Genomic DNA, 142,796 nt, shown 5'->3' with positions numbered 1-142,796 from the left:
GATGTACCGGGATATAATGTGGCAGATGCTTAATTATCACAAGGTTTTTGCTCTCTTGTATCCTCTGTCGCTTATTACTCGGGGAAAGAATGAAAGAAAGAACAAAAGAGCCAGCAAGAAGCCACAAACCCTTCCTTAAGCAGTAACCAGGCTACCGTTTTTTGGAACTTTTCCTGATGCAACAAAAGACAGCATAAAGACAGGAACTTTGGCGGTGGCGGTTTTGAACTCCACAACCCCTCGCTTTCCCCTGGTTTTCTATGCGTGCGTTACTGGAAATGCAATCGACTGCTGGGCAAACAGTCAGGCTCCAAATAGGTATTTGAGAAGTAGCAAGCCTCCGGGAGCTGCTGTTGCTAGTATTGAAGGGAGATTTTCACCGAAGCAGCTCCAAATTCCCGAGTGAAGTGACGTCCTGTTCTGTCCATCACGGCCACCGCAGTGACTGCAGGAGCTGCCCCCGAGCAGCCCCGCTCCCAGGGGAGAGGGGAGCAGGGAAGCGGCACTGGGATGGGGATGGCTTCAGCTGGGGGAGCAGTGGCACAGAAACGGGCACTGGGTCGGGGGCTGGAGGCCCCCTTGGGGTGCATGCTTGTTGGAAAGGCAGTTTGGAGCAGGAAGGAGGCGAAGGCAGCCGGTGCATGTGCTGCCAGCACAGCAGCCTCAAATGGCTGTCACAGACCAAGGCACGAGAGTGGCATGAGCAAGGCCAGAAGGTGACGGAAGAGCAGCTGAAGATGAGGAGGGCGACGAAAGGAGGCATCCGAAGCATCCCAGCAAAGGCCTTTCAGCTAGAGCTGCAACAAGCTGATTCATCCCCCAGCCGTCGCTTGCGTGGCCTGCTCCCTCTCCTGGGGAAAACGGGCAGAAAAAAGCTCAACACAAGTGCTCACAAGCACTCCTCAGAGTGAATGCCGGCGTGAAAATGCCTCTTTTCTGGGAAGAGGACAGAGATCAGCAGTTCCAGGCATCAGCGGCTTGATATTTGTAGCCACAAAAATAAATGTGAGCATCTGTGAGCGAGGAGAAGGAAGAATCTTGAAACATACTCTTGTGGTGAGAAATACTCACCGCTTACCTACCCTTTACTCCTTTGGGATTCCAAGGACCAGTTAAAATCTTGGCAGCAAAGCTGTCTCAGAAGATCTTGCAGTAAGATTAGAACCATCTGGCCCAGCATGGGCCAGTAAATGTTACTGGCAGCCACCAGTAAGTGTCCACATCATGCAGCAGTGGTCTGACTGGGACAGAGGGAGAGGTGAAGGGCTCTGCTGAGCTTAACAGTGCATGGGCATAAACCCTACCGGGTGGTACTGGTGCCAAACCAGTGCTCCTTTAGCCTCTTCCTTCTCAATCCCAGCTGAAGAACTTTGCTGTAGGAAACGTATGACAATTACACACAATTAAAACCGAGAGGACAACTCACTCAGTTTTACAGCGGGAAAAAGGGGGACGGGTTTGACTGTGAGAAGGAAGAAATGGCAGGGCTGTGAAAAACAAACAAACAAACAAAAAAACACAACTAAGGCTTGTCATATTTCTGGAATTTGACCAAAGTCATTCACCTTGCTTATGTGCACAGCCTGTGCCAGCTTTTTCATCCTGGGGACGCAAGGAGGGGAAAAAAAAAAAAGAAAAAAAAAAGTCTTGCTTGATTTTTACTAGTCTATGAGAGTCATCAAGTGATATCACACTGGGCAACCATGCAGTCAGAAAATGTCACAAGGCCTACAGCTGTTCCCTACTGGCTTTACAGCTGCTTTCTGGAGCCAAAACTCCTCCTTCTTACCCCGTTTTGCAGCCATGCCTGCTGGCTGCTGAGAAGCCCTACCATAACAGTTGGGTCTGCAAAAGGCAGCTCAGCTTTGGGGAAAATTCACTTTGCCTAAACACATTCCTACTGAATGCTGCTGCATCTGTGTGCCAACGTAAAAGGGGCGTAAGACTCACTTTTTACAGATATTCTAGATTTGAATAGAGGGAAAAAAAAAAAAGAAAAAAAAAGATAAAATGAGTTTTTCCAAGAGAAAAAGGAAAAGAAAGTTACTATTACCCACCCTATGGCTTCTACAAGCTATAAAAGAGGCCTTTTATTATTTTAGTTTTCATTCTAGCAATAGGACTGTTCTAACAATAGGAGTTATGCCTACGTAATTCAAGACTCATAATACATACAGAAAAGTTTGCAGGATAAGAAGTCCTTGTCCTGAGGAGCCATGGTTTTATTAGGCTGGTGACAGGCAGTATCATCCCTGTCATACAGACAGAGCACAGATCAGGAGCCAGACTTCAAATTCTTTGGTGATGTGTAAGGCAAGCCCAACGAAGGACACACAGGAACAGGAGAAGTAATAAATATAAGGTGGAGGAGTTCAAGACTATAAAAGATGATACCTATTGCAGCCTTCCTGACCGAGGCCAGCAAGCGTTGTGATTGCCAGGCAACGTCAGGTGATGCTTGAACCTGGACAGAAGGTGGTGCATGGGTATCCAGCTGTTTCCTCTGCACTACAAGCAGTATTTAGGAGACCAGAGTCCGTCACTGCTATGCCATGCACCCTTAGGGAGGACAGTTTTCATTTCTGTGCCCCGGGGCCTCCAGCTGGACGACTGGCACCTGCTCTCCTTCAGAGATCACTGTGATATGTGGTAGGTTCCTGCTGCGTTGTTCTTGGTATTTCTTGATCCACACAAATTCAGGAGCAAAAGTAACAGCCCTGAGACTTAACTCTGTGGCCTTTGTGAGAGTAACAAGCCTGGAGAGCCAGAACAAAGAGCAAGGGTCACGTAGGCCAGCCTGAAGGAAGGCCAGGTAGTGCTGCCTGCATCTTCACAATTTGTATTCCTCCAAAGCTTTCGTTCCGATTTCATATAAACAAATCTCCTAATCGCTTTGGATAATCAATCCCTTGCAGTGTGGGAGAGAACATGAAGCAAACCAAGGATGAGAGATCAGCCTTCCAGAAAGAGATGCTGACAGGACAGCCAGGCTCTTCCCACTGCTGACAGCGCTGCGAGGAGGTACAGCCCCCGGGCAAACAGCGATTTAAGAGCACATATAGCAGCAGAAAGGGGCAGCAGCCAGCTTGTTCTCACTTGATTCTGGGAGGTGTAAGACCAGCCAGCAGCCCTTCCCCCCCAGGAATGCACGCAGCATTCCTGAAGCAAGTGTTAATGCTGGATCTCGACCAAGCAAGGATTCCTATAGACTTAGTGGACGAGAGGAGGGCGTTACGTTGCTTGCTTCTTTCCCCGCTCACCCTGCACATCCTCTCGTCTGAGGATCTGTGGCACAGGGGCTACTGGCTGGAGGGGAGGCACAGCAACACACAGAGCTTGGCAGGAATTATTGTGACTCATGAAAACAGCAGAAACCCAAGAGAGGGGCATGAATAAGGCTAGGCAGGGCTAAAGGAGAAGCCACCTCCTGGTGGAACGCAAACGGATTCGAGTTAGCAAGAGCACAATTGCTTTCAGCATCCAGTTAGCTCCGGATCCCCCTTGCCAAACACTGCTCTGTAACCTGCATCCTTCCCTCCCTGCAGATAGCTGCTGGCCTGCTTGCCTTCTGCCCCGGGTGTCGTTCAGGTGCACCCTTGGCATAGCACAGGAAAAGCAATAGGCGGCCACACGGCTCGTAGCAAACCCACACCAGCTGGGAAAGGGAGCTGGGCTGAGAGATCCTTCCCTCGGAAGGCGAGTGCCACCTTGTGCTGGGAGCGGAAACACCGCAGGGATGAAAACTCGTCCGTCAGTGCAGAGCTGGGCGAGAAGCGGGGCAAAGCCGCGTTAGGAGCTCTGGCTTTCCGAGATCTCTCCTGCTGGTGCCAGCCAGCACCCCCCTCAGCCCAACACAGCCCTGCTGCAGGTGGCCTGTGCTTTTGGAAGGGACAGCAGCGAGCAGCTCGCTCCGGATGTGCCCTGACCCCAAACGCCAGCACGGTCCTACCCACACGAGCCAGGCCTCGGACGTAACCGTGCATGGACTACGGAAGGCTCTGTCCTCAGGGCGGACATCCTGGGACAAACACAGCGTGGCGTCAGAAAACAAGGTTGTGCTCACTGTTATTGACTTCCACGCTGGAGCCTGGTTTGCAACACGTAAGCCTCTAGGTAATACCGATGTGGAAGCCAAAAGCTTTTTAGGCAGCAATTTCCAAATGTAAAACACTGCTATGGTGGCTGTCCTGAACCAGCACGTGCCTGGACATGCCTGGCTGAGAGCTTTACCATAGTCATGGAAAGGTTTATTTTGTTTAAAAACAGGAGGTTGTTACTGTGTGAAAACACAAGCTCCCTATGGATACAGAGACTGTGTTGTTTTGAGTTTTATTTGCTTTATTTTATATTTTTAAACAAGCTTGGGAAGGAAAAATGCAACTTCTTGTAAATATTTCTGTGGCAAAGGACGAATTCCTTTGCAAACACCTTGGAAATGAGCAGGGCACGAGTATCCTGTTCATGAAAACTGTGCACAAACAAAATCCAGCAATTCAGGATTAAAACACCACGTGGACAATACTGTGTTCCCCCAGAGCAAAAGCAGTAAAATGATAACATTTGGAATTTGGTTATATTCAGCAGAAAGCTGGATGTGCCACAGAAATGCAACTAAGAAGTTGCAACTCCTATGAAGTTTAATTCCAAAGCCATGTGTCCAAGCAAGTCCTCCTGTCTCCAGCAAGACCAGGGATGCATATAAAGTTATCCTCTACGCACATACCCAGAAAGCTGACTCAAACTAAGAGCTGGATGGATCATTTTCCCCATTACTAATTAACCCCTGTGACTCTGTGGGCAGGGGGAGTACCTCCCAGCTTTTTGACAGACGGTATCGTCACATCCCGAGGGAGGAGCACCACCAAAGCTGGATTTTGCCTTCCATTTCCCTCCCCCAGATCCCTGCCTCCTTTGGTATTTGCAGCATACAAGCCCTGGCACAGCGGGATGGATCATTTATGCTGTCACACAGTTCAGCAGCTGAGGTGGCAAAGAGATGTCCATGCTGGCACTAATGCCAGAGTCACTGTTGATTGCTCCAGCAGTGCCAGTATGTGACCGAGAGACGTGACCCCACTGCATCTGCGCAGGGACGGAGGCAGGTCTGAGTCTGACTGCGGCAATAGGCCTGGAGGTGATGCTGAACTGTCCACATCAGCAGGAGGACAAAGAACAGCACTCACTGGGAGCATCCTTCAAGGTTCTGGCTGACTGCTAGCTCTGGAGTCCTAGACCCAAGCTGATAGATGTTCAGAGATTGAGAAAAAAATAATAAAGACCAAAAAATTCTTCCTTCCCTCTATGGATGCGCCATTTCTAGGACAGCAGCTGCATCTTGCACGCCCATCAGCTGCACAGGACTGAAGCATGACATTGGAAAAGCCCTTAAAAAAAGAGGAAAAAAAAAAGGAGTAAACCAGCACAAACTGGTGCTGTTCACACCTGACCCTCTTTGTATCTGCTGGAAACAACTGGAATAACCAAAACACACAAACATGGTTAGTTTCACCAGAAATTACACTTGCCATCCTCTGCTGGAAACTAAAAGTAGACATACCGAGAGCTTTGGGCTTTTTTAGTTGAAAAATATTAATCCTGAGAAGATTTTCATTCAATTACATGGCGTGTTCCCCAAGCTGGAATTGTTCCCTGTTGGTCATCGCCGACAGATGCATCATCCCTGATACTAAATGCCTGCCTCACAATTCCCAGCTTCATCCTACAGAAGAGGTCTCACCCTAGACTTGATCATACACATGCAGCTGGTAGTAAGACCAGAGCTGATTTGGGAGGGAATTGAAACTGTTTCTCCCACTTGATTTACAATATTCAATTTCAATATAAAAGGTAACAGGAAGCTGAGAGAAGACGGGGGAAAAAACGTACTGCCTCAAAAATATGCCTTCCTCCTCCTCAATGGAAGAATACAAAGATATTTTTTTATTTCAAAATATTTTTAAATGAAAGCATGTAGAAGAGGCATCTACAGATACTTAACTCTAACATTAAAAAAATATATATCTTGTGATATTTGTCTATCAACAGATACAAAACTTTGAAAAAATAAAACCAAATGATCATTACGGTCCCTTCGAACCCAAGCTATTCTAGGATTCTATGATTTTCATTCTCTACTTTAGTTCTACCAGTTTCCAAGCAATTCTGTTGTAAAAGGTTGCAGCCGACATAGTAATTGGAGCAGAAAAACCCTGTAAATCTAATTACAGAACTGACTTCTGATGGGCATCGTAAAGCATCAGTGGAAAAATCCATGTTTTGTTGGCCCATTGGTAGCTCCACACCAACTCACCACCAAAACCACGAGTCTTTGCCTGTTGAGTCAAACCAATTCCAGAGCAACCTAGGTTAACTGGTACCATCCACACCTGTTTCAGAGCAGACATCCCTGTACCTACAGCAGGCAGGCCTCCAACATCACCTCTCAAGCTGCTCTTTGCTATTCTGCTCACATTTTACGTACGGATGAAGTGAAATTAGTTAAATCACGTGCAGCTGCCTAGTTCAGAGGAGAAGCTGCAGATTTCCTTTCCCCGTGGAGAGAAGGAATAGCGTTGAAACAACCACCTGTGCTTTGCAATTGTCAAAACATTTCATGGGATCATCGTAAACACGGTATTACGACTAGAACAGAAGTCACATGGGAGCAAAAAGGAGCAGCTGTAACAGGCAATAAAGAGCAGTTACGTACTTAGCATTACGGCCATGAAATGATGCTGAAGAAAACATAACCGTGATAGCTTGTGAAATCAGGAGTTCAGAAAAGGGCAACGGATTATGTGAGGCTATAGGTTTCTTTGTGACCCAGCCCAAAGAAGAGGATTTAGTAAAACGCATACCAGAAAAGATAAGGCAAGCTTAAGCAACTTTGCTGTTTGTTTTCAGTAAGTCTTACTCCACACAGATCCCCAACCTTCAAACCAGACCAGCATGGGGAACATAGGAATTACGTTCCTGAGTTTATTTTAAAGAGCATGCACTAGCAGCTCTAAGCAAAACTGACCAAACAAACCAAAAAGGGCAGGCAAAAGCAGACCTGGATCCATGCTTTGGGGAGCCCTTTGGATGTATTTATCACATACTGGCAGGTAAGGTAACTAAAAAAAAAACAGTGACCTGTGAGCAACACTGAATGACAGTAACCTCCAAGAAACAAATACCCGAGCGCTCAAAGCAGACACAGACACACCCCATTGCCAGCAAATACGCTAGGGAAAAAAAAGCTTTGCAACCCCCCCAGTAACAGGACTTTCATAAAAGTCTTGCAGAAAATCCATAACAATTTTATGAGAAACAATTTTTGAAGTCCAAACCCTGCTTGCAGGGAGCTGCAGCTACAGATGAGGTAGAGAAGAAGATGCTTGATTAGCTCACTCATTTCAGACAACGTGACGAGCATTTGACAACTGCAAGCTTCTGCTGCTTGCAGAAACCAGAAGGCTGCTTCTTTGCACAAGCAACTTTCCAGAAATTCCCTGATGTCCAGGGCAACTTTCCTGAACATCTGAAATGGTGAGGGCTTGATTCCTATTAGGCTATTTCTAGCCAAATCGTTCTGAAATGACTATGAAATTATAATACTTATAAAATTATGAATTATGAATTTTACATGCTAAAGAGATACGGGAAAGAATAACCATCTGCTTTTGCCTTACCGTTGCTCTCTACTGACTCTCCACGCCAAAGACACAAGCCAGCCAAGTTACACAGCTATCCTTCCTACCACCAATGTCCAAAAGCTCTTGCTAAACCTGCCCTCATCTATAAGGGCCCTCGGTACGCACCACTTGTGCAAGGATGCTTGTAAAGCAGCAGCCGACCCGCTGTCTCCGTGGTGCTCGGAACATTTCTTTAGCCTCGCAGCCTGTTACACCTGACAGCATAAAACAGCCCACACTGAAATACGAGGTAGTAGGAACACCTATCCCAGGGAAGTTTTCTACTTGTAATGGAAGTAGAATGGAAGAAAGAATAATTGCGGAGCCAAGTAGGAGAAATGGAGGGCTGGTGTCCCTGCGCACACTACACTGAGCATCATGTTGGGCACGTCCCATCCTCCGCTCATACAGCCACGTGGATTTTCACCCAGTGAAAACATGAGTGAGGGCTTTGGGAGAGTTGTATTTGTCATTAACTGTTTGCTGGTAAATTTCCTACCACAAGGGAATTCTTTAATAATTCTTCAATTCTCTTCTCCTTGTAACCTACTTTTTCAGTGACTCATTTTCACACGATGCACTCCAACTAGAAAGCCCACACGACAATACCCCATGGCTGACTCAGGACTCAGAAACGTCAGCATACTTACCCATGCCTTTTGCATACAGCCCTCCATCAACCATGTCTGACAAACAACATACAGGCCTTTATATATATATATATACACACACACACTGTGCATGAGACACAGCTGGCCTTTAACGAAGACTGGACATTGTGAAAATGAAGTTACGAGTATTATGTTTAATTCTACACTTAATTCTCTGCTCAGAATACAGACGTGAGGGTCAGAGCTGGCCAGACCCCTCTGCTCAGCTCATACGGAAATCTACTCACATGTTACTCAGTGCTTTCAAACCTGGGTAGGACAGTTGTCACGTAACTCAATTTCTTGCTCCTCTGGGCAGAGAGGGTTGGACTTGACGTGAAAATACTATGCAATTAACAGGGGATTAAACTAATACAATAGCACATGGTTTTTGATGTGACTTCTGTTTCTACACCCTTCGATACAAGAACTCTAAACCTTAACCCATGGTTGAGTAAGAACACAAATACCAAACCGCTACACAGTTATGACAACTATGAAATACGGTAACTTTAAAGAGTTTCCATGAAACAGGTCTCCAAATTAGCTGATTTATACATAAGAACAAGTTCATTGTGCCCACAAGTGGTAAGTTTTCCTAACGTTCTTTTATTTAAAAAAAAAAAAAAAAAGAGGAGCCAAACATTGCCCTGATGCTCTTCATTGTTATAAAGTAGACTCTGAAGTATCAAGTGAACTACATAAAAGCAAAGAACTCCAACTGATGCAGAGTTTAAAACTAGGTTTACAAGTTCCTATTTTATTGGCATGGATGTATTTCTAAACTTAAAAACCCTTCTGGCAAGTTATCTCAATTTCTTATGACAAAATTTCTCACAACACACAAATATTTACAACATATACATATTTTTTCAGTCTTTTACAACTGGTTCTTAAAAGACAAACATTTTATAGGTTACCACAGAACAAAAGCTGTGACTTAGTTGTTTTTAATTTCATAAAACTATCATAAGTTAAAGTGAATAGATTTTCTTTAAATTCCTTGTAGCATTTTACAAGTGCAACAGAAAAAATATGAAGAACCAATTCAGGATAGCTGCAGTTCATTGGATAAATGTTGCCCGTTGTAATCACATTATTTCACAGCAAATTCTTGAAAAAATAAGCACCAATCATTCTTGCAAAGAACAATTTTATCTAAAAGTATTGAAAAGTGTTAAATACAAGGTGTTTAATTTACATAACAAGCAATAAATACACCATATCCAAACTTTTATTCTGCATACTGCTACCCTTGTACATATAATGTACTAAAAAGTCAGCAAATTGTCAACACCTTTTAATTTTTTTTTCTTTTTCTTTAAAGAAATCAATTTGACTTCCAACCAACGGTTTGCTACTATAACAAAGGCCACAAACAGTACGTCTGGGACAGCATACAGTGTTAAAACTGACAAACTCCGAGGGGAAAAAAAACATCTAGCAAATAAATTGAAAAGCTGTAGTTCATTGCTGGTGATATTAACATATACTAGAAAACCTTAAATATGCTGCTACTATGATTTTTTTTTTAATCGTTTAGTCAAATATTGTAAGAGCAAACTAATGCTCTTACAGATCAAAAATAATTGTGTAGCCACACTGTATTCTCATTGTCCTGCATGGAAAAGATTTGATGCAATTTCATAACTTTGCTTGAGCCTTTATTTTACAACAGAGCATTACCTCTTACTCTAACTTAGAATTGCACATAAGAAGGCTATTAAAAAGTACAATAAAAATCTGCACAAATCAGACTTAAGAAGAGTCAGTATGCTGTACACTTTCTACAATATTATGTTGATAGGTGAATAAACAATAAAGAAGTGCTGCCACTAAGTCTTTCAGAAAGTTCTTCAGTTGAGGAATAATCAAATGGAATTTTTATTTTTATTTTTTTTTTAATTTTTAAATTTTTATTTTTTAAAAATGACATCCAGGTCAGTTTAAGACCTATAAGCTTATGCATTGAGCCTTAAAGACTGATCTTCTCTCCTCCTGGAAGAAATATCAATATCTATTGAATCCTTGCCAACAATGAGCCTTAATCTCTTTGCTGGAGGAAGAGGAATAAAGTCATCAAATTCATCATCATAATCATCTTCCTCTTCATCATCTTCTTCTGATGAAGATTCATCTGCTGTTTCCTCCTCATACTGAGCATAATCATCTACTTCCATTCTCGACTCCAAAAGGGAGAGAGTTTCACTACAACACACACCATTTTCATGAAGGTCCTCAGGGTACGTCCCTCGGTTTTCTTCCTCTCGTTTTAGCTGTATTTTTAATTTTGTTGAACTATTGCCTGATCCTGAGTTAAACCCATTATTTAGCTTTGCTACATATAAATTATTATCTTTTTCATGGTCTTTACTTAATTTGATGCTTATTTTTGAAGAATTCATTCCATCATTTTCTTGGTCATTTGCCTTGCTACTGCTATCGTGGCGTCTACGAAGAGTCAGTTTAGGGATCCCAGAGCTATTTTCAAGGATTAGTTGTGCATCATACCTCGTGATTCGTCTTTTCTTTTTACTTTTTGCAGTTCTAAAGCTGTCCTTCGCTTTAAAATTGTCAGATGTTACAACAGAGCAGCCACCAGATCCAGGGACACAGTCTTTATAGCTAACAGGTGTCTCTACCACATTATTCCTATCTCCGTGTTCTGAATGAGAACTGATCAAATCTGGTACTTCATCAGTCACAGGTGTGTTGTGCGTACTATCAGTTTCATCTGTTTTTGCAGGTGGTTTTGCCAGTTTTCCTTGTCGAGACTTCTTTTTTGACATGCCTGCATCGTTTTTCTGGCACCTAACCTCCCCTTTATGCGATGCTCCATGAGCCAGGTCATTTTCATTCGTCACATGAGACTGCTGCTCTAAAACGTCCGATCGCGTTCCAGTCAAGTTATTCTTATAGCTATCCAATGTATTTGGTTCAAGCTTTATGTCAGAGGTCTCCTTCAAATTCATCCTTGTTCTCATTGACCTCCTTGTTATGTATGTGCAGGGTGGTATATCACCATGCTCATGAGCACCTTTCACAGAATTCAGTTTATACTCCCTTGCTGCATGCCTTGTTAAGCATCCACTAGAGACTGCAACTTTGACTGGTCCCTCTAATTCTTTATCTTTTTTAATGGGCAAGTTTTTATATAAAACTACTTTAGGCTCTTTGAGAACTAAATTTCCCATTTCGAGCTTTCTAGAAGCGTTCTTCTGCTCTGGCCTTTTGCACTGATTCCTCAGCTTAATCTTCGAAAGTAAAGGCTTTGCAGGCTTTTTCAGTCTCTTTGGTACCCTGGAATTATTTAGATGAGTTAGTTTAGATGAGGTAGAATTTGATGATGCTGGAATTCTTGATATAGACTGTCTGGTTAATGTTCTATTTTTGCCGTTCTTTTTTACACCAATTGAAGATTTTCTGTTAGCTGCAAAAGAAAAGGGTGTTAATGACACTGATTTAACCCGAGGTTCCCACTCCCCAAACACTGTAGTTATTTTATTTATTTTTAATCAAAACTTTAACTAGCTAAGGCTTTAACAATCACTTTAATCAGAATCTGTCAAACGGACTATAGAGTATGCAGTAAGGAGACAAACTGACTAACGTGTAACTCAGACACTAGAAGATTGTCAAAAAAGTCAAAAGTACTTCTAAATTCCAGGTACACTTCCCTTACTACCTCTAATACACAAAGTTTGTTTTTTTTTTTGTTTGTTCTTTGTTTTGTTTTTATTCAATTTCTTCTTCTACTGAATTTTCCACAAATTGATCCTGCATGATCCTCAGCATTTACTGAGTATTATTCCAGCAAAAACTGAGGATCAGCAAGCTCTTGTTTTAACCCCAGGATTTTTTCTTTTTGGGGGATAAAACCAAAACTTAACTACTGTAATGGTTTCATTTTCAAATATCCAGTTGTCTGTCACCTGTCACTTACAGTGATAAGCAACAGAGAACAGCCTGCCCAAGCAAAGCCGCAATTCCAAAGCTTTATAACTAGAGATCATATAACTAGGAAAAGGTTGTGGGTTTTTTTTTGTCTTGTTTTTCAGTTTCACAGCAGCAAATAGGAGACAGATCGAACCAAAATATTTTAAGTGACTCAAAACCTGTTAATTAAGTCAAAGTTGAAATTATTTATATCTTGCCTACATTCTGTGGGGAAAAAATGACACTCGCTACTTGATGAAGAGAAGTCTCTCAAGAGCATCAGAAACAAAAATCCCCTCCAATTTCTTCTGAGATTACTAACTGTACACTGTCACTTCAGAACAGGTATTTGAACTATCAGTCCTGGATTCAGAAATGGAATAGGTGCTCAGTTTAAAACACCTCTAAAGGAAGTGGCTATTTTGCTTGATACTCTCTACTACGAGTATTTATATAAAAACTGTTTTCCTACGGAATGTAGATACCTCAAGCTCCGTGAGTTTTCTTTCCTAAACAATAGTACTGCATGTGATTATTTACCATATTTCTAAAGTATGTAACTTACCAACAGAGCTCTTTAGCTGACAAATTTAGAAATATGTCACTAGCTATTAGCTACTGATATACATAAAAAACGAAAATGAGAACATACAAACAAAACAAGAATGTACTACCTTTCATCACAGAAAGGCTTAAGGAAAACTGTTAAATTGCTATATAAATTACCTTTGGATTCCTGAATCAATTACAGTTCTAAAGACCAGTATTTGAGATGCATCTCAACATTAAGACAGCAATTCCATCGCAGTGAAAGTTTTTCATTTTTTTATGAAACCTTTAGTCCTGCACTCCAAGTTTTCCCCATACTTACTTGCATTAGCTTTTTCCTGAGTGGTATCTGCATCAGTGTTAGAGCTGACAGACTGGCTGTCTGAATTTTTGCTGCTGTCACCCAACTTTTTGAGTCTATTCAATCGTTTATCTGTTTCTCTCAGTCCATATTTACTATTAATCACAGGAGTAGGTGCTGGCAATCCCACTCTTGATTTAAAAGCACCAGTTCCGCGTCTGTAAAGAAAAGGATGACAATATATTAATAGCTACTAATATAAACTTACATCTTTGTTTCATATTTTAGTCAATCTTGTTATATATGGATAAACAATATCAAGAACCATTGAATTTATTAGGATTTGTGGGCTGTTTTAATAAAATATCTACATAGGTATCTCATTTCAGCAAGATGTTCAGAAATACCTTCCCTTTATTTATTGGAAGAAGAAAGAAGCTAATTTGCAATTTTTCTTTTTGTCTATTTTAGTATGTTTTCATAATGAAGTTATACAGGTGAAAATGAAATACAGTAGTTCAAAACACTACTTGAAATCAACTGAGGTAACAGTTTAAATGGATTATTTTTCTTACTCACAGCAGCCTAATTAAAAAAATGCCAGCTCCAGTTACAACGCTTGTTACTGCATCAGCAAGAGTTATAAAGTGCACAAAATTGAGTAAGATTATCTCATATTTCTGTTTACTTTTGGAACTGACATACTTTTAGTCTTTATTTACCACAGAAACATCTGAGTAAACTTGAAACTTTTTTTTTTTTAAATTAATCACATTAAAGGGTGGAGATTAAGAATTCCATCACTTGCATTTCAACCACTACTACCAGGTTCACTTTGGTACTCTGTCATCCAGTAAGCTTGCACTTTGTAGAATTATCGAAGACAACTTCAGTTTGGATTCCAGTGTGCTGCACTGGAAGAAAATCCACAAAGCGTAACAAAAAGTACGCCAGAAAGAGAGTGGAGAGGATCTCAAGCGCCACAGGGTTAAATATTATTACGCATATACAGTAATTGTTCTCAAATTAACTGGTATTTCTTTGATATGGAACATTTTTTCAGTATTATTTTGAATTCCACAAATTACAGGCAGCTAAAATAAGATACTAGGCTGAACTCAGCACAAGCAGCAGTCGCTTCAGATCAATGCCATAAATAACCACAACTGCCTTCTGACACATCTTCGGTGCCCAGTTACCCCAGTTAGACATCATGAACAGCATGCTCGCTCACCTAACAGTGTGAATGCACATTTTCTTGGTGATGGTTTTTGGAGGCTTGAAAGTATTTGTACAGTGCTAACCTTCCCTCAGCTCCCAGGCATATCCCCCAGGCTCTTACAAGCCTAGCATTTTAACATTACAAAATTAACAGTCTTCGCAGAATAGTCAAAATTTCATCACTTAAAAATCATTTTTCCTGGTGTTCAATGAGATGACTGACTGCATTACACATCTCCTTTTTCATAACAGAGTCATCTATTAGGTTGGCTTGTCTGTGCTGTTAAAGACTCATTTTGCCTTGTTCAGCTTCCCTAAACTCAAACTTCCCATATTTGACTTCTGTAACACAATTTTGTGACTGAAAAGTAGATTCTTGAAATGAGAATTACCAAAGTCTTAGCTTTAAACTACAACATTTTCATGGACTTAAAATCCAAAGATGACAAGTTTGAGAAAATATTCTGACATATGATCTTGGTCTGTCCTGCAAGTAAGCATGTCCATATTACATCAAAAGCAACAATCAAAGAAACTTGAGCAAAAAGAAAAAGACATCTCTCTCCAAGCAGCAAGGAAAAATATTCATGGTACCCATTTATTCAATACTTAACAGCTCCCAGGACTGAAGTACTTTTTTACTAATAACTCTTTAGATAAACCTTGAAACCATAGCCTTCACTTGGAATGACCTACCAACACCATATGACCTTGGAGGCCCACAGCAGCAGGTTTTCCCTTGAATTGCAAGAATTGTTAGTGACCAAAGTAGCTAGTAAAAATGAAGGTTGGTTATGAAACTATTTACATGTGTATGCATTAAGCTATTTCTCAATATGATTAATATTTTGTCCTTCATAGGTTTCTTCTCCCTACAATTAGCTCAAACTAACATAATTGTTATGGGTTCTGCATAGTTGCTCTTGGAACCAGGCGAGGCTGGCACAAATAGTGTCGAACCATCATGCTCAAGGTAAGAAGTTGTTTCGCCATGGCAGGAAACAACTATGAAATTCTTTCAACTGATTTTGTGAAGAAGCTAGGTTGCGATAACCTGGGTAAAAAACAAATAGAAACAAGTTTGCTGTTATGGTGCAATGGACAGACACAGGCAAGTACTGTTCAAACTTGCAGACCTTTAATAAATACTTCAACTATGAAGTTCTAGTAATATAAGGTGAAAACTACTTTGCCTATTTCCATCAGAACAGGACTTCAGATTAACAGAGAAATTTGCCTTCTCTAATGGAAAAAAAAAGCTGCCATTAGGAGTCAGATGCTAATGAGCTCATAGCAACTACTACTGCTTTTCCTTCCAATTCTACCTTATTCAGAAAAAATATTTTAAAGAATCTAGACTACTTTTTGTCATTTTGGCTATTCTTACGACAGAAAACTAAAAGAAGAACAGAATGCAGAAGTTATCAGGAAACAAGATAATCCAGTAACAATTAAAAAAATATCATTCTGATGAATAATTAGGAGGCAATAATAATGTATCAAAAATTTGAGTACTCATAACCAGGTGCCTTCAGTTTCACAAAATATATCATGAATATGCCCAGTTCCATTGGAAACTTATTTATAACACATACCTTTCACAGGTGTAACATTCGCAGTATTCATTATTTTCTCCAAAAAAGCCATCTCCGTAGTAACAAGAGATTTCTTCTCCAGGCTCAATATCTCTTAGAGCTTTCACACATGCTGTATCTCGTCCAGTTGACACAAACTTGGGAAGAAGATGACAGAAAGGGGAGGAAAAAATATAAATAAAAGAAAGGCTAGTCATTAAGGTTGAACAGTATATAAGTAAGAAAACAAGAAGTAAAACAGCTGGGGAGGAAAAGGTGCAGGGACAAAGAAAAAAAAGTGTGGGGTGCTTTATTTATTTACTTTTAATGTCTCGCTTACCTTACAGTTAGGTCTGCAATCTGAAAAAGGTCCAAAAGATAAAGTCAATTAACTGTTGATAAGACCTGAAACATGAATAGTTGTAGATATCTAAAGTAAGGATTCACTCTGACTTCAGTAACTCTAGAATCTCAACTAAATACTGGGAGTCATATTAGTATTGCATAAAGGTATGTATCAGGAGATATTCACTTCGATATCATTTGGTTCCTGAGCTCTTCTGCTACCTATAAGTTTCCAAATTCCCTCATTTTTAAGGTAACAGGATTTATCGTAAATCCTACCCACTTTTCCTTCAGCATACAAATGCAACAGAATAAGCAAAGGGTCTGTGTAAAAATGTAAAGGAGGCACAAGGAGTTCACCTAAGAAATACGTTACAGCTGACTACATTCACAAACTTTGCTACAGCAAGACATCAGAGTAGACCCCAATGCGCTCCACTAATTCAGCTGCCAGTTCCAAAACCTCTGTGAAGGATGAAGGCACCACTTTCCAGAGCCTCCTTTGACTTTCCCAGTTCATAGCTAATTAGCTGTGGTTTGGTGAACTCCCAACAGAGTTTTGTCCTACGCTACTCCAGTATAACAGACTCAGACACTTTCTCTGAAGTCCCGTGTCATTTATCTCACATACAGTAACACCCCTGAAGAGAATTGCTTGTGTCATTTAAATACAGTTCCTATATTTGTTACTCACCATGATTGATAAATGCAGCAGGACCGAGCCACAGTTGTGCACAGTTTTTCCGTGTGGAATACATTACACTGAAGTCATTCTCACCATGTCTCAGCAGCATGTTTTCTTCCATTTCTGATAGTTCGGCAATACACCCAACAAGTAATTCTATTTTATCATTCCGTTTCCTTTATTGTAAGAAGTAGTAAAAGTAAGCATACCAAAAATTACCAAGTATAATAGCATGGCATTTCTTCACAAAAACAAAAGCTGTCAATAATTAGGGTAAGTACGCTTTTTCATCTATATGAAATAAATGTTGTTTTGCTACTATACAGTACCAAGTACATCACTTCTGACAGACATTACCATCATTGTTTCTATGGTCTCCTGAAGAAACAAGCAAGAGACAGAGAGTTGATTACTTCATCTACTACAGTTGTTAAAACTAAAATGATTTCTTTTTAATTTTTACTTATTCCCTCAAGCCAAGCATTTTAAGTGCAAAATTATCCTTTTATAGAGACTGCTCAACACTCCTTACTAGCATTATGTCTGAACAGTAGTTTTCAAACTACTGACTGTTTTCCAACTGTTTTGAAGCATGACTTTTGTTTGTCTCTCTTAAATGGTCAGGCAAGATTTTGAGCACAAGAAGTTGATTCATTTTCAACACACCTAAATATACAAAGCTTCCACCTCTAAGAATCAGGTAAGGGAGAATTAAAAACAAAATCACACACAAAAAAAAAACCCAACCCCCCAAAAAAAACGATTATACCATGATTGTGGAACTTCCAGCTATAATCGTGATATAGAAACTGGCCTCAGCCGTCTTGAAGCTTGCTCTCCCACACGTTGAGGCCCCAGTCCCACAATAACAGCATGGTTATTTGGTATGCTGCCAGTGTAAAACCTAGCCACTCAATCCTACCCAGCACAGGACAGCATATCATCATCTGAAAGGGTTGTTAGGCATTGGAATAGGCTGCCCAGGGAAGTGGTTGAGTCACCATCCCTGGATGTCTTTAAAAGACGTTTAGATGTAGAGCTTATTGATATGGTTTAGTGGAGGACTTGTTAGTGTTAGGTCAGAGGTTGGACTAGGTGATCTTGGAGGTCTCTTCCAACCTAGATGATTCTGTGATCTCAGATGTGCTGTTATGAGCATGTAGAGACATACAGTAAAGCAAATAGAAATGTCTGGGGGAGGGAGGAGGTGAAGAAAGGGAAAATTAATTTTAAAATCTGGATTAATTTGGCTATCTTGTAGTGCTGCTGCTGACACGTCTACCTTGAAACTCAAATGGGAAAAAATGAGAAGGGAAAAATACGTTGGGGTTCCAGCTTTGTGCTTCCAAGAGAGATTTACCTTGCACAATCAAAATATGTAAATAACATCCCTCAGTTTCACAATGGTAGAAAACTCATCCCCCCCCGCAATTACCTGTTTTATAACAAATGTGACATCATCCAAGTCTTGACATGGGTTTGTTTCTCATAGCAAAGCAATGACTAATGATTTGAAGAAAATAATTTTCTGACAGAAAACAACATAGCCATAGAGTTTTCAGTATACAAGTTTGTTAAGTCCAGATATACGAGGGAATACCTCTCAAATGCACGTACCATGTTAACTAGTCAAAGAAAAATTCCCAAATTTGATTTATAAGTAGAAATAATAAATAACTGGCAGCAACAGAATGCAACAGTAAGCTGTATTACTTACCATTCTTTTGTTGCAACTATTTTGGCTCCATTTTGCTCAGAAGAATACCGATTACAAGGCAGTATCTCAAACCCACTGTCAGTTGCAAACATCCGTAAATAAATAAATACCTGTGATGAAAAAAAAAAAATACTATTCTGTTAAAAGCAAAACAAAATCAGCAAGAAAAGCTTTATATAAAATAACGTAAGACAAAAAATACATTGCAAAGGAATGTTTCGTGCTGAAATGCATATATTTCTGTTTTTAAATTTTAACTATACACATTATGTTAACCTTATTTCTTCAAAGTGACTTGCAAGAATCCTCACATGGATAACGTGACCATCCAAAAAATTTAAAGCAGCTAAAGATGCCTTGAATGGAATGAAATTGGCCCAGCTAATGAAAATGGATAATTTCTTCTTTAAGTCACTGAGTACTTGAGTTCAAGAATTCTTCTCGGGTCTTTAAGAACCACTCAGACCTAACAATCTTATCAAGTCCAATTTTATTCTTTCCAGTTCCGAAAGAGATTACTTCCATGAGAAGTCTAGCTACTGAATTCAGGGATTGCTGGATCAGTTCAAGTTTTCAAGTTGTTCCTTTTGGTGGCTTTAGTTAAAAATGAAGTTTTATTACTCAAAACATTTTTAGAAGGCAGCATTTGCTGACTACTTTATTCTATACTACTACATTTGATTCATTTTAGACTAGGAAAAGGCCAATTCCTTTTGGATGTCTGTGCAAACAATATACTCTTTCTTGAAGGAGCTCTTTTTTTTAAAAAGAAGTAAAACAACATTACAATTTCTTTGCAAATTTGTGTGTCAATGACCTTTGTGCTATACATGAAATTCATTTCGGGGTGTTAGAAGTGGAGGAAGCGGAATGATGTTCCCATGTAAAAGCCCTATACCCAAAACAGCTGAGGTATATTGCGGTACCTTGGCTTCTCCCTTTTCCTTCATCTTTGACTCACAATTTGACTTACAGTAGCTGTACATTAGAACAAAACCCAAAATCCATAACGAAAACAAACAAACAAAAAACCCAAACCAACAGAGTAACAGCAAAAAAGTCCCCAAAACTCTTTTCTCCCATCAGTAGGACTTCTCTCTTCTGCTTAGGACTTCAGCCAACAGCCGAAGAAGCAACTTTGTTTTTCTTTCTACATGTCTATTAAATAAAAGGCAATGAAAAGTTAGCCTTCCCCCAAACCCCCTTCTCAAGTTCTCTGGGTTTTGAAAAACAAAGGAAGTTAATGTTAAAAAGCAATCAAACAAGTAATATATAACAGAACAGCAAATAACTTCCGTTTACTACTGCTACAATCCTAAGAAACTTGTACATTTTCTTAGCCTTTCAACCATCTGAAAAAGCACATTAATTACAAATACACCTACATGTTCCTTGAACAACCTTTCCTGCATTTTGTTCTTGTTAAGAAAATAGTGCCGGGCCCAGTCACCTGACGTCAAGGACTTGAAGGCTTTTTCTAAGTGCTCATCTTTCTTAAAACGTTCAATCACCTCTTTTAGTTCTTCTTGCCTTCCTTTTATAGGTCGAAATCTGAAATAAAGAATAAAGCTATTCCAGTCCACTGTTATTCATTCGCAGTTCTTCCTCACAGTAACTCACAGCACACAGATCTTTTGCTAGCCAGATGAACGCATAAAGAAATCAACTCCTAGCATAAAGAAATTGACCATTATGCAATCAAATCACAGCCCGTCATTTCCTGAGGTAAGGAGAAAGGTAAGGTAAAGCCAAGCATACTGCCCGGAACTTTGAAGCCCTCTATTCTGCTGAGAGGCACATTTTATTTATAAAACAAATCGCTGATAAGTAACATTTCAATATTTTCAACACCTCTCACTTGGAAAAAAAAAACAGCTAAAGAACTAGTACAGTAAAAGTGTCATTGGCTAGGAGATTTAGGACAATCTACTATCACTAAAAACATTTGTACAAGAAAATGCAGAAAATTAATTGGATGCTGTAAGTTTCCTAATAAAGGGATTTATGCACATTTCTGGCTTTTGTAGTTGGGCTGGGAGATAGATGCGTCATTTAAAATTTAAGCTCTTTACAACCTCACATGTTACACTTAGTTTTTTTAAATAGCGAACAAACAATTAGATGATGCAACTGACTAGTCCGAGTCAGAAGAAAAAAAACTCAAAATAGAAAATAAACAACTATTTTCATGAAGGATTCCAAATCAGCTCTTGCCCTACCAAACAAACTTATTACTTGCATTCATAGAAAATACACCCATTAGTGACCTCACAAAAAAGTTTTGATAATAAGTAACACACAGCACAGGTAACAAACTCTAAGAATGATCTTCCACATATCCATACAGTTTTATTTTTTTTTCCCCCAAAATATACTGGCTACAGAAAATTTGCATAGCTAAAAATCACTGGTAGACAAAAATCCGGAAATAAACCCCTGTATATTAGCAGAGAATTCTGTCTTCTTCCCAAAGCTTGAGGTTTAATACAAACTGACCTTCAAATTTTCAACAGAATAAAATGATTACAGAAAAAACAATGCCTTATGTCAACGCAAGAAGGAGCGGCACCATTTCTGAGCTACAAAACCATCAAGAGAAAGTAGAATACTGAGATTATGCCAAACCTTTACAAATTATCTTTAAGCATATATCCATGTGTAGCTTTGGGGCAGAGGGAGGGTGTGGAGTTGTGTGCTTTTAATCGGACGGCACACCCTAGGGGAGACCTAAGAAAGACAGAAAATTCCTAGGACCACAAGGAACGATTTTCTGTAGCTCCTTCTACAGCTCACACAGCATATGACAGAAGAGTTAAACAAGTTAACGTTATGGATTTAATCAAAAGCTGTTAAGACCTATTATTTGCTTCTTGAAGTGTATACTAGCTTCCTTATCTTTAGTGGGGATTTACCATACTGATTTTACTTCCTCTTACTTACCAAATGAAGCCTGGATTTGATGACAGAAGCAAAAAATGGGAAACACATTCTTTAGTTGTTTAAGTTTGTGGAAGGAATTTCATCAGCTCCCTGACTGATAACCTTAAGTGCTGCAGATCCCAGTTTTAGTTTAATTAGAAATAGCTAATAATGGAGGGGATTCATTCGGAAGAAAAATGCTGTATTCATGCTCCTGATACAATAAAGAAAGACCTAACAGTATTATCACTTCTAGGGGCAGTGCAGGTTAATCAGCTTTCCATGCTTTTACACAGAACCATCTTCTCTGCAGTCTCCATCTGAAAAAGCTTCCTTGTAATATAACGACTCTGCAATTCTTTAGATCTTTTTGAATATTGCAAAAATTATCAGCATAACCCTGAGAGCTTTCAGAGCAGAAGATACAGTAAGTAGTTCTGAGAAGACTTCAAGTAAGTATTCTTCTGGCTGGAATCAGAGCTAACAAGATTACAGTATTTCTGTTAAGAAACAGATGATGTGCTTCTAAAACATACCCACTTAAAAATGAAGTAAATATTATGCCAAAGTTTCAAATTAAGTTCTTTAATTAAAAAAAACAACAGACTTATCCCCTCTCCCTCAAAACAAACTGCCTAACAAGCTGATGAGACCTTATTGTGGAAGAAAATTCCCTTCAGATGACATGCTTGGCATTCTGATCTGTAATACAAAGTCCTCCTCAACTCCCAGTCAGATACCAGCTGGAGACAACCTCCCAGTTCGCCTAAAAATACAAAGGAGCTCTCCCAGGTTTGATAGTCCTAACTCACAAAGCATTCTCAGGTATCACAGGAATTCAAAATGAGATCACCTGAACTGAAGCTGACTAGTTTCAGAAGATGACACTCCTTTTCAGTTGGAATCATTAACACCTCTCAAAACACAGACCCTCTGTACTGTAGCACAAGTACAGAGCACATCGCCACGCAAAAACCTGACGGGTCAGCAGTTTGTTTACACCTGTAACTACAAACGTTACAGGAGGAAAAGGAATAGGATTTGGTGCTAAAAACTGGTCTTCAGCCATTCTTTCTGGGCTAAATGCATGACTGCCCTCTCCTTTTCATTTTTTGTGTTGAAATTGATCTCTTTTTTCCCTAGAAGAGCGATCTGCAGGAACAAAGACAGATGGAAAAACCATCACATTCAATATTGCATTAGCATTTGAAAGATGTTTTGTGCTCATAGACACAGTAATACATTAAGCAGCATTTTGGTTCATGCTGGCTAAAGGAAGTAGCATCTTAACTCCCAGGAAGAAAAAAAAAGCAGGGCAGATGCAAAGCTTAAACAGTGTCAACACACCTACAGAAAAAGAATCCACACCCTATGTTTTCTAGCAGTAAGAAGCACATCTTATAGCCCCAAGGTGGCTCTCCTATTCCCCTTCTTCCATAACATATTGTTCTCAGAGACTGACTAGACACCTAGTCTGAACTAGCTACCTTAGTTAGCTCAGAACCAGGCACCAGGCACCAATCTTGCATACCTCTACGGATCACATTCAGCACATGTTTCTGCAGGTTTTCTTTCTTTTTTTTTTTTAAAGGCATTCCACACCACTATAATTCCTTTACTAGTCCATCTGTAACTCATGCAATATCATTCCTGGCAAGCAGAAACAGTATATCCCCAAGCCTTAAAAAGAACAAAAAGAAGGCTGGAAAATGGTGAAGGGATAGCAAACAAACTGAACCATTAAAAGGTCAGATAACGTTAGGGTGTATGTCAGGCATTTGAAATCTGAAACAGGAACTGGGTCTTTCACAGTACATGACTCATTAGCCAAGGGTTCAAAAATCTTAGCAAGGATCTCCTGCAGCGTATCTATCAAAATGTTTTACTGAGATTACTTACATGGCAAAGAGACAAAGAAAAAGAAAAAAAGGTGTTCAACCAAGCAACAGATGTGTCCAAAAGTACGTGGAAAGAGACTGGAAACCAGCAACATGACATAGAGCGTCTCACTTCAAGGGTTCCCAAAACTCAGTGAAACAGAATGACACTTTGCACCTTGAGGTAGTGAGTTTTTCACAGCTCACCAGCACACTTAACTGCACTGAAAGCATCAAGTCTGAGCTAATCCAGAACACTGCGAGGCTGATTCCACACAAAAGCCTCGGTACTTTCAAGTGGCTATCGCCATATAGACTGGGACAGGTACCTGCCGATCTGAGACACTATGGAAGCCAACGTGCCAAGAAAGCCTAAAAGCTTTATCTTCCTTAAGAACGCAAGGGCCTGCTGTATTTAATAGAGACACTTCACTTCTCCAAGGAGCATTATGAAATAGCAGTTTATTCATTAGTCTTTCCCAGCACTACCTACCAGGAAGCCAACTAGTTACGAGAAGCTATCTGAAGCGCTACAATTTTGGTGTTACAGGGCTTCCTCATTCACACATGACATTAACAATCTATTTATCTACTGGAAGCATCTACATGACTGTTTACCAACACCACGAAGAGGTCCTGAAGAGACAGTGCAGCTAAACGCATAAAAAAACATGCCTAAAAAGGCTTTTGTGTGTCAGTAAAATGGGAGAGTACTTCAAAGAGAAATAGAGAGATAGAAAGAGCACACAAAAAACCAAACAACAACCCTGAACCCCCCCCACAAAACAAAACACCCCTGTCTCTGAACAGAGAGCCAACTGAAGTCTGAATTACGCTGATCCGAACTTCTGGTTTGCTCCCATGAATTGTGTACTTAAAGATTCCATCGTGGAAACCGGACAAGATGCTCTGCTATTTGAACCTGATCACAGGCACTGACTCCTTGAGCTATCCTACGAACAGCTTCAGGGACCAAGTCTCTCAGAACATGGATGGAGTCTGCTGCAAAACAGTCTGGCTGTTAGAAGTAAGCTAGGAATGACAAACTCAGCTATCACAGTATCCTGACAAGCTGCAGAATAGAAAACTTTTTAAACTTCCCTAGGAAATATTTATTTTTCTCTAGTCAACAAGATCAAAAAAAAAATAACCTTAGGCTACTTCAATTTTCAAACCAGCTAGAGGATGATCTTATCCCAGTTAAGGGCCAAACTGAGGTTGTCTCAACAAGCAAGATGTAGGAAAATGGCTTGGTGACGCAAAGCTCTTTCTCTCTCTCAAGTTTCTCTTACCTCGGGAATACTTAAAGAATCTTGAAACTCCAAGGTATAAAGCCAAAGGTCAGTGAGATGCTTGCCTATAAAGGAAGTTAAAGGAGAGGTTCTGGTAAGTTCAGAAGCACAGTACCTTGCTCAGTCACTGAGAGCAGTGAGTTTGAACAAAAAGGGTAACAGACCCTGAGAGGGTTCCGGAACAGAACCCCGTGTAATGCGTGCATCTGACAGCACCAGTGCATGACAAAGAATTTTACTGCTAGGCCTAACTCTGAAATTCTGACTGGGAACACCAAGAAGAGTGAATTTATCAAAACACAGCATCCCACTGGCCTCTCAACTACAAGCCCTTGATAGGTATTTTACTTTAGTGGCTGTAGAAAGACAGCAAATTACTGTTTATCTAATTCCAGAGATTCAGCACAAAAGCTAGCATTGCAAGGCTGTTAAACATTTCAAGACAGTATAACAAGAGCTGAAAAGCATCTATTTATAATCAAAGTGGAAACAGTTTATTTAGTTAACATTCCCCCCCCCCAATCGTTCCATGTTTAATCTCCAGTGCTGTTATCAGAAAAAAAATTCCCATATTCTTTAAAGGCCAAAGTTCAAGATCACATTTTTTAATGATAAAGTAATCTGCTTTACTTAAAATTTCTTGAACTGAAAACATACACATACCACTGTGGTCAAAGCCCAAATACAGCCTAAAGAGAAGTAACAAAAATTCTAGCAGCCACAAAAATCCATTCTTCTTAATATAGTTGTCAAGTAAATGCATTTTTCAATAAATGCTGGGGACAGAACGCAGCAGGGAGAGCCCGCGTCCCTTCATTCTTACTCTGCCACTTCACACCGCAAATTTAACTTAACAGTCAGCATGACTACTGTGTGTAAGCCTCTCCATCCTTTGGAAATAAAATACTTTTTAATGCAGTGCAGCTAAAGGTGCAACTAGAAAAAACGTGCAAGAGTAGCTTTGTTTTGTTTTTTAGATCCAAAGCGTTCAGCAGCAGCAGCATAGCAGCTAATTCCAACGTGTCACTGTCTTTGGAAAAGGCAAGAGAGGAGGAAGAGAACCAGGAGCAAGTTAGACAACTTTACTGAATTCAGTAAAGTACAAAATAAAAATAGGGAAAGACGGATTTTACACCCAAGTCAATATCATTTTTGACAGTAAGTACACAGACAATGGTGTCTGAAGAACGTACAAACTTCAGACTGAAAAAGCGTATCACTGCATAAAGGAGCCGTGTGCCTCTAATGCAACATCTCCACAGTGCCACAACGCCGAAAATGAACTACAAATGGCCGTGCCACCTCCCTCAGCAGGTGCCAAATAACTTTTTCTACCTCTAAACTCCCTTCAGTCAAGATGACTCTTGACTCCTTTAATTATTAGTTTGCAGTAAGCTGAAGAGCAGAGAAGAGGTTCAGCACAGACCCGTGGATGCAAGCAATGTGGATCTGCTCTGCCCTTTTTGCCTTTATTGCCACAGGGACCCCAAGGGGCAGGGTGGCACACCCTGTCAAGCTCAGGAATGACTGACTGCTTACACTGCACTCTTGGTAGAAAGCAGCTTCCAATACACCATCCCCAAACACGCTTTTTCACGTTTGCTCTGGAAAACGATCGTTCTTAAAGCTTGCTCCTTCATCAGACAAAACCACCAGTTTGTAACTTCACTCAAAGCAGCAGCACGGAGCTCAGAAACACCCCTAACTTCTCCTGAAACAGACTGTGATGGGTTTGACTTCCTCAATTGCCAGGAAACTTAAAAGCCATTGGAACTGCTTTCAGTCATCCCCAGCACGATGCTGAAGTTTGAGGGAACCAGGAAACAACAGGGACAGGTAACAGCAGCAGTACGATCAAGAGACTTGCTTAAGATTGAAATACTGACACTAGGCAATATATTAAAAGGTGGATTAGCAATTGAGGCACGCAGCTTCGGGACCCAGCCTCAGCCTGGGGAAAAGCAACTGAGTATACGAATTGGTAAGATAAGCAGCAAGTCACTTTTTACAAATGTCAGTTTTAATCCCCAGTGTTTGACAACCTTCAAACCAGGAAATAATAGTTTGCAAAACAACGAATGGGTTTTGTTTTTACAAACAGAACACGCATACAAACCATGTTAACGATACACACAGGATAGCCTTTGTCTGCTTTAACAGGAGTTGTACAAGAAGCGACAAAACCTCCTGGAATATCTACATTTGACAAGATAATATTTACTAACACTTTTTTTTTTTTGATTAACTACTAACCTGCTCTTTTGCTGAGGTATGAGCTACCAATGTTAGGAAGATGACCAGACAGCCTGTAAGGAGGGCCAGAAGCTCTAGAAACAAATCTGCTTTTCTCTTGGAAATCCAAGATGATGAAAAAAAAATAAAAGTAACTTTTGGGTAAAGCCTCTAAAGACATTTCCAGATACCTTTTATGTGGTCTTTCAAATCCTCGGTGACAAGAAAAGATTTCAGCGAAACACTGGACAAATTCATGTGAGGATCTGACCTAAGTCTTTTGAGAACTAGCTTTCAGCTCTTCCAGACATTACTGACTTGACAGCTTACAAAGCTAACAGCACAATTCCCAAGACGGAATTGGGGACCTTCATTTTATTGCCTCGAGGGAAAAAAAACAAAAATGCAGTCAGGTTCTCGTCACCACTCTACTACTGCTTCAGTATAAAGAAGATGGTAAACCAGGAGAAAAGAGTTTCCAGTAATCATCCAGATATTTTACTAGAATTGTATACGTTTCTTCTCTGACCAATATACTCTTGGCAAAACCAGAGAACTTTACAAACTCAATATTCAGGTACTGATATTTTGCAGTTGGTCTAGACTTTTCATACTCTCTTCCCCCAACCTCCCCTCAGAGTTACATGGCAACAATCTCCAGAGTTGCAGAAAGACTACAACTTATTAGACAGAACGAAGATAATCCAAGATATGTAGCTACAATAAGCAGAAGTCATCGCTGCACCAAATGGCAAACAAAAACTATGCTGATACCTTTATTTTAATTCTTTACATTGATAGAAACCCTCTCAACTGGACATTAAGAAAGCGTCAAAAAGATGAGTTTCTGATAGAAGTTCTAAGCCTCACCTAAGTATTTCCCACAGTGCTCCAAGATTATTAACTACTGGCCTTGAAGACTGCCTGTAACTGTTCTCCAAGTCTGAGAAAGGAAGAAATACACGGTGATAGCCTTTGTGTAGTCTTTTCTTTCAAATTAATAATTCAAAAAGTATTTTATGGGTTGAAAACATCTGCAGAAACAATAATATTTAAGAAAGCAGCTTCTCCAACTATTGAACAATACAGAAGTCCCTTTTTTAGCAAAAAGCAAAAGAACGAGCTACTTCTGTAAAGTTTTAGACTACCACTCATGTAAAGACAAACAAAAATGGGGCTTTGAGCATATGTGTTTAGCTCAATTAACTGCAGGAAACAAAGATACTATGACAACTGAGCATCTACCAAGTGTGGACATTTATTGTGACCAACAGCATGGACAGAGCAGGGAGACTGCCAGGATTCCTCTTAAAGATGAATGTTGCACACTCCATGGAAAAAGAAAAATCTCTCCGGAGCAAGTCTCTACAGTTACTAGGACCACATTACTGCAATTTCATGTACAACTTGCAAGGTTAGTTTACACCAGCGACCATTTATGTTACGTGGGAACACCAATTAATCTAGCATTCATTTGTCAAACGATCACCTTGTTAAATACACACAAAATCTACTTAACTGATACTCTGGTTATGCACAGGTTCTTTAAAAACATCCACAGCAACAGTTTTGAGGGTTGAGAAGCCTGCTTCTCATGATGTGCTGCCTGGAAACCCCAGCTCAGACCAAAGTTTTCCCATTTATTTGTACAGTTAGAAGCATACAGTTCCCATCCTTAGATACTTACTTATATACAGCTTCTTCATTAAGCTGCCAATACAGATCTTTTTACGCAAACAGAAGCTTAACAGGTATCTACAGACCACACTTCTAATGGGTGGTATGTCTGCCGACCAGGAAGAAGCATGCAACAACTAAACTACAGGTCCACACTGAATTTAGGCAGGAGTATTCATACACGTGTGTAACAGTGCAAAAGCATGTGCAATTCTGGTACACAGGCTCCAAGTGTGCACGTTAACTTATCTTACATATACAGACATATCTGAGCAGCATTTCTTCAGCACGGATCTGCAACACCTTGAGAACAAGTGGCACCAACACTGGAGTGCTCAAGAAGTAAATCTTGAGATGCTGGACAAGTAAAAAAAATAAACAAAAACCTAGCCCATGAAATAAATAGAAAATATACTCCCCAAACAATAACTCTCACCTTTGAAATATTATTTCAAATGACTAAAGGTTTAAAACCTAGGATTAGTTAGCTGTTTAAGCTAGAAAGCAGTGTCTGTTAACATTCTGTTCCACAGCAGAAGCTGTCGTTAAGGCTGATAGGAAGACCTACACCGCTACAGAGCTCTAAGTTCCAGTCTCAAAGGCAGCACCATTTCCAAGGCTGAAGCCACTCACAAATGATCATTTCTCAGACTTTTGTAAACATGCAGGAAATTCCAGTTATCATCTTAATGGATGTAATCAGAGGACCATTTCTCTTCTAGGAAAATAAAGACGAGTTACCTAGTATTCATTTTGTGTGTCTGAAAACCTAAATAGGGATCAAGAACCAAGCTAGTTGCTAGGTCATCGTTTTCACACAGTTCCTTGGCAGACATTCCAGAGGAAGGCACATAACGACTTTGACCCTCAAATCCTGAAGCACCGCTACCTGCAAACAAGAAAGCATAAGGCAGATGTCATTTATAGAACGTTCTAAAACTCAGCTACATGGGGGTGGGTGGGTGAGGAGCAACTGCAGGTTGCAGGTTAAAAGCAAAATAAAACAGAAACAACAACAAAAACCACCCTGAGGATAATAGAATTTCTGAAGAAGCAGGAGCACAGTTAAATTTCTCACTCTTGCTTTTGCTGGTTAATATAGCTGACAGCAAACAGACTTTTTTAGAATACATTTTATGGGTGTCTTTTATTTTGGTTTCCTGCTCTCTCCACCTCCCCAAATGCAAGCATCTCTCCAGAATACGCAATCCAATCATATCCAACTCCATTCAGGTCTATAGATGTGACAAAGCCACGAAAGTTTGAACTGGATTCTCCTAAAACCTGAATCAAGGGTTTACTCCAATTTTATATTTTATTCTTCAACAGCAAAAAATAAAAATCCATGTTCCTTAAAACAGTTTCATAACTATTATTGATACATGTAACTTCACTGAAAACAGGGTTTACTTCTACATGCAAATTCACTAAGAGTTGGGCTCGTAACTCAAATGGGATCTTATCTACTTCCAATCACACTAGGTCTCAGCTAGTGCCCATCATGTATGTAAATTAATTTTGAACTGGTTATGTGCAAAATACAATTACTCTCACTTAACTTTTAAACTGATCTGAAGAGATTCATATTCCTGAAATTAGTTACTACATCCAACACATACACACCTAATTAATACTTCTGATGAGAGCTGCATGCTGAATGCCCACCTCCTTTGTGAATTAAAATCTGACAGAAGCCAGACTTGCAAATTGAAAGGTGAGCCACAAAGAACAATAAACTGCACAAATATGTACGTACATCTATTTGATCTTCTCTCAACTCCATTTTTGCCAGTCTTCGGATTCTCCTTTCCTGCATGCTGCAATTTGGTCTGATTCTGTGCATGGTCATTAGACGACTTGCTTCCACTTCTCCTGCCATTCACCACCATGTTCTTGGATTCTCCCAGCCACTTCATTCCCCCAGACAGCCTGACCCAGTTGCATTTAGTCTCTTTTCAAAAGGCTCGGAGAAGTGGATGAATAATTTCAGTTCCAATTCCTACTGGAAGAAAAAGACAAACATAATTAGAACTTACCGGGAGATCTGTTTCCAAGACACGACTTTTAACACCAACAAAAAAAGATGGTGAGCTCTATTTGCATTAGGAAGAATGAAAAGTGGTTGATCAGCACCAGTCTGGGGAACTGTCACGAATACAGACACCCACGGGTGAACTACTGTCCTACAACTTACTACCACATCTGGAAGCAAAGGCAGAATCCTAAAGCTGATAAATTAAAGACTACATCTATACAGAGAGAGACACACACCCTCTACGTAATTATACAGACACACACAAATATACAACTATGTGACTCCAAAAATGTCACATACAAAGTGTCTGACTCCAAAATGTCACTTTTACATATACTCCCAATTAAGATTAGATTTCCTAATCAATATAATGTAACCTGTTTTGAACTCTACAGCTACGAATGACATTATACAAACACCCCCTAAAAAGTAATGAAGATGACAGCGAGATATTAAAAAACACAAAAAGCTGACAGCATTTTTGGAATGGAGGCGGGGGAAAGATGTTACAACCTCCTTTAAGAATTAGAGTTCAAAAAACCCTGAAGTGATGATCTAGAGGACCTGGGCAGCTATTTTAGTTACTGGTCCAGGTAACAAAACCAACCACCCAACCACCAACCGACACACCACAACACATTTGGCTCAAGGGGCCAGTGACACGTAGGGTCCCAAGTGGAGCATTAAATGTACAGCATAGGAAGAGCCAGCACAGCACATGCTAGTTTTTGCCTGCAGTCTGAATACCTTCTGTATAAGTAATTATCATACAAGAAAGCTACTAATGCTTTTGTACACGGCTGTGTCTATAACTGTCCACAACTTGCAGGAAAAAAAAGGTCTTAGGATGATCTGCACAATTTTACAATTGCATTTATGCATTTGATCATTTACTTGGTTTACAGTCATTCTCCTCTTTGCAGTTTTGGCACAAAGAAACAAATTGTGCCTTTTTTATTATTAACAAAACTCCGACAGCATTAGTGCTCAAGCTGTCTATGCTCAGCACATGTTATCAGGGAACAACCCCACTTAAATCCAGCGGAAGAAATTCGTGAGAAACTACCAGACGTTTTGAAATAACGTCTCCTGTAGGAGCTCTGCTTTTAATCAGCCAAGGCTGGCAAAATGCTGGACTTCTGTTGGGCACCTGTGTGTTCAAGCTTGAAAGCCACAGAAATATTTACGGCCAGATCGTAAGTACCTAAAAGTTACCTACAAAGATTCAGAAACCTGAGCCATTAGACAGTGGAGACAAGCGACTTAACAGCTGCATGGCCTCAAACATCTTACTGAAGCTACCTCCCAGAGGTTTACAGGTTTTAGGAGCTTTCACAACTTGTCACAGAAGAACAGGAAGATTATTGACCAAGTGCAACGGGAGTAGACCGAGGACAAAGCAGCTGAGCTACTGCCTCAATGTAGAGACAAAAATGAGAGGACTTCAGTGGACAAGGAATTCTCTTGCTGCCAGTGACAGTAGGGATTGGCTTTTACCTGAAGATAAAATATATATACACACAGATATGTTAACAAGGAAAATAAAAGGGAAACTTGGTGCCACCCGAACTTCTTCTGGAATACAGCTGCTCTGGGAAGATCTACATGATAAAATAACCCTTACCTTTCACTCTCTCCGCTCCTCAATCCATTTATTGAACAGGTCTGTATATGCCCATTAAATCCTGCTGCTCCATGTCAGTAGCCATGGTAATAAAGAGCATTAAACCAAACTACTGAAGACTTCTACCAAATTCAGCCTCAGTCTTTGTCACCAGGAGCGAACCGTGGCGTGGCGGAGTGCTGCAGCTAAGGAGCTGCAGGCAAACCAAGGGCAGCACGAAGCCACCTGCAGACAGATACTGGCACGAGGCAGTAGCTAACTGACAGCTAACAAGTACGAGAGCTGCAACCGAGCTGGGAAAAAAAAAGTGGCTGCTGCATGGAGAAGGAAGCCCACTTCTGAAGATGATGCGAGGCTTTGGGAGGGCGGCTGCTATCTGCAGCGAGATGCTTCTGTCTAAACACGAGATGGCAAAGGGAAGTACGACAGCAGAGGTAAGAAGGACCACGGCCACAGAAGAACACTCACACCATGGTAAGCATTAGGAAAAATAAATATTTGCTTCCGCTGCAGAATATATTTACAGAGATGACACCAGAAGTCTCCCCTGCAGCAAAACCAGCAAGTAACTCAGTGAAGCCCAACAAAAACCCTCGCGAAAACCCATTCTTCACTTGAGCCTAGCAGCCTGGCAAGCAAGGAAACTTCTGTCTCTGTCGACTGCTGCCTCTTATTTTCTAGCGCTGGCCAAATGAAGAACTTTGGGAATACCGGTGTGCTTCTGCTGCCCCTGCCCCCCTTCCCCTGACACACAAATGCCGCTTTCAAGAGATGGCACCAACAGAGAGGGCTCCTTCACAGCGAGCATCACAGCTCCTCATGCCCAGAGATAACCTAGCGCGAGATGCCCCACTGATCACCGCTGGGTGACCCTCTAGCACAGCCCCAGATGTGACTTGCTTGCCCCGTCAGACTCACACCTACTGACAGCCCCTTTAGGGATGAAGGGAGAAGAGGGAGAGACGAAATCCACCTCCCTACTCAAGCAAGCGGCTCTGCCTGGAACCCACTTCCACCTCCACACTCCTGCGGAGCCCTGGGGAAAGGCTCTGCCACCGAACGTCTCACCCCCTGCACAGATCACTTCCCACGCGGATTTATCCACGCTTTTATGGTCACCAGCACAACCCCGGCTTCCAAGCGATGGAAATGTCCCTGCTGTTTTAACCCTTTACCACTCGTACTGCTACTCTTTGTAACTCTACTGCTTTTTTATACTCCTACCACTGTAGTTTTCCTATTTCCTCAAGCTTCGAAATGCAGCTCAGCTGTGCCTCTCATGGAGCAATTCAGTGCTTCACTAAAACTGGGCTCGCAAAAACTCACTTTCCTTTACCCGGTGTTCAATCTCTTGAACCTATTGACACATTTTCTGAGCATTAGTTTGTTTCTGCACCATCGGGAAGCACCTGAAGCACACTCACACTGCCACTGCTTAGCAGGCCCTCCCAAAGGCAGCCGCAGCCACAAGTGTTTCTGAGGCTGACTGAAGAGAACCCTTCTGATTTTTACTGCATATGAAAAGGCTTCGTACAGTAGAAAATGTAGTAAGACTCCATGCATTTGAGTAAAGCAGTTCTGTGACTGTTAAAATAGACTTCAAAGGCTGGCTGATCCTCCCAAGCTCTGGGCTCCGCTCTGTGAAATCTATCAAGTCAATAATGTCTTGTTGGGAGGGAAAAGAGAAAAAAAAAACAAAAAAAAACAAAACAGCTGCACGAACTCAACCAATCAATAAACCCTAAACCATACAAACATATATATCACTAACCCTAAGAAATTCAACTACCATTCACTTTAGTCTTCCTTAACACAGCTTTTGCATATAAATCCTTATTATTTAAAGGACAGGGACAGCTTCGAGCAGAAACGGGGGATTTGGTCCACCAGGTTCCCAAACAGGCAGGGTCATCCTCCCCTCCAGTGCACAGGCAGGCAGAGTAAGCTCTGATATCTAACCCAGTCACTTTTTTAATTTCATTACAGCTGCAAAAAATCTTCCTCAAGAAGACAGCAGCTGAAGTACGTGCAGGCTGCAAACAAAAAGGCCCACTGACCACATCTCCTGCTTCTCTGGACAAATCAGTGATGGCAAGAAAGGGATGTTCCCTTGCTGGGAGCTCTAAAAGAGAAGTAATTGGGAATTTGGGAGGCAAAGCTAAAGCACTCAGTCAGTTTCTCTGTGGGATCACCAGGCTGCAGATGGCTTCACTGCGACCGCCTCACCTGGGCAACAAAAGATGAGCACTACTAAAATGCATTCAAGTTTGGGGGATATGACAGAAAGCCGCTGAGCCAAAGCTGAGCTGAATAAAAACTCGCATAGCTTCAAGCCGCTCTTACAGCTTTCCTACACCTTATTTCTGTTACTACTTCTGAGAGGCCAGAAGCATTCTGTGCCTCCCTTTCTGCTTCAGGCTCACAAAAGGCAGAGTGTCACTTCAGATGGGAGCGCAGGGCCATAGGTGACACTACAAACTGCTGTTAAGGGTAGTAAACCAAAGCAAAACTGGCCACAGAGCACAGGTCTCTGCAACCACAGAAGGCCACAAAAAAAAAAAAAAGCAGAGATTTGGTTTATGTCCTGCAAATCTCTGGAGCCCAAGCTGTATCTTACAGAAAGCTCAGGTGGTCCCAAAGCACCTCAGGGATTCGGGAGCTGAGGCTGCAGTTCCTCAACGGTGTCACGAGCACCCAGGCAGGGGCTTCTGCAACCCCACCGCTGAAGATGCTGCCTTTGGCCACCTGATTTCACACCCACTTTAGACTTTGCTTGCCCCTGGCATGGACCCGTTTAGCAAATTAAAACACAAGAAAAACGTTTGCTTTTCCCGTAGTATTTCAACTAGTTACTTCTCAGAACTGGCTCAGGGCAGCACTGGACATGGGTCAGAAATGGCACTGGAGGCTCCAGGACCATGGTAAAACTCACTCAGGACGACTCAAACTCCTGGAGAGCTGCAGCCCCGGGGTGCAGGTTTGTGACAGGACACAGATTCAAAACTGACCCCAAACTGTGCTCCAGTCCCTCCCTAATAGCTCTGTCTACACATTCCCACCTTCTCCGGTGCCTGTTCTTTCGCAGCCACAAGATTTTCACCTACCAGTTTGGAAACTAATCCAGTTACAACGCGGGCGCAGAAGGAACAGTGTGCCAGTATAAAGGAGTGGCAGAGAGGGAATGAACGGACAGCAGGGCTTGAGCAGCTCCTGCTCCTTCTCCCCCCTCACCTCCTCCACCACCGTGCCCTTTCGGGGTGAACCTGAGTGAAGCTCACTCTGCAGCAAGCCAACACCAAGCACCCTGAAGGGCTCCACCTCGTTAACCCAGCAGGCAGGCGCAGGTCGTTTCTGCTGGCTTAATGAGCCGAACACATTCAGCCAAGGCCGCAGTGGGCACGAGCTGGCTGCCACGAGTAGCACTGCAGCTCAGCGAGCACTTCACAGCAGCCTAACGCCGACGGCTGCCCTGCCTGTGCCCACTCGCAAGCCCCCTCCTCCTTTGGGACGATACAACAGCTGAGCGGGGACCGGCAAAGCCCGAACTCCAACAGCGAGCTGCTCGCGGGACAGGACGGCGTGGGGAGGCAGGGAGACGCGCTCTGGAGCACGTCAGCTTGTTCTGCTCCCGGATGCTTCTCTGAGCTGCCCGAGCCCAGCGTTGGATTCGCTGCTCAGCCCGGGAGCACCCTACCTGCCGCCCGCTGCCTTCACCGGGGCGGCTGCCTGCTGCGCTAGGGCCGCCGCCGCTCCCCGCGAGGAGGAGGCTGGGAGCTGTAGTCCTGCCGCCGGGCAGCGCGACCGGAGCCAAGCGGAGCTGCAAGAGTCGCGCTGGTGCTGTCAGCAGGTGCACACGGGCACCTCAGCCGCACGTCCACCGAACAGGCGGCACTAACGCGGGGCTTTAAGCAAGTCTTATCTCCCAGCTTGCCCGCTCAGCCGGGCGTAACGCGGAGCTGGTTGGTGTGTTTCTGCCGGGCTCCAGAAACACAACAGCACAAAGGTAAACAAAAAAAAATAATCCTATTTTTCGATCAAGCGAGCCTAATGTGCTTACTTAATCTTAGCGAAATCTTTCTGAGTTCCTCACACGGTGCTACTTCGATTCGTTAAGCCTTCTTTTATACAAAGCCAAAGTTCATTTTAAATGAAAGCAGGAAAGGATGCTTCCATAGCTAGAGCGACAGGACTCCAGAGAAGGGACGTGGCTTCGTATCAATTGTTTATTCTGTAACAAGCGTTACCCTCGCTGATTAAAGGCTCCCACCGTTTTGGGGTTCCCAGAGTTACACGCTCTCACCAGCCTGCCAGCTCCTACGTGCTGTCCCGTGCTGAATTCCCCCCAACACCAACCGCACCGAGTCACACGCCTAAAATCCTCCTATTGTCTGCGACACGGCCGCGCAGGGACCCTGCCCTCACTTTTCCAGCGAGTAACGACGGCTCCAAAACCCCCGACTCCACGCCGGGTGGCGGCACGGACGGCTCGGGAAGCGGCAGGGCCGGTCCCCAAACGTCCCCCCCCCCCGGCCTGGAGGGCTGCCCGGCGAGGAGGCAGCAGGCCGGGGAGGGCCGGGCGGGCTGCGGGCCGCTCCCCGGCCCCCTGCTGCCCCCTAGGGCCCGCCGCCGGGCCCCGCCGCCCCTCGGCCCCCGGGGACACGGCCCCGCCTGCGGCCGCCCCTCGGCCCCGGCCGCCCGGCCCCGGCCCCTCGGCCGCTGCACGGCCCCGCAGCGCGACCCGAGGCCCCCCTTAACCCCGCGCAGCCCCAAGCCCAAACCTCCTCGATAACCCCACAGACCCCCTAACCCCACACTCACCTCCTGAACCCCACACACCCCTAACCCCAAACCTCCCCCTCAACCCCACTACTCCCCTCCTAGCCCCCCATTAACCCCCTCCTTAACCCCACAGCCCCCCTAACCCCACACCTCCTACCTTAACCCCGCAGCCCCCCTAACCCCACAGACCCCTCCTTAAACCCACAGCCCCCCTTTTAACCCCTCCCCTTAACCCCAGTCCCCCATTAACCCCAACCCCCCCTTAACCCTAAACCCCCCTAACCCCACACTCCCCTCTTAACCCTACAGCCACCCCCCTCACTCCCACACCCCTCCCTTACCCCCCCACCCCCTAAACCCCGCAGCTCCCCCCTCACCCACCACCCCCCCCCTTCACCCCACAGCCCCTCCTCGCCCCACAGCCCCCCTTAAACCCAGAGCATCCCCGCAACCCCACAGCCCCCCCCCGGCCCAGCCCCCTGCTCGCAGGCCCTCGGGGGTCGCCGGCCGCCATCTCGCCCCCTCCTCACACACGCCCCCCCCCCCCTCCAGTCACTCACCTCCCGGCCGCCCACCGCGCTGGGGTGCCCCCGCCGCCGGTGCTGCCCCAGCCTCCGCCGGGGGGAAAAAATGAATCATCAAAAGGGAAAAGAGCGAGGGGGGGGGGAGGAAAAAAAAAATAAAAAAAGAGGAAGGTGGGGGAGAAAAGAGGAGAGCCGGGGAGAAAGGAGAAGGAGGAGGAGGAAAAAAATCAGGAGGAGAAAAAAAAAAAAAAGCGGCGATAATGGTGAAAAAAATAATTCCGAGTGGGGGGAGGAAAAAAATGGCGGATTAAAATCCAAGATGGCGGCGCCGAGGGGCGAGCGATGCAGGGGGGAGGCGATGGCAAGAGCCGCCGCCAGATCCTTCCGCCGGCCCCCGCGAAAAAGAGTCCCCCGGGCTCCCTCACGGAGCCCCCGCGGGGCGGCGGCGAGACCGGGCCGCCGCCGCTCCCCTCTCCTGTCGCTTCTCTTTCCCTCAGCGGGGAGCCCTCTCTCCGCCGCTCCAGCGGTCGAGACGAGCCGCGGCGCTGCGAAGTTTTTCTTCTTCTTCTTTCCGCCGCGCAACCCGCGACCTCCTCGCCCCGGCCGGGGAGACGCCGCCTGCCCGTGTGGTGCCGGCGGCGGAGGGACACCGCGGCCGCCTTGCGCCTCGCGGAAGGATACAGCGCTCGAAATAAACCTCCCCTTCTCTCAACCTGCGCCGCCTCTTCCTCCTCCTCCTCTTTCTCCTCCTCTCCCTCACGCCGCGATCCAGCGAGCCCCCGGAGGAGGCTCGGCGCGGCCCGCAGCCCCCATGGCGGCGCCGTGCAGGCAGCGCAGGGATTTCGGGGGGGGGGGGGGGGGTGGTAGGAAACGAGGTCTGGGGCGGCCCGGCCGTGCGAGGAAAGAAGTCCCGGCGGCGCGATCCCTCCGCGCGGGCTGCCCTTTAAATGCGAGGCGTCCCCTCAGCGTGGGGTTGGGTCGCTCAGAGCGGGGGCCGGGTGGGGAGCGGTCAGAGGGGTGCGCGCCCCGTGTGGCTGAACGCTTCTTCCCCAGCCCCGAGGGCTCGGAGGAGGCTGTACGGGGGACAATCCGCCCTGTCCCGCTTGAGGTAGCCCCTTCAGGGAGCATCGGGCACCTGCTTCTCTCTTCCGCGTCCTCGCAGGGCCATTTAAAAATGGCCCCGGCGGGGAGGCGGCGGCCGCCGGGCTGCTGAGGGGGCCGGGGGCGGTGTGGGGGCGCCCCCTGGAAGGAACAAAAGGCGCTTTTTGCGCCGGTAAAAACTGCAGCGAGGACACCTCAGGACCTCCTGCGAGCAGGAAACGTGTTTGTGTTCGGTGCTCAATTAAATGTATTTAGGGGGAAACGTGTTACTGCCAACCATTGTCCCCTTGCAGGAGGTGGAGAACTCAGATGTTTTCTACTCGAAGTTGAGAAGTTTTATTACATCCTTAAAATACTAAGTTGTCTTGTGTGTTTCTTGATACACAATATGATACACCCCTTGCGGTTCTTGTTCTCCAATATGTTTTATTTTTTTTAAGTTTACCAGAAGCCTTTTAGGCTGAGTTCACTGTAAGGTACCATCAGCGTTTGTGGAAAAGGAACAGGTTCACCACACAGCGACTTTCCTGTCCACAGCTATTTGCCAGGGATATCAATTCCTCAGTTGTCTTCTGGTATTATCCTTAGTAGGAAGCTAAAGGTTTTAAATAAAATGTAATTTCACATAGAACTGGGGTTAATTCTGCTTTAATTACCCAAGCAATACAGTATCTGGAAATGGCATGTATTCCAACAAAACAAATTTTAAGTACATTGATTTTACTGTAGTAACAAGAAATGACTTCTGAAGCTGAGACTTAGGCTGAGTCGCTAAACTAGATTAGCACAGACTTTTACACCTGAATTATAAATCCGTGGAAGACTTACTTCAGGCCTGAATTGGCTGTTAATAGGGCCACAAGCAGTGACACCGATAATATTAGTAACAACGTTTGAATATTGTTTTATAGACGCATCAGCTTGTTCGGTGCGTTTACGGGAATGACTACAGTCATCTCCCAAGTTCAGATATTGCCAGAATGGAAGATGCCAGCTTCGGTCCTGGTGGCAACAAGGGTTTGCCATAGCTCCAGCAGTGGGTGTAGCTGAAGCAAGGTGCACAAAAAAACTTATTTACTATGGACTCCAGCTGGTGATCTGACAACAAAGCCCTGGCTGAGTGTGAAAGGGTGCTTTTTCAGAATACATTTATCTAAAACTTATTTCTTCTGCTCCCTAGGTAACAATTATAAAAGTTAAAGAAAAAAAAAAAGACACTTTTCCATTAGATTACTTTTTTTTTTTTAATTTTTCCTACTTTATAGCATTTTCCCACTGTAGTTCTTTCATTCTATAACACAAAATACTGGCTTTGAAATAAGGAAGTCAGGTGGCCAAAGCCTGAGAGCATACCATACTAAGTTTACTATGTTAAACAATTTTGACTGCATCTATTTCTTCTGAAAAACTGTAGATATGCGGTGACTAACTCCAAATAAATGTAATTTCAGAAATTTATTCTGAAAAACCCATCAATAGTTTCAGTGTTGATTTCACTTCCTAAATTAATGCTACCATAACAGGCTTAATCCTCACCAGAATGTGAAGGGACTCAAATCTAAAACTTGTATTGTTTTCTTACTAATTATCAAAGGACTGTGACAATGGCATTATTTTTTGCAGGAGTAAAAATTTCTTTCAGTCACGTTACTCAATATTTCAGTCACATGGTGATTTTGTGACTTCTGCTCGATAATTTTCTCCTGATAACAGAGGACTGAAAGATTTAGAGCATATGCCAGGCAACAGATGAGTTTATTTCAGTGTGCATTGGCAAGAATCAGTATTTTTTATTTCCCAAAGTAGTATTCCTAAATTGTTACTGTTATAAAATTTAAAAGGAACTGCATTTGCTCTTTGCTGATTTTGTAGATCGCCTCACTTTGGGAATAGTAGCTTTTGCATTTTCGACATCCCATAGGCACTATGGCGCTGCGCTCCTAATGTAGCAAAAAATTCGAAAGCATCCAGTTTTTACTGAAAATTTGTAGTTATTAAAATTTTTATGTGATGAAGAGTTTCGTAAAACTACATCTTTCGGGCAATGAAACTCAAACTTTGGATTCGAGGTATGCGTGGAGGCTGCTGTGTTGCAATTTCTTGGGGCGTCGCAGAGGTCCAAACCTCGCTCCACAGCTGCAGTTTCTGAGTCAGGACTTCAGTCCTTCCCTCTCCATGAAGAACAGCAACTGCAACAAAACCTTTCCAGTGCTATAAAGCCAAAATCAGCTGCTGCTGAAAAACATACAGCTCTTAATCAGCTTCTGCTGAAGAAGACTGTAGCAGTGGGTAATTTTGAGGAGCACAAACATATAATCCCAACTGAAAAGTCCATTTACCACTTTACAGTTTAACTCAGCCACATAGGCTTTTTTTTTTTTTTTTTTCTTTTCCCTTACTTTTCTTCTGCGGTACTTTTGCACAGCCCCAGTGTAGGCGTTTTTGGAAACGGGCATCTGGGAGCGTTTATGTGCCAATAACAGAGCCAGGTTGTCCTATGTGTTCTGGCTCCTTAGCAGGCCTGCCGGGCTGAAAGTCTTAGAGCACTGCAAGGAGTATCTGGGAGCAGAGCATGCTGAATATTAAATAACCAACAGCGTTAAACTTCTGAGCCAGCACTGAAGTCTCTGTTACCCTGACGTGCCCCAAGCTGTCTCCCATGGGTAGTTTGACCCCACCTTCTCCATTACTCTGAAGGTCTCAGTTTCACCACCCAGAAGCGCTCCTCTATATCGTATGTGCGCTACGCTGAAATCTCGGAGTTTGCCAAAGCATTGACAGTAACCTTCCCTTTTAAAAATAAAACCATGTCTTGTAAGTGCTGTATGTCCTGTTGCAATTTTAAACTGGGTATACTGTACCCAGATCCATATGGTCAATTCTGCTGGTTTTAAGGGCACAGCAATGACACCCAGGGAAGCAGAGGCACGAGGAAATAGAAAGAAATACAAAGAAGGAGCCGAAGTAACTAGGCAGGTTTAATGAGCTTGATCTTTCATTTTAGGTAATATTTTATCTGCTGTTTGCAGCAAGCGGATGTCCTATAGCTGCTATTTTTACTGTTGGGAAGGGATGATGTTGTACAAAGGGTAACAGGCTTCAAACTGCAGACACCACAGCAAGCAGCGGATGGGCACTTTTGTATCGGCATGGGCGCGCTAAGAATGTGCTCCTTTTATACGCCGAGCAACTAAGTATCTTCCTGTGACATCTTTAAGAGGATCAGTCCCGTCCACTGACATCCGTGCAGGAGTGTGGCCTTAAATACTAGTCACTGTGCCTCCCCAAACTCTGAGCGGTGTCACAACGCAGTTTTTACCGATGATTACAAACCCGAAGTTAAACATCATGAATGTAAGAACCGAATACAATTAAAGACCTTTTCTATCAGAACCTTATTAATTTATCCAAAATGTACATATTCTCGGTAACAGATGGTCAATAATAGATGATAGATGGCCTCCTCTGGGTAAATTAGTGGCTGTAATTCACTTGAGGGCTTCTGCTGATGTCATAAGCTGCCAGAGTGCAGCCTGAGTGATTTATTAACAGCTGCAGAAATCCTAGAGTGAATTACATCCTTGTATTCACTTCGGGTCTGCAGATTGTTATTTATAAAATACAGAGGTTTGTGTTTCTTAGTTATTATAGGGATTTTTTATATGACTGTAATACAGGGGCACAGTGCAGAAATGACTAGTGTGAAAGCTCAGCTCCCTGCCTGCAGTAAAGGCAGGCAGATTTTCTCTGCTAATGCATATCAACACCAACCCTTTCCTTTATTTTTTAAAATAAGCTAATCAACACTTGCAGATTTTTACATGAGTCCTGTTTTTTTGATTGTTTGTTTTGTTTCATTTTCTCCATCATCGTTCCAACCATCAAATATGAATAAGGTCAGTATCTTCTCTTCCAGCAACCTCAGTGTTGTAGTCACTCTCTTCACATTGAGCTACGTCCAAAACAAAAACGTCCAAAACAAAAAAGATAGAAAAGGGGTCGATGCTGAACAGGAATAAGTGCTATCTAATAGTAACTGGATGTTTAGGAAGAAGGCAACAGATCCAGAAGGCTAGAAAAGGCACCTGGAAACCAAAATCCCTCGTGTAGAGGGAAGAGATTGTCCTTTCTCCTAACACTATCCCTGTTTAGGGAGAAACCCCTTTCTTTCTTCCATAAAATTCCTGCACGGTAAAAGAGTTTTTATCTTACATGCCATCCCACCTTAACATCCAAGACTCATTCTTAGGCGATCTCTTGAGTTCTCAGTGCGATGATACATACTTCCCCGTCAGATTTATCTCATCTTTCTAAAATGTGAACATATGCAAGCAAATTAACTACTATTCATTTCCATACCCTTCTTCCTTCCCACCGAGATGGGAGTGGATGTTACAAAATCCTGTTTCTCAAGCAAGGGATACATTTCCAACAAGTAATGTAAGTTCTGGAAGGAAGGGGAAAAGGGAAATGAGAGTAAATGATGAAGAGTTGCATGGCAGGAAGGAGCAGTCGGAATTCATTTGCCAATAACTCTGTGTATTATTTTTGCTGAAGATGTAGAATTTCTTGACAAAACTTCCAGTGAGTGTTTAGATGCTAGCTAGATGCCAGTGAAAATCCTTCCAGCCTTCTCTCTTTGAGATGGCATTTGTTTGGTGATGGTTAGATCTTACTGGCCATTTGGAGAGGGCTGCGTTTATTGTCGTCACCAAGAAATGCTGCTTTGCTACGGAACAAATCCTCCTTCACTCCTGCTTTCCTTCACCAACATCTGCCTGCGTAAGTGACCTGTCTCGAAGAGGTACAAATAGATGGTATTTGTACAGAAAGCAAAGGTTAGAATTTGAAGAAAAACAGGCTCCAGAAATTGCTTGTTGCCTTCAGGCAAAGCCCTTTGAAGTCGTTATGAGTTCACTAATATGAGTTCACTAATTTCAGCAAGCCCATTACTGCCATTACAGTGTTATGGACAAAACCCGATCACGCTGGGATCCCACTATGTTAGATGTTATACAAATGCACAGAAGGGTATCAAGAAACAGGAAAAATGTTTGTTTTTTTTTTTCCTGCTTTCTGGAATGAGTTGTCCTTTGGATGCTTTTAGAATTGCTTATGGATTTGTAGTAGCATATATCCAAAAGCTTGGCTCTCCTTTCTTACCATTTAAATGTTTGGGAACCATACCTAGGGCACATGGACAGCTGGACCACAGTCTGTCCATGATTTGCAACTTCCAGGTCAGTTCTGGAACAGGCTCCTTCATTTCCTCTCAAATTTAATCTAAATCCATTTCTTTCCTTTTTCTTTTCAAATTGAGGTTAGTTTTTTGCTTTTGTTTGTTTGTTTTTGCTTGTTTCTACATGTCTACTTGTTAACTTTGGACTCAGTTTATATGAAGGGTGCAGGGAAAAAAAACACAACAAAGCAAAACACAAGAGCTTGTCAAGTAACAAATTTAAGTTGCATTGATCTCAGGTATTTGTATTTTCGTGCTTGAGGAGGAAGATTTCTATTGTCACCCCATAGCTCTATTGTCATTCAGAGATTCGTTATATTGGGAGGGATTTTTCATTTTCTTTTGTTGTACAGAAAGGGAAGGCTACCAGTCCTATGCTATGCTTCGGCACCTTTCTCTGATCTCCCTTTTATAGCTGGGCTTTTCCTCCCTATACAGACTGGCAAATCACTGCAAGTTTGTGGGGTTGCAAGGAGTGATGACGTACATTATTTCTCCCCGTCCCTGTGTTACTTCTGTAAGTTCTGAGACAATTCCTTCATAAAAAGCGGCAAGACGCCAAGTGCTCTCAGTCCCTCAATCACTCTAAATTGCAAAATAGAGGTGGTTACATGTCTTATCCTGAATGGCTACTGAAAGAAACATGTACTGTTTATTACTTAGAGATCCATGGCAGGTAGCAGTGAGCCAGGTTTGGCAGTGCAGTCTCTTTGGATCATCCAGACTGCACCTGTAGGAAGATAGGGTGGAGTTTCATGTATCCGCATCAGACTTCTAACCCCCAAATCACGGTATTTGCAGTTCTGTCACTGGACAGAGCCTCCAGCTTTGTGAACAGCAAAGGGAAGCTTAGTGTCAAGTGGTAGGGCAAGGACAAACCCTTTTTCACCTCGCAAGCTTTGTTACTATGAAATATGGTCTTACTTATTTATTTATCTTTAAAGGATGGTGGCAAATTTCTGATGGTACTGCTCTGATTGCAATCGAGCATGCTGATCAAGGCATTATTTGCCTGTATATGTTGCTTGTATGAATTATCTCGCAGATGAAAAACATTTTTAAAAGGATTCGGAGGTCAGACTCTTTATTTCACGGTTTTGTTTGCAGGTTTTGATGCACTGACCCTGTTCTGCTCATTATTTGACCGCAGAATCTAATGACATTTTTTTTCCTAGTCACTGCTTTTGGTTATATTGGAGAGAGATGTGGATATTCATATTTCTCCTTCTCCTCCCAGCGTCAGGTGAGCCTTTGGTTTTCTCCTGATGGAGGATAGTTCTCAGGTGCACTCTTTAATCCAAGGGCCACTCACTTCTGTTATGCTCCATCACTACTGAAGAATTACTTCCCGGGGAGCACTGGATCCACATGAGAATCACGTATCCCTTCTGACATAAACCACACAGGCACTTTAGCAAGAGTGAATCCCCTGAGAAAGCATTAAATCAAGCATGATGTTCTGTTTTCCCTGTGGAAACCTCAAGCTTCAGCTATTGTTTCCAGAGAGGCTGCTTTACCCAGGAATGGTTCAGCGAGGAGAAAAATCTCCGTGTGTGCAATTTTCACTTCGTGTCATAGGGCTAGCATGAGAATTTCTCATCTCCCTGTAAAAAGATTAAAAATTAGAAAAAATAGAGCATCTCTATCAAGTGACAAACAATAAGTTGTGTGCAACTCTGCTGCATTCTCATCAAGCAAAATGGAGTTTGTCGTGTTCGTGGCTTGCTCAGAAAGGGGAAAGGTTGTCTTCCGTTACCTGAGTACACATTTCAGAAAAATGCCAGAGGTTAGTTAGGGGGTGGGGGAAGGATAAGAAGTTAAACAAATTCTGTCCTTGGCTGCTTCATTCATCTGCTGTTGGGGAGGATAAGAAGTAAGAGCTAAAGCAAGTTTGGACTAGACTTATCAACACCTGTAACAAGGGAAAACGGCTGGGGATTTAACAGAAGCAACTAATGAATCTCTATTTTACTTGCATCTCTCTTAAAATGGAGGCTAGTATCTTTTGGAGGCAGCTTTGGGAGCAGATTGGAAGGAAGACAGAAAAAAATGCTTTTTAAAAGACAGACAAATTTTGTTAGGCATTTGGATACAGTACCAGCTACCAGTTATGTGGTCAAAAACACTTCTAAGGTTTATACCAGCTGTGGTGTTTCTCTGGTAATGCAGCTCTCCAGGTACAAAGTAGCTTCCTTGCTGTATCACCCTTGCAGCTCTGCAGAGGGGAGCGTCACACCATGCTACGGGAGACGGGGGCCCTGTTTTAGAGCACTTCTCATCTCCAGGAGAGGTTCTCGAAGGTCCAAGGCAAATTCACGCCGTAGAGATGGAGTTCTCTGAAACTCTCCCGTCTGTTTTCCCAATCACCAGCTATTTAAGCTTAGGCTGACTGAGTTAGGCTGTTGATCTGCTCTTTCTGCAGTTATAGACCACTGTAAGTGGTCACAAAGCAGGCACTAGCTGCTCCAGATGCTTTTGAAACTGTTGGTCTGAAGGTCAAGTTAGCCAGTTTGGTTGTCTAACAGTGGGTTCTGCTAGAGTCTTTGGGGTAGATAAGTCAGGCTTTGGTTACTCTGAATGGAAAGAAAAATAGATCCTTTGTCTATGGTTTTGAGGTTTTACAGTCACTCGGTGTGCCTGTTATAGGCATGGATATCTCAGAGGAATGGGATTACGGCTTTGATAACATCCTGTCCTTAAACATGATAGGAAGTCTCACTGGACTCCAAAGAGCAATGCAATAAATCTGCCTCGGTTATTATTACTTCAGGAGTTGTCAGCATTGACCTGCTTCCTTGTGAATGTGAAACACATTGAAATACGTTCTGTCTTCCTGCTCGCTCTCTGTGGAGCTTTTCACAGGTCTAGCACAATACAAACCCGAATCTGCTCCGGGAGTGTGACTGGAAATGGTCTTTTCACACTTTTTGAAGCTCTGTCTGGAGCTGAAGTTTGGAAGAAAGCATCTGGCTACTGTCACGGGTGTATGTGGAGGTGGCTTGGTGGCTCTGTCCTAAGCTGTGAAAAGACTGTTTGTTATTCACTGAGGTTGGATGGAAAGGAAGAAGTGGAAATTGTTTCACAGAATTTTGGCTGTATCCATTTTGTTTGTTTGTTTTTGTTAATTTTTGTTTTTAGTACAGGCAAGTGAGAAATTACCAAAACATCTGGATCGGGCTTTTCCTTGGCAGGAAGTTTTTTGGCTTGATTTTCTTTTTTTCTTCCGCCCCCCCCCCCCCCCCATTATGGGCTGCATCCTGATGACTTTGGCCTTTCTGTGAAACTGCAAAGTGGCAGAGAGAGGTAAGAGGAGTGATTACAAACTGAACTCGGTGAGCATGAAAGGAAAGGACTGGGATGACAGATTCCTCCACGCAGTTCTAGTTTTGCACAGGAAAACTTTCACTAATCTCCTGGCTCTGTCTGTTAGTTCATTATCTCTCTTTTTTATGCCTACCCACGAGTTAACGACATCTACCTCTGAGGATTGCTACATGATTTAAGAGTGTCTAAAAAGTGGCCCCTGTGCACAGATACTGCTCTAATAAAGTGTTGACTAAGAAGCAGCCTATGCTCGAGGACTGAGCACGGATCTGGCTCACATGATTCGGGGCTCTGAGTCTGTAGCTGAAGGCCAGCCACTTGCATGCCAAAAGCCATTTGCTTTGAAGAACTCCAAGATGCCTCTGAGGGGAGGTGGAGAGGAGCAGAGAAACTTCTTCAGTGATGCACCAGGATAAACAAGAAGTTTCCGTCCATGTTCTGGGTTAATGAGAATATGGATGAAGTGATCAGAGTAGATGCTTGCACAAATGCTTATATACAGAAGACAAATAAATCTAGCTTCTCCTTTCTGTGCTTTGCTGTCCTTCCTCATTCCTGTTAAATGAAAGCAAGAGAACATAAGACAATAGGGGAAATATTCCTTGACATTTCTGAATATTTGATGAGAAGCCCCTTTTTCTTTTCAGGAGATCCTGGCTCTTCTAGTCTGTGGTTTATCACATGCGGAGGAACTTCGTAGTTCTGCTTTCAGAAGCGCATTGTACCATCCTGTTAGAAAGCTGCTTCTCCAACATCTGTCTGCCAACAGGAAAGGTCAAAATGGCCTGCGCTGCATCTTGCACACCATGACTTTTCCTTCTGAGGGAGTCAGAGCCGAGTTTGTCAATGTGTCCTTCTTCACATCCTCATTAACCCAGAAAAAATTAACTACCTGCTGGCTACCAGGCAGCTAAAAAATGCTTAGTCCTGAGAAAAGACTACTAGGTTGGCATCACAGTTTGTGAATTTTTAGGGAAAGCAGATGGCAGTGGGAAGGCCTTTGTTTCATTGAGGACCCTGCGGGTAAGAGCAATGCCTTCTTAAATGTCTATCAGCCTTACATAGCCTAACTATGCCTAATTAAGGCTGATAGACTCTGCCAGGGCTCATGTGTCCACAGCAGAATTCCAGGCTCGAGATCGGCCATTAGGGACTTCCTTGAGGTCCTGTGCATAAAGGGAACTGTGTGCAAGCCCCAGTCACCAAAGATGTTATTGGATCTGCAGTGTTGTGCTAAATGCAAAGGGATTAGTGTACACTGACAGCAACCTGCAAAGGTTTACGGGTTAAAGGTTTACAGCTGCCTCGAGAAATAACAGAATGAGTTCTTGCTTCACTTTGAAACAGCTTCCATGCTGAAATTGGGAAGCAAAAAAGGATAATCATTAACTTTCCAGTCCAACTTTACTCCTGATACGGTGTTCTCCACAAGAAAGCAGAAGTACCTGGTATTTAACAGCAATCTCTGTAAAGAACTGCATGACTGAAAGCCAAACTTGTTCTTTATTATAGCTCCCTGATAAGCCTGGGCCTTCTTTCCATTTTGATGGAGTATCATAAATCTGCTTTAATTATTATAATTATTTTTGTAGAAACATGTAATGTCTGATATAGGTACACTCTTGGCTTCTGCCTTCCTTTTTTGTTCAGAACATATAGATACATGTAACAGATCAAGGATTTCAGTTACAATACAGATGCTTTAAAAAATAGTTTAAAGCCTACTTAAAGTGATATTTGGGCTGCAAATGCAGCTTAATGCTAAATACCAAAATTCTAGCTCACAAGATCCTACCCAGCATCACCTCCTTTGATATATAGTTCCTGGTCTCCCAGGCCTATTGCACCCCATAATAACAGCTAACCTGTTCTCTAGGCCTTTCTTCCCTTCATCCAGTAAGCATTAGGAGGAGCAGGCAGGGCTAGTAGGACAGGGTTGGCCAGTCTCACCCATCCTTGCCCCAAAGAGGCCACTTCATGCTGATGCCCTCTCTTTCCAGTCATTGGCTTGCCAGAGCTGTATGGCCCATCAGGTTGGGTGTCACCAGGAAGGCTGTTGCATCTTCAAACCAAAGCTTTTTGTGTAGATTTCAGGTGATAATTTCTGTATTCCCATAGGAATGCAGATTTTTTTTTCTTTTTCTTTTTTTCCATTCTTTTTCCAGTTGCTTTGTGTTGGGGTTGAAACTTTAGCCAGCAAGAACATGGGACAAGCAATCAGCAGTGGTCTAGTCGCAGTCCCTGTAAGCTCTTCAAAGACAAAAGGCCCCTCCTGACTGGGAAGTATTTGGTCAAGAAGCAATCCATTTGTTACATATACTAGGCACAAAACAGAAGAAAAGAAAAGAAGAAGAAGAAAAAAAGAACGAACCTCTCTTGGCTGCACATTTTTTTCCTCATATGTTTGTGTGCTGAAGGCAGAAAAATGTGTTTGATTGAAGCACGAGTAAGTGGTATCTGCAGAACTAGCAGAGGTGACTCTTGGTGTAATTTTCAGTAGGGTTTTGTAACAAGTATGCAAGTGCTGTACTCTTGAGCTGTTCTGTTAGAGCATGTTCTAGCCCATATCCCACTCTGTTATGCCAGGGATTGGAAACTCCACAGGGCTTAAGCCAGTAATTTGGTGATTCATGATATCAGACAGATAATATACAGCAGAGGTTTTGTAAAATCCTTGCTGTCTTTGTCTAGGTATACATCTATCTGTTCCTTGATGTGAAAATTGTTGTCGTATTTCGTGGGTAGGATGATTTGATTTTTATCTGGGCTTTCAGTTTCTTTGGAAGGAAAAGGTTTTCTGAAGTGGAATTTTGTGGAGGGAATTTTGACCAGTCACCTATTAATGGACTGTGTGTGTCCCAGTAACGCCTTGTGGTGAGACAGTAGGTACACAGGGCAGAGCGACAGTGCCCTTTTCTTTTCTTTTGGGCAGCACAGTGTCCAGCTTGTTTTCAAACGGGATTATTGGATCCTTGTTTGCTCTCTAGCTGTTTTCAATCTTATTTGTAATTCTCCTTTTAATCCTCCTCTTTTAGGAGAAAATTACGAAGAAAGGCGATTCGTCCCTCACAATACCTGACCCCTCCGACCCTCTATAACCGGCCTGATTTGTGTACCCTGTACAAAGTAGGGTGACTGTATTAGTTTTGTGGCTGCCTGTTGGCACTACTGATCCTTTCAGGTCTTCTCTCTGTTTATCTTGACCATCAGTCTGCTGATATGTGTGGACATCATATCGGGGACATGCGTGCTCTTTAATGGCCTTATTCATATATTTTTGGCAAAAGACACTAGTATGCTTTGCTTATATGTTTTGACTCCACCACCTTCCTCTACCGTCTCAAAATGAATTGAGAATTTTAAGTTTTCCTGTCAGTCCCTCCCCTGTGCTGGAGTCATTTGAAGGTGATGGTGAAGCCATGCAGGCCATATATCTCTTGTTTTGGTTTGTTTGGTTACTTTTGCTGTGTCAGGGCCTGGATGCAGACAAGGCGGCCATAGCTGACAAATGATACTGACTCTTCAGACAGATCCTCTTCAGTCACAGGGTGAGTGTCGGAGGAATGTTGGAGTTTTCTTGAAATGGAATTTCTGATGAAATTTTTGTCCTCCATTGTGTTGGCACAACCCAAATTCATTGAGTTTCACTTCGTATTTTGAGAATATACTTTCCAAACCCTTAAAAATGGTGATGCCTATATGCACACATTTACCAAGGCTTCCCAACCCTCTGAACAGTGGGGCCTTGGTAAAAGCTACCTTCTGTAGAAAGGTGGTTCTTTAATACATCCAAAAATGTATTCTGTAACTAACTGCTCAAAGCTCGCTAATATTTAGCAGGAACATCCTGTTATCCACCACAAGCTATGAACTTAGAAAAGAGAGAAATAAATAGAAACCAGAGGCTACCTGAATATTTCACCTTCTGAATACCAATCCTTTCTCACTGTCCCAAATTCTCTCTTGCCTATAGCAGAACAACATGACCATCTCGATTGCCTTCTACGTTTTTATAAATATAAACATTTATCAGGATATTTTAATAAGCTGTTAGTAAAATGCTCTTCCTGATTTCTTGCAGGCTCATTTGGAAATAAGCTTACCATTAAACCTTCTAGCAGGGATTTGAAAGGAAATTTAATGATGTTTTTGCTTCAGAGCTTATGAAAGAAAAAATTCTTTGTGAGGGAGGGAAAAGGGAAAGGGAAGTTGAACTTTTGAAACCAATCCCCTGCATTAAGGAACACCAGTTAGTTCATGAATAAAACTTGTTAAAAACGAAGTTTCTAAGTAAGGGAAAAGGCAGAACTGTAATTCAGCGCTACCATTCAAGGAAGCTCTTGAGGCCAACATCAGCAAAGCTTTTGGTTCACTACCACAGCCTAGGCAGAGCTGCACTGTTGTAAAAGGACTGAGGCAGAAGAACGTTACGATTTACCTCCTTTATGATTGCTAATTATGTATGCACACAATAACCAGTTCTGAGTCACTGTGGCAGTTTCTGGGGGGGATGCTGCTGCACAGGCAGGGCATTACCCTCATCTTTATCTAAACCCATGAAAATCCCTCACTGCAAAGTATTCACATGGAGGAGCTGCTGATGTCACTTTCAGAGGGAAGGACAAGTATTAGGACATTGATCTCACAGCTTTAAGGCCAGGTTTTTGGCCTTTTCTCCCCTTGTATGCCATTCAGTTAGTGTTTTTTAAACGCTTCATCCTAGCCATACATATTTACCGAAAGCCACACATCAAAATCAATAACTTCTCTTTACAATTTGTTTGATGCGTTACGGTACTGGAGAGAATTTCCAGTGGGAACATTGGGAAATTGGAGATTAGTTCACAAGTAAATACCTGAGTTCTGGCTCCAGAAGGGTATCCTAGTTTAATAAGCGTAACTTCATCATTTTCCTTTTATATATCGTAGATGAATGAGGATAGTCTTCCTTGTGATTCAGAGAAATCTGACTGGTATTTTTTTCTTTCTCTCAGTGGCAGCTTCTGGATTGTTAACACAGTTGGGGAAAATCCTTGTCTAATCAGGCTACAGAAGACCAAATGCATCCTCCATCTTGGTCCCCTGGGTCATACAGAGCTCTTTGCTGCATTGATCCTCCTGATGCTTAATCTAACCTGCTATGGAAGAGAAGCTGCTCTAATTGTGTTTGCTTGCTATACAAATTTGTGTGACAAACAGATTTTGCTATACCTTTCTTTATGCTAGAAATCTTAACAAAACACTTTCTCAACTAATGGCTTTTTCTCCCCCCAAAATTTGGGTCCAGCTGCTCATTTAACAAATAACGGTGTTGCTCTTTTCTTTTAGCACACTCTAATAAACCAAGAGTAAATTACTGGCTGACCTACTTACTGGGATTGCTTAAATAAGCCTCAATATGGCAGTATAATTTGATGCCTTAAAATACAGGGCATACAAGTTGCAAGTTAAAAGAAGAAATATTGAATGTTAATGAAAACACAATTGGGTAATATAATTGCCTGAGGGATATTATGTTTCATATCTAATGTTCCCCTCCCTTTCCCCCCCGCCCCCCTTCATCTGCAGCATTTCGTTCTCCCATCTGGTAGATGAACTAATTCCTGGATCTCTGAATGAACTTGGCAAAATCCTGGTGATTTGTAGCTCAAATGAGAAGTTTACAAAAAAGATAGTTGTGTTTTCCATCTTTAATAGGTAGCATGTTTTAAAGGAAGGGCCAAATGCATGGTTGCATTATTCCATTTTTCGCTTTGTGCATTCCTCTGGTCCTGACACTGGGCACCACTGACAAGAGCCTGGCTCCAACCTCTTTGCACACTCCCTTCAGGTATTTATAGACATATTCTACCTAATAGAATATATATTTATTTATTTATATTTATTTTGCTTTTATGTATTGTAACTGAATGAGAATAGTCTTCCTTGTGATTCAGAGAAATCTGACTGGTATTTTCAGTGGCAGCTTCTGGATTGTTAACACGGTTGAGGAGAATCCTTGTCTAATCAGGCTACACAAGACCAAATGCATCCTCCGTCTTGGTCCTCCGGGTCATACAGAGCTCTTCACTGCATTTAAGTTATATATATCTGTATGCGTGGGTGTGTGTGTATATATATTTATAAATGTATAGAAAATACCTAATAGGCAAATTCTACCTAATAAGAATTTTCTATTACTGCTTTCTAGTAATAAGTGATATATGAGAGAGAGATGCTATCCTGTCAAAATTCTGTGTTGATTTTTCTTTCCAGTTGCTACCTTCTTCCTGTTATATTGATTTGAGTCCCCTTATTATAAAACATAAGCATGTAGTGCACTCTACTGTTTACCTACCTAAATAGTTATCAAATAACCCTAAGCTTCGCATACACATACTTAGAGTTCAGTTCAAATCTTGACAAGAACAACTCTCTTTTTCATTATTTTTGTGTAGGTACACCAAGCTCCAAGTGGTCTCTAACTGACAGACCTTCAAGGCCGTTTTGTTCTTCATAACTCATCATGTTTTATAATAGATTTTGTCCTGAAGCTCCCGAGCATGGCTGAACTTCAGAAATATTAAGCAGAAATCCTGCTCATCGCTATGAATATATTACTTCATCACAAATCCATGAGTAACTAGAGTGCTAATGTCCACTTAGTTGCTTAAGCACCTTTTGGGATTTGGGCAGAGGTGTACCCTCCACAGAAGACTTCCAGAGAATGTTTGGTTCCTGGTAAACTAAACAACATTGGAACTTCAGCTCTGTAGAAGCCTTTCCTCATACTCACCATCTTTTCTTAAACGAGGACCATTTATTCCACAGCTAGGAATTCTTTCTACCTGGGTGTGTTGGATTTCTGAACTAACAAGTACTAGTCATCTGAAAAAAAAATCAATACCTGGTCCAACAAGGTTCACTTTGCCAGATGAAGGGTGCTATTGAATGAGAAAGACCTAGGCAGGTAATGGAGAAAAAAAATGATATCAGATTGGAGTGGTTAGAAAAATGTTTCAACTCTGCATTAGCAACTTGCAACAAAGAACTGACAGCATCTGGATTAAATTGAAATGTTTGGTCACTTCAGTGGCTGTGTAGCAAGACTCAAAATTGTCCAGTGTCAGCTAGAACTCAGCTTCTGACTCTAACCATGAGTCACGTTTGCATTCAAACAAGACAGTGAGAATAAAGAAATAGATAAAGAAGATTTTAGCTATAATACAGAGGCTTGATAACCGTCTGGCATTAGTTGAAAAACTCAAAGAGAAAAGTTGTGGAGCCAGGTTCGTTCACAGGATTTCTTTATGGAAAAATTAGAATACAGCTTCTCTTGCTTAATTTTAGGACCTTTGTACTGCTGTAATGTTGTCTAGGAGACTGTTGAATTATCTCATGAAGAAAGTGATGAAAGCTTTATGAGTCATATAAGACTGGACTGATAAAGCACTAGAAAATATTACAGAAGAAATTGGGTATTGGCCCTAAATGGGAAAGGACTATGTGGATTCAGTAATCTTTAATTTTGATAGTGGGGACTAGGAGTAAAGAGGAAAGGAGAAACAAGTAAAATGCATATGATGCCACTCAGCTGCATTTCTCCATCTGTTCTCAGGATCACAAGTGCTTAGTTAGCATTACTGGCATAAGCTTACTCTAACACCTAGCTCCTTGTTCAGAGATAGGAACTAGAACAGAGTTGTTAAATATAAGTGCCAAAACTATGCAAAAATCAGAGGGAAGATTAAAATCCAAACCTCCTTTGCCTTAACAAACACTTCCTGCCTGCTCTTTACATCTTTTTTTTTTTTTTTCCTAGAATACTGATCACAGCAAGGTCTTTTTTAGATGTCTTTTTAGTAGACATTACTAAATCTGGTGAGGTTTTTGCATTCTTCCTCTTAGGGTTTGTCTTCTGGGGAGCCTCCATGGAGATACTTGAACTAACTGCAAACTAAAAGGTGTAAAATAGCCTTCATGAATCTTCATACTGTTTGTGCTAAGTGGTTTTCAGGATCTGAGCTAGCCAGTTTAATACTCCATGCTGTGACGACATCTGAAGCCTGCAGGTCTTCAGCCTCCATTTTACTTTAAGTGAGTTTTTTCCTGTGGCATGGCTGATTTGAGCTGAGTTGTTCCCAGCTTTTCTGTGCTCCATGGAGAAGGTGTGTTACTGATTTTATTATTACTCATTATGAAGTTCTGGATAGACACAGTAAAAGTCTTTCTCTGCATGCCTTTTTTTATGCAGCAGGGTGTCTGTAAATGAACAGATGTGCCAAATAAGAAGTATTTCTTCAGTCCTGGAAGAGGGGTTGAAAGAAAGGTGGAGGAGGAGAAGATTTTCTCAGAAGTTGCAGGAACAGGGTTTTTCACAACCCTTGCATAGTCCACTGAATGGATTCCTTCTTAATTTCCATACCAGAGGTCAACAGGTGGAAGATCACGTCTCTCAGTGGGAAAACCTGCTCTGAGGCACTCCTTCCAAGTGGTTCGAAAGGGTGTGGTTGCATGTGCAAGTCCCAGCAAGTGCAAATTGCACTTCTCTGCTTGACTGGGCACCCTTTTGAAGTCTCGAGGAGTAAGGCAATGCCCTATATGAAAGGAAGAAGGTGTAGAATGCTGTGATTTAGAGCTTCTTCAGGTTGGTGGACAAGATACATTAATGCACTGAGAGGGAATTCAGGAGAAGGAATGCAAGGGAAAAACAAATGCAACTTAAATAGTCAAGAGACTACGGTTCCGTGTTTAGACTGGAAACTTGTATGGATGTCCCACAGGCACACTCTCATGGGCTCCAATGATGTTTCTCATCATGTAATATTAGATTATCTCCAGGACACTTTAAGGGATTTAAACTTGTACTTTGTCAATCTTTCGTTTTTCATTAGAGCAGTGGTGTCCTAGGCTTCATATATAAATTGTGATAAGGCAATTTTTCTTTCAAGACACTTGTTTTGTACTTGAAAGAGAAGATAGCTTCATTTGCTACACCACAAAGGATTGTTCTGCTTTCAAGTGTGTGCCTTGACAAAGAAAAAATAAAGCATGGTCTGTGAAGGAATTCCTCCTACAAGATGGGTGTAGTGGCCCATAAAAAATGCATGTACTGTGAAGAAATGTCCATTGCCACACGGACCTAGGGGTATAATTATAGCTGAAGTCAATGGCTGCGTAAGGCAGGACATCTGAAAAAGGAATATCTCCCAGGTAATCAGAGGAATGTGGCTCAAGGAAGCTGTACAAAACAGAACCTCATTTTGTCCAACAGATGAAGCTCTAAACATTTTAGAGCTTCTGGAAAAGGATGATGGTCTCTCTGGCAAGGGCTCTTGGCTGTTCAGAAGGGGTAGGCAGGGCAGGTGAGGTGGGGGTGTTGTACAGTGTGTAAGGGAGAGATTAGACTGTACATCCCTTGTCATTAGGGATGTTGCAGTAGAGGGCCTCTGGGTGAGCATTAAGGGAACAGATAGCAAAGTAAATGTTGTCATGGGTGTCTATTATCGACCACCCACTCAGAATAATAGCATAGATGAGCTGTTCTACAGGCAATTAGGGGAAATCTCTGCATCAGTTGCTTTCATCCTTAAAAGAGATTTCAAATTCCCAGACATGAGCTGGGAGTATCATACTGTTGTGACAAACAAGTCCAGGAAATTCTTCAAGCACATTGAAGATAAATTCCTGTCACAAGTACTGAGGGAACCAACTAGGGAAGGTGCCCTCCTGGATCTGTTATTCGAGAATATAAAAGGCCTTGTGGGAGAGGGGATGGTAGGTGGCTGCCTTGGCCTCAGTGATCATAAAATATTTGAGCTGAAATTTTTGGTATAATGAGAAAAAATGCCAGCATAGTCACCACCCTGGCTTTTAAGAGAACAAACTTCAAGCTACTCAGGGAGCTAGTTAGCAGTGTCCCTTGGGAATTGGCTCTAGAGGGTCCATGAGAGCTGGTAACTTTTCAAGAATCACCTTTTAAAAGTCCAGGAGCAGACAAGCCTGTTGTGCCGCTAGTCAAGAAAGTGGAACAGAAGACTGGCTTGGCTGAAGAGGGAACTCCTGGCGGTAGGGCAGAAAAAGAAAATATGTGGTCTGTGGAAACAAAGTCAGGCTTCACAGAGAGAGTACAGCACTGCAGTTTGTATCTGCAGGGAGAAAACAAGAAAGCCAAAGCTGAACTTGAGTTGACATAGGCCAGTGTGGTGTCAGACAACAAAAAAAGGCTTTTAAAAAATATGTCAACAACAAGAGGAGGTCTAAGAAAAACATTGGACTGATACTTGCTGAAGAAGGTCACCTAACGAGCAAGAATGAGGAAAAGGCAGATGTATTTAATATATTTTTTGCCTTGTTTTCTAATATTGATGATAGATCTTGAGCCGCCTAGTACTCTGAGAAAAGCTAGGAAGAAGATTATCCTGGGTGCTCTTGAAAGGCATTTAAAGAACAAAGCTATCATCAGGCACAGTCAACGTGGAATAATCATGAAGGGAAGGTCCTGCCTTAGTAATTTGATTTCCTTCTATGATAAGGTCACCCTCTCGGTGGATGAAGGGAAGGCAGTGGATGTAATCTTTCTGGATTTTAGCGAGGCCTTTTATACCATTCCTCACATCACCCTTCTGGACAAATTATCCACCTGTGTGATAAACAGGTTCATGCTATGCTGGGTGATGAACCGGCGCAAAGGTAGAGCTCAAAGGGTTGAAGTGAAAGGTGCTGTTGCCTCCCTGGAGGGAAGAGAGGCCTTGCAGAGGGATCTACATAGATTGGACCATTGGACAAAGAGAAATGGCATGAAATTCAACATAGGTAAGTGCTGGTTGCTGCTGCACGTGAGATGAAGCAATGCCGGACAATGAAGGAAAAGAAGAGTGTTTGGTATTTAAAACCAAAAGAAGTAGGAGGGCAACCCCCAGGGGCCAGAGATGTTGCATATGGGACTTGGCTATTTCAGTCTTCAAAAGGACACAATCAGTTTAAAATCTTGTCAGTTTGTGATTTTTTAATCCTCTCCAAAAATCCTTGCTACAGTAGTGTATCTGTTCATACCTTTTAACTTTTTATCTCCCGTGTTGTCATTTCCGATGAGTAGAGAAGTGGTCTGCTGAGAAAATGGAAGCATCTGGACATCAAGCATTATTAAATACACAGTGTAACTAAAATTGGGCAATTTCCACTTGTTTTCAGTGCTGCTGCTATTCATTTGAGACCATATACTTGGCTGAGCTTGGAAATCTGTTTGCTGTGGGCTGCCCAAGCTCCAGGCTCCTGTTCTGAATGGCCAAGAGTCGTTCTGTCTAAACAAAATGCTGGAGAGAAACAGGGAGTGGAGAGACTAGTTCCAGAGAGCTGCAGAGTTGGGCAAGTCTGATCCTTACTCCTTACGTGATTAGGGCACGCTTCTTCCTCCAGCTATCAGGGATCAGGGCAGTACCAGCCTCTGCCGAGGTAGGATGCAGTTGCGTGCAACAGTGCAACAGGTCAGGCAGCTGGCAGGATGCTGTATGAAAAACAGCATTGCTTTATTTGAACTGACCATTGCTTTAGTTGAACTGACAGCATCTGAAGCTATAAGGGCCAGGAAGCGTTTCTTTTCAGCTGGCCTGCTGATGCCTAGAACTTGGATAGGAGATGCTTCAGCTAGATTACAGAGGCAGGATAGAAAAGGTCGTTCTTTCTCACACCACCTACTTGCTAATTTTACTTTTTTCCCCATGCCTTCTCAGCTTTCTGTTCTGTTACACTGAGACCTCTGCTATTTTCATATAGAAAAAGTGAAAACCTGTGCAATCTTTGTTCTGTATCACTTACAGAGAGACAGAATTGGCAGGGAAGTAGAGGTTAAATATTTGCACTGCCTTGCTTTCCACTTTTTCAGGGATCAGCATACATGTGCACAAGTATTTGAAATTCAAAGCTGGATGTCCAGTATTCAAGATTCATACCGTAATTTAATTGTGCCTCATCCAGACAGATTATATACAATGATATGATGCATGAAATGGCAAACAGAAGCATTCTGTGGGGACTGTGAGTTAGCAGCAGCAATAATACCAAAACACTGTCAGGAATGTTTAATTTGTAGGCCTCACATAAACCCAAGGTTTCTGACCTACATGAAGCAAGGCATTGCTACGCTTTAACTGAAGTAACTGGAGAAATCTGACATGCTAACCTTCCTTTTGGACCCCTGGTGCCCCAACTTGAGGAATTCTGTGCTGAGCTTGCCAGTTCATACATATTCATACTGTTTATTGAATGAGACAACAGCCTGGCTATTCATTCTTCTGCTTGCTGATGGGTTTGGTGTTGTTGCCATGGTCTGTTAAGCAAAAAAATAAAAATAAAAAAAAATGTAATTTTTACTTTCCTTCTACATCAGTCTCTTGGAAGTTGTCTTCACACGTTAGAGTTGTCTTAGGTATCATCGGTATCCTGAGTTGGGTAATCTCTGTATGTTACTATTATTACAGTACAGCCCAGAGAAAAACTCTGGGTTAGGATGCCATAGTAGTAGGAACCGTATGCACACATTAACCACTCCTCTTGCAAGTTGCTCTTGTGAGATGCAACACATAAAATATTACAAGAAAATAGGAACATTATTAAGTCACTTGTCCTAAAGTGCCTTACAGCTATCAACAAAGGCAGAACCAGAGCCCAGCTCCCTGTCCCAGGTCCTAGCTCATTGGACTGGGAGGCCACTGGATGCCAGTGAACCACCAGTGAACCACCAGTGGTCATCCCACAGGTATGTCTGGGCTTGTGGATTTGAGTTAGCTGCCAATTATGGTGGGGGAAATGGATAAGGAGAATGTTTAGTAGTGATGATGTGATTCAGCAGCAGAGGGATATTCCCTGTGTCCCCTCCCAGCCTTGGGAACTCCAACAAAGAGAGTAGAGAGAGACCCTGTCCCATCCTAGAAAACAACAACAACAAAATCAAATAAAAAACAACCCAACAAACCTTGCTGACTCAGATTCAGCCTATGATTTGTTTGCGAATAAATAAACTGAGGTGTGGAAGTTAGCTACTGGGGTTCTGTTCCTCGTCTTGGTGTCTTGGATGGTTTTAGCTTCTTTAATCTGGGAAGACCTTAGTAAAGGAAGAAGAGGTAGTTCCTTTGTTTATGCTCAGTTTGCATCAGTCTGCAGCTACTGGTTTGAAAAGCAGCCATTCCCTGAGCATCCCACCTACAGAGCAAGTGCTCAGAAAGAGCAAATAAGTGCAGGCTGGGGCAGGGAGGCGTGAGCAGTGGCTTGCACTTTACACTGACATTTCTTCAACCACTCAGGAAAGAGTTAAAACAGATCTTTTCATCTCCCAAGGTAGTCCCTTGCAATTAGGAAGGATTTCCTGTCCCCTATGAAGGAAAATGTGTGGTGGCTGAGGGTGGCCACAAGCTCGCAGCACCATGCTCAGCACAGCCCCTATTCAGCAGGACCGATGAGCTAGTGTGAGCTGCAGCCAGCATCGGCAAGACAAAGGCAGAGATGGTGGAAATGGGAACTAACCCAGAGAATTAAGGGAACCAAGCAGCTGAAAGGAAAACCCGGCTGATGTTTCTGTGCAGTGCAGTCGCCTCCACTGCTTGTGATCTGCTTCATTGAAGAATGCCAGGGCAGGGCAAGAGGTGAGGATGGGATAAGCAGATACCCCTCCTGTACGTCCCTGCTCAGTCACAGCATGCCCTGCTGCTGTGTTACGTGTGTGTTAATGAATCTTCCCGTGCCCCTTGGAAACGCTTTGCAGAGAGCTGTGAAATGGATGGAAGGAGTTAATGGCTGCCAGCGCAGCCTCTGCCTCCTCCCCGCTCTGCTCTCCTCTCCTCCGCTCCCAGGTTGTTACTTCAGTGCAGGGCTCGGGCTGAGCTGCCGATGGAGGAACTTCCTTATTGCACCGCCTGGGTGCAAACACCAGCGTCTCCAAAACTCGGACAATTCATCTTTTTTTTTTTTTTTTTTAATAAAAATGAAGGGAAGGGAAGGGAAGGGAAGGGAAGGGAAGGGAAGGGAAGGGAAGGGAAGGGAAGGGAAGGGAAGGGAAGGGAAGGGAAGGGAAGGGAAGGGAAGGGAAGGGAAGGGAAGGGAAGGGAAGGGAAGGGAAGGGAAGGGAAGGGAAGGGAGAAAGGAAGAGAAGGGAAGGGAGAAAGGAAGGGAAGGGAAGGGAAGGGAAGGGAAGGGAAGGGAAGGGAAGGGAAGGGAAGAGAAAAAATGAAAAAGAAGAAAAAGAAGAAAAAGAAGAAAAAGAAGAAAAAGAAGAAAAAGAAGAAAAAGAAGAAAAAGAAGAAAAAGAAGAAAAAGAGAAAAGTAAAAGTACCTTACGGGTTTGGCACAGGACTTTGAGGTTTGGCAAGGAAATATTCCTGGAGTTAAAAAGGTGTTTTTTGCCATCCCTGCAAAAACCCTGCCCAGTTTGGCTGAGTTATAAGCCCATGAAAGTTACTATTCCTGCATGTGCAGTAGAACTTGTTAGTGGCCCCGCTCTGTTGCTGCGTGAATACTCTGCCCTCGCTGGATTATATTCGCACACCCCACTGAACCCTTAACATCCTTCCACAGTCTGGAAACTGAAAATACGGTCATTCGGTTTTGAACAGCACTAATTTGGTTTCAGAGCTCTGTCATGAGCATTTCCAGAAGAGGACCTCCATTTCCTGCCTGTGCATTGACTCGCTTACTTCTCCCTCAGTGCACCAGGTTCCAGGTCCAGGGTAATGTGTCAGGGAGATTCATCACATGTCGTTATTTGATGGTAAAATCAACACCCAGTGATAGGGAAGGCAGGGTCAGACTGCAGGAAGATCTGGCAGCAGTTTCTCACCAAGCTATTCAGGATTATAACAAAGATTTGGGACTCTTCACAAAGGGTGGAGCTCTCCCCAAATTAGAGAGAGAATTTTCTGAGGAGCCAGCATGGACTCCAGCAAGGACGAAGCACTGTAGCAAAGCTCTCCACTTCCCAAGAGCAAAGATATACCCCTACGTAAAGAGCTATATGTGCAGGAAGAAAACAAAATCATTTTTTCCCTTAAAAAAAACCAAACATGATAAACCCCGTACAACAGATACAAAAGCACCTGCCTGATAGGAAGACACTTTGCTGCACATACTACTTGAGAAGAAGATGGGAGAAAGCTTAGCGTGTGGTGGACATTAGTCATTTCACTTAATGCGGTGCTGGAGGCACTCAGATACATCACCAACCAAACAAAGCTAGGAACTTAAGTAGAATTATACTACGTGTAATATATAAAACGTTACACAATTTGGCATTCAGTGAATTTTAGCAATCACTATCCTGGCATAGATAGTAAAGAACTGAGAGCTTTGGTTTCTACTAAGCAACAGAGTTATATAGAAAATGTCAGCAAAGTCTTGTGCTTGGCTTACACTCTGTCATTATAAGGTGTCATTATAGGACACTAGGCCTAGCATTAGGAAGGGGGAGAAAGAACCTTAGACCCCACAGACAACCACTTCTTTGACTTCCTTCATCACAGTGAATTGTCCATCCATCTAGTGACATTTGTGGTGGTGTTTTTATTTTTGTTTGTTCATTTGGTTGGTTGGTTGTTTTTTTCAGAGTCCTTTAGCTCTGTAGGCTTTATTTGATAATGCACTCATCCTCTGCATTGCTAATGATTTGCTTTTATTTTTCTTTGGGATTCAGGTCTCAACTCTCTGTGGTAAAACCTCAGCCATTGCTTTTTCAAAAGCATTTCCCCATGACACCGTGTGCTTCTGCTTTTACGTGCATTCCTAAGCAATAGCCACCACCGCCATCAGCTCTGCCATGAAGATGCCATCCTGCTTTCCAACACCTTTTTTATAAGCTCTTCTGCTTGCAAGAGCTCAGTGTGATTGTTCCCATGGGGCTAAGGCAGAAAGGCAGTGTCAGAAGCTCAAAACAGAAGGGATCACCATTATTGCCTGGCCCCATCCTCTCTGTTTAACAGGGGATACCTATCTCCACATACCAAGAGAGCACATCAGAACAAATTCTGGATCAGACTAGCAGTTTGTTTATCCTGGAATTATACTTTGGTATAATTGTATGTGCCAAAATAGTTAACACCTTAAAGGCAGACAAAAACTGTAAATGATATAACATTTGAATTGCAAAATTGTAGGTAGGGCATTGACCCGAATATTTCTGGATTCTGACATTAGCTATTTCCTGACAAAAAGGAGGAGTGGTACAGCATAAAGTAAGCAGCCAGTATGGAAATTTGGATATTGCAAGCATCCATCATACCAGTGTACACATTATTAGCTATCCTCACTTTGTGCAGACTCATCCATTCATCTGGTCTAAGTGGTAACTCTTCACTCTCTTGAAGGGTGTAAGGAAGATCTTTCTGTACATTTTTGCATCTAGGGTGTTCTGTGTCTGGAACTCTATAGGTTCCACAACGACCGAGCATGCGCAGGGCTGACTGCACTATTCTTGTCATGTAATGAAGGCGCCTCCTTGACACTTGGCCCTGTTCAGATGATAAGGTCTGAGTTGTTATTTTAAGATTTGAGCTGGAAAAGCATGATTGTTATATGATAGAAATGATGGACATGATGGACACTTGCAATATCCAAAATTCCATAGAAAATGGCCTCTTTGTTGACAAAACCAAAGCTTTTAACTTACATTCAACTTACATTTACTTACATTTTAACTTACATTTAACTTACATTTTTCACTTACATTATTATGGCTAGCAAAAAACTTGTCTGTTTAACACTGTTTAGACTTGGCTTGTGAAAAACTCATGCTGGCCTCTTGCTCTTTCCAAGGACCTTGACTTAGCATGATCCAAAGCTTTAGCCTTCTTTACAGAAGCAAAATAAAATAATTTTTATTAATCCTGGTGAAAATGAGCCCTACAGGAAAGCTGTCTGGGGGTGCTAATACAAAATTCAGATTCCATTATAGTGCCTTTTGTGAAGACATGCTCTTAGTAAGGACAGTTTTCCTGCAGGGCTCATTTTCACCAGGAGACATAAGCAGTGATCCTTGCCGAGCTGACAGGTCACTGAATCTGTGTGGAAGTCTAAGGCAGGCTCAGAATTTCACTCAAACCCTTCACTTAGCCTTAAAAAGTTTGGACTGGAAGCCATGGATCGACTCTGTCCCTTCAGATTGTTAACAGATGAGTCACAAACTCATTTCCCCTAGCCCAGCAAGCTGCCAAAACTGTCTCACGGGTAGCAGGTGACAACCTGAATCATAATGTCTGCTGGCCACAGGATATGAATTTCCACCAGGCAAGTGGGAAACCAAGGTGAAAAAAGAGATTGGCATTGCTTGACCCTGTTTTACTCTAAAGTGAGAGGAGGGCAGCATTGACAAGAGGAAATCAGGATGTGCTTTGGGCTCTATCAGTGACCTCCACCGTATAAATAGGTACGTGTATCTTGTCCTCTTCCTCCCTCCTGAAATTCTGTTGTTGTCAGTGGTTGAGTTTTCCTTGGTTAACAAAGCCTGTTTTAATTATTATTATTGTTTCTCCAAAACTAAGTTACTTCTGGAAGGACTACAGCATATTCAGTTCTCTGGTCACCTCTTCCCACTTTTATGGATTGTCTTGCTGGCTGAGGAAAGGAGGTTGGGGACTGGGGGATTTTCACTTTATTTTTCTGCAGAGCTGTTAAATTTCTTAATGACATTCTTAAACTAAGACCTGATTCGATTTGCACACGGTATCTAAGCAAAAGGCATTTGGGTCACTTCCAAATATTAAGTCTGTAAATTTTTACCTCTGAGCACAGTGATGTGGAGGGGAAGGGAGAGAATGAAGCCGAGACAGCTGCCCTGTTGCTTTTGTCGGTGTCTTCATTTGGACAATCACCACAAACGTCCTGAATTCTTTGCTGTGAGCTCTGAATGAGAAGTAACATGTGTTTGTATGCCTGGCAGCCTATTCCTGGTTTAGGAGAAAGGAAAATGTGCCAGAGGTGTCTTAAGCCACACAGCAGGTCAGTGCAAAAGTCCAGCCGTCTAGTTTCCCAACGCGATGCTTTCCTGATACCAGGGCGATTAGTAATCCTGCTGAAAGTGAGCCCTGAAGGAAAGCTGTCTGGGGGTGCCAACACAGCACCGTGAGATCTGGTGTCCAGAAACACCCTGATATTAGAGTAGCCCCAGGGTCTAACGCGAGCCCGTAGTGGATGTTGCACATCAGCTTCTGACTCATGTGCGTGAAGAGTCTGGGTCTGCAAACTTGCCTCTATAAAAGTGCTGCAGTGGTTTTAATAACCCAGCATCAACAAATACCTACAAACTAGGCAGGGGAGACTATTTCTTTTAGATACAGCTCACATCTCTATTTTCCACTGCATATTAGAAAGGGAAGATGCCCCTTTATCTTAGCTCAGAAGGAAGTTATTATTGTAAGATAAGTCTGAAGATCAAAGTAGCTATATAAATGAGAGGGCATGGCTCACCACCTTTGCATTTGTCTGTGTGCACACACGTGTATGTACATATGCAGGGTTTACGTTTACATCTTATTTGCTGATCTAGAAGCTCTTTGCAAACTGGAAGTGCTCCCCCTGTATTTCCACATGCTTATACACCAGCGTTATTTGCACTCTCAGCGTTAGGCATGTGTTTGTAAGTGTGGAGATGGAACTGTCAGAGGAGGTGAGCTAGCAAGGAGAAGAAGCCACCATCTGGAGCAGGACCGATCACATCCCATCACCTTCTCCACTGGCAGCAGCGACGTGGGACCTCCGGGTACACCACATTGTCTAGCTCAGCTCAGCTAAATGACTGCCTTCAGTATTGCTTAACTCGGTGGTGTTTAGGTCGAAACCACACCACAGAAAGTGAAGTTCAGAGGGAATGGAAACGCGAGCTGAGCCCCCAGAGCAGCCCGTTGCCACAGAACCCCTCCGGCCCCTCAGCAGCTGAGCTTCCCACAAGCGAGCACCCGAGCCGACCCTCCCGAGGTTACAGGATGCTGTATGACGAGATCAGAGCCAGCAGCGGTAGCATGGCTGCAGGCCAGGAACAAGGCTAGTTCTTCAGGTCTGAGCTTTGTTGACTCTGGCGTGGATTTTTCCATGATGGGTGTCTGGATGCTAGTATGCTGAAGGAGAGGCAGAGCTGGTTTGACAGATCCCTGCTTGTGTTACAGTGAAATTCCTGTAGCAGCGAACATTTTCAGCCATGTGGAAATCTTCTGATGTTGTGAGCTGTGTTCAGAATGGTAGCAATTCTTCCACAAGCATGTGGATAAAGACTTTAAGCAGAGGGCAGGATGGCTCTGGATGTAGCTTCTGTGCATGAGATCCACACACACTTGTTTCAATAAGACGAACTGGTCGAGCACAATATTGCACAGGCCAGCCCAGACAGTCGGTCCAAAAAGGTAGGATTGAGGTCATTTAATAGCAGCAGTTTCTCACACTGTGAACACGTCAGCTTAGAACTCAGTTATCAAATATTGCTGAAAGATGCAGATGCATAAGGTTATATTTGGTTATACGGCAATCTGGATCTGCACAAGGAAAGCAGAATTAAGGTGGCATATATATTATGAACTTTCAAATGTTATTCCATTACTGCAAATCCTGAATGTCACATTAATTTGGATTACTGTACTTTAAATAATTCATTCAGAAGAGAGAGTGAAAAAAGAATAAAAATCTTAAAGCCTTTCAGATTCAGCTTAGAATTAAGCTTTGGGGGTAAAATTTTGGGTGAATCCAAGCAAAACTTCCAAATTTTTCATGACCTCCACCTGAAGTCACCCTGCTCAAGCCACTTCCAAAAGCTTCTGAAAGTTAACAGGTTCCAGAGAAGCTAGTGAAGCTGTGGGTTTGCCCTGAAACCTGAAACTTCAAGAAATGCAGATGTTTGCTACAAATGCTCTGCAGAGATCCAATTGTGGCATGCGGGCAGGCTTCCAGAAGGGTTCAGTTCAGTGTGCCTCACAGCAAGCCAGGCTGAAAAATGTCAAACAAAAGGGCACAGGGACAGTGTATGGTGACAGCCTACATCTAGGAAAGAAGGGAGTTTTAAAAAAATCTTTTTCCATGCACAGTTTTCACTCGTAATGACGGATTTATCTTGAAACCTGTCTTGCTCATCAAGAAAACAGCAGCACAGAGTGTGAAGGAACTGGAAAGAAAGGTAATGTTAAAAGATGATACTGAGCCTATGCAGCCTTGAGGACCAGGGGACACACAGAGACACAGTAAAGGAAAAGTGTCAAATGGAAATTAAAAGCTGTCGGTACAATTAAACTTGAGGACTAGATAAGACTGCTCAACAGTGCAGACCCAGAAGGTGAGATAAGGACATTGCACTCCGTGAAAGTGCCAGGGGGCAAGGCAGAGCATTTTGTGGAAAGTTTGGAAGTGTCAGAGGATCATGTATCCTCATTAAAAAAGAAAAAAAAAAAAGTGATTGCAAGTTAAGGATGATGAAAAGGATTGCTCAGTGCTGTACCAGTTAGGTAAGAGTTAAAATGAAAATCGATGGAAGGCAGAAAAATGGAAAGTAGATGACAATACCAGTGAAGTAGCAATCAGCACAAATGGTGGGAGAAATATGTAGACATCGTTCATAAAAGACCTAAGCCACTCTGTTAAAACATTTACAGAATGCAGGAAAATGTGCACAGAGTGAGGAAAGGGATTCCTCATGTGATGAGGAGGGGACTTTAGAGGACTGTAATATAAATTACAAATATAAATATAATAAAACACAGCAAACTGAAAAGTATTTTCCAATTAATAGTTGCAATCTGATTTACCCTGTAGGGATCAGGGAAGGAGCACACAGAGGACTCCATGTGACCTCAAACCAAAAACCCACTGACAAACAAACACCCAAAAATGAATGAAAGGGGATGCTTTTAATTGTCCATAAAAATAAAATCCATTCTGAGGTGGCATGAGCCAAATTATTAAGTAAATTGACTGCAGTGGCAGGATTTTAACAGATCTCCTTGAACAGAAAGTGCTCCAAGATCCACACTTTGAGAGCACCCTTTGGCAGATACTGCATTCTTAAATTGCCTTTTTGAGTATATTCAGCATGGTTCTTCTGGCAACAGGAAGATGAGCCTGGGTGCTATGTCTAGAAGAGAAGCTCTTCCCCTAGGCTACCTGATTTGTCAGGCACGACCTGCCCTTAGTGAAGCTATGTGGGCTGTTACCAACCCCTTCCGTATTTTCTCTGGGCCTTAGCAGAGTTTCCAGGAGGATCTGCTCCATCATCTTGCCAGGCACAATGGTGAGGGTATTCCTTTTTATCTGAGTGCATGCTCAGGACAAGGAAAAAGAAAACTGATTCAGAAGCTGAAAATAATTTGCTGATTTTTTTTTTCTTATTAGTTCTGAAACTCAACAATCTGTTGCTAGTATGGACTTACCTAAAAAAAGTTGTGTGACACAGCAGATCAGTAAGACTGGCTGAAAATCCCTTGGGAACTGACTGTAACATGCCTACTGTTGTATTCAAGCAACCTGAAGGCTTATAGCACTTTATCTGTTACAGGTTGCTATCTTTATGGGCTTTTAAGTAATAAAGGAAACCTAAAAGGGGTTCTAACAGGTGGCATGATTTGATACAAAACAGCATTTCTTAATCTGTTGTCAATGAGACATTGGGAGGTGGGCTGCAAAGCACTTTCAAGTTATTTTCTTCAAAACCTACACACACATATTCCCACAAGTTCAAATAAGGAAAATTAGCTAAAATTTAGCAGCATCCTACAATATATCTCAAGAGCCTGTTTATTTCAAAAGAAGGTATTGTGCCTTTAATAGCCCATTCAACTATTTTTGTAACAGTGACACCCACGGTACTTAAATTGACTTTGTTTTGATATGACTTGACACAATGACAAAAAACAATGACATATGAACACAATGGCAAGTGCTTGTCCCAGGTACCTCAAGTATTGTGTCATACATGTGAGGGGTGGGTGGGAAATCCTATTCAAGGGGGGAAGTTCCTTATGCTGACAGGTCAGAGTGGGATTAGAAATCTAGCAAGCACTGGCTGCTTGCAAGAGAAGACTGGAGAGGTACAGGACAGATTTCAGGTTTTGAATACTATAGAGAAGAATATATATATGTATATATATTAGTTTATTTTATGCCTAATTTCCGTTTCTAGTTAAAACTTCATCTGGAGATCAGTCTTGATTGTCAAGCAAATAGCATTCATTTAATTTCAACATCAAGACGTTGCAGGTTGGGCATTATGAAATACAGCACTATTGGCTTTAAAGGAGCCTGGCCAGATGCATTTGGCTCTCTGTGCTGAATTTATCCTCATTGTTTTGTGCTCTGCCTGGTAAGTCGCCCCAAGGAGCATTTGTGTGATGAGAGATTTCCTGTCTAGGGTTTTACCTTTGTAACGCTTGTGTTCTCTGTCTACTTGCCCAATGTGGCAACAGCAGAGCAAGCTGTAGAAAGAGAGTGCATCAGAAGGAGGAGTTGAGGTCCTCAGACTTGTGACTGAGTTGCTGAGTGATTTTTTGGCTCTGCCTTGATAGCTTGTGAAGTAGAATAACCGCAGGACGAAGTTAACACACTTTCTGGTTTTCAGAGGAGCTAGGTGGTGAGATTTGATTCGCTAGTACTAGTAAAGCTTGGTGAGACCTTTGCATAAAAAGAATTGCAGAAACGATAGCAATGTGGCCATTAATTGAAGAACAGTAAATATTTTGCACTTCTGCAGTGTTCATGAAAAACAAACAAACAAAAACAAAAAAACACAGGGGGCTTCTTTAGTAAATAAGAGAACCTAATTTTTTCAGGCATCATTAACAAAGATTAAAATGTAAAGCCTCAGCAATGTAAATGCAGGGGTTTTGCATTGCTGTGATAATTAAATTGCTGCAGGGAATGGGTTGCAGGTTCCTAAATTAGGATTCTCCAGTTCTAGCTCAGGTTGGATCAAAGAGATCCATAACTCAGCTCCATCATGTGTCTTCATCTGCCTGCTCTGTATATCCCTGTGTGCCTCTAGGATAAAATCTGCCTCCATTTCGGCCAAAGCTTGGAGCCACTCAGCTCTGTTCATTAGGAGCTCCAGAGGTAGCTCATTTCTCTGTCTAAGGACCAAAGAAGCCACAAAGAAAAGTTGCAGAAGATTTGGGGAGCAGGAATCCGCAGTGGACACAAGGAGCATTTTGTTTAGTGGTTTGCTAAAGAAAAATAAATAAATAAATAAATAAATAAATAAATAAATAAATAAATAAAGCTGGCCTGAGAGATGCCTGGGTGGAGTTGCAAGTCCTTCCTGGGCTGGAGCCAGTGGCTGGTTACATCCCCAGCACACCCTTCCTCTTTCCGCTGGTGCCAGGGGGAGATGAGGGTGCTGCCAGGGAAGAAGAGAGCAGCCCATTGTAGGGTGCACCTGCAGGGAGCTCCCCCCCCAAAAGTTCACACCCGCGCTTGGCTTTGATGGATTTAGGGACCCTACTGAATGCATGGTTTGCTTCTGCCAGAGCAGAGTTCTAGCCACTGTGTAAGGAAGATGAATTTTCTTCTTGTTAAGGTGAGGGTTCCCTGTGCCTTTGCCTGGAGCAGCCGGGGCTGGCTGGGGTGGCAGGGAGACTGAGGCCAGCCAGATCAGGGCTAGGGGAGGTGCTGTGTGCTTACCCTCTTAAACTGACAATCCTACAACCCCTGTTTGAACAGGCACGCTCTAGAAATAGCCATGCCATTATCTATCTCATGCATCACCTAAAAGCCAGGCAGACTTGACAGCAAATGGGACCAAGCCGTAAATGAACTTGCACTGCGTGACTTCATAGGTCAACAGGACAGGGAGGGGAGAAAAGGGGGAGGAGAAAGAAAACAACTTAGAGCTTCGTTTCAGGCCCATTTCTCTCTCTCCAGCAGTCAGACAGGTTCCTGCTTAAATCAGGCAACTCCATTTCTCATTCTGAATGAATCACTGCAATTCTGAGACAGAAATATTAAAGGAACTGTCTGTCTGTCTTCTGCTCTCCTACACCTTTGCCATTCTCTGCCACCCAAATCATTATGACAGCTCATCTGTGGCTAATAATTGGCATTTGCCTTTTGCAGGACTAAGGATAAAGAAGCTGCCTCTGTAGGAAGCGGTGTGACACATTCCCTCTTCCGACGGGAGCATCCCCTAGAATAAGGTGAGAAGATGGATTAATGATTTCTGGGTACTTATTTCTAAGGACGCAGGAAGTAAAGTGCTATACACCGCTTTACATTTGAGAACACTATGGCAGAGCGAGCCATCACTCCACTCTCCCAGAGCACTTCCTCCCAAAGGAAGGGAGGGATGGGACATATACATTAAATCGTCAATAATTGTTCTCAACCTTTCTTGCAATTCTACAGGGACATCCCTTTCTACAAAGTGGGTAACTGTACTCCAAACTATTGACCCAAGCCTTCACTGGCATGTTTTGTGGCACGCAGCAAGCAGCATGCCCAAATGGGCAGCTCAAGACATACTCTGACTGTAGAGGAGGTCACAGTGTTGGCCATGGTGCTCGCTTCCAGTTTCATGGCAGGAAAGACTGGGTTAATATTGGGAAGAAATTCCCTGGGGCATCTCTGGGTAATCTGCCCATGTCAAAAGCAGGCAGGTCTGTCAGAAAACACAGAAAATGGGCATGACGGAAGACACAGAAAATGGGCATGTCATCCTAGGCTGACACCTGCAGCATTTTCTTAAAAGAAAGTGGGTTTTATTCTAGTTTTCCCCTTCTTGTTCTGTCCCAGACTCTCTGTTTAAGCACACATACTACAGGCCTCTCTTGAACTTGCAGGCATGCAGAGCTGTTTCTGCCCTTTCTAAGCTCCTCTGGCATAAAACAGTGGGAGGGGAGGAGACAGGATGAACTTTCACGCAGCATCCATATCGTATTTGTTCTGTCATGTCACAGGCAACGTATGTTTTATGAATTACAGAAACAACCTCTGTGATCATAGCATGCTCTCTGCTTTTTTCTAGCCTAAATGAAGCCCACCAAGTGTACAGAAGGGTATGATGGGCTTGCCTGTGAAAACTGGGGATGGTGCTTCTTGTAAACCCAAGCAGCATCTTCTGTTCTTATGTTCCTTCTCATTCAGTGCTGAACAAACTGATATTTGAAGAAAGCACTGCCCTGCTTTTAGGATGGGATGTAGAACATGAATAATGGCTCTTTGTGGCCACTGAAGATCTGTAATACTGGAGAAGAAAGAGCACCCATTGCTACTGTCTGGTATCGATGGCTCGAGGGCTATTCTGATGGGGGGTGAACCTACTACTTGCATTAGGCTTAGTGGAGGCAAATCCTCCATTCATTTTCAGGAACAGGGAACAACCTAGCTGCTGAAATGCAGCCACACGTGGATAAGTGCACACTTGCTATCTAGTAGAAGCTCATCTGAAAACTTATTCTGAAAACCAGTGAGCATGTCATAGGTTTCAAAACCACCAGGACTTGTTCTGTCACCTGATCTGACTTAGAAGCGTGCCAGGAAGGAGGCAGGTACCAGATTTTGCAAATGTAGGGTAGAGGTGTCTCTTCCCAAAGGCCCTCAGGAGCAGTGGCCACCAGAGGAGACCTCCTGCTCGCTGCCGTGCTGCCGCCCAGGGACAGCTCTCAGCAGCCTGGCAGAGGGGGGCAGGCTCCTGGGCACAGAAATGGCTCTGGCCATGCCCTGGGTCAGCATCCAGAAGTATCTGGAGAGACAGGGGCTTGTGGCAAAGTCCCCTCACAGAGGCAATGTTCCCATACCAACCTCCTTCAGAAAACTGACATTAATGCTTGACAAATTCAGGACATTATTACTCCTCATTTTTCAACAGCTGGGAGGCAGAAAAGTTTTTTTTTTTTTAAATGCTTTGTTTAAAAAAAAGGAAGATTGAAAAGGGAAATCCATTTTTTTTAACCAGCTCTAGGAGTATAAATGGTGACGATGACCTGCTGACAGCCCAGCTGTAAATAACGGCGACAGTATTTGTTAGCAAGGTCATGTTTACCGAGACTTAAAATTAGTTAGCAGACTTATCTCACAAAGTTGTTAAAGCCTATGACATCTTTCGGGGAACGGAGAAGTCCTATTTTTAGCATTTCCTCTTTCTAAAACTTACTTCCTTTTTGGGGAGCTTTGTTCTTCCTTGCCAGGGTGGTGCTGATTTCCTCCCTGCTTTCTTACCCCCTTACTCCTAACTTCCCCTCCCCTAGCAGCACGGCACTCTGTTTTGGTGTGACGTCCCCTCATCCAAATTTGGTGTCACATTCCGGCACCCTAATGGGCTAATGTGCTGCCGCCGAAAATAAATGCTGCAGTGTCCTCTCCCAAATGCGTATGGACTCAGCTGGGTCTCCAGGACTTTTTATAGCCCTTCAGCTCAGTCCTATCTTTGGTAGCATCAGCATTTCCATAGCAACCAACTGTGATGTCAAAGTAACATGTTTTTTGGTGAGAACAGCAGGAAGCGGCGAACCCTTCATAAGCAAAGATCCAATTTTCATGCAAATGTCTCTCAAAATGTCTGCCAATCGCTGTTTATGCTCCTAATTCTAATTACCTCACTGTTACCTCGCTGTCCCCCATCTGTCATGCCCACCTGGTGTCCCCTCTTCAGTTAGGTAATGCAGTGTGCGCTTCCTTAGGGGAATATCTGAGCACTGGGGAGGAGAAAGGTGCACTCCATTCAAAGCAGAGGAAGCAGTAATAGGAATGGAAGAGATGTAGCAGTAGCATGTTAAAATATAATAACACTTTTTTTTTTTTTTTTTTGTAAACCAGAACTGGTGTAATTGGCCAATATCAGCTATTTCCAGCCTCTTACAGTTGTAGATATTTTTTTCCAGTGGATGCGTAGATTGCAAGTGATGCGAATTGAACCTCCTGACACGTGGTTTTTGGTGGTACTTTGCAGGACCTCTTATAAGCAGGATCTCAGGGCTCTGCAGCCCATAGCTGAAGAATCATAGGTTCATATACTATACTGGCAACTCGTAAGGGAAAGAAGCAAAGAAATGAGCTTTTAAGTTGCAAAGGCTACATGCTAACTGGATCTTAAATAAACCCTTAAGACCATGGACTCTGCCTTGTCCTTGTCAAGCTGCAGTGCTGCCCCTACGCATGTCCTCTAACCCAGAAGACAGCAGTGAGCGGTGGGGGTTTCCACTTGGAATAGCATCTGTCCATCTTTACTGCAGCACTGCATATTCTTTGGACCAAAACACTCACGTGATGGAGACTGCCTCGTGGTGTTAAGGATTAACCCTGTAATTTGCAACAAGTTTGATTTGTAGGAGAGAGTTCTCCCACCACCAAGGGTGGGAAAAACAACATATTGTAACTTAATGCTGAAAAGGCTAGAATTTATCTACTCAGAGCTCTCCTAAACATTACCTGCTCTGTTGGACTGGTTCCATTTTTAGGGTCCTTGCTTCATAGGGTGACTGCAGTCTAAAAAGCAAGGTGTGCTGCAGGCTAGAGGATATGTTTGGAGATGTGAGGCCTGGAGCTGGGAGGGATGCAGGAAAGCAGTTGCAGGTCAGGACTGCAATGAGTTCTCCAGCCTGCCTGTCAAGAGAGAACACGAGCAGAGGGCTGGGAGTGCTGAAAATCAAGGGAGAGGGTAGATTCAAACACGGAGCAGCTTTTATTCAAGGAAAATTCCCTTGCATGCAAGTGAAGTAAAGAAGTGTGTCTTCTTTATCCACAGCAGTGAATGGGCTTTAGCCAATTCTAACCTGGGCAATAGAGAGTCAATCTACTCCTCCCTGCCCAGCCTGAATCAACAAAGAAATGAGTTTTCCTCCTCTTTAATTACTGGTACGTCACTGGCTCAATGGCAACTGAAAATGCACTGTGGTTTCTCTGGCTCCTAATTTTTTATAAGCATATATATACAAAACAGTGCTGAGAGGGGAAAATGAATTACTTACTCCATGGCCCTACAGAGAAAGCAAGATCACACAAATTCTCCATCTGTATTTACTACACGGGAAGACACAAGCGGGACTCTTACTCATCTAGAAATTGGCTCACAGACTGGCTTCTCCCCAAGGTTGTAAAGTGCAGCAATGGTGGGGGAAATAAAAGCACAAAGCCAGGCCTACATGCAGAAAAGAGGGCTCTGCCAGGCACTGGCTGCTGCCCTACATCCTTCAGTGCCATGTTGTGACAGTGGGGAGGACAGAAAATGTTAGAAATACTAAGAGAAATAGACAATAAAGGATGGCATAAACTTTGCAAGCTAGTTTTTAAATTTAATGGCAAACTGATTGTTATTCCAAGAAACTTTGTATGGGTTCTACTTTTTAGTTGCAATGTGTGCTATCTTTCATTTTTATCAAAAGAACTTTTTTAAATCCATTGAGAAAATATGTATTTCTGTGACCTGAGAGGTCACACACATATTCCTTCATGCATTTGATCAGTGTTTTAAACACCTGTACCACAGACCCATTCTAAAAAAAAACATTTCAAGCCGTACATAGAAGTAAGGCCCATTAGCACTAGACATACTGCCTCATCATTGTAAGGGAGGCCAAAATAATGCTACATGCTGATGAATTGGTGTAACCAAATCCCTTAGTTGCTAATCTGGGACCATATATGCCAAACCAATTAGTTCTCCATCCAGTCTTGAACACACATCTCCATGCAAAAGCAGTGGACAGTTAGAAGAAGAGGCCCAAGAAATTAGAGCATCAGATGTCAGGACTTCAGCGGACCAAATCTGGGAGTCAGCTGCATTTCTAGTTAAAATCTGTCACAACTGCTATGCCCTAGACTGGAGGCCAGGAACTTCATGGTCCTGAATACATGTTGTTTTCTCCAGCTGAGTCACTTCAGGCTGTTGTGCAATCCCCCCAGGGAAATGATGGATGGAACATGCATTCCTTCTCTTCCTAGTCAGGGTAGGAGGACCACAGCACTCTGGGACGATGGGTAGGGGAAAAGGCACCCTCAACCCCCTATCTTGTGCTTCTGGGATGTCACCTGCAAAGGAACCTTTCGGTATTCCCAAAGATAGCCACATGCAGGTCTTCCCCTTGGCAGAAAACCTCCACGGACTCCAAAGAGGGTTATTGACTATTGCCTGGCCAGAGAGCCTTCACAGAGGCCTGTGTCAGCCTAATCTCAGATTATGGCACTCAGACACAGTGCCATGCTCTATTTCTAATCCTGAAAATTTTCTGATTTTTTTTTTTTTTTAAAAGCCAGGTTTTCATTATCTTTAGCTCCTCCTAATGGTAAACATGGAATTTCTGGATTTCGGTTTTTATCACTACTAGATCTGTGCAGCACTGTTGACCTGTGAGATGCAGAAGATCCTGTACCTCTGGAAAGAGGTTGCCAAAAGGTGGACAAAATCTCACACCTCAAAATGATGGGCCACTTTGGAAAGTTTGGTTTTGTTCTCTTTTTGGGGAAGGGAGATAATTTCCAAGGTAGCAGGTAATACAATAAATTGCTTTGAGATCTTCGGGTAGATGATGCTGGAACCATGAAAGCTTTCAGGCTGGAGTAGGGGTTAAGACTTTATAAATTCTGTTTTGGATAATGAAACCATTAATTAACTGGAACCACCTTTGTTTAGGCTGAAAACCAAATAGCTCCTATTGAAGCTTTGGGATTGCTCTAATGCCAGGAGTCACTGTACTACAGCATCTCTCTTTAGAGCAGAAGAAATCAACTCAGAGAAGAGTTTTATCCCAAGCCTCTTAATACAGTTTGGTACTGCCATCCTAGAGACACCCTAGTTAAGCTCTGACAGGAGTCAGCTGTTCCTCCAGCACACTGAGTACTGCCTATAATGCTTCATAGAAGCTAATAACACAAAGGAGACCAGCTCAGACAACCAGTGCCTCCTCAGGGAAGGCAGCTAGGTAACTCCCCAAGGAGTTTAGAAAAGGAAACGTCTGTCAGCACTCAAGCAGCCAGCGTCAAACCCCAAAAGTCTTGCTCTCAGACTGTCCAGACCTTCTTCATGTGCAACACCAGCAAGATTAGGCAAATCAGTACTCTGGAAACCCTTATTTCTGCCTCTCTCTAGGTTTGGTATTTCAGTGCTGGCAAGAATATTAGAAAGCATTTTTCCTTTTTATTGCCAGCACATTTAGGTCTATGAACTATCTGCAGAAACTGGTCTTTAATAACCCCTCTACACTTTACCCTTCCAGTTGAAACCTTTGAATGAAATAATGACAATATTCTGCATCTCTGTGCAGCAATGGGGAAAAGCTGTGGAAGTGACCCAGGGCTACGCAAAACCACATTCTTCTACTTTTTGTACTGTGATTTTTGCAACTGCTCTGCAATGTCATATTCTGCATTAAAGAGTTTTCTTTTTAACAGTGTTAGCAATTGCCCAAGGGCTAGACATTATCTTCAGAGCATTAACTCATGTTCTGGTTCACATACCATGCCAAAAATGGGGGGAAAAATAATCTGCTTATTTGAAATCCTTGATAAAAAATGTTGAGATTCTAAATGGCTAAACTTCACAGCAGATTCTCCATGACAAGCACCAGCTGTACTTCACCAGATTTACCTAGTGGTAAGGTGTACTACGGGATTGTGCCATGACCTGCATGGCTGGTGGTTTTGTGACCGGCCACTGGAAAGTTAACTTATGTATATATGTACAGTAGCATTTCAGATCTAACTTAGGCTTTTGTTTTTAAGGTATTATTTCTTTCCTTGCAGATAATGAAAACAATCCAGTCCCCCGGTGTTTATACAGATACTGGAATTTAATTAATTTACTCAGCTATCAAATTTTTATTCATTTATTCATCTAGCAAAACTGATAACAGCCATAGGATTTGTTGGTTGTACTAGATAAGGGCTCGAAGCAAAGTTTCAGTCCTGAATCTTTGGAAGTCTGGACAGAAAAAGGGAGGAAAAAAGATGAGTTTGGAAACTGGCACTACCTCTGCATATATATCCTAGCCTATGAAAAGAGAAAGGATATGTTTAGCCCTGTTGGCAGCAGAAAGGCAAGCTGTAGAGATATTGCCCTCTGCCCGTACCCGTTTCCAGATGCCAGGGTGATGCAAGGAGCTGAGACACCCAGTGAGACGGGTGCTTCCAGTGAGGTGGGAGAAAAGCATTTTCCCCGTGATCAGAATGCTTAATGTTCAGAGACTGGTCCTCACCACCCCACAAGATGTCTGTGTACAGGCCATGGGGAGACATTCCCTGCTTCCTTCCAGCTTTATAATCCCATGGGCCCATCAATAAACCGAAGCTGCAGCACAGGACAAGGAAGCTGTTGTGGTGACACCTGGCCACTGTGAACACTGTCCCAAAAGACAGTGTTGCTTCAGGGGGAAGACAATATTGCTTCAGCCCCAAACAGAAATCACGAGTACAGTCCAAAAACAGCACTAAGTACCCCCAAACACTGGCACAGACAATTCAGCATGGGACGCTAAAAGCAAGCCAACATGGGGTGTCCTGCTTACACATCACACGACATGAGGAGGGAATTCTGCTGCGCTGTGGCAGGATGGCAGGAAAGCAAAGAAACCGCTGAAGACCAGGTAAGGGGACCTTAAAGCCCATCTAATTGCAACCCCCTGACATGGGCAGGGACACCTCCCACCAGAATAGGCTTCCTCTAGCCCCATCCAGCCTGGCCTTGGGCACCTCCAGGCATGGGGCCTCCACAGCTTCTCTGGGCGGCCTGTGCCAGGGCTTCACCACCCTCTGAGTGAAGGATTTCTTCCTTATATCTAATCTAAACCTACTTCTCTTTCAATTTAAAGCCATTCCCCCTTGTCCTGTCACCACACCCCCTGACAAAGAGTCCCTCCCCAGCTCTCCTGCAGCTGCCTTTAGGCCTGGGCAGGCCGCTGTAAGGGCTCCCCGGGGCCTTCTTGTGCTGGGGGCACAGGAAGAACACGGATGCTTGGTGTCCCCAAAGCATATTTATAGGAATCATAACAGAGATTTTCATGGAAAAGTCAATATAAGACTGTCTTTGTGCATAGCCTTAATGAGAACAGACTTATTATTGCATCGATCACTGGTGTCTTCCAGGGACAGCTTAAACTTTTCTTAGCTTTGACCACAAATTGCTTCAGTGCAGGATTTTCTACAGGAAAAAAAAAAAGGCAGTGCATTTCTTCTAAAAACCTTGACATGCCAACACTGGAAAGAATGAAGTCAGAACTAAACTGAAGGGGTCACTGCGCCATCCTCTGTAGCGGGGAGGGCAGTGGCACCCCACAGGGCCCCAAGCCCCCACCCCGTGAGCTCCATGCACTTACAGGGAAAGTGAGAGCCTTGATTTCAAGCCTGGGGATGGCCAGGCTTAGAGAGCATCTGCAAGGCAGCTTAAAAACAACTGCCACTGAGAATTGTCCCTGTTAGCAATCTCTCCAGGTCGTAAAGTGGCAGCTGTAATTAAGGAGGAGCCTTGTTCAGAGCACGTCTGTCTTTCACAGGTGCCAGTTTTGCACCTCTCCACCTTTTACGTTTATTTCGGGGCCGCACAAGCCAGTGTGGCTTGTCGTTGTTTGCTAAGCAGGATTGTTTTGCTTCCCACAGGAAATACCAGATGTCGCAAATTCTCTTTTATTACTAAAGGGATGTCTCTGCTTGGGGGATGTCTGACACAGAAGGGCAGCCCTCTGTCTCCCTTTCTCTCTGATGAGCATTCTGCTCGGGGTGCCAGGCCTGGCATCACTGAGATGGCCTTCCCCGATCCTGTTGTTACGTTGCAAAGCCTTTCAGACTTTGGACTGAGCAGCTCCAGTCAGCAGATTGTGAATGACTCAAATGCTCTTCATCAGCAGATGTTGAACCTCCCCATTTCACTTTCCAGGAAGGGGGAAGAGATTGATTTATTCACTTTGCCGGGGTGGCAGAGGACAGAAGCGAACTCTAAAAAGGAACAACATATTCTCTGACATTTTTCAAATCCTGAGGCTTAATGCATGCAATCTGCCCTTCCAGGATTTCAGTCCTCTCATGAGTGATATTTTAATTTGCATCCAATTACAATTAGAGTGTGCACCATTTAACTTTCTAAGGGAACTCTGACAAGCTGATATGCAAGATGCTCCTCACAGTTTAGTGACAAACTGGTTGCAGAAAGCTATTGCAACTGTGTGTGCACGTGTTTTTGGATCACTGCTTCTCAGAGAGGCCAAACTGCTCGTCTTTGTCGTATGTTCCGTGCTGCAAACTGGTGAGGGAGATTCTTCTGCTCAAGGAGTGACAGAAGGGAGAAGGAGAAAGGGAGAAGTCTATCGTCGGGAAGAAACGTCATGCAAATGCCCCACACTGCTGTGCTGAAGTCCTGAGTGAAGGCTTGGTTTTATTGCTCACATTCACTTTTATTACAAGAGCAATTAGAGATATCAAAACTTTTGTTGGACATGGTGCAAACGAAATAAATTGCCCATCCCCACTCCTCACATTACTGATAATCTAACAACAATAAGCTAACCTGAAGCCTCTAAGTGGCTGGGAATTTATCACCCTAGGAAGATGCAGATCACCGATCACCTTCCCCTTGCAGGCTCAAGCCTTTAACAACCACTTTGTGGCTATATCTGCTGGACCTTTTCCTGCTCTGAAGGCTGGCAATTGGTTTCACCACCTTGGTTTTTGTATCACAGAACCTGCAAACTGCTTTTATCACCAGACAGCGCTTCCTGGAGCAGGAGAGCAGGCTGAGGAAAAGAGGAAAGAAGAAGTCTCCCCCATTTTTGCACACAGTGCTGCCTCAAGCAGTGGACTCTGTGGCTGTATACCTGTTTTTTGTGTTCCCCAGCAGAAACTCCCAATAAACATGCACTGTGTGACTTGTCTTGCAAGGGAGCAGTGACAACTCCAGTCATGCAGAAGTAGGACTGGACTTTTCTGCTCCTCCTTGTTCCAACAAAACAGTAACATCCCAGTCCCCTACACAGTGACTGCTTTTTCCTTTGAAAACTAGGGGAAACCGAATGTCTAAGCCATGATCCAGGGGCTCAGATCTGCAGAGCGACTTGCACTCATGGCCACTGTTAGGAAGAGAGAGCTGCAGTTGGATGGTTCCCGCAAAGTTAAACAAAGCCCTGATCTGTCTACAACAAAATTCCCATTAGAAATCCTGATTTGTAGGATTTTATGCTTCTGTGAATAAAGCTAAAATGCAGGCTATTGCCTAAATGTATATTCAGCAGAGGTCTCTGGTATGGCTGTGAGTTTTTTGTCCCCGGGACACTTGACACTACTTGAAAAATAGGAGAGGAGCATGCAGACAGCTGGGGATGGGGTTACACTGCTATGCTCTGCTCCTGCTGGTCTTCTGTCTTGGTCACCAGCTGGGGAGATGGCCTTAAAGCCCTCGTGACATTTATCCTCAGTGCTGGTACTTGCATTTCATTAGGGAAGGCCAAATCATGTTCTCAAAGACACATGGACAGGATAGAAGAAAGCTGAATCTGATGATGCAGGTACAGAGCCTTTTGGAGATCCTTTGCTCTCCCCCTTTAACAAAGGCAATGTGCTCCTTTCGGTGATGAGGAAGGCTTAAATGGGATGACTAAAGAAGGCCTGAAATCTTCTCTGCCTTTGAAAAGAGAAATTAACTATTTTTTCCTCAGATTGTTTTTCTAATTACAGATAAAGCCAAGTGCCACCTGGCTTTTCCTCTAAAGTAGTGCAGAAGTAGGTGAGCTAATGCCATTACATTACAGGCATCAACAACAGAACTCATTTGAAACAGACCAGTAAGGAAAGGCACCCGCTTAAAACCACGTTTTCTTTTGTCAACACTTAATCAATTCAGACTTTAGACAAAAAGCTGGGAGAAAAGACTCTGAAAGTTTTGAGTGCACCTGATGCTTAGTTTTACCTTCCTCTGGCAGATCTACAAATAAAGGCAGGGGGAAAGGGTTATTTCTTGCTGCCCCCAGAAAGAAGCACCACAAAGACAATGAACTTAAGATTCTCTCTGGCTTCCTCTCTGCAGAAAGGGTGCCATCCGTTCATGTTTTTCTTTCGGTAATGACCCGGTGTCTCAGCCAGCTCAAATCTAACTAGATAAAACTCAAGACTGATGAAATCAGAGCTTCTTCAGACAAACCCTTCAGGGAGCTTCATGGCTTTGCTATTGTTCTCAGTCTTCTCATGGTTATGAGTTAAATCCTCTTGATATTGATGCATCCTATCTACATCCTAGCCCCCCTGTCTTGCCTTTAGACCCTGGAATTTATGATGCTAAGCTGATCAAAATTTCTGAAGAGTTCACAAGCCGCTTTTGCTGCACTTGTGGCTCTGTGTAACATTGGTTACTTTGCCATTTTGTTTGGGTGCTGCAAATGGAGCACTTACTAAGCGAGCCCTCCACAAAGCCTTGCAAGGGGTCACACTGCAGCGTGGTGGAGCCAGACCAGAACCCAGAGCCCAGCAGTCCTGCCCCAGAGAAGGGGCAGGGAAACTTTTCTCTTCTTACATAGCAGTTCCCCCCACCCACTGGTCTCTAACCAGGGACTAAAGCTCGAGTCTTGCAGAGATTACAAATAGGGAACTATTTGCAGTGAGAGCACAGGCAACCTCTGATAAGCTGACGTTTCCTGACCAAGCAATGCTTTGCCAAGCAGTTCCCTCCCCTGAGCTCTTTCTGTGCTTCTGTTTGCTGTGCCAACTGCTAGAAAATACTGTGTGATGGCATCATTATTTGCATGTTATTATTCTGCTTTTAATTTAAAGCAGCAGAGAATCTGAGGCAGATCTGCTGAGCTGGAGCCTGGAAAGAAACCACAGGGAAAAGTGTCTGTTTGCTGCAGTGCAAACGGCATAGCATCGATCCTGGCCTGTTATGGGACTGACCCCAGTCCTGTGTGGACTGCTTCCAATCATGTCTGTCTGTCTTCTCCTGCTAATCCATTAATATAAAGAGCAGAAAGGAAATTTAAACCATCCTAATCACTTTTCACTGGGCCACAGCTCTGCCTCTGTCCACGCACATGCTTTGTCGTTGCTAGCAGGTGATCATTGCTTATATAGAAAGAATTAAGAGTGGCTGGCTCTTTTCTCGTAACATTTTCCCCAAGGTAAGTGGTGCAGCAAAGTACATGGAGTAAAAGGCAAAGTCTCCTGCAGCACTTAAGCTCAATTACATTGCCGCAGTCTCAATGTGCAGTCGTGTGCCACTGAGGAATGACCAATACATGGCAAAGAATACAGGTCTAACCCTCCTGTCCTTAATGTTTTGTGAACTGGGGCTTTGAGCCTTGTGCAACACAAAGTCCTGCATCTGCAAGGGTGTGGGGATGGGGCTTTGCGTGCAAACAGCAAGCACTGGGCCCCCTGGGGGGCTGAGCACAGCACACCTGGTAACTTTCAGGTAGGGTGCAAGGAAAGGATGGGGATCTGGGCCTGGGAGCATCCCCCTCTGTGGAGCCTTTTCTTCTGTCTGCAGCCGCTTGCTCCTCCCTGAGGAGCATTTATCTGCTCTATACCCATCCATGCCCCTCAGTCTGCAGAGCCTTTTCTGCTCTGATTAACCCAAGACTGCCCCTTGTATCTGACACTCAGCTGTGTGGTGCCTTCTGATGGTCTTCAGGTGGAAAGGCCTTGGCTTTTCCAAACGCTCCTGACCCTGTTCAGGAAGGTAAATACAGAGTTCAGCATTCCAAAACGCTTCAGCTGGGATATCAGTTAGCAGGAGCCCTTTTTTAGAAACACAGACCAGAATAAGGTGGGTTTTAAGCTTTTGATTATACTGGAAATGTGACAAGAAGGTTAGCAGGAATCTGCCAGACTGGGCCGGCCCTAATGCTACCAATCTGAAAGAAGGCAGACAAGTTTCTCCTGTGTTTTCAGCACCCAGTCCTTTGTGCAGCTTGGCAGCTCCCACTCAACCTTGCCTATTTCACAGAGCACACATGATCTGATGAAGTGAAAGGGAGCTTTACCCTGCTAGTGCAGCAGCTGTTGTACTCTCAACCAGGGACAAAGCATGGGCAAAGTATGGGGAGATTTCGATGCTGTATGGGGAGCTGTGGCACCTGGGTATGGGGCAGCTTTTTATTGCTACCCAGGAAAGGAGGACACAAGAAAACAGAGTTCTTGCAAAATCCTGAAACACTGATAAGTTCCTGTACTCCACAGAGGCAATAAAAGGAAATTAAGAAGAAATCATGACAGACAAATGATGAAAAGCTATGGCAGGACTTAAACCTAGAAGAAGAAGATACCTGGAGGAAATTTCACCATTGGTTCCCTGGGTATATGTGAGCAGCAGGAGACAGAAACGGTGGGGAAGCTTCATTCCTGACAAGAAGATCTGGGCCACTCAGTGAACATTTCATCTGAGGGTGAGGACATCCATACAGGTGACTGCTACTGGCACTAGAAAAGCATGAGCAGAGGCCCAGGACAGGAAGCAGAAGACTAACAGCAGCTCATCTATTGCTAAGCAAAACCAAAAATTACCTGTAACCGAAACAACACAGTGAGGAGAAAGTGAATGCGGCAAAGTGGACAGGTAGGTAAGAAAGAGCAGGAGGCCTGCTTCACAGTGTGCAAAGTCTGTGAGGATGGAGGGGAGGATGAGGCAATGAAATTGTTGTGGAACTGGAGATTGCTCCTGGGCACGGAGGTCTGAGTTGCATAGGCTGCCAGTCTGAGGGAAGCACTGGTGAAGCTAAAGGTGTTAGCGGAAACAGCCCCAAGCTGGGCTGCTGCAGCAGCTCAGTTGTGCACAGCAGGTAGTCCTGACAAAATTAGAGGATCCAAGTCCCATCCGCAGTTTACAGGGAGCTTCTGATGGTGAAAGAGCATCTGTGGATGCTGTTAACACCTGAACTCAAAAAAAAAAAAAAAAAAAAAAAGAGTCTGCTGCCTCTGGTAAACACTGTTTGTATATAACAAATGTGTTTTTATCCTCCTGCCTGGTTGAATGAAGCATTTGTGAAGAGTCCCTAACTAATCCAGAACTAACGTGGCCCCCTAGTCCTTCTCCTATAGAGCATCTCATGCCAGACTGAAGGACCAAATCTTGATTGAGCTGTGGGGCTCTTCTCCTCCTCACAGGCCTGTTGCCCTCATGAACCACCCTGGCTTTGCTCACGTCCTGTGCTTTATGGTGTGAGTCTGACAGTCATGGTTGCTTTACAGCCTTGTGTCCACCCCAAGAAAGCTTTGCAGCATGCCAGTAGCATCCAGCTCCAGCACAGCTATGAGAGGACACAGAAACTACTCCTCTGGTATTTGCTTCTAACACCTCCGTCACAGCTGGTTGTAAGTCCCAGGTGAACAGGCTGTAGCACCTTCACCAGCAAGGCACAGTCCCAAAGCACCTGAGCTGGATGAGCGTGCAGGGATGGTAACAGCCACAGGTCCCATTGACAGTCTGGCCAACACTCAGCTAAAGTAAGGCAGCTAGTCAGGTCCAGGGTCAAGCCAGGAAAGCCAAACAACTGAGGAGGAGATGCGAGAGCAGTTTTGCCTATGACATATATCAGGCCAGGAGAGAATGGTCAGAGATGAACTTCAATGGAGGCTCCTGGGCCCACGGGCAGAGGTTGTGGGGGTCCCAGGCGAGGCTGGTTACGTTAATTAAGGTCCATGGATGTCCTCAGGGCCCTGACACAGAGCTGCAAATGAACAGATGTAAAGGGCATGAATGATTCTTGGGCACAGTGACAGCCTCTGTGTCATCTTGCTTCTTCTGTGTCTTGCAGTGGGCAACCACAGACACCTAAAGAAGAGCATGAGAACAGAGCATGCCTGGAGTCCGACTTCTCAGCGTTTTCACAGTCTCCAAGAACGTATGGTTTAGGGACTATCTGAGCGAAGTATGGCATCTGTGTCCTGGTGGCTTTGTCTGCCTTGAACCTGTCTGGTCTTTCCTGTCCAGCATCCCCCATGTCCTGTGGTGGGCAGTTCTTCAACCTCACTACCCATCCTGTGAAAAGCCACCTCCTCCTGAATGTTTTAAATCTGCCACCTCTTATCTTCATTTGAGCTTCCTGAGCTTTTGTATCAGAGGAGGCAGTGGTTAGTTATCTCCGCTAATTTCTTCCATGCCATCTTGAGCCACTTATATCTTGTCCACAGGCGTAGGGTGGCTGCAGGCTGCAGGCCGTGTGCTCTCATCACTGCAGTCAGTTAACGTGCAGTGCTTTGGTAGTAGGCTCTGTGCCCTCTTTCTTCCTTTGAAACAACTGATTTGGGTAATTTGATGGCACAGAGAAAAAGAGATGGAGGTACCCAGGCAAACATTTATCTTTAGTCTTGCAAATGCTAGACTCTTTCGGAAAAAAAAAAAAAAGAAAAGAAAAAAAAAGCTACCAGCACTGTGAAAACATGGCATTTCTTGCTTTATCCCTGGCTGGCTGGTTGCCGGGCCATCTAGGCAGATCAAATCCCATCACATCTCATTGCTTGCTTTGACCTGATGCTGAAAAACACAGTTTTTCTGTCCATGTTCTTACCTGCTACCTATCTCCTGAGCCAGCCTGTGGAAATTCAGTTTGAGACAGGGGGTGATACGCAGCTCTGCTTTTCTCTCCTCTACACAGGTGGCTATTTCTTAATATTTTATTTATTATTTATTTATTTAAGTCAGGGCTTTTGGAAAGCAACCCCTACTCTCCTCAAAATGCTGCTTGAGAGCTTGTGGAGATACAAAGGCCATGGTCTCTGTTTTACATGCCGCTGGAGTAGGCTGCACCTCTCTGCCTTCTCTCTGCCTGTTTGTTCTTTAAATTTTACTCTTCAACTCTTAATGTGGCCCTGGAAATAATTCGTTCAGACAGCTAGTCCCCAGCAGCTTAGAGGATACTACTGCCTGCACAAGAGCAGCTGGACCCCCCTCTGCATGCCTGCAAGGCTAAAATGTGATTATTTCATTGGAGAAGATGGGAGGGGAGAGACCCAGGGTGGCTGTCCAGACTCAGTGCAGAACAGCTTAACCCCTGCACCACTGCATCTCCTCTGCTGTTCTGAGAACCTGGCCAGAGTGTGTGCAGCTCGGGACCGATGCAGGTGCTGCCTGGATGCCATCACTTCTGTAAGAATGGTTGCTAGGAGGGAAAGATGTAAGTAATACCAAGACTGTGGCAGATACCATGAAAGGTGGTACCAAGGGACAAGGAAAAATGCAGCATCAAAAGCATGTAGCACCTGCAGTTATCTAAGAGAGGGAGCATAGAAGAGCTGTGACAGGAGCTCCGCAGGGTGAGGGATGCTAGAGAAGCTGGGAGATGCACTTCCCATCCTAGGGGCAGTAATTCCAGGGCCGTGTATCCTTTCTGAAACAGCTATGTTGTAGTCACACTTTTTTTTTCTTTTTTTTTTCCCCACCTGGAGTTATCCTTTGCTTTCAGAGGTAGGAATATCACTGCTGCTAGAGCAGAAAACATATAGATCCCAGGTAGGTACAACAGGCAAGGGAAAAGCCCCACATATGGTGCAGGGTATTGAGCACAGGCCACAGAAACTGTCCCTTGAAAATGGCCCCTGCATCCTTCAGTCCTCCCCAGAGCTCTGCCTGGTCATGAATCTTCTGCCAGGCCCTGCCTTGGGGAGTGAGAAGGTCCTCAGGGACCTGGCTTGGCTGTCTGCTTTGGCCACCAGGAGCCCAAGCCACTTGAAGTAGCTCCCCTGTCTGACCCCATCCTTGCCTCCCCCACACTCCCACCCCTTCCATCCCTACCCTCCAGCTGTGTTTGTAAGTGCAAGTGCAGACTCCAAGAGTGGTCTGTGATGGTCTGCACGGAGACTCAGGGACTGCTTGTAGTGTTTTCCCTTTCCAGATTGCTCCAGCTCCTGCTCCCAAACACTCCCATTTGCTCCTGTTCACCAGCAGGCGAGTGGAACCAGCGTGTGGCAAGGTCAGTAGCTCTTCGGTGTATCCCAAATAAGAAAAAGCAGTTTCCACCTCATAACTGCAAATGAGGGCTTTCTGCCCCTCTGTGCATCTCCTCCCGCTCTGGCAGCCAGCGCTGCTCCTCCCTGTGCCTGTATCCTGACACGGAGTGCAGGCTGGGCACAGCCATGTCGCTGCAGGACGGGAGAGGAGGCACTGCAGATATCTCAGCAGCCTGTGCTCCTCCTCCCCCTGCCCGTAAGGCTGCTAAGCAGCATCAGCACGAGGGAGCTTTGAGCTGAGCTGTCACAACAAGAGCAGAAAGCAGCAGAGGGAAAGATGCGTGGGGGACATCGTGCCCTGCAGCGTGGGACCCAGCAGAGAGCAAGCGGTGACCCAACCCACCAGGAGGCTCCCAGAGCAGAGCCCTCCACGCTGTGAGCGTTTTATGTAATCCCCCTGGGATGGTGTTGGTATATTGTGGAGGGGGGAAGAAAGCAAACCTCAGGAGGAAAAACATTTCCTTGTGGTAACACCACAATAAAGGAAGGGGGAGACGGAGGTAGTGCCCTCCCCTGCCCGCTCCTTCCCAAAGGGAAGGTTAGGCATCTCTCGCTCAGCTTTCTCTGCTGTCCACTTTATCCAGCATCCACTGCTCTTGATGGGAGCTGTTCAATAAGCTTTGGATTGGACCCATGTCAGCAGGAATCTGCAAAAGCTGACAGATGAGGTGGGAAATGCCAGCAAATCGGTGGTGCCCTCTCCTGCCTGCCCCATCATTCATTATTGGTTTGAAGCCAAGTCTTTTCTGCTTTTATAGATTTATTTTTTTTTTCCAAATACCTTTTTGTATCTCCTCAAGTCCTACCCCAGAAAAGCAAAACTTAGAGCATCCTCCCGGAGACCTCTTCTCTCGCAGCAGTTTGCAAGCCACCGCACTTACATAAGAGTTGGCACTTTTCCCCTTCTGCCTCCCATTTCCTTCTAACACTCTTTAAAATCTTGCAGACTCATTTATTTTCTCTCACGTGATCCTGGCAGAGACTTCCCTGCTCTCTATTTGGCTGAGCTCTGAGTGGACCCTGCACTCACCTGTCCTGCACCAGCACTCCTGATGGTGCCAGGCGGACTTCTTCTGTCTGCAGTGCAACCCAATTTAACCATATTTGCAGCTGCCTGGTATGCTTGGCTGTACAAAACCACATCGGTGTGCAGTGGGAGACATTTGATTCACATATTATTCAGCTATAGGGCTTGTAATTCCACCAGTGGGGTCTTGCAGCAATGAATCAGTCTCTGACACAGAGGGACACCTGGCCTGCAAACTTAAGAGTAAGATGTGAATTCGTCAGGTTCAGGTATTTATATGCATATGTATGTATATATAAACCAGCTAGGATTTTAGTTATTAGTTTCCAGCAAGTGGTCACATTTAAAAGGAAAAGATGACATTTTGCCACTGATTGTAGTAATTATAAAATGAGAGAGTGATGCAGGTTTAGAGGTCCTGGTTGTTTTCTAGGAGGCAGAGAGCTAACTCTCCCTCTCATGTATGAATACAGAACAGTCTGCAGTGAAAAAAACCACACGTTACTCTGCATATTATTCACCCATGAGGTACCTTTGTTTATGTAGAGATTTCCAGCAGTAAGTTGCCCTTCATAATCCCAGCAGCTAATGGTGCAGCTGAAGCTTTGTCGAAGGTTGTCTTTTACTGTGGTTATTTCCATCAGAGAAAAAAAAAAAAACTGCTTAAGGAGGAGTGTGATTACCTGTGACACAGCACTAAGATGGATGGCTCCAGGAGCAACCGATTACACCTGAGAAAACTCTGCAGGCTTGAGATCATGCAAAATATGGGAATCTCTGACCTCGTGTGTTTTGTACATTTTTCTGTCAGCTGATGCTAAATCCACATTAGTGAAGAGCAAAGAGGAAAGAGGCTGGCTGGCAAAGGTCAGGACTCCCACTGATCTGGCTGTGCCCTTGCCTGCGAGTTTGACAGTGTTGTTGGAGCCCTTTGAGCCCTTCTGTTTCCCTTTGGCAGCCGCTGCGGTCCAGCCCTGAGGAAGAGACCTTGCTAGCTGAGCTGGAACACGGTCGTATTGTAATGCTGCTGACTCAGCTAGTTTACAAGGGTCAGCTTTGAACCCAACCTACCTGCTAATTTTTCCTTCGATGTCTGGGGAGTCGGAGCATGGGGACAGACCATCTGTCACACCCGAATCAGAAGACATACTTTAAAAGTTTGCTTGGAAATTAAAATCTTTGTAGGCTAGGGGTCAAACCTCGGACTCTCTTACACTTGAGTAACCCCATATGGATTGGCATTGGCAGGAACCAGCAACCTCTAGGGCACGCAGACATGCTGCATTACACATCTGAAATGCATGGCCATGCATGAAGATTGCCAGAGTCAGGCAGAAACAGCTGCAAAAAGCAGCACCAGGTTTTGATGGAATACTTGCTGACTCCCACTGGAGGAGAAATAACACCCATGGGGAGGGTTCAGGTGACCTAGCTTTCTATGGTTAAATGATCGCTTCTCCTGCCAGCTTTTGGCAAAAAAAGAAAAGCTTTTTGGCCTCAGCAAAGCAAGGCCGCAAAACCTAGGCCCCAGGGGCACCTGCAGGGATTTCACATGCTGGGATGAAGTGATCCCAGTGACCGACAGAGGCATTGGGACAGAAGATGCATGGGGGGATAAATGATTCCTGACAGCACACCAGAACTTGTCCACCACTTGGATGTGGGGCTTCTAGACCTGCTCTTACACTGCAAGTCCAGGAACTGTCAAGCTGGGGGGCGCTTCCCAAGAGACATTTGTGTGCCGATTTTTTTTCTAATATAGGTCTTGGATGTCCACAAGGGGGTTAATTAGGGATCAAATCAGTGTTCTGCACAACCTACAATAGTTGCTGGATGCAGAGAGCAATATAAGTCTTAGCTCAGCTGTGACTTGATTGTGAAGGACTGCTGCTTTTTGTGGTGGTGGTAGGAAAATGTGGCTGGGGGGAGGTGTTTTACCAGCCAGGTGAGAGCCTGGCTGGAGATTTCAATAAGCCTTAGAGGTCTGGAAGGGGCTGGGGGATGTGATGATGTTCATACCAAGGGTAGCTTCCCTATGGGGCTGCTGAAGCGTGGGGAGCAGTGTCTGGCTGCACTGCCTGGAGGTACAGTGGGGCTCAATCTAGCCTGAATTTGTTGCTTTTTCTTTAGGCCTGTGGAAGGGCTTCTGTGTCTTTTTACTTCCCTTTCAGATGTGTTCATTTGCCTAATGCTGTGTCTTCCAACTGGCCTTGGATTGATCAATGCTAAGCAGTATGAAATACTGAGTTTTTTTTCCCCCTAAAATGTAGCTCTCTGCTGGTTACTGTGGGTTACAGGATACAACCTGACTTGTTCTTAGACTTTTTTTTCTCTACCCTTAAGGATCATAAATCTGTATTACTGCTAGTGGGTGACAGCTGAGATATCTAAAGACTTTTTGATTAAGGAGCTGGAAACCCACACCCCCAAAGCCCAACTGCATGACTGCAAAATAGTGGAGTTGACAATGCTGCAGATGAGTCAGGCCCAAAGCAGCTGGGTTAATTTCCAAACGCTCCTCTCCTGCAATTCCTCCTCCTTTATATCTAAGGCTCCTGGCTGCCTTGATGAGAGTGATTTTGATTAATGGTGGAGAGTAGTATGAGAAGACAAAATCAGTGCTGAACCCTAGAGGTATAAAGAAACAAATGCTGTTTTCCCCTGAGGTTTTTATTTATTCCAGCAGTGTTGTGATGGTGGAAGAAAAGCTAGGGTAGGAGGGCTGGTTCTGGTGGCTCCTGGAGCAACAGGCATCCCTAGTGGGATCTGGTCAGGCAGCCTCTTACCTTCTTTTTCTGTGAAGAGGGGAAGGTTTGACTCAGGGTGCAGGTTTTCTTTTCTTCTTTTTTCTTTTTTCAACAGATCTGTATCTCCAAGTTGGCTTCTGCGGTCTTCAACAAGAGGTAACTCCAATGAAGCTTTTAAAATTCTACCATTTTGTGGGGATTCCCTTTTGTCGCATAATGGTTATATGTTTTGTGCCTCCTCTTTCTCAGTGTGGGGTACTGAAATCATTCTTCCTTATCGACTCAGCTCATAGGAGTGTTAGAGAATAAGAGCTTTGTCCCCCAGGCCCCATGTGTACTGGAGGGTAGGACTATAAACCTAACTTCATGAGGAAGTCAGAGCAGCAAATATATAGTTGAGGATTAAAAGGGAGTGCTTGGAATGGGAACGTCTTCTGTGTGAGCCTGCTCTGACGGGGAGGTGCAAGCTGCTTGGAGAGGCCTGGTGGACAGTGCTCATGCCCCAGTAACTTATCTAAATGAAGGAAATCCTATGAGATGAAATGATGCCCTGACTAGCTCATTCTCCCATCCTCTATTCACATTGTTTGAATGTGTTTCAGTGCTGGTAGAGGAAGAGAAGCAGTAAAATAGCTTGTCAGTGTGGACAAAACGACAATGCTCCTTTCCCTTCAGAAGATCAGACCATCTCCTTGCCTGTAGGTCTAGCCTAGGAGTTTCCTTTCCCTTATCCCCCGATGTACTGAACAAAGCCCTTCGACCTTCACCAATGCAACTGTGCTCTGCCCTGCTGCACCTCCCTGCCAGGAGCTGGTTCAGCCAGCCACAGCTCCGTTTGTACCCTGCTGATATTCTTGCACAGACAGTGCTGCTGTTTCTCTCAGTTTCCCCAAAACCATGCTGGGAGCCAGTGATCCCAAGGCCTTCTTCTCTCAGGGCTCTGCCACCTGCGTTGAGAATGCAGCCCACCTCCAGTCCCGGGAATAAATGGTATGTGCATGTGATCCTTCTATAGGGAGCATATCACCTGCAGCATGCATGCAGGCAAAACTGAGATACGTGAAAAGCAACGTTACCAGTATGTCTAGGGGAGCAAGCTCCAATGGCACGCGTTCACCTCCACATTCAGACAGGTAACCCTCAGAGAATGCAGTGACATACAGCTCAAATGAAACTTAATGTGAACCAAAAAGAAAAAAGAGCAGCTCGGCTACACAAATCATTGGCAAAATGAAACCAGTTTGAAAGCCCAGCTGGGAAATTATGGCCAATAACAATTTTAATTCTCGTGTGATGAGTAACATCTCCTGGCACCTAGCAAGCACTTGACATCAAGCTAGCAGAAGTCAGAAAGGACACTAAATAATGCCATGTTCTGCCGTGACGTCAGTGGGTGATAATTCTGGAGCCTACAAGTAGGCATCAGTTCCCAAGAAGACTAAAGATAATAACTCACCCTTTCTGGTACTCCATGGGTGGGCGACTGGGGAGCTGGTCTTGGCAGCAGGGGATGCTGCCCAGTCATGCAGTGTGACTGAAATCCCCAGGTAGTGAGAATTGTACAGTCAGCTGAGTGGAGACTTATTTAGGAATCAGACAGTTTAGGTTTATCTGGCCATCCATGGCAACAGACTGTTTTTGTTGGCTAATGGGCTCTACAACCCTTTTACAACATTTACCTTTGTTACCAAATGTGCTAATCAGCTGAACTTCAAGTGTCCAACCAAAAAGAGGATCTTGCTGTGAAAATTCTCTCTCTTGGTAATTTTATGGTAGAGGTGAGATGGTGGGAAGTTGGGAGAAGTACAGAGAAGAGAGATGAGGCACAGTGAAGTGGCTCCAACATGCTTTAATTGAGCTGTGCTCATGCGTTGTGTCTGTGCTGAGTGCCTGTTTTCTGACAGCCAGGCATGTCTGAGGTATCTCAAACTGGCAGCTGAAGTCTCTGATCCCTTTTGAAATGCTTGGCATGAAAGGTGAGTGGGAGATGATAAAAAGATGTCTGTAGCAGCTTTGGGAACCAAACTCGGATCTGCTGAGTCTTGAGTTGGCGTGGTGGGCACAAATTATACCATTTGGCTGATTTCTGGAAATATTACAGGATTTACTGTGGCTGCTGTATAGACAAGCCCATCCATGGGCCTGAGAAGGCCACAGACAATTCCAAAAACCTCGCACACAGGCAGTTATGTTCACACACGACACGGAGCAGAGCGACTTGATTGAATTTGACCCTTAGTCCAAGTCCTGTGGATTGCTGAGGGTGTTGTGTGATAGATATTGGTATCTACTGCATCCTTTTCTCATGGTATAAAATTACACCCAAATGCAGCATTACACCATTTCAGCACTGCTGGGGCTGCAAGAAGCCTGGCACGCTAAAGGTACACTAAGGAAAACAGTGGCTAGACTAGAGGCTGTGGGAATTTCACCATTGGGTTTCCATCGCTCTGCCCTTCCCACTGCTTTCAGGGTGAAGGTAGCTTGATAAGGAAAAAAGGAAAGACCCCCAGTGTCAGAACTGTATCATATCAGATTTACACCCAGAACTGATGGCTCCCAATGGTGCTGCTTTCAAAAGATCAGCCTTCAGCAGCTGGTTGAGATTTTGAACTGAGATCATCTCTGAATCACACCTGCTGCTCCTGCAGACTTGCAAAGGAAGGTGTGTCATGGTAGTAAGCACAAGACCTGAGCAATACCTTTCTTTGTGGAAGATACTCAGTGAGCAAAGTCTTTTTTTCCTGTCTCTAAAAGAGACTCTTGCCCTTTCAAAAGGAAGGCTGCAATGGCTGCAACCCATGGTTGTGATCCATGAATACAGTTCTCTGAAATGTACTTATTTCTCTGAAGGGTGTTAGCTCTCTCTTGCAGGAACTCCAGATTTCATTTCTCCTTCTACTCTCTAGTTTATTAAACCAGAAATCATATGTTACTCCAGGGAAGTTAAAAACTACTAAAAATGGTTAGTGATCTATTAAAAACCCAAGAGTTTTATCTAGCATTTTTGGTAATTGTGCAAACTTTGTGGAGTATTCTAACTTGCTTGGTCTGCTTAAGGTTTGATGTGGCTTGAGTGATGTACTGAAAAAAAACAATTGCTGCACTTACTCATTAATGAGTGGAGGGCTGTATATCTCATTCATTCTGCTAATATGCCAGCATAGACGCATTTTTTTCAGTGCATTACGTTGTTACTCAACGCATTGTGCAACCATTTGGGCTTTAGAAGGACTGCACCCAGTACCTTATTAATTCAAATAGCATGGTGCCAGCCTTGGATCAAGGGGAACTAAGGACCTCATGCAGTTTCAGTGGTTTGTTCGCATTGTTTTCTGTGCCAACAGCTGTGAACATTCTGTATGGACAAAATTAGTGATGTAATTTGCACTGTTTGGGTTTTTTCTGATGATCAAAAGATCAGAGAATAAGTGGCATTTGTCCATGTTGCTTCATACTGATAGAGGAAAGAAGACTGCAAGTATATTTGTTTTCTTAAGGGGTTTTCTTTCCTGATGTGATTATGCATTTTTTTCTGTGCTTTTGCAATATCAGAGATGTCAGGTCCTCTCTTACTTCTCACTGTTGATGGAATACTTGGAAAGTACCGAAGAGGAGACTAACATACAGATATGACTCAAGTCTCTAAATGTGATTGCCAGTTGCCAGTCCTGAATAATTCCCAGGTTTCTCTTCCTGTGCTCTCCCTATAGACATCTCTAGGATATACAGACCTTTGATATGAGCCCCCAAGCCAGCAGCACCACCTGCTCCCACCTTACCTGCTGCTCTTTCTCTTGGCATGAAATGCCTGGCTAAAGTTACTGGCCCCAAGGACCTAACAGCTGCTGAACTGGATTATTATCCACAAGGAGAGGAGGTAGAGAACTACAGAGACTAGTCACTTACGTGTATTTTTTCCCTTCAACTAGGGAAAAGTCATGAGGTTAAAAGGCAAGAAAACTGTTGTTTAAATTGTTGTGTTTGTGTCCTGTCTCTTCATCTCTTTGAGGTAATCAATCTACACAGCTTCTGCCAGCCCAAAGCTAGTTCTTAGTAGCTGATGAAAAGAGTTTTTCCTCTATGCCAACAGAGAATACAGCTCTCTACAGCTGGTTAACATCCTTTATAAAACACGAATAGAACACACTGTAGCATTCCATTATAGATCTTGGCAGTGCTGTACATGAATGACAAAATCATATCCGTTATCACATATTAATCCATCTCAAAGTTGTATTAGCTGTTTTTGCTATGTCTTCTGCAAGGCTCTTTGTGTTCAGCTTGTGTTTTATCACATCCATCACATCCCTGTCCAAGACGTATCCTGTGCCTTTCTCTCCTCCACTTCAAACCACCTCTTGTCAGCTTGGGACAAAACCCTATATTTCTTAGTGTTTGTCCTTCCACGTGATTGTATTGGAAAGCTTTTGGATTGAATATGCCCATGGCCAAGTAATCCAGCCCATGCCATATGACTGATGGTTGTAGATACTCCCCTGTAGCCTGTAAGGGGTAGAAGCACCTGGGAGTATTGTACTGCTCTTGGGCACAATTGTTGGATATTATAGTGAGATTATTATTATTAGCCTCCTTTACTCTCCTCCCTATCCTCTTTCTGCTTCCTAAAAACAGATTTAATTTGAGCACCACAATGTTCCCATGGACCTGGTGTAAGAATATTTATTAGGCAACCATTCAACAGCTTCTGCTTAAACTCTTCTTTCCCCTCCCTTCCTCATACCTGAACTCTTAATTCTCACTTCAGTAGTTTCCCTCTCTCCTCTACCAAATACCCTTTGAGTAAGACAATGTCATTTCTGAAGAGTGAGCCTGTACTACAGAAGCTTCCAAGCTTCTGATTTAGAACATAAAGATTACAAAAGGGGTCTGCCTGGAGCCCTGGAGAGGAAGGTTTAGCTGTGGTAGAGATCAGTGGGCTCCAAAGCGTGGTGAGCATACCTGGAGGTATGCAAGATGATCCACTGGAGTGCAGGAAGAAAACGTTAGAACTTCAGTAGTACATGTATATAATTTATAAACAGATAAATATACTCATACTGGGGAGTGCACACTCTTTTTTTTTTTTTTTTTTTATACTGATAGGGCTATGCAATCAAAAAAGATTGGAAATGACTGGTCTATATTACCACAGCATGCCTCCCCTTCCAGGAGGGTTTTGCCTAGAGGGTTTTATCTCCATGCTGCTAGTCCAAGGAGCCATAGGACCACCAATTTCAAGTGTATTTTAAACCTGGATATGAACAGAAAGAGCACAGAGACAGGAAGGCCCCACATAAATAAAGATATGACCAGAGAGAGACCTCTGATGGTCTGGTTTATGCATATATGCAAGCTAGAAGCTATTATTTGGCCTGCGGACAAGCAAAACTCCAGGGGCTGGCATGAGTTTGCCAAGCATTTGTTGTTTTCTGTTTCGAAGGGGGTCCTATGATGTCCTCAACACAGAGGCTGGCAGATGGTGCTCTCTCATATAGTGAGTGTGTATTTAGGACTGCTTTCCAGTATAAGAACATACATTTTAGTGCCTTTTAGAAAGCAACACTGAGTCTGCATATAAAAGGCAACGGATATTTTGTCCTATTAATATGGATACTTGTATACTTTATAGTTTGCTGTTGTGTTAGACAGTACTTCGACATTCACTTTCAGTCTGTCATCTTAAAGAAAATAAAGCATGTGAAGCCAAAGAAGGCAAATATTTGTCCAGTGATGATTTAGGGACATGGATACATTTCTGTATGTATTTTTAGGGAGTCTTTTTTTTTTTTTTTTCCCTTAATGCTGTCTAGATGTGTGGTTACAGGTTGGGAGAATAAGGTAGCAGGTGTGGTGTGCTGGTCTTCTACAGCCAAAAGCATTTTTTTGCTGTATCTGGCATGTCTGGACAATGGTTTGAACATCTGAGCACCTTCTTCAGACTGTGAGGAGCTTCATAAGCCGTGCACAACCCATTACTGCCACCCACACTGATGCGTGTTGGAAACGTGCAACGGTTTGTGGGGCAATGAGCAGGGCTCCCCTGTCCCCTCCTTCCCATCAGACACAGAGCCTCATGTTTGCAAGGAGCTGCTTTGCCATGTGGGCTATTGCCACTCTGGCAAGGCCCCCACGGTGTCCCCTGAGATGTGGGGACGTTGCCGCTGAGCCTGACACAGGTGAGCAGTGCTGACTCCCAGGCTGTGGGGTCATGGCAGAGGGGTGCATGTCCCCAAGACCCTCGCTGGCCAGGGTGGGCTCTGCGGAGCTCTGAAGGGGCAGTGCTGTGGCTGGGAGCCACAGATGAGGCCCTTAGATGGGGGGATTCGGAAAATCAACCGTGATGTTCCGGCAAAAAAGCCGGAACAACCTGAAATGTTAACCTGAGCGTGACTGTCTGCTACCTACAAAATACAGGTGCGGCCCTGCTGTGAAGCCTGCCTCGATGGCTGGGAAGCAGGGCAGCAGTGAAGTTGTCCAGCAGGCGCTGAGAAGTTCTCCGTTCTCTGTACTTTCTTCTTGCATCCAGCACCTCTTCCTGCCTCTGTGTGCTTAGGTTTCTCTGTCTCTGTATTGCCATCTACCGGTGAGATTGCCAAGAGACCACTGAAGATGACCCGTGAGGACCACACCAACCCCTGGTGACCTGCCTGAAGGTCCCTGCCTACTGGCCGAGGTGGCAACAGGCCTCTCCTTGCAGATGCCCTGAGGAGACAGTCAAGGCAGCAGAGGCCATGGGCAAACAGTGAAGTCTCTGTGGTGGCTAGCTAGTCACTAGTCAAGCGGCTAGCTGGGAGGGATCTGAGGTGGCCTGCTGTAGCTGTCCTAGTGTGAAAGCCCCGGAGCACAGCCACCGAGCGGTGAGTCCAGCTGGCCGATGGCACTGAGGGCTGCTGGAAGGATGGGGTGAGCCTGGAGCAGCAGCTCGGTGCCACCTCGTCTGTCACTCGTGCAAAGGGCCACAAGGGGTGTGTGTGTGTGTGTGTGTGTGTGTACAGGGGTGTGTGAGGGAGGCTCAGGCCCAGCGTGGAGCACATAGGGCACTGCAGCTTTTCTGCATGGTGGCAGGCCATGTTCTCCATCGGCAGATGCTACTGCGAAGGCAAACGCCCCTCAGTCAGTTGCTGAGCATGCTTGCGGTGTGTGAGGTGGCTTGTGTGTGACTGAACACTGTTGTTCTGCTTCTGGGATGGGGCTGAGTGTAAAAGAGAAGACTAAAGAAAGCCCGAAGTGGTCTGGGTGAATGTTGATGTCGGGGCTTTACGGATTGAGTTCAACTCTGTCCCCCCTTTAAGTTTTATTCTGCAGTAAGGGCATTGCTGTCGTCAAAGTGGCATGAGGGCTGGCGTCTATCAAAGACATTAATTTTGGCTGACATGAATGCAATAGGTTAAAAAAACAGTTTAAAATAGGCTTTAATAGGTTAAAAAAAAGGCGGATGGAAGAAACTTTAACCCTTCTGTTTCCTTACAGGCTCGTGGAAGGGGAGTAAGTCCCTTAGCCACTTTCGGATGTGTAAATGCCTTTGTCTAGCCTGCTTTCCTGCCAGTCTGGCTCTCAAAGGGTGTTCAGGAAACCTCCTTCCACCCCCCCCCCCCCCCACTCCTTCTCTGAGCCTTTTGGCAGTCCTGGGATTTCCTGGGTGGAGGCTGGGAAACCAACGGTGCCTTGGCAGGCCAGAGAGGAAAGTCTATTAGGGCACCTAGCATGGCCCTCTGTAATTGCTTCCTCTTGCTGCCCTTTCCCCTGCCAGCCCCGGGGTAGTTTCTGAATCTCTCCTTGACTGGGATATATCCCCCACGTGCCAGGGGGAAATCCATAATCAGCTCAGTTAATGTTAAACAGATTGTTATTTGGGAAAGTAATCACCAGAAAGTATGTTATTGGTTAACTGCCCTGTCTTGCACTGGCTCTACGCGATCTCAGGAGAAGGAGAATAATGGCACTGTGCAATGCTGTTCTCCATCTTCTGCTGACACTGCATTGCCCCTCATTTAAAAAGAGGCAAACATTCATGCTGTTGCTTTGTCATTAGAGCAGCTACCCTAGTCTTCCTCTGGTACTTCCACTGTTTAGAATGCACACGATTTGTTTGAGTTGATTTTTCTTTAAAAACACACACAAACAAGTACTGACTCTGATGGCTTGTTAATATAGTGTCTCTTTCAACCTGGGAAAGCCTCAGAGCTTGTCTGAATTCAGTCAAAAGGTTTATATTAAAATAAATCACTTTTTTTTTTTAGCACAACAAACCAAACACATTTATGCTCCACACAGAGTTAATTTGTGCAAATTTCTGTCCACCTCATGTTTTAATATAAAAGCTATAAACCCTGGGGTGGAAAGATGCTGGGAAGAATGGTGTCTTGCAAAAATGCCACTAGACACAAGGCTGAGAGCAGCACTGCCAGGCATTGCTGTAATAACTTTTGTTTTTTGGGTTATGTAAGTAGCTACAGTCTTCATTCTGTGCCTAAGGCCAGTCTGCTGATGGTTCAATGGAGGCTACTGTTAAGGCAGTGTGCAGAAAGAAAACAATTCAAAATTCATCAGCAAATGCATTGTCTGCACACACTTAGACTGGAAAAAGCAAAAACTCTACAGCATTGTTTACAGAGCATTCAGTCAGCCCCAGCTTCAGCAGCACATAATCTTCAGGTGTTCTTGGCATGGGATCAAGGTCCTGTTTTGTGGTGTGAGGATGAGGGAGGGCAAGCAGGTCTGAAGCAGGAAACAGCTTCCCTTGAATACATTGCACTCAAAATCAGCTGTGGTGCAGTGTGCTGTTTGACCGGGGAGGCAGCATTTAAGCTAGATTCCTTATCGTGACTGACCTCTTCAAGCAGGATAAACCCAGCTTTCAGCACAAAAGATACAGGCTTAAAAACCAAGTTATAATTTTTAAGAATTCTTTAATCCCACCAAGCCAAAACTCCTCCCCAACATGGCTCTAAGCAAAGATGAGATTTGGTGACTACTCTCATCACTCTTTTTTCTTCTGACTGGAGGTTACTTGTTCTCTGCCACCCCCCTTAGCAACCCACTTTTTGGGTGTTTGGATTTTTGCTTATGTTGCTCTTCCAGTCTCCCTTTCTGAAAGGATTGCCTCTTGTTCCCCCAAAACACCCTTTGCATCAGCCTGGGCTGTCCTTCAACACAGGAAGCAGCTAGTGCAAAGCATTGTGGCATAACTCAGAAATCCTTATGGATGAGCTAAACAGCAGAGCAGAAACCAGGTCAACAGGAGTTCTCAAGAAAATTTAGCTATACCTCCAACATCTCTCTTCTGATCTGTTTCTCTCCCAACCCTTCTACTTCAGTGTATGGCCATACCAATATCAGAAAGAGAGGTGTGCTTAAAATCCTCGTGCAGACGAGGCAGGTTGTATTGGTCAGTTAAAGCACATTTTGCTTTCCTTTACGGAAAATTTATCAGTTAACATATTGAGAATATGTCCTTTCTCCTTCTCCCCTGCTATCAGTGAGGACAAAGCCTGTCTGCTTTGGGATGGAGTCTTAGGAGTGAGGACCAGCTCTTCTTCTGTGTGCATGGTACCCATCACAAGCATTCCACAGCTGTTCACCAAGAAGATGACAAAGCAGAAGAGGAAAACACCACATGCGCCCCCTTTGTGGTGATGTTGGAGTCACTGTGCCGTAAGAAATCCAAACGCTGAAACAACCAAGAAGGTCATATTTGAACCCTTGGGAATATGAATCAAATTATAGTGCAAGCTCCAGTTCCAGTTCTGGTTTGAGTGTGTGTGTGTGTATATATATATATATACATATATTCCTTCCAACTCAGGCTATTCTGTTTCTATGATATATCCATATATATGATGTATGACAGCACTACTACCTACTGGAGTGTATACCACGCCACACCAATGGTGTGTAGCTGCCGACTGCAGTGCAGGATGAGCTGCAGCAGTGCTGCCACCCAGTCCTTGTACAGCATGACGCCCACCATGGGTGAACGATGCATTTGTACTCACCTAAGAGACTTTCCAGGTTGCTGTGCGGTAGCAGGGTAAGGTGACAGGACTGTCACTAGAAACTTCTGCCTTGTGCCATAGCCCAGAGGCTGTGCTGGACCAGCCAACCACCAAGTTAAAGGTCTGGTCACATCATGGGCTCCCTGAGCCTCATGTTAACAGTTTGCAGGCACCCTCATTCTGCCCTACTTCTTGCGTGGTCCATGGCAATCTTCAACCCAGGCTCCCTCTGCCCTTGGCCCATATTTTCTCTTCAACTCTATGAAGGGTGATGAGCCTAGTAAGGATCTGCAAGCAGAGGCAATTCTAGCCAGTAATGAGAAAGCTAGTTAAGCATAGAAGCTTACAGCAAATTGTGCCATGGTATCAGATATGATACTTGTCTGATAATGCACTGCTAGACTTATCTTCCATGCTGCTGCTTAGCTGTGAGGGTTAATGTGTTTTGACTTGTGCTTCAGGGATTCCTATGGCTTCAGAGAGGCAGGATCTCTGGCAGAGCATGACATCCATTTTTCATGATGAAGCCGCGGTAACATGATGCCAGTGGGACAACTCTGTATGTGTCTGAAGAGAACTGGAGCATCCTGATGGGTTGTGAGTAATGTTATATCTGTAGTTGTAATGTTCAGTGGATGCACAGAACCAATCTTTTTTAGCTGTTTGCACATATTTAATTCATTATAATAACTCAAAATGCAACCACTTTGATGCTCTGTCCCTGTGACCAATTCCTTAATTGGGTTAACATTGCTACAAACATGGTATTACATGAGAATCTTGGCTTTAAAATAAGTTTATGAAGAGCACTTTGAATTTTAAGTAAGAAATTCGACTTTTAGGTGACTACTGTCAGTGGATGGAATACCCCGTACTCTGATATGGGGAGTTTAGCTCACTGAAATTGAGATTTGCTTATCTGCATTTCCACTTCTAGGGACATGTATTCTGCATTTCCTTGCATACACCAAATCCATTTTAAAATGATAGTCAAGATCCTTATGCAGTGTCTTGATTGAAGAAGCTAGAGGGTTCAGAAAAGACTCATAATTGCAAGATCTGCCAAGACTCACGATTCGGTGGGACTGAATTCAGAGATGTGCAAAATGCAAGACCAGAAAGGAACTGTGGCCAAATTCCTTCAAAACTGTCATGCCAAAATGAGCTGTTGTACAGTTGGCTGCAGGCATTAGTCTTGATGGAGAACAAGGGCTCTCCTTCCCCAACTAAAATGGCCTTTGTGTCAGCCCAGGGTTCCTCACTAGAAAAATTCACACTCCTCCAAGAGTGGGCTGCCTCAGTTCTTTGGTGCAATAGGGCATATTCCAACATTGAAATTTTGGAGAGAGTGTAATTCTCAAGGAATGAGTTTACTTATCATTTAATTGATTTTAATAAAATAGCTCCAAAGAACCAGCACGGGCTTTTTTTTTTCCACAATGTAATTTTTATTAGTAATTTATTCAGCCTAGCAGATGCCAACATGCAAACTATGCAAAGAGCAAATCTCTTCCTCCAAGTGTAAATATTTACTGATCATAAGTCAATGGTATTTAGTACTCTGCAAACATATTGTCAACGGTTCTATCCAGACTCTTCCCTAATTGCAGCTTGAGAGTTGGCAGAGGCATGTCCTCTGTGAAAAGATGGCTACAGGAAGGGAAGAAATAAAAAAAGGAAAGGAAAAAAAAAACGATAGCAGGCTAAATAGGTTCTTGACTTAATTTGATTGGAGTTATACCAGAGGTGAATATGGCCCAGAACAAGTTAAACTCTGGTGCAGGAGCCACACAGAGAGTTGGAAGGATGATCCTTGTGCCTCTAGAGGGACTACTCTCCCCCAGCAGACCATGAGCTTGTCTTGGCACTGCTCTAAAAGGGACTTTACAGTGTAGGGTAGGCAGGTTCAACCTTCCACCTGTTTGAAGAGATGTAGGTCCACTCCTTCTTAGATGTAGAAAGAGATGAAGGACTATTCTTTGCATTGCCTCAACTGGCTAAGTTTATTTGAGCAGTCCAAAAGAGCAAATATTTGCTATCCCAACCACCATCTGTTCTGGAAAGGAGACTATTTTTTAAACACAGACCTGCCTTTTGTTCTCTAGCTGTCAGCACAAAACCCTGCATGGGTTAATGTCTGGAACAGAGCTCGACTGTACTGGAGCCACTTGTGCTTGAACTAATATCCTAAAATCTCCTTTACTGCACCTCCAGCCCAATCCCCTTTGATGCCATTTCATTACATCCCATAATCTCTACTCTCTCAACAACCTCAAATAAATACAAACCAACTGAAAGATAAACAGTGGCTTAGACCTCATTTATATTCTATGAAAACCTCCTATTGCCTGCATGTCTTAGCACCCCAGCTTTTCACATGAGGCGTGTAAAGTTGCAAAGATCTTTAAACACCTTTCAAAACGATGTCCTCTGGGGGCCTGAACAGCAGATGTTCCCCGTGCATCACAGGGAGAGAGGTGAACAGGGCACATTTATGATATCACGTTCTCTTTGTTTAGGTGATCACGGCTTTACTTTAGTACCTTTATTTTCCCATTCTGCATCTGGGCTTCTCCGTGTGCATTTTCATTTATTTTTTTTTCTCCTGAGACTGCTTAAGAAATGTGCTTGTTCCCCACCATACCAACCCAAGGGGTGTGAGCCCTCCTGCTTCATATTATTTGCTCCATCTTTGCACTTGATCCTGTCAGATTTCCTTTTTCTACAGCACACAGTCCTTCCCCCATTTTCAACCGTCTCTTCTAATTCTCCTGGATAGCAGAGGTTCTTCCTCCCTTTCTCCTTCTCTGGAAAGGAGGGGAGGGAGCATTTCAGTAGATGTCAGTATCTTACATGAAAGATGGAATGATACATCTACACAACAGATGCAGGCAGACACGCTTTGAGTCCTTAATGTGGAGCTCTGTCTGGCTCTGCATTTTGTCTACTTTTAATTATCTGATGGACTAGGGTATAAATTCCTCCTCCTCATTGCTCATTTCTAAAAGCAAATTTCTGTGTTCTAAAATTACATCAGCATGTGTGAATGATTTCAGCATCGCTTTCATCTATGGCCAGATTAGCAGTAGCAGCTCAGATCCTACTTGAGGTAGCAAAAGCTCCTGTTTCACCTGTTCAATGTCACAAACACTATATAAAGCATCTCACAATACGGGCTATGCCTGTACGCACAATGTTGTCACCTGCACTTTTTTTTTTTTTTTAAGACTCTTCTCTGGGCCATCTGGAAATAACCCAAACGTGCTGAATGTGTACTTGATCTAAAATGGGCGCTTACAGCTTAAAGGAAGTTCTGCTCCTTCTGTCGTTTTGTGGAGCTGGCTGCACGTTGCAGAATGCTGCTCCGGCACACCTATTTAATATGTATCTGTACGTACTGGTACACACTGCAGTGTGTAAATGCTTCAAAGTTCCACTGCTGCTAGGGTTTCCCCTGATAACACACCAAAGCAGCTGCAGACTGGCGTTGTGCAAACCTTTGGCGTTGACAGAAACACTAAAAACGGCAAAATAACCATTTATTATTGCAGGATGTGTGTTACTGAGATGTGGGTAACAAGGAGCTGTTAGCCTGAGCATGTTTCTATCTAGTTTTTCCTTTCGGAGACAGTTGTGAAAGTCTTACACAACCAGCCCAGCCGCCCTTCCTTTACTCAACACAAAGCCTCCTGTAATGTTTGCTTGCAGAAAACGTGGGGGAGGCGTATTGGTAATGAATTTAGTACACCGAAAGATGCTCCTGCTGCCGCCCCCCAGCTTGCAGCAGGGGTTTTCACACTGGAAGAAAATTGCCCCTTTGGCTGCAACTCCTCAGCCAAGAGCGGGCCAGGGTACAAGCCTGACCTCCACAAAACAGGCACGCCTTAACGTGTGGTGCGCATCTGGGGGTAATTTACACGTGCTGAGAGGAAAGGGGCGTCTGTGGCCCTGCCCGGTGCGCAAACAGGAGCCGGGCAGGAGGAGAAACGACGCTCACGCTGAGGGCGGAGGGACACAACCACCCTCCTCCAGGCCCCTCCGCCCTCCACTGGGCACAGCCCCCGCGCAACGCTATTTCCGCCCTCCCCTCGTCGTTTCCGGGGTGACAAGAGAGGAGGGAGGCGTGGCTGGGGGCGTGGCCGAGGCGGGAGAAGGCGGGGCGATCTGCGGGCGGGCCAATGGGAAGCGGCGATGGGCGGGAGGGGCGGGGCGAGGCGGCGGCACGTGGCGGGGCGCGGCGCCGCCCGGTTCCGCTCCTGCCCCGCGGGGGTCGCGCCGGTACCGGGCGTGCGGCCGCCGCCTGCGCCCCGCTCAGCGCCGCGGTAAGCGCCCCGCTGCGGGCTGACAGTGCCGGGGGGGGGGGGCGGCAGGCTCGGCGCGGGCACGGGGGAGCGGAGCGGGGCCCGGCGGGGCACCGGGAGGGGGCGGGCAGCCGTACCGGGAGGGCTCCGCCGGGTCGTCCCCTCCCCCAGCTCCCGGTTGCCCCCGGTCCTGGTTCCCCACTCCTCTCCCTTCCCCCGTCTCCTTCCCTTCCCGGTCTCGGTTCCCCTCTCCTATCTTCCTCCCCAGTCCCGGCTCTTCCTCCCCAGCCCTTGTCTCGGTCCCGATCCCGGTCCCGTTCCCAGCTGCGGAGGGTAACGGGGAGCACCCGGTGCCGCTGCATGCCCCATACCGGGAGGTGACCAGCCCCCCGTGATCCTCAGGAGACCTGTTTTTTTTTTTGGGGGGGGTGGGGTGGGTTGGGGATGTTGGGAAAAGCCCCCCCCGGTGCCCGCGGGGTGCCCGGTGGGCGTCGTGGCAGGGGCGTCTGTCGTGGGGCTGGGGTCTGAAGTTGTGCAGCGGAGAAACCGTGGGGTGGGAGGAGCGCCGTGTGGGTAGCGCGTGTTCAATAACCCTGACTGCACCCCAGAGCTACCGGCGGCGTTCCGTGCAGCTCCTTTTATTTCCCTATGGACCCCTTCAAAGACGCGGTGTCTGCGGCACTTCCTGGCGGTGTCACAGGCACGCACAAAAAGTCTGGTGTCTGAATAAGCGATGGAGGCTGCATGAAATGCAGATTGCCTTTGTAAGCGGCTTTCCGCTTCACATGGAGGAATGAAATGTTTTTCATCCTGTGCCCCATCGTTTACCCCAAGTAAATGTTTTCAGTAGGTTTAACTGTACCCTGGGCAATGTTAGCACACTGCCACGAGACAGTAAGAAGAACAAATCCTGTTCTTTGACCAGGCTCTTAAACACAGCATCCTCCGGGGATGTCCTGTTCCAGTGGTTCTTGCCCTGGTGGGTTTAGTGAATCCCTTAACTCGCCTCTCTGCTGCCTCCAAACTTTGTCTTGTAGGACTGGCAAAGAAAAATCCTGTGTCAGGATCCTATTGAGTATGGTGCCTTGGCGTCCCGTGTGTTAGCTGAATGAATCCCTGCCGGGCTTGGTCATGCGACAGCACTCCTGCTTCCCGATAAAGTGAGTTAACCGACTGCTTGCCTAAGGAGCCACCATGGGAACGCTGACCCTCCCTGCCTGGAGCTAATCCGCGGCCTTGCTGATCGAAGTGAACTCCCTGATACTGAGTATTTGGTGCCCTTTAGGCCTCTGAGGGTTTGTGGCTGATCCGTAGCTTTGAAAACTGGGCTCTAAGATGCATGTTGATGTTTCTCTCTCTCAAAAGTGCATGTATTTCTGTATTAATCTTACTTACCTATCATAATGATCCACTACTGTATGTGTTAATGCAGTCCATTACATGGCAATGGGTAATTTAGAAAGGATCTGTCCATTTTTATTATCTTTATAATGGGTTAATGCACTTGCTGTGCGTGTTTGCTGCTTGGTTCTAGTTTAAATACTTTATATGCTTGTATATGCACATATCCTTTTTTGTACTTCCTTGGGGAAAAGTTTGGACTACGGGCCTCTTAACGTGTAGCTGCAGACATCTTTATTTTTTTGTTTTAGCTGTAAATTCCCTGCTGGGTTTATAAAATCATCTGCCAGAAAACAGGCCTTGCATCTGGCTATCTGCTATTGAAATTCTAATTGGAGCCTCTGTGCAACCTGCGGCCCCAGCCTCCTAAACGGAGTCTCCTGGTGCAGACTTATCAGAGGCGATGGAAATAATTTGCAAGCGAAATTTCAAGCTTCAGTGATGAAAAATGCCCATGCTGAAGGCCTGATAATGTGCTTAAAGGCTCTGGCTGCATACCCTGGATTACAGGGTAGGTGCTTGTTTAAATGTGGTAGCTGACTTATCAGGGTATATGACTGACTAAATTTTCAAGGGACAACGTTGCAGGGATATTAAAGAGCGGAGACGTTTGTTTTAAGCAGTGCGTGCTGGAAACATCCAAAACTTTGCCTGAAGAAACTGCGCAGAATTGATTTGAATCGAGTTTCTTGTCTTGCTGTGTTTTTTTTTAAAGGCTTGGGTAAAACTTTTCTCCGTGAGGCTTTTAGTGCACGCTTCCGCTGACAGCTGCCTGTGCTCTGATGCATAGCATTAACCTAGCATGTGTTCTGGGTAGCGTTATCCGTGCTTGAACCACAGTTTTATAAATCGAAAGCACCATAAAGCAGGTCCAGCCGGAGTTTATGCCAGCATGCTGAAGTGAAAAATGATGAGGAAGCAGGAGGAATGAACTTGTTACTCAGCTGTGCACCCACAAACCAGAGGAGCGGGTGCGTTGTTTTTGCTGCTTCATCTTGGTTGGTGTGTGTGCTCTAGGCGTGGAGTGGTGCTGTACTGTTCAGAGCGGTTGCATCAATGGGTGGGTGTCTTGCATGTGTTTCTTTCCCGGTCCCAATCTCCATATGGAGATCTTTGACATTGCCTGCGTGGGTGTGGGGAACAGCCATGCTCAAATCCTTCTGCTCTGACCTGTTTCTGGCTTGGAGGCCTGCTCTTGGAGCTGGACCCCACACGTAAGCATGTTCAGACACTGCTCGTGTCTGGTTTAATTTATCCTTCCCCTTTAATTGGTACTTTACATTTGATACACGCTCCTAATAGCAAGAACAATTATGCAATAGGAAAGCTGAAGGAAAAAGCAGACGATTCACCAATGCTTGCGTGCAGATCCTCAGCTGCAGTGAATTGTTACAGCTGCCTTGCAGAGCAGTGGCAATCCACACCAGCTGACTGTTTGTCCTTTGAAGTGCTTAAATCAAGATCAGATGCCTTTCTGAAAGATGTTCATGGTATTAACACGTAGCTGGTGCAAAGTTCATTTGTGTGGTAGGTGAGATAGCTCCCCTCTGCAGGGGAACTACTGGATGAAATTCTATGGCTTATGCTGCACAGGAAGCTGAACTGGGGGATCTTTGTGGCTTTTATTTTCTTTCCCTCCTACCCTTAAGATCTGTGACTCTCTAAACCACAAAAATGGAGTCAAGGGGAGGTAATTCTGTTGGAGAAATCTGACTCAGTACTGTGTGGGTAGTGTGTGGGGGCAAATGTTGATGTTCGTGTCTTCTAGCCAGGCTGCCAGGACTGAGCAGCCAGTGTGCTTTGTCTTCTGGTGCTGAGATGGGACACTGACTCACCAGCTGAAGGACTGGGAGAGCATTGTACTTCTGCTAGATGCTTTCTGATGCTGTGTGCTCTTAGCTTAGTGAGGTTGCTTCCCTTCCTGGCTTCCAGCCTGTCCTCAAGGTGTAACCCTTTGTTATACCTGTACTGTCAACGTTACCCAGTAAACTTGGATTTCGAATTACTCCCAAAGAGCTGTTGACCTTGTTGACTGGGAGGCCAAGAAGTCCTCTGAAATAAACTGCTGTATTCCTTGAGCCTGTTTTGGACTGCATGCAGTCTGCAAGCATTCATTCCTTCTCTGTGAATTCGACTCGGAAAAATTCATGGAGCTTGTGAATCTGCTGAGTTTGACAGCTGGGGTGTAAGGATGTTGCTGGAGCTGCAGGGACAGTAGTGATGCTGAAAATGAATGCAGGCAGAAGCTCAAGTGTGCTTTGGAAATGTCATTCACGGTTCCTCTAGCTCTTGCTGCTGGCAATCCAAGAAGGTTGTCACAGAGGTAAGGCCCCAGGGTGCCTGCAGTAGGTTGTCGTTTCCTGGATTGGGAGCTGTCTCCTTGCAGCGTGGTGCAGGGTCCCCATCTTGCAGGGATGTGAGGGTTTCAGGGTGACTTTTTCTTTGATTTATGAAGTTATGGCCTCAGGTCTTGGCTGTGTCATCAGCGTGCCTTTCACTAGCCAGAACGTGGCTTCCCGGTGAAACGCTGAGATTTCAGGTTTCTGAATCTCAGCTCCCAGCCCCTTTGGTGCTGTTGCTTGGTGGCACAGTGGGCTGGGTTAGAACAAAATATCCGCCTTCAAAACACTCCTCTCTTCTTTTCCTTCTTTCCATTACTGTGTGTTCCTGTGAACAGTTAATCCAGGCTCTACCAACATGAGCAAGCAACAAGAACTGTGGAAGTAAGTGGGTTTTACAGCTCAGTGAAACCACCCGCTTGCCTCGCTGGTGTGGAGAGAGGGGTGAACGCTTAGCTGCTTGTGCTGTCTGGGTTCCTTGCTGCTTCAGGTCTGTAGGCTTATTTGTGGAAACCCTGCGTGTAGCTGATGGCTCTGCTGTGTCGTTACCCTGATTATCACTGAAGTGAGGTTTCCTCCAGTCAGTTTCGAATGTCAGTCAGCGTAGGTGCCAACACTTCTGGCAGTCTTCCACTACCTCTGTTTTTTCTCTGCTGTTGTGGGCTTTGCCTCCAGGATCAGATCTTGAATTCCAGCGCTGAGGAGCGGGGGTGTCGCTGTGGTGACACCGAGCTGCTGCGTGTCATCAGACGGGACGGGGCTGGAACAGGCTCCTGTGGCACAGCTCCGGCCGCCTCTGCAGGGACTGCGTTGCTGTGGTGGGAGAGCTCGTCTCACTTCGCATAATGTGCTGTCCCTGCGACAAAAGACAGACCGAGCCCGGATTTTCCATCATGTCCTTTCCTACAAGTTCGAGTGATAACTTGCCAACTGTTTGGAAAGCACATTGGGGCACTTGTTACCTTTTCTTGTAGGAAAAGGTGGTATGAAGGAAGGAGCTGAGGGCCGAGCACAAGCAGTGTGGATTCTGAGCTCAGTCCTCGTGCTGAAGAGCTCAGCAAGTCAGGTCACTTCGTCTTTTCAGCAAAATCCTTCCTTCGTTCCCTAGCCATACGGATAGGCCTGTGTCTGCTTTAACTTCTTTAAGATCGGGGCTATTTCTTTGTGCATGCAGGCAGAGTTGGGCAGAAAGAGGCTGTAGGCCTCGCTGAGTCCTTTAGGTAGATTGCTGTGTAGTATGAAGCACAACCACAAACGTTTGCCTAGCTGGGTAGGTGGGAGATGCATCCTTGCACCAGTGGAGAGGAGGAAATGGAGGAAAAGATCATTGGGATTGCCTTCCCTAAGCGCCAACGGAATTGGTGCTCAGCCTGGACAACTGCGTTATGCAGTAGTTCAGCAAAACACTTGAGCATGCACTTCAGACAGAGGAGGAGGTGCAAGGGTTTTAAGTTTGCTTTTTTTTTTAAAAAAAATGTAGGGAGAAAAACAATTTAGTGAAATGGATGAATATTCTCGTTGAATTTTGCACGTGTATTTGTGCTGGGTTTATGTTTATTGAGCTTGGGGAGAATTTGCACCACTTTAACTAAATCTGTGTTTAAATCCACTTAAGTAAAATTCCCAATACAACTTGTACATGGAGACCAGGCTGAAATCTCATTAATTTTAATAGGATTAAGCATGTTCTTTTGATGAGTCGTCTTCTCTATCTTTCTTTGTCTGGCTTCTCTGTATTAAAAAGCAGGATAAACCTCTCTGCTCATCCATCTCTGTGCAAATGCTTTGACAGTCTCAGGGATATGGCTCTGGTTGCATACAGTAATTCTTCATACATTTTTTTCTGAGCTTTCAGCTGTAGTCCTTCTGTATCCAGGCTTTTATTGGATTTTGCTACCCCTAAAGGCCCCAAAACTTCTGACAGCAAGTCATAGTTAAGTGTTCGCCTGGTAAGTTTCTACCCTTAAAATGATTTTTTTTTTCACGCCATCTGGAATGGGTGTGAAACAAGTCCATCAGGAGAGGGAGAATTGGTTGAAGTTAGCAGGAACTGTGTGTGTCCAGATGAGCGAGGACAAAATTTGTACCTATTTGTGAACTGGGAATATGCTGAAGAACAGGGAATAAAAGGACCTAATGCTATGAATGCAAACAGGATGAAGGGAAATACAGGGGATCTATTTAAAATCAAGTAAGCCATTAATTGGAAAGGAGACCGTGTAAGGCATTTGTGCTATCTGTGTACTCTTCCTTTCCTCATTTCTCAATGTACATTTTCCTCTGAATCTAACTCTTGACTATTTTTTATCTGTATAAGTATGTAAAGAACATTATGAGAACACTCCCTTTCCCTCTCTTCAGAATAGACAAACTCTGCAGCAGGTACTTCTACTCGTTCCTGGAATGCCCTTAATGACACTTGGTATGTATACACTCTCATATGAAAAGTAGACCCAGGCACTAAGCTGGATGTGAAGAGACTGGATTGATTTTCGTTTCCAGCTCTGACCACTTCCTCCTATAGCTGTAGGATCTACAGAAGGCTGTTGAGTCTTCTCATGCCTCCTGTTCCGCCCAGTGAGATAAGGGAGGCTTGGTCTCTCTTACCTCCACTGCGCTCTTTTGAACTGATGCCCTGTTGCATTACGGCCTGCTATGAGTTACAAAGGTTAAGCTGCTGTATGTGTGTCAGCAAAGCTGACATCATCAGCTTATCCTTTTGCTGGAAGAGTTAAACACCTTCCCCCTCCGACAGAAGTTACACTGGCAGGAGCATTTGCACTTCAGTTCCTATATCTAATCAAAAAGGAGAGCGTGTTGGAAAATGTCATGGAATAAACTTTTTTTTTCCCCCCAAACAACAAACAGGAGATTTACTTACTCAGCAAGTTAAGGATGGGAGTGTCTGATGGTCGAGAAGCATCTAGTGATAAGGTCAAATTCCCAGTGTCAGAGCAAAGAGCATCCCCATTTACTTCCTAAATCTCTACAAAAGGTCTTCTGGATGCTAGTCTAATTGTTAATGAACAGAAGGTGTTGCTGTAAACTTTTTAATGCTTTTCTCAGCTGTGCTGATCCAGGGTTTTTCCTTCTGAGACTAATTTTCTCTAAGGTTATGTCCTCTTGTTTCTAAAACTGTCCCAACTGATCTACAAAAATGATGTTGTCACTAGGATTTCACAGTAATTTATGTGAATCTTCATGAGTGTTTCTGTCACTCTTGGACCTGAAGAGGCTTTGATAAAGGAACTCTCTTACCCCGTAAATAGTGAGCAGGCCAAGAGCCCTTGGAGCATTTCTGCAGGGCAGCTGGTTGCATGACAGGATCTCCCCTTGCGTAGGGATGCCTCTCAGGTTAAGCTTGCTGTATCCCTTATTCCTTGCTAGATTCCTTACCACAACAGATCCTTGGTAAGTGATTAATAGCTTGCTAAACTTTGCAGGCTTCACTAAGATTATATCTTTGTGCACATCTAATCCTTAGACATAAACCATTGAACAAGCCTGGGGCTAGGAGTGGATACAGCCACATGGAGGCTCCTTACCTCTTAATCAAGTGCATTTTGCGGTCTTGAATCTTAAGTCACTGTCTTATTTACAAGTAAGCTTTGCAACGTATCAGTAAATACATTGCTGCTTCTCTTATATGAGTGAGGTGTATAGTTTCTTCCACAACACCATCCTCAGAAGGAATATCTGAATGAAAGAATTTTAGAATAAAATAGAAAACGCTTGGCAGGGGAGAGATTGTTTTTCCTCTGCCTTGCAGCTGCAGGTTTTCGATACAGCAAGCTGTTCTTTCTGTGTTGTGTGTTCTACGCTTGGTCTCTGACCCCTCTGAAACTGGAAACAGATGTAATGCAAACTGTGGAGTGGGCAAGTAAGTGGTCCTCTGGGAGCTGACTGAGAACTGCAAATCCTTGTGCTAAACGAGCTCTTAGCTTATTGCATGTCTTGGGGCAAATCCATTTATTTACAGAGCAGTACTGAAATCAGCAGAGGTTCCTTCTGCATTTGAAGTATGTGCTCCAAGATTGTGATTCATGAGGTATATCTCACAGTGCACTCAAGCATTCACATTTACAGTTGCTGCTGCTCAACATACAGTGAGTGCCATCCAGTGAACATACTTCATATGTCCAATGGCAATGATTCATCTTTGTAAAGGATATCTGGATGAAGGAGAGAATTTGTGAAACAAAAATCATGCACAAATTTATTTTAGTAATTTATTAGACATGTAAGAGATGGTGCAGGAGATCACAGGTGGTTTTAATGTGCCTGTGTGTGTACTTTACCTCTGTTGCCACCCTGATAGCAAGGTTGAGGTGAAGAAACTAAGTGAACAAAGATGTTAGAACTGAGTGTAAACAGTTTGCTTTCTATCTTGGCAAACTAATGTACAAATCATGTTGTTAGACACAAATAAAAGATATTAGCAAGAATGCTATCAGGAAACTTGACTGTTTCCACCACTGTACTTCTGCCCCTGTAAATGGCTTTTGTTACAGTAGCTTGGAAAGAGTTTGTAATGCCAGCTTAAAGCTAACAGTTTTATTTCTTTATACAGTTCCAGTAAAACGCTGCATGCCCCTGACCTGTCGTTAGTACATCTGCTTTGCTCCTGCTGAAGACATCAGTGGCTGAAGTCCTGTGTACAGGTGAGCGCTTGCAAAAAGGTCCCGTGTTCACTTCTGATTTTTGCCCTGCAGAGGTGCAGTGCAGGCTCTGTTGTTAATGACTTGGTTCACTTTTTCTCTAGTCTCCAGGAAGGTTATTGCTAGAGGGAAATGGAGGAAATGTGCAGCAGCTCTAAGAATCAAAGACTAAATGGTGGGCATGCAGTTGAAGTGGTTACAGTTTCTTTAATGTTACAGGCATTAGTATGTGGAAAGAGTTTCCTATCTTTGCCTATCAGTGCTAGAGGATTTGGTAAGCAAGATTTGAAACCTAATTCTTTCTGAGATGACTGTCATATGAACAAAAAATAAGGTGTGAACATCTAACCATCACTGTAGGGTTCTTTTTCTGGTACATTATCTGCTTGGGCAGATTTACCTGACAATACAATTCCAGGCAATTGAAATCTAAGTGCACTCCTGTAAAGTGGCTTGGATGCTGCAGAAACTGAGTGCTGAGAAAGAAGCTTGATTTTTTTTTTTTTTTTTTTTGTGGAGAAGCTGGTGGAGATGATCACTTCTTTCTAGGGCAGAGGAAACCTTTAATTTCTCCACACTTGTGAAGATCCTTGCACTGAAAGCTAAAAGTACTGGTTACTTGACTATTCAGTGACATACCAGCTCTCAGGAATACGAGTTGTTATAATAGCTTTGTTAAATCCTCCCATGGATGCTTGCATACTTAACTCTAGATGCAGCTGGCAGGGCTGGTGGTGTTTCCCTGCCCTGCTGTACGCTTTTATGTGTCTCTGGCATCATTACTCTACTCTGAATTAGGACCCTGAATGTGGGGTGGAGCCTCTTCTGATGGAGAACCCCTGTTCTCGTGGTGCTTTTTGAAGTCTTCATGGTTACTGACATTAGGATAATTTATGTACTTCCTGCAAATGATAAGGGGTCTGATATAACACTGTCATTTATCTCCTAAATGGCCAGAATAAATATCGCCTGAATTGTTTTTTTCATTCCTGCACTGCAGGTGAATCAATTTCTTGAAGGCAAATTTAACTCCCTCAGGGTGTAGTTAAATAGCATTTTGGTGTGCTGTTTGCCCATTACAGAAAGGGAACTGTGGTTTGAGAGGAAGGGAGGCCGTGTCTGACCCAGATGGTTTGCGATAACTTCACGTGGCACTTGAGTGGTGTTTGCCTGAGCAGGGCCTGGCGCAGGGGGTAGAGGACAGGAGGAAGAGACGAGAGTTTCACAAGATGGCTTTGTCATCAAGCTTAGAGATGAGTTTTCAGGTTAGTTCATGCTTTGGCTAAATGCACCACTTATGCAAATATTTTGTTGTTGATGGATAAGGGTCATTGCTCTCTTTAGGTGCAGGCTAGCCATGCTACGCAACAGGACATGCAACTTGGTCACAGCTTCTGGTTTCAAAGAGGTTTCTCAGTGTCCCAGTTTGAATCTTGTCCAGTCCTTTCTGCATTGAAAGAAAATTCACCTTTTTTAGTACCTTGACAGGTTTTTGTAGGGTTTGATCCTTGTTGAGATTTGATGTTAAGATTTGCTCTGTTGGTTCATTTCACGTAAGCCTAAAGACAGGATTCTGTGTGAAATGCCAAAGTACATCTTTTAAAGAAGTTAAGTGTCAGAGCTCAGTCTAGCTTGTTGTAGTATAGTTTGAGTTAGTTCTGCATGCTGGGCACGGGGCTGACTTCTGTTTGTTCAAACATTAACTTTGGAATGACAGAGGAGAGCTGCAAGAGCCTGAGGGCTGTTGCCCCACAGGCAGTGGAAGCGTTCACTCTGTTTCTTGTTTATGCTTGGAAGCTTTGAGATTCACGCTGCTGAAGCCTGATGCCCTCCAGTTGCTGACAAAGGTGGGAGGTTGGTATTGGTTGTGACCTTCCTTCATAGTGCCTTGGTCCAACAATATTTTAAGGCTCAGGGAACCAACCTTCTCTGCCTTTTTGCCTTCTGGTGGTGAGGATTGGCATTGGCATTACCAGGAACAAGCTGGGAGTTTGCTTTCAGCTTCTTACTAAGACAGCCACAGCCTTCCACAAAGGACCATTTTCCCTCAAATACTGAGAAGAGATGAGGGTTCTGCAATGAACTGACCCACAGCAGAGAGGGAACCTGAAAAGAAGACTGCTGGCCCTCTGACCCATGTGTTTGCTTAAAAGATGCCTCCAGAGTTTTCTCCGATCTTCTCTGCAAACTTCAAGGTTTCTGGATGATTTAGGAAGCAAACAAGAAGCTTCAAACGTGTAGACAGTTACCTTTGTCTTGGGATATATAATATCTTAAAAGAATAGTGATAGGTTTTTGAAGCAATTCCGTACCAGATTGGGAAGAAAGCCTAAAGTAACTTGCTTGTGAGAGTGAGTGAAAGCATCCCTCTCACCCTGCAGGCTAAAAATTCTGACAATTGGGAAGGGCTTATCTTTTCATGGCTGTAGCTCTTCCTTCTGCCAGGGCATATGTTATCACTCTGAGGTTCCTGTCCTTCTGTATGGATGACTTTGTTGTTTATGGGGCAGATCTTGGTTTACCACAAATCACATTGTACTGAGTCAAGGAAATCTGAGCTGGTGTCAATTCACTTTGTGCGCTTGGCTCTCAACCTGCCCAGTTTACGGGTGTGATTCAGGGCTGCTTCATGCCTAGCTAAACAGCCTTTAGCAGGAGCAAGAGTTGCCAAGAGGGCAAGGTTGGGTTTGTGGGTGGAGGCCCCAGCAGCCAGCTCATGTCCATCCTGTGTGGTGGACTTGTCTGATGTGTAGTTCTGAGGATCCTAAACTTGCTTTGAGGGAGGAGGCTGAAAAAGTGTTGTTCCCTGGTGTTGGCTGCCTGCGTCCCCACTCATCAGCATTTACAGTCTCTTCTCATTCCAGGTTTGCAAAGACTCTAGCAGCAAACTGGATTTGGAGCAAAAGGTGGTGTTTGGTCAGCAGGAAGTACATGTTAATTCAAGTGTGAATTGCTTCATTCTTGACATGCCTTTTGTTTTGTGTTTGATTTCATTAAGTCACAGCCTGTTCCACTTGTTGATTCCTGACCTTTGGGGAATTACAGATGGGATCAGACTGGTTTGTATTGGATTAGGATAGAGCTAAATTCTTCAAAAAAACACTGTTCAGTGTATTGAAGAGAGTGGTAAGAGTTAGTACTTGTAGCGTGGCTTTCACAGACTTGTCCTTATCCTCGTTTTTGTTGTCCATGCTTGGACAGCCTCCCCCAGGGCAGTCTCTTGACTCAGATAATTAGTGTATGCTGACCTCATTTTTGGACCATGGTGGGCTATTCTTGTTATTCTTTTTGGCATTTCTAGTCCAGTGTTCCCTTCATTACATGATAAGAATATTGTTGGCATAAAATCAATAGCCAGGAGTTTCTAATGGGTTCAGTCTGTGCTGCTGCTCTTAGGACGCAACTGGAGAAGTAAGACTAACTGCTTGCTTTTGTTTTGAGCCAAGGTGTTCTAAGCTGAGAGAGGACTTCTGGCTTTGTTTTTCAAAGTAGAAATCTCTAATCAGTGAAAGGCAAAGTACCACTCAAAGGGATGTTATTCTAACAGGCATGCAATAATGTTGAAAATCTGTTTGAAATCTGTGTTCAGGTATGTATCATATCTCAGCCTGCTAGGTCTGTCTGTGTTTGGAAGCGAAGAGAGAAAGTAACAGCCAGTGGCAGTCTTCAGGAGTCCATAGGATAAGGATAGAAACGTGTAACACATTGAAATACTTAGCAGAGCTACACAAAAGTCTGTGTGGGTTCCTTTAGGAAAAAGATCCCATCAGTTTGAGACATCTCTTCCAGATGTGTTTTGCAATTGCAATTTTCCTGCTGTAAAATGTAAATTGATAAAAGGCATCTATGTTGATGAAATCCATTTGAACTGTGTTTGTCTTGGTGTTTCTTCTTATGAAGATCAGACCCTCTTCTCTGCCTCTACGAAGGAGGAGGAAAAAAAGGAAATGGACATTCTCTAAAGCTGCAGAGTTCTACTCGGTTGAGGCAAAATTTCTAAGTAATGGTAGTATCTTATTTGATCAAATAGAGTAGGTGGGAGGATAAAGCAGACCTGGTATTCAGGTCACGCTGTGAAATGGTTTTGGGGTCCTTGTTAGCAGCATCATAGGCAGATCTTCTATATCAAGCTCAGAAGGGTTCAGAAAAACTTACTGCTGCGTGTGCAGCCCCTTTTCTATGAATGAAGTACACTTTGTACAAAGACAGTTGTACTGGGAAAGCTTTGAGGAGCTCAAGCCAAGGCTATTTTACTTAATTGATCAGTGTCAGGAATCAAAACTTAAATAGATTCCTCTGAAACTGCAAAGAGGGAACGTGGAATGAGGTGAGTGAGCACATCAGTTGCCACGTAGGAGACAAGTGACCCAAGAACAGAGAACCTGCAGAGAGGGTCAGAGCAGCTGTGGGTGCCCTGCTCCCAGCCTGTGTAGCCAGCTGAGTGGTGCTGGGCTGGGCTGGTACTTCTACAGGTGCTGCCTGGACAGCCACAGAAATCAGTGAGTAAGGAGAGGGAAGGATGTATTTATCACCTGTATGTTCAGATGACTGCTAGGTTTAAGTTTAGGTTGGTGTATGGCTTACAGAAGATTTGTTGGCTAGGAACCTCCCACAGAGAAGGCCAGCAAGGATTAGGAGAGCTGCTATTGAATTTGATTCTCCCATTGTTTAGAAAAATAGATGGGGCTAATCTTCTGCACCCACCATGCCTGGTGATTTCCACATCTTTTAAGCTGTCAAAATCAGAAAGCAGTGAGGCCTGTGGCCAGCCACCTTTATTTGTTATTGCTATGAATGTCTTCCTGGCTTGGAGATTTTGAGACGAATCCTTGTGATTTGTGTCAGCATATATACGGTGAAAAGCTCCCCTGTGTCAGACTGGTTTGTGATAATCTGGAATGTGTGATAATGTGTTTTTGCTGCATCTCACCTGGCAGCCCTTCCATATAAAGCTACCTTTGTCTTTTAACTAGAGTTTTACAGTTTAAAAAGACGACTCCTACATTATAGGGGTTTTTGAGTGGTTTTGCTTTCAATAATAACTTACAGTGGAGGCAGGATTTTTGAATTAAATCTTTTAACTCTCCATATTTTAGGATTTGTGCAGAGATCCTGCATCCTTAGAGAAAAGAGAGGTCCAAAAATGCTCTCCTTAAACCCAATTCTTTCAGCGTTGAGCAAAAGTTCCCCTTCAGTCATTGTACTGGGATCACTCTGACCATTGCCATGCTGTCTGAATGTCTCTTTCTGAGCTCTCCATGGTGTTGCCTTATGCCTTTGTAATGTAGGGTGCCATCACTTCTGAGCATGGTCCTGCTCAAAACCATGCACAGTCTTAAATTGCTGAGCAAATCTGCAGACCCGTGTGTTCTAAGTAGAGGTGTTCTCTGTTTCTAAATGCCTAAAATTAGCATTACAGCTACCTGAACCTACAGAAGAGCATAATGATTTCTCAAAAATATCTGAAGTGAAAGATGACGTTGAAGTTATTAGCTTCAGTGAAATTTAACCTGACCTGTATTGCTAGCAAATTGCTGACTTGTAAAAATTCTGCAGGGCCAGGAGGTAGGCGAGTGACCAGACATTTAACACATTTGTGGTTTTATTTGTTCGAAAAGTAACACCTGGTTAATTGTACCTTCAGGCTGAAATCCCTTCTTAAGTCCCTCTTAACTCTGGACTTGGGAGTTTCAAATTTAATAACACCTCAGACCAGTTCTGAGTGTGCATGCTGTGTTTTAACATGGGAGTGCTGCTTCTGGCTTCCAATGCCATCTATCAGGAAGCACGAAGCACTTTACTGCAAAGTAAATGCTTCTCTAGGTACTTAGAGCCCAAAAACATGAGCCTGCCTCCTACCCACGTAGAAGGGTATTTGGTCTGTATTAGCTTGGTGGCTATGGAGTTCTGGGGTGATTTCTTTTTCGGTGGTGTTGAAAGCTGTTTAATTTGAAACACGTGGTAGCAGATGCCCTGTGTACAATCTCCTGTTCCAATGAGACAGCAGTATTTGCTATCTTTTTTGGGTACGGATTATACTAGGGAAGGTTGCGGTTTTGCCATAGCACACATTTTTATTCCTTGGAAGAATTTGTGTTGACAGATTTATTGTCCATGTCCAGATCCAGCTTTATGCAGTTAGCATTTGGCAGTTCATTTTTCTTTATATTAAAATGGGATTGTTTCAGATATTCCAAAACAAGCCATATTTTCACAAATGAAACAGCTGTCCAGTCACTTTTCACAGGAAAAGTCCTGCAGAGTAGTAGTTCTCACCATCTGAAATGCAGAACTTGGCAGTGAACATGGGTGAGGAAGGATGATGGGTGGTGGTAGATGGGGAAATTCCTGGTTTTTAGGCTTTAACATTTGTTTTGTCAGAGGTAACCTGTGATGGGCATAAAGTCTTAACAGTGCCAGTGTGGGTTTTTCTCATTAGTTAGGTAAGAATTGTGTGAGCTGCCCCGTGCTCAGAGGAAGAAGTGGGGAGTGCAGGTGAGGAACTGAGGCAGAGAAAGACAGAGGCAGTCAGCGATGTAGGAGATGAGTCAAGCTGATAACATTCAAAACAAAACTAACCAAAAAAGAGCAACCACAAAAACCACTGGGGCTCTATCTGCCCAAGATTGTGAATCAGTAGCGCTGCCTCGCTTCCACGGGAAGCTGGAAGTGGAGAAGGAACCTGAGCTCTGGTTTTGTCAGCTGTCAGACATGGGCTGTAACCACCAAAACTTCCTTCCCCTCTGCGTTGTTTGTGGGGGAAAGGTTGTTTGTGGGGCGAGTCGCTGAAAGTCTCGAACCTCAAGAATATAGCCCTTTATCTGTGTGAATGAGGTCTGCCATTCAGACTCTCTGATTAATCTGCCTGTTGCATGGAAATGGCTTTCCATTCCTTGTGGAGCATGGTAGCTGCTGACCTTGCACAGATGCTTCTCCCTGTTGCTGCTCCCCGTGAGCTCTGCAGAGCACGGCCTGTGGTGTACAACATCGTTTGTCAGCGTGGAGCCTGAAGGGCTTTATACTTGGGAAACTTTCACATGTCAGCCAAGTCCCAGTTTAATCACAGAGCTCCTCAGCAAACCTTGGAGTTCCACCCCTCTCAGAGAGTCTTTAAAATGTTTGTTTTAATTATGTAGAACATTTTGGAAGTCTCATTAAACATTTGGCCATTTACAAGCAAAAGAATAGATTTTCTTGCATAAGTGGCAGCTGGACAAATACTGTAGCAGCTGCAAACTTCTTTTAAAGATCACCATTTCCACGCCAGTCTTCAGAGGTTGCAGCAGCTCAAGTAGCCTTGTCAGAGGCTGTCTGCTCAGTAGCTATGGTTTATCCCTTGCTTTCTAGCTTAACATCCATCTAAGTTGGTCAGACGTGAATCTGGAAGGAGGTGTTGGTGACGCTGAACAAGGATGCTCTGTTCTTTTGAGTTTGTAGTTTGCAACTCTTGGCATCTTCGGGCTCATTCCCTGGAGCTTGTGAATGTTACTGCAAACGCTGCAGTTGCATTTGCTGTGGGCTGTGTGCCATACAGGCTGGTGGGGGATTCAGCCATAGATGGGGACTAAAATGACTAAAATAAGATGGGGACTGAATGAGGGGGCTCATATTTAGGGGCAGAGAGGATGTATAATCTTGTGACTGCTTAATCAAATTGTTTTCACTTAGTGGTTTGTCCTTGAGAGTCAATATGGTGGAGTCTTTGTGGACTCAGGCAAAAAAAAAAAAAGCATGTATCGTACAAAGCCATTTTAGTGGACATGTATAGGGAGAAACGTTGGAAGAGCAGCAGCAGACCCTACTGATGTCTAATGCTATCCTACCAGCTGCAGTAAGGGAGTGCCTGCTAATGTGGAAGGATGTGCCAGCTCTTCTGTAATACGTAGCCAGCTGTGTGCTGTTATGCTCTGAAGAAGCTGTGTAATAGGAGGAGGAATATAAATGACATTCTTCCGGGCGTGAGCTGGCAATGTTTGCTCTTTGCATCGTATTTCAGAGGACGTGTAACTTGTGTCCTGGTGTTGCAGCATCAACATCAAGCATCAGGAGCGTGCTCCTCTTTGTGGGAGGGTCTGGTTCTCTCTGAGGTGCAGGGAGATGTTTGCCTACCAACCTTTTTGCAGAAATTACTTCTTGGAACAAAAAGATTCAATTTTAGGTAAGCCTTGTAGAAAACGAGCGGTGTGCTACTAGAAATCTTGTGAGCCGCTCAGGGTAGTGAAGAGTGCTTGGCGCACCAGAAGAAGCCTTGAATGTTCTTCTGGGCTCATGTCAGTGCCAGGTGTTGATCAGATTCAGCTTGTTGGTCCCAAGCCTAGCCTGGCCTATGTATCCATGACTGATTTTTACACACAATTTTCTTCAAAACTCCCTCAGAGTGTAGAATTTTGCCTGTCCCACCTCAGTCACCCTCCCAGTGGAGCGTTTTGTTAATACTGGAGAAAAGATGGGGGCATGGAGAGTCTGTCCTGGAGCAGCGAGCAGGCCTTTGACCACTGCAGCCTTTTCTGAGGAAGTGGGGAGCTTCACATGTCTTGTGAAGTACAGTTAGAGGAACTGTGCCCAGAGCAGGGATCCCCTCCACAGTCATCAGTGATGCATTTGCTGCCCTGTAACCCATAACACTGTCTGCTTCACAACCTCTGGTCAGCTCTGTGTGTGTTCATGGCAAGTGACGTTTTGTAGAAACACCTTTTGTAATCTGTCATTAACTTTCCCTGGAGACTAAAGGAACTTGATGGCTTTAAAGCTGCTGTTCAGAGCATGATGTGACTTCATCTGGCCATGCTCTGCTGACCACGGGTGGTGACTCAACAGGAGATGCAGGGGAGAACATTTTAACAGAGGCTTTGAACCCACAGTTCAAGCTGTATTTACTTGCTCTGGGGCGGGTTCTTTGCATAATGTAGTTAAATCATTCTCAAACGATCTAAAGGGCCAGCTATTTTTTCTCTAGCACAGTAACGAAGCGTTGTTGTTCCTGCACATTCTCAACCTGCTTTGGGGCTGTTATAATTCATGCGTGACAGACACTGTTACAGATAGAAATCATGACCAAAGTGAAGTTTTGTTGCAGGGATAAGTAAGTAGCTTCCTGCCATTATTCTCATCCCTTTTTCTTGCCTTACTGATGCAAATGCGATTCAGAAATCAGCCTCATGTACTTTGTTGCTGCCCCTTCTGTCTCCAAACCTGTACGTGTGTGCCATTTCAGAGAGAAACTTGGAAAGCCAAATGCTCCTGAAGATTGCAGCACAGATTCTTTTGCCTCCTGTGTTCTGGCCTCAATTTACAAAACGAGATGTGCTTGTCTTTCCTTAGCAAAGCCTGGTTTAATTCTGTTTTCCAAAGAGTGAAATATAGCACTTGTTTTGAGAGCTGATGGCACATGAAATATTTAGCAGCAATTGCAAGTTGAAACCAGGCCTTATGTCTTTTCAATTTAATGGGAGAAATAGCACCGTTATTTATGGTATGTATTCCACCCTTGTCTTCCCTGCTTTGTTGTTACCCTGAGGACCTCACGGTCCTGTGCTGTGTCCTCATGTTATTTCCCTGAAGGACAAGGAGTCTTGTTCAGTTGCTTTTGGCTCTGGCCCAGCCTGAGGGAGCATGAACTGCACAGATATCTTTCTGGCAGTGAAAAGAGACCACGGTACCGGCAGTTCAGTGTGCTGGGTGCTGTGGCCTTTCTCTGGATTCCTCTGTAGTAAGTCCATACTGTACGCTGCCTGCTCTGTGCCTTCCTACCCAGAAGGATGCTAAATCTCAAGGTTTCCTTTCCACCTTCCGTCAGAAACAGGTAGAGATGCTCCAAGGGAATGGAAAATGACTTCTTTGCAGCTCTCTGACCTCATTTCATGTTATTGTGAGTTTTGGAGCAGTGGCTGCTGACTCTTTGACAGCTCGAGGGAGCACGAGCCCTAAATGACTTGCTTTGTTTGCGTACTTTACACCTCTGATTTCTAACAGGCCCTCTCCCTTGTCCCATGTTTTTCTCTGGCTCTGCCTCTCTCCTTTTGTCATGCTGGGCTCCACCTGTGTCCAGTCACTGCATGCACCTTGCAGCTGCTTAACCAGGAGCATCTGAGGCTGGGATGGCACGGAGACAAAGGGTTTATATTCCAAGGCTTTGCTCTGCTCTTGCAACATCACCCCCAATCAAGTAGATGTTGTTTGAAACAATACTTTGATTTTTTTTTTTCCGCATTCCTTGGCTTCGACTACAGGGAAATCAGCAAGAAGGGAGGAACACTTCTGAAACCCAGCAGGCAGTGCCTTCTGGTTGTGTGTGTACATTGCAAAGTCATCAGTCATTCAGTTGTTGACTCAAAGCTATTCTGGTTTTCCAGCGTGCTTGTTCCCCGCTGAGTTATAGCCACAGATGGTAGAAGTAAACTTTGCACTTCTCAGAGTGTAGTCTTTTCTCAGATTTTATTCACTCATCGGCTTTTGTGGTTTGGTTTGACTTTTAATTTCCTTGGAGATGCTTTACATATGGAAAAGGTAGTGCTCAGTGTGAATTTTGCTCTGATTTCTCAAAATTGCTTCTAATAGGAATGCTAGTGTTCATCTCTTCCTTCATGTTGTCTCTGACTATACCAGAGAACGTTTTCATCTGGGGAGCAGCATGACCTGGAGGGGAAGCTTCAGCTGGTACTTCTCTGGGATGTAGCTGTGTGGGGTGAATGCTCCGTGGAGTTTGTAGGAGTACAAATGGAGCCATATGGGACTGGTTAGAAGTGTGAGGGGAGGGGGGAAGTAAGGCCTATTGTTCGTAATTATAAAAGGCAGTGGTTATGTTGGGAAAAATGATCTGTAAGTAATTGTGATTCCTGCTATGGATGTATGAGATTGTGCAAAGGTAAAAGAGGCAAAAACACCCCCAACAACATGCTGGCTGGAGGTTCTGATATTTGATACAGCATCCCAAGTGTCATCTGGACTGCATTTAAGGTATGACTATGTCTGATTATCCCCTTGCTGGCATCAGGGCGTCATTTAGAAAACAGCACTGTGTCCTCAAAGAGGATTACGGTTGTGGTACTGGTACTCACTTCAGCAACTTAAGCACTTCAATTAGAAGGTGCCTTACCTGTAGCTTTCTTTTGAGAGCTTGTTGTGTCAAGGTGTTGACTTGGATGCCACCTCTTCCAGAGGTCATTCAGACCTGAATGAAGTTCAGCATGGATCATGGTGATGGGAGAGTGCTAGTAAGCCATGCTCATTGCAGCAGAGAGCTCGCAGCATGAGATTTTGGTGGGTAAGGTAGATCACCACAGGGCCTGGGGTGGCTTTGCACTTGCTTTGCTGCAGCCCAAGCTGTTGAACCCCTCACTTGAGCGAGCACAGGGTGTGCTTTTGCCAAGCACTGGGTGCAGCACTTAGGGGGACAGCTGTGTTGCCTGAGGTCAGAGATGCATCGTGTGTCTTTGAAAGTCTGCGTGATGGTTTCTCATTGTTCTCTGTATGTTTTGAGAGCCCCAAGCATGGTCCAAATCAAGTTCTTCTGCAGTTGAGACCATCTGTGGTAGATCACCCTTGTGAACCAAACCCTCTGCACCACTCATCAAGAGCTGAGAGCTTTGGGCTGCTGCTCGTTAGCTTCGGGTCTTGCAGAGCAGGGAGCATTCAGCTTAATGCTCATGTTTCTGTAACGAGCATCACTTGGCCCCTGAGGAGACTGTGCTTGCTGAGAGGGAATGGGGAACTGCACTGAAGGCAGGTGTTTCTGATGCCTGAGCTTGGTCTGTCCTCTGTTACTGGTGCTGGCCTAATCCAGAAAGGCTCCCAGGTGCTTTGGAAGGGGTGAGAGGCACTTACTGGGATTTTGCTCGCTGGAGCTGTTGCAGTTACATGGGACTGAAGTCAGCTGGGGCTGGCTGGCAGGGGCTTCTGGCCTGGTAATGTGGTTGGGGACGCAAGATGCTTCTGTGTGGGGGGACAGTTATCTGTGCTGACAAAACAGCTTCTAGACCTCGTGTGATTAATGCACGATTGTCCAAGTGTATGAGTTCCTGGGTCAAGGCTGGGAGTCATGCAGTGTTAACTGTGAAATGCTGCTATATCTGCATTTTGGAAATGTAATGGGAGATTTATTCTTTTGGGATTGCTTACTGTGATTACAAAAGTAATGCTAAGTGATATATCTATAATAACGAGAGAGCTCTCTGTATTTGTATTAGTTGCTATTCCATTTTTTATATAAAAAAGTAAATGCATACATTTATTGCACAGTCAGTTCATTCCTGTTGACACTTCAGGCTATAAAATTTCTTGTAAGTGTTCTTACCTTGAGAAGTTTACTGCAGACATAAACAGAACTCTCTTTAAAATGTAAAACTTACCATTTAAGATCTATATTTTTTTCCTGTGGGCCAGGTACTGCTTGCTGAATCTCTGCCTGTGAACTTAACAAAAAACCCTGCGGTTGTTTCTGCCTAGCATTGACAAATAGTGCTCTGAGTATCTTGATAAAGTACCTACAGTGTCTGCGAGGGAACCTCAGATTGCCTGCTTCAAGTTGAAGGATTCAGAGTTTACAGCAACCTTTTTCTGGCTGTCAGCTATAGAGATCTGTTTGCTCTAGGAAAACGTCTCTTGCAGGCAGAGTATTTTACATCTTCCCTTTTTCCTTACTGTCAACTGGAGCTTTCTATGGTTAAACTATGTGGAAGTGCCTTGCAATTCAGAGCAGCAGGGTGAGTATTGAAGTTACATTGGTGGAGTAACACAAATTGTTTCCCCTTTCAGATTCCCAGACTCAGACTTCTGAAAATGTGGAACTGCTTTCCCAAACTGCAGACATCAGCATGCTGTGGTGCGGGGCGCTGCAGTTGTGCATTGCACAGGGCTTCTCTCCTGTGTTGATTCTGTTTCAAATCCTTCTAGCTCACCCTTGGAAAAGCCAGGGAGCCCTTGGCTGAGCTGGGGCTGGCTGTAAAGCCAGTGCATTCCCTGGCAGGCAGGACTAGATGGGGCTGGTGAGCTGCCTTTCCCCACCAAGCTTCTCAAAAATATTTCCAGCTGCCAGCTGGGACGACCCAGGCCTGAACTTCTGTCTGGAGTGAGAAACCGACTCACACAAAGCAGCTGTGCTGCTGTGTGCCTTTATTCCAAGGAGAGAGCCACGGAGCAGTGTGTGAGCTTAGTGCAAATCCTCCGCCATCCGTTCCTTTGGGGCTCCCCCTGTTCTCTGCTATAGAGATCTTCCATCTATTTTCAACAAACAAAATAGCAGTTTTTTCACTAGGAGAAACAGAAGGCAGACAAGAAGAGGGTTTGGGGGAGCAAGTGGAGCTTCCTGGGGGAAGTCGTAGGGTGCCTAGGGATGCTGAATTTGATGCACTGCAACTTTCTATCAAGTTTTGTCCCTATCTTTGACCTTTTGATAGTCTGGTGCAGACCTGTATGTTGTGTATGTGTCCTTTGTGAAATCTGGGGGAGCTGTTTACACTTGAGCTTTTTCCAGGCAGGGGAGTTTTGAGTCGAAATGTCTGCTACCGTGTTCAGGTCTTCAGAAAGCAGAGTAAGGAGAAAACTTGGAAACAAAAGTTCCATCGAGAAAAGTTTCATTGGGGTATCAAGATGTCGCAATCTGGGTGTAAGAGTAAATATTATCTTGGCGGCATTTTTTCCACAATAAAGATTAACTCAAATTCTTAAATTCACAAGCATAGCTGGGAGTAGGGTTCAGAGCTCAAGGCAAACCTTGCAGGAATGGCTAAGTCAGGACTGTAGCCTGCTCCCGATGACCATTGGATATTTTTCACTATGCTATTTATACCGTTCACGCATGCTGCTCATTCCCTGAGCTGTGAACTGTGAGCGTCTTCACATGCAGAAGTCATGTAGACCTCTGAGATGTCAGGCATAGTTAAATCTCACCACTCTTTGGAGGCCATGACATTTCTCTTGATAACTGCAGGATGAGAGCTAAAGCTTGCTTCAGCAGTGAGGAAGAGTTGCCCTTAAAAACTACCTAGGGAAGAGGCCGATGTTTAATCTGGTTCAGGCTGGATTGTTTGGAAGTACCTGTTCATACAAAACTTAAAGAAAATGTTGGAAACGATAGGGTAAATCTAGATAGAAGCTGGTGATCTGCTCTGAAGTCAACAGGAGTTCCTCCAGTGACTGCCAGGGTGAGAGCTCATCCACGGAGACAGAAGTCTCTTGTGTGCATTGGGAGTGAAGAAAAGGCTTTGCCTATTTATTGTTTTATGTGGGGAAATGGAAGCTTACTGTGGGTGTGGATCTTCTTCACTAACAGCTGATGTATGTGTAGCACCTTGGAAGATGTGAATTATTGGCTCTTGCTTGTTTTGAATCAACATTTTTGGCAATCAGCAGGAAAATTGAAGCAGGAATGAACCAAACCTGATTCTTGGTTTTGACTGACTTGGTGTAAAGGCAGGGTGTCCTGGGTATAGTCCAGGACTGCCTATATTGTCATTATCATCATCATCATTATTATATAGATGACTATAGTATCAGTGTCCTCAAGCTGGTCAAAACGCTTCTGCTGAGCCTGGGAACAACACAAAGGGTTCCAGGATGAGCCAAAAGGCATCATGTCTGTGTTGCTGTGGGCTTTGAGTTCGGCTTTGTGCCCACCGACTGTCTGACAGCAGTCAGATAAACTCCTCCAGCTGAAGTCAGAGCAAGAGGCAGCAGAGCTCTTCCTGTTCTTGATGCTGATCTTGACTGCAAATGATAAATTTCACATTTTTCTTTGCCTTGCAACGTTAGGGAAAATAAAGGAATAAAGTAAGTATAACCCACCGCTTGCAGCTTTTGTGTTGAGTTGTTTTCTGTTGGTGTCTGAGAAAAGGAGAGCAAAGTACTGTTTCCAAAGAAAGACACTGAATTTGGGAATAGGTTTTCTTGTTTGTCTCTGCTTCATTATCAGTATGTTAATCCTGGTAGTGATACTTGCCTGTCTTACGCACATTTTATTGTTGTTCTTACTGATAGGAGTGTATTTAGTAAAACACTTCAAGTGTAGCCTTTTGATATAAATCGATCACTTTCTTTTCTTTGTAGGTATGTTGCAGTGGATCTGAAGGTGATACAAGAAAGCATTCTACTGTGCTACAGGCTCCTGGAAAGGGAAGCCTTCCGGCAAGGCAACCCTGAAGATGTGGACTGCCATTGTATTCTTCCTGCTGATTTCCTTCTGTATATGTGAAAACAGATTTCCTGTCCTGAAAGGAAGAGGAGTCCATGTAGTGCAAATAAACAGGCTGACAACTGAAAAGCAATGCAGGCAGGCTTGTAAAGGCTCAGCTGCTTCAGGTGAGGTTCTCATCCTTCAGTGGGAATTCCAGCTGGTTTTTCTCTTTATTAAAGGTCTCTTCTGCTCCCCTGACAACTATTTATCTTAGCTCCAGTTGTTTACAGGCATTTACAATTATGGCTTCTGTGTACAGTCCTGTGGTGCTAAATAATTTCTGACAGCTTTGGTTAAATTGAATCCAGAGCAACCATTTCCCAGGGCCTTTCTAGCTTCTGTAAGAAACAGCATTCATGTGCTCTTGGTGTGAGCTGGTAGCGTGCAAATGGTGTTAGGTCACTTGAGTTGAAGGATGATTATTCCATGCTGCCAGATGTTTGCAAGTGAACAGTGTTATAGTAGACAGCTGCACTGGAGTGAGTAGCCTTGTGTGTGTTTTATCCACCTTAGAAGAAACTGGTTGTTAATTATCCTGCAACCAAGCACAGCATTAAGACCAGGGGATATGAGAGCCTTCTGCTGTCTACCTCTGAGATGTCTTTAAAAAGCATTAAACTTCTAAATGAGTCTTTGAGAGGTGTCCTTATTAAGGACCTTAACTTATCTAGCCACATGTCAAAGCTTGTAGCATTTAAAAAAAATCAGTGATGCTGTGGTTGAGATGAGATGTTAGATGAATGTCTGACAGGTTGATAGGAACATCATAAGGACTTTTTTTGATGCTTAGAGCTTAGTTATTTTATACACGAGTTTGCTCTATCCCTTCACAGTGGAAAGAAAGCAGCTTTGCAAACTTTTTTTTTTGTTATTGTTTAGGAGATAAAATATGGGTGGGTTTGTTTCCAAGGCACCAGAGCTTCAGAGCTCCACAGAGAGCTGACACAAAGACACTGTGCTGATACTTGGGGTCTGTAACACTACATGTTTGTCTCTTCCACCTGAGAATCTCTAAATGCTATGGATGTGTCATCTTAACTTCACAAGATCTTTATAAGGGTAGAGAAGGTGCTACAGCTGCCTCTTCCAGAGGAGGGAGCTGAGGAACATCAGGAATTCAGTCTGTCATCAGGGTTCGGAATGGAGACTGAGCGCGTACTTTGCCCTGTTGCTGACTTCAGCCACTTTTTTGTACTCATTCCCTTGTTCCTTACTGGTATGGTGTTTCATAATGAACAAGTCCTGTTGTGTGTTAGCTGTGTTGGGCAGAGGGGGCTGAGGTTGTAAAATTAGGTGACCTGGTCCATCATTGAGAAGCCATGCAAAAATAACTCCCATAGCATGTACTGCCCTTATCAAGTTTTATATTCTGTATTAAACCCACTGAAGCAATTTCATTCCTCTTTCTTACTTGGTGGCCAGTCTCTTGCTTTATCTCTTGTTATCAGGGAGAAAGAAAAGATACAAACTCTTGGCATAAGTGTGTAATCAGGTGCAGAGAGATCATCTGGAGACAAAGACCTGACATGTCTTTTTTTTTTTTATGATTTAGCTTAAGGTTTTAAGATCAACTTTACTGCTCTTCTACTCCTGCCTTTCTGGAATGCCTTTTTTTGGTGCTTCTTTTTTTGCCATTTCATTACAGATGTGAGTCCAGAGGCTATTGAATATTGCAATAATTACACCTACATAACTGTAAGTAAAGGAGCAGTGGTTGTGATTTCAAAGGTATTAGTTTTAAGTTGCAGGACAAGGTTGCATGAAGAGACATCTTCATAACTACGTTGCTTAGAGAAGTGGAAAGATTACATTCCTAGCTGATCAGTCTCTCTTCTGTAGTTTGAATTTATAAGAGGAGAAGAGCCCTTGCTGATACAACTTCTCTAACTTAGGGAAATAGTGTAAATGTCACAAAGAACCACTTTTGTGTGTTAACATCTCAGGTGTGTCCTGCAGAAAGGAGGGGGCTGGCTGGAAAATTCTCCAGGGCTGATAGCAGGGGTAGTAACTTAACCTCCGTATGTTTTCTAACATAATGGGTTCAAGCCTTCAGACGCTGCTAGGGAAAGTGTTACAAGATGGAGAAAGTGCCCATCTCAGCAAGAATATGTCAGTTGAGGATTCCCAGATTCATGATGAGCAAGGTAAGCACATGCTGGGGAGTCAGATAAGTTTGTGCTCTTCCCTTTGCATCCCCATACATATTCTAGAGCCCTCCCAAGATGCTTCTGTGGTGGTTGGTACAGGTCTGGATATCTCGTCCATCTGAACAGGCTGGTTCAGAGCAGAGCCACCTGGTCATAATTCTGGGCAGTCTTGCATGCTCTGGGGAAAATAAAGGGAAAATATGAGATGTCTGCAAGAACAAATATTCCTGCTTCTGCTATACATGTGCATACCTGGCTTCTACTTGCATTTGGGGATCTGAGTTTTCTTTCCAGTAACAGCAGGTTAGAAATGAAATAATCCACTTCTGCATGGCAAGACCTTGATGTCTGTTGCCTACATGCTTTCCTTTCAAAATGTGTATGATCAGCATTTGTTGTATCCCTCCAGTTTCTGTCTTTTTCTGCTGTGTCTTAATTAGATATGAGCAAAGAGGAGTGGCAGGGCAGCAAGTGTCTTGCAGTGGGAACAGCAGCCAGGGCCCTGGTCTGTAACTCCAGCTCTCATCAAAGGGAGCACTCATCAGTCCAGTTCTGTGGAAACATTCAGTTCTTCTGGGATGCAGTTGGGTGCAGTTCTGATGGCAGCAGAAATCAGGCTGCTGAAAATGTTGACCCCATCAGTCTTTTCCTGACCTGACTTACTAGATATGTAGCTAATACAAGGTATGCTGCTGGCTTTTTTTATTTTACCCAAGAAATGAGAACTGACACTATTTACAGTAGTAGACCGTCTGTGATCCTCTGCTAGCATGGTTCTCAAGCCAGGAACAGGAGGTGGGATTAGGAATCAGAGCACGTTCAAACATGGTTTCCTGTCTGAGGAGGGGACTTGAGTATAGCCTCCTCTGTGTGCCTGTTGAAGCTCTTAATTTTATTGCTTTTTAAGTACCAATTTTCAAGTGTTTGAATGGTTTCAGTGACTTTCTTAACATTTTATTTGTTAAGTCAGTAAAATGCCACTTCGCTAGTTTCTTTAGGGCTGTCAAAACAGACTACAGTTGTCGGTACAGGGATTTCTCCAAGTTCATAAATTTTCCACAAGCTCTTTTAATAACTGTGGTAATGTAAATGTTTTATTGTAAAAGTTCAAGCTTCTCACAGCCTTAATCCTCAGTGAGGGTAATTCCCTTTGTAGATAAGAGCTTTAAATATAGCCATGTGTACCACATCTGTCTGTTCTTTGCCCTTCCCTACGCTTCTAATAAAACACAGGAATAAACTTCTACTACTGCCATACACTTAAGTTCTCTGATCTACTGATGGGTGGTCAGTTGGGTACACATCTGCTTCATCCCAAACCGAGAGCTATCTTCTCCTGTTGATTCTTGTTACAGCACACATTTCCCAGTCCTAGAAATGCATTGCACACAAGGTAACAAGTTAGAAAGGATGACAGGAGTGGGAGTTCCTTCTGTGATGACTTACATGAGCTTATTTAACTTTGTGTTGGGATTTGACATACTGAAAGGCAATTTCTTTGATGGCTCCCCTGGCCAGTGGTATTATTTGTCAGCAGATGAGGAGTAAATTTGTGTAACTTCAAGCACTGAGATGAGAGCCATGTCTTATGGAGACATATGAGAGATGTCACCCATCTACCATGGGTGACAGTTATTATCTCATTTGCAACTCACTTTTTCTTCCTCGTTAAGACATCTAGGTGAATGCTAGCATATAAATGGGGTCTGTCCAAACTCAAAGGCACATCTTGTTATTGTCTGGGTGATCAAATTATTGTTAGACGTTGGCTCCAGGGGACAAGCAGGTTGGTAGGCTGCAGCTGCTATATATTAACTTCAGTGACTTTTCGGTTATTTTGACTAAGGCTGAGTCAGGTTCCTTTTACACCGTACCTTCCAGATATTAGTTGGTTTTTAATTCTTCATTTACAGCCATGAAGCAATATGTTCAGTTATGCTGTGTGTAATGATCCATTTTCTTACTTTATCTGAAAGTGTGTTCTTTGGTCAGGCAAGGTTTTGAGGAGCCTGACTAAGGTAACGTCTGTTCTGGCCTATTGGATTTTAGGGGTTCTGTGTTGTAAGTGGCTAATAGTCCTGATACCTGCCTTCTGCTGTTTTTAGGTAACCATCACTGCAATTGGTCTGTCCCCTACCAGAATCGCTGCATCCTCTTGCAGTGTCACCAGCTAAGTGTGTGCCAAAATGCTGGAGAGCAAGAAATCAAAGATCTGCTTGGAGGTAATGCTATGCTTCAAACTCTTGCTAAATCCAGGATCTGATCTGTTTGCCTTAAATTTAAACCTTGACTGGCTTTCAGATGAAGGGCGATGGGTTATGAAATACCTGCAGGATGATTCTGTAACTGAAAAAAATGTTTTACTAACTGATCTGGTACTTAAACAGCTAACAGTTTTACGAACAGCTCTGGTACTTAAATGTGCATACTATGTCTTTGGGTAGCTTTTATTGGCCTCTCCATGTGAAAGGCATGATTCATTCAGCCCATGTGCACTCCACATTCTGTCCTTAGGAAAATAAAGGCATAACAGATGTATTTATTATTTTTTAAGAGAAAGGAAAAATGTCTTGGCATTGTATTTTCTGAGATTGCCAGGATTTTTGAGCCAGAGGCAGAAGGCTGCTTATATAATCAGAGCAGTCTTAGTAGCAGTTGCTCATGGTCACTTCTGAGTGCTAGGGTCTTCAATTTTAATTGACTAATTAACAAAACAGAGCTTGCTCATAATCAAGGAGTTGATCTTTTAAAGTATGTTTCAAGAGTATGCCATACACAGGCTTAAAAAAAATTGTTCATTGTTCTTTTGCATTGGCAAAAGTTTCTCTGCAACAGCAACCAGACCTGTGATAAGCAGATGAGATTTATGTCGCAATAAATCTAGATGACTAGTTGTGAAGGAGGTTCTCCTGAGGTATGAAGGTATATGTGGAAATTGTCAGTTTTGAGAGGTGAAAATTAGTAATCTAAGCATGAAGGGCTTATTGAGAATGTGTAGCCTGATGAAAACATAACGCTGCTTCTTCAGAGCTGGTGTTCATGACGCTGCTCCTTTTGTGAATGTTTGTGTTGTAGCTCTGTACTTCATTACCCTCCTTTCATGGAATTAATTCCCTGGTTGGGCAAATGCCAGAGGTCTGTGGCAGGGGAAAAAAAAAAGTAACCCAAAGGGATTGTATGCAATAAAGGCAGGGGTCTGGGTTTTCATGTTGTTGCTGACTTTGGGACTGATTCAGTCCAGTTGTACTGCATGTACTTCAGAATACACATTCTGGTTTGCACGTGGGAGTGTGAGGTCAGATTTTGGGCTTCAGAGTTTTATTCTTACAACTGTTTTTTTTTTTTTTAAGAAATCATGTTTGGGGAAAGGGAAACAGTCCAGTTTCACCACCAAAGCTATCCACAGGAAACGAAGAGGATGGTGAATGCACAGATTGAACAATACAACAGAGAGAACCTATTTTCCTCCACCACTCAGGCTCACAAGATTTACTTGAGGCAGTTGGCTGCGAATTCAGGTTATCCTGAAGCACCAAACACAGGAAAAACTGCAAGCAGTGTTAGCAGCACCACCACCACCACCACAACTGTCAGTGCTACCACAGTTGTAACGATGGCTGGTACAAGTGCAACTGTCCCCAGTGCAGCTAATGAAAAAACTGCCAAAGCCTCGAATGCTTCAGGAGTGCTCCTTTCTACTGCCATGTCATCCACTGTCCCTTCTCCCACTATTACCAGTGACACTGCTTCCACTTCCAGGAGTATCACCAAGCTCCTGACCACCGCTGAAAAACTAGGAAATGATAGCTTTGGCTCAGTATCAGCCCCCTCTTCTGCTCCCATCACTGCCACTACTGGAGCAGATATTCAAATGAATCACACTGAGCAGTTTAGCACAGCCACCAACACGACCAGCGCTCCCCACTCCAGTAGCCTCACTACTGCTGGAGCTGGCCCGAAGACAATGAACACAACATCAACCATGCTCACCCAACAGGATGCAGTGACATCTTCCACTGCTCTTATTCGTGTTGCTACGTTCAGCCCCTCGGTGAGTCCGCATTCTGTGAATTCAGCGCTCCCCGTGTTGCCAGAAACAAGTAGAGCTCCAACATCCTCAAGTGAATCAACCTCTTCTCAGGGTTCTACAAGAGGTGCCGTGGATTTAACTAGTGGTCCTACAGCACAAGCTACAACTGGACATGGAATAAAGTCAGTATCTCTCACTCCTTCAGTTAAACATACAACCACCACTCCAGCAAATGCACCTGGAACAACAACTTTGAACATTGCAAAGACTCGGGACACAAACAATGAGTATCTTCTCATTGCTGCTGAGCCTCTGACTCAGTACTTAGTGGATAAAAGTTCGCTTCTTGCAGTGCTTTTATTTGGTACGGTTTTTTTCATAACTGTCATAGTCCTTTTCCTTATGCAGGCGTATGAAAGTTACAAAAAGAAGGATTATACGCAAGTGGATTACCTGATCAATGGAATGTATGTGGACTCAGAGATGTGAAAGGGTAGGGATAAAGCAATGGGCAGAAGAGATGGAAGGGAGATTAAAGGCCTACCTGGCTTGTTTTTCTTTCCCATTTGCCTATAACAGAAACTGAAAGTGCTTCCAAATTTAATTCTGGTGCAATTTAGGAGAAATGCCATGTACTGTATTAAGAAAAATATATATTTTTTATTCAACTGCAACAGGTTGCTGTAAAAAATAGTCATTTTTAAAACCTTTCCATAATGTGCTATAGCTTTGATCATTATTTTTCATTGTAAATTACCTATCAAGGGGTAAGCCATCATCCTCTGAAAATGATGTGGCACTTTTTCAACTGTTTACATTACAAATTCATCATGTTTCATTAGTTTCATGTGTGTTTCTTTCTGAAAACAAAACAGAGGATGCTCTCACCTTTTACAAAATACTCTGAAATCACTTGATGAGAAGTATGAAGTATTGCCACAATGGGGAACTTTTAATCTAATGTGTTATATTTCGGTACGCTTCTAGCTTGTAAAAAGAGGTCTGTTTACAAGACATTGTAAACACTGTTTACTGCTAATCCAAGATACCTTTTTCACTAGGGAGCAGATTACTGTGCATCTTCACTTACATGATCTTATTTTTGTATTCACTCAATAAATGGAGCCCTGAAAGGGCATATCTTGTTGCATTTCTGTTTTCATTCCTGTTCTCATCAGCTTAGAAGCAGACAAGTGGCCTTTTGGGGCTTGTGCCAATGAGATCTATTTGAGTAGTCCGAGTACAGGGTTTTAGACGACTGCAGTGGAGGTATGAATGTGTCACAGAAGATGCTGGTTGTCTTTCAGGGTATGGCTTCTGTTCCTTCAGAGGATTATGCTACCAGTCTCCCAGTTATGCAGAGACACTCACCTTAGTGTGATGATTAACTTTCATGCATAGAGCATCAGGCTCTTCTCTTGCATTCAGGACTAGCACAGAGCGTTTGGTAATTTGGAACTCTTATTGTACATGCACACACAGAGCTGACCTCTGAAGATCTGCAGTTGAGAGGGAGTAGAAAACAATTTGTTTTTTTATATATATATATAAATAGTATTCTTCAGCAAATAATGCATTTTGAGCAGAGTGTATATACTAGCAGCAAAATGCTGGATCAAGGTGCATTGTATTTCTTTAACTAGATTGTCTTGTATCTCACTTCAAATTAGTTGGCTTCTCTTTGATCCTGCTTGCATGTAATCTTGAGGCTGATAATAGGCAAACCTCAGAATTTGAGCTGTTGGGTTTTGGTTATTTATCCAAATTCTTTGCATGTTTAGAATTTGAATGGAGTCTGTAGCCTGGAAAAGGGTACCATGACTTGTTCATCATGAAGCTGAAAGTGCTATGAAAACAGCTCCAAATAGCACTGGCAGCAGCAGAGGCAAGGGGTGGTTGGAAGAAAGGAGGTGGAAGGTAGTTTCCTGAGCCTTTTCTGTTATAAAAGGCTTCTTAACACTGCTGTGGGTTTGGGGACAACATTACAGCAAATAGAGTATCTTGAGGAAAGATATTTACAACCTGCCTGTCTGTGTCTGACTGCATTTTACCATTTTACAGTGCTTTTGCATAGACAGCATCTGCATTCCAGTAAGTTACAGCATCTCTCCAAGCAAAAAGATAGTGTGGTTTTGGGAGCCACCCTCATCGGAAGGCTTGTTGTGTAAACCACAATTCACACGGTTTCCTCGAGAAAGAGTTTGAGGGGCTGACTTTTTTGTTGTATTTTAAGGTTATTTTTAATCAGTGCCTCTCCTCTAAAGAATGGAACTGAACCCTAATTTTCTCAATCTTCCCAAAGCTGCCCATGTGCAGCATCTGATGCAGTAAAGCGCTGGGAACATCCCTCAGCATGCTTGCATCCTGTCGAGGTGCTTGGGCCTTTCAGCATGCTGCTCTGAGCTATTAGCAGACATCAGACAGATGCTCCACAACTGCCAAGTCCAAAGACTGATCTTTAGGTCGGGATCTCAGGTTTCACCTTTAATTGCATGACTTAAGCAGGTGAGTCACTAACCACAGAGCTAAGCTTGTGGTCTCCGCTGTGCTCCAGATACTGAGATAAGAGCTGTCTCAGCTCCCTGCTGTCTCCCAGGTAGGGAGTTGGGTGTTACCTTGGATTCAGTTCTCTACTTTTTCTCCTCATTTGGGCTTCTCAAATAGAGCCATGCATTGAGGTAGGCTGAATCCAGGCAGTAGTGCCTTCTGTTTTAATTTCTCACAGTGTAAGTGAATTCTCCTTAAGAAGTGCCTTCCTGCATAAGGAGCTGCTGTTGCAGCTATTATCTAGTGCTCTGTAGTAATCTTTTTTTTTTTTTAAATGTCCTGAGCCATTTCCACCAGGGCAAACTGATCATCAGGCTTGTAAGAAACAGGATTTTTTTGAATGAACCTTGCACCAACTGGCCTTATTTCTTTTGGTCTCTGTGGATTTCTTCATAGAGGAAGACCAAAAGTTGGACGCTGGATTCTGTGGAGTGGAGCAGAAGCTTGTAAAGTTGCATTAGTTTTTTGTTCTCCTCTTTAGAGAAATATTAGTAAAGAGATATTAGAGCCCTGTACTGATTTATCTGAGAGAGCTGGAAAGGAGAGGAAGGGGCCATTACTTTAGACTCTGAAAACAGTTTTCTAAAAACAGACTTTCTAGGGTTTGTTTATTAAAAAACAAACAAACAAAAAAACCCTTCAGGGATAATTTAAGTATATATAATATAATTATGAGAGTTGGAATTGGGTTACAAGTGTATTTACAATAGTCCTAGGGAGTTTCTCATGGATGGAATGAGAATGTTACAACTGCATCATAGCTAAAAGAAACCGCTACCATAAAAATCTTTGTGGCTTTTTAACAGGTTCTTACAGGAAGGTAAGTACTCATCAGAAGCTTATTGCAGTTCCCACAGCCCTGTGTGTGTTTACATCTCAGTCTTCTCTTCAGATACTGGCACAGCTTGTCTTTTTTGTTCTTATTTGAGTTACGGCACTTCCAGCTGTGAATTAATGTCTCAGCAGAAACTGAGGTTTTTAGCGTAAGTTTGAGTGCTAGATCATGTCTTGCCTCAGTGCAATTTTGTAACAAGGTAGAGATCACCATATGTACCATAATGATTCTCGAAGTGTGGTGCCAGCTGGAGAAAGGGCAACTAGGTTTTTCTTTGCATCCCAAGGGTTTTGTGAGACATGCTCAGTTTATGCATTAAAAATACTAGGTTGCAGCCTGGCCTCCAAAAGTCAAGGTGTATTTTCTCGTTTGTATATTGAGACCAATTTTAAAGATTTGGCAGCTTTGCTTGTTCTGTAATGCTTTTGCATTTAGCTACTCAACAGGAGGGCAATGGGACTGTAGAAGTTGGGCTGCCCATGCTGTCTTCCCAAGGGCTCTGCTCTAGACGTGGCTTGATGTGCAGGTCAGAAAGAATTAGAGCTTCTTCCCTGCTGTCTCTTTTTAGGTTGGAGGCCACCAGCAGCAAACAGTTGCTTGGTAATTTCTACCTCAAACTTTTTGTTTCTGTGTGGGTGAAAGCCTGCCTCCCAGCATGGCTTTGCTTGTTTTGGTTTTGAGTCTGCAAATGGTGGCAAGAACAATTCCATTTTCTTGGTACAGTGCTGCAGTAAGAAGCTAGTACACTAAACAAGGAAATACAATGCCTTTTGAAAGTTTGCTTGCTGAATTCATGGTATAACAATAGACGGGGTCCTACCAAGTTATCTAGAAGACATCTGCCAAGGCACTGCCAAAAACAACAGTGCTGCTGTGAAGCATACTATATCTGATCCACATTTGGTTTCAACCTGTTGCATGGCCTCTTTCTTAATGAAACACAGGAATATCCTGGAATTAAATTTAGGTTTGATTAATTCTAAATGCCATCTCCCTGTTACTTAATTGTCTGTATTAGAAGTATGATGCTCTAGACAGCGGAGAATAAAGGAAATAATGGAATACTGAAACATGGAAAAATAGGAATGAAGGACTCATAGACTGAAAACGTGTGTTTGTAATACACCATGTGGTGTCCAGAGTTGGGGAGCATAAGCAGAACTCTCATGCATTATCTTTAAAACAGCTAACATAGGTAGTCGGAAGACACATGGGGAGCTCTGGAAACAGAGGTATCTGTGGAATTGGTTTCTCTGGATTTGTCTGGTGGTTGCGAGTTTCTGGCATCAAAGAAAGAAACCTGAGCCAGCCCTGCCCTACTGAAGCATTTCTAAGGACTTTTCCCACTGTGGGTTCTCTGGTATGCAGTAAAGAAAAGTTCATATTACAGCATCTCCCTTGACCAAGGCAACTCTACTTGTCTCCTTTCCACAGCCTCTAAGTCTCATGAAACTTCATTATCTTTGTTGCACTTGACTGAAATTGGCCCGTGGGTTCAAAAGCAAATACTTTCATATTGCACAAAATAAAGGCTTGTAAGTTCATGCTTTTCTAGAAAAAAAGCAGGCTCAGCAACAGGAAAACCTAGAGCTAGAATGATTCCTATCTGCTAGAAGGCCTAGGTCGTTCGGGGTTAGGACTCTGCTTTGACATTTTGGCAAAGCTGGTGTTTGCTCTACAGCGTTTTGGGCTGTTTTCCTTGTGGTTTCATGTCTTCGGCCCCGACAAACCTAATCTATAACCACTCTTACGCTGTTCAGCTTAATTGTCCAGCCTGTGTCAAAACGTCATAGTCCAGCTGTGGTTCAAGAATGTGTAGCAGGCCATTATCCTTCACTGCATTCATATTTCTTAAAATCTTGTCTTTCTGTGCTGTTTTTAGGTTTGACCGTGTTGAGAGCACTCCTGCTTTGGCTGAGACGTGCCAGCAGGCTGTGCTGCGGTGCAGCTCTTCTGGAGCTCGCCTGTTCAGCCTCCCTCTGGCAGGGAAACCCCAAAGGTCTGGGAAACAAAAAGTCTCTACTTGATCTTGGACTTCCTGGTTAGCCTTGGGTGATGCTCAGCTTGTGCCTTGGCTGGAATCATGTTTGAATTATGAAGTAGGTTTGAAGGAGAAATCCTTTGCTCGTGCACAGAACTTGCCCAACATCCTGCTGCTCTCAAAAAAACAAAAAAAACAAAAAAACAAAAAAAAAAAAAAAAACAAAAAAAAACCTATTTGGACAGGAGTGTGCAGTCTGTTTGAAAAAGCAAACAAATAACTTGTCTTCATGTAAAGTGGATAAGTGGATAAATGTTTTAACCCCTTCAAGCTGAGACAAGTGAAACCAATTATGCTGGTTTGAGGGTCATGGACTTGGGTAAGTGGTTCCTCTTCTTTAGTGGAAGCAGATGAAATTGCAAAATCCAAGCTTGTGAGTGTAAACACTGTTAAATATTCCAGCATAACTCCTGTAAGACTAAGGAATAGAGAAGAAAGGGGGAGAGACTGAGTCAGCCTGAAAAGGTTCATGTTTAGAGGTCATGCTCACATTCATGGCTGGGTGGGAAGAAAAAGAAAGTCAAGATTTAACCAAATTTCTAGTGTAGGATCATAGGATATCCCGAGTTGGAAGGGACCCACAAGGATCATCGAGTCCACCTCCAGGCACCACACAAGTCTACCCAAAAATTCAGACCATGTGACTAATTGCACAGTCCAAACACTTCTTCAACTCTGACAGGCCTGGTGCCATGACTACGTCCCTGGGGAGCCTGTTCCAGGGTGCGACAACCCTCTCAGTGAAAAACCTCTTCCTTATGTCTAGCTTGAACCTTCCCTGTCGCAGCTTGACACCATTCCTGTGGGTCCTATCGCTGGTCACTAAAGAGAACAGATCGGCACCTGCCCCTCCACTCCACCTCGTGAGGAAGCTGTAGACCGTGATGAGGTCTCCCCTCAGCCTTGTCTTTTCCAGGCTGAACAGGCCAAGTGACCTCAGCCGCTCCTCATATGTCTTCCTCTCTAGGCCCTTCACCATCTTCGTAGCCCTCCTCTGGACACTCTCCAACAGTTTAATGTCCTTTTTGTACTGTGGTGCCCAGAACTGCATACAGTACTCAAGGTGAGGCCGCACCAGCGCAGAGTAGAGCGGGACAATCGCTTCCCTCGACCGACTAGCGATGCTGTGCTTGATACACCCCAGGATACAGTTGGCCCTCCTGGCTGCCAGGGCACACTGCTGGCTCATACTCAACTTGCTATCAACTACAACTCCCAGATCCCTCTCTGCGGGGCTGCTCTCCAGCATCTCATCGCTGAGTCTGTACGTATAGCCAGGGTTGCCCCGTCCCAGGTGCAGGACCCAGCACTTGCTCTTGTTAAACTTCATGTGGTTGGTGATCGCCCAGCTCTCCAATCTGTCCAGATCTCTCTGCAAGGCCTTTCCACCCTCAACAGAGTCAACAACTCCTCCAAGTTTAGTGTCATCAGCAAATTTGCTCAAAACAC

At 43.9% G+C, this 142,796-nt stretch overlaps 2 protein-coding genes and 3 long non-coding RNA genes across 19 annotated transcripts; 3 read left to right on the top strand and 2 right to left on the bottom strand.

Annotated features, from left to right (window-relative positions):
• Positions 1-8,915: 8,915 nt before the first annotated feature.
• KMT5B (lysine methyltransferase 5B) lies at positions 8,916-38,459 on the bottom strand. Of its 3 annotated transcripts, none has more exons than XM_083837583.1 (10): positions 37,650-38,459; positions 30,408-30,653; positions 29,393-29,540; positions 20,040-20,205; positions 18,655-18,764; positions 16,947-17,113; positions 16,248-16,267; positions 15,929-16,065; positions 13,134-13,330; positions 8,916-11,756 (listed from the first exon to the last, which is right to left on the bottom strand). In XM_083837583.1, the coding sequence occupies exons 2-10, from the start codon at positions 30,565-30,567 to the stop codon at positions 10,288-10,290; spliced, it is 2,574 nt and encodes an 857-aa protein (XP_083693709.1). In that variant the 5' UTR covers positions 30,568-30,653; positions 37,650-38,459; the 3' UTR covers positions 8,916-10,287. The 3 variants fall into 3 exon arrangements, with proteins under 3 accessions (XP_083693709.1, XP_083693708.1, XP_083693710.1); XM_083837582.1 differs by having other exon boundaries at positions 30,408-30,650; XM_083837584.1 differs by lacking the exons at positions 29,393-29,540; positions 30,408-30,653; positions 37,650-38,459 and having other exon boundaries at positions 20,105-20,193.
• Positions 38,460-65,687: 27,228 nt separating this feature from the next.
• Positions 65,688-70,368, bottom strand: LOC310899806. Its single transcript, XR_014584676.1, has 2 exons — positions 68,643-70,368; positions 65,688-66,761 (listed from the first exon to the last, which is right to left on the bottom strand). It is a non-coding gene; the product is annotated as an uncharacterized lncRNA (long non-coding RNA).
• A 222-nt stretch (positions 70,369-70,590) lies between these two features.
• LOC310899807 lies at positions 70,591-81,704 on the top strand. Of its 2 annotated transcripts, XR_014584677.1 has the most exons (4): positions 70,591-70,780; positions 71,317-71,396; positions 77,935-78,773; positions 79,783-81,704. It is a non-coding gene; the product is annotated as an uncharacterized lncRNA (long non-coding RNA). The 2 variants fall into 2 exon arrangements; XR_014584678.1 differs by lacking the exon at positions 79,783-81,704 and having other exon boundaries at positions 77,935-79,014.
• Positions 81,705-83,939: 2,235 nt separating this feature from the next.
• On the top strand, positions 83,940-102,190 carry LOC310899772. Of its 4 annotated transcripts, none has more exons than XR_014584651.1 (5): positions 83,940-84,199; positions 84,343-88,070; positions 89,946-91,768; positions 91,997-92,037; positions 101,364-102,190. It is a non-coding gene; the product is annotated as an uncharacterized lncRNA (long non-coding RNA). The 4 variants fall into 4 exon arrangements; XR_014584652.1 differs by having other exon boundaries at positions 83,940-84,718; positions 85,917-88,070; XR_014584654.1 differs by adding an exon at positions 98,438-98,741 and having other exon boundaries at positions 83,940-88,070; positions 89,946-91,847.
• A 3,876-nt stretch (positions 102,191-106,066) lies between these two features.
• Positions 106,067-137,074, top strand: LOC310900375 (uncharacterized protein C11orf24 homolog). 9 transcript variants are annotated; one of them, XM_083838273.1, is made up of 9 exons: positions 106,067-106,201; positions 107,218-107,340; positions 108,451-108,552; positions 114,491-114,581; positions 129,772-129,872; positions 131,393-131,442; positions 131,794-131,891; positions 134,000-134,116; positions 135,245-137,074. In XM_083838273.1, exons 7-9 carry the CDS (start codon positions 131,855-131,857, stop codon positions 136,411-136,413), a joined length of 1,323 nt encoding a protein of 440 aa, XP_083694399.1. In that variant the 5' UTR covers positions 106,067-106,201; positions 107,218-107,340; positions 108,451-108,552; positions 114,491-114,581; positions 129,772-129,872; positions 131,393-131,442; positions 131,794-131,854; the 3' UTR covers positions 136,414-137,074. The 9 variants fall into 9 exon arrangements, with proteins under 9 accessions (XP_083694399.1, XP_083694397.1, XP_083694398.1 ...); XM_083838271.1 differs by lacking the exon at positions 108,451-108,552; XM_083838272.1 differs by lacking the exons at positions 108,451-108,552; positions 131,393-131,442.
• The last annotated feature ends 5,722 nt before the right edge of the window (positions 137,075-142,796 follow it).

The sequence above is a fragment of the Anser anser genome, assembly GCF_964211835.1.
Source record: "Anser anser genome assembly, chromosome: 5".
NCBI classification, from domain to species: Eukaryota; Metazoa; Chordata; class Aves; order Anseriformes; family Anatidae; genus Anser; species Anser anser.
The sequence above is the reverse complement of the archived record's forward strand: the minus strand, read 5'-3'. Positions and strand labels throughout refer to the sequence as shown.

Excerpts from the sequence above, each read along its gene's own strand:
- KMT5B (XM_083837583.1), bottom strand. The coding sequence starts at position 30,567 with ATGAAGTGGCTGGGAGAATCCAAGAACATGGTGGTGAATGGCAGGAGA. Across the intron at positions 16,066-16,247 it reads ATTGCAGACCTAACTGTAAG|TTTGTGTCAACTGGACGAGA; the intron begins GTAAGCGAGACA and ends CTTCTTCCCAAG. Across the intron at positions 11,757-13,133 it reads TCAGGAAAAAGCTAATGCAA|CTAACAGAAAATCTTCAATT; the intron begins GTAAGTATGGGG and ends TTTCTTTTGCAG.
- LOC310900375 (XM_083838267.1), top strand. The coding sequence starts at position 129,716 with ATGTGGACTGCCATTGTATTCTTCCTGCTGATTTCCTTCTGTATATGT. Across the intron at positions 129,873-133,999 it reads TAAAGGCTCAGCTGCTTCAG|GTAACCATCACTGCAATTGG; the intron begins GTGAGGTTCTCA and ends TGCTGTTTTTAG. Across the intron at positions 134,117-135,244 it reads AATCAAAGATCTGCTTGGAG|AAATCATGTTTGGGGAAAGG; the intron begins GTAATGCTATGC and ends TTTTTTTTTAAG.